This window comes from Wyeomyia smithii, chromosome 3, assembly GCF_029784165.1.
Source record: "Wyeomyia smithii strain HCP4-BCI-WySm-NY-G18 chromosome 3, ASM2978416v1, whole genome shotgun sequence".
Classification (NCBI taxonomy): domain Eukaryota; kingdom Metazoa; phylum Arthropoda; class Insecta; order Diptera; family Culicidae; genus Wyeomyia; species Wyeomyia smithii.
Genome location: NC_073696.1, coordinates 39,750,527 through 39,894,161, shown reverse-complemented (window position 1 = coordinate 39,894,161; position 143,635 = coordinate 39,750,527). Strand labels below are relative to the sequence as shown.

The window sequence follows — 143,635 nt, the reverse complement described above, 5'->3', positions numbered from 1 at the left end:
TTTGGCGAGCAAAAACAAAAATAATGAAGTAAGAGGCCATCCACCTTCAACGAGAACAGTTTTTCGACTATTTTTACCCCCTCCCTTTTTAACCTCCGTGGACAACCATACGAATTCTAAAAAAAAACCCCGGGGGACCCTAAAAAACCCTAACTTTTCTTGTTTTCCTCGTGTAAAATAATATAAAACCCCTTAAATCAAACAATAAAATATCTAGTTTTAAACATAAAAATTAAAAATAATAAACTTGAAAGCAAACGAGCATTCGATTCTTGAATTTTCATTTTATAATCTTATTCCAGTTTCCAGTATTGCAGTGTTCCAGTATTGCTGCCATGCATTCACCCACATTTTGTTTGGTGAAGCGAGCGCTTCCACTTTTGCTGTTCGATGGAATTTTATATATCCCGAATCAAGTTGTCGTGATAATACACTTATGAAACAAAGCAAATGTTATTTTGATAAAAACACAGTATAATCGAGTGATCCCAACCGACATCCAGCGCGTGAGCAAAAGGCATTCCAAAGGAAAACAAATCAGCACAATGCTACCGGTGCTTCGGGGAAAAGTTGACTTTCAATTACATTTTTCCATGCTCCACAACGAATGGAGGAATTGTTTCCCAGCTTGTGTTTCGAGTGCCTCGATGTTGCTTGCCAACCCAGACAGTGAGTGCATAGGCGGGCGAAAAAACTTTCGAAAAAGCACCCCAGCAACGATAGCTTGTGCGTATCTGGATCCACTCAGTTGAAGGGATGTTGCAAAGATGGAAAGAATGTAGCCGGGATAATATTCTTTTCACAAACATCCGCAACTTGTGTTTTGTCTTGTAAAAAAGCCAAACAATATAAATTTTATCACTTCTTCTTTTATATTCGAGCGATGCTTTTTTTTTTGCAATACTGTGAGTATGCAATAAAAGAATGTGAACCACAATAAATCATGATTCTACAGATGATAATACCAGCTCTGAATTCATATTTTAAAATGAATTAAGTATAAATTTAATTTACAGTTTTAGGACAATCATGAAACTAAATTCTCCACCCAACATATTTTCCCAACCAAATGCTGCATATGTGCAACAATTTTTCAATCCCACTCATATCGACCGAGAAGCTCCACAGAGAAAACTATTTTAATCCAACTTAATCATATTGTAACATCTTAATGCTTTCGTCCGGACAAAAAGGAACCTTCCACATTCTAGCTCCGCAGGGATTGCAGATGGTGACAGTCATTGGGTACCGAAGCGGTCCTTCGCCACCTAGCCCCAACCGGGTGCTCTGCAGTGTGGTAAAACGCCATCCCATAAGAGTCAGAAGTTGGTACAGAATGACAATGATAAATAGCCACTCATCGTGTTTCTGTGTCGCATCGGTGCCTATGATGCCATCTCCGATTTCCCAACAGTCGTTTGAAGGTGAAAATAGAAATGAGAACTCTGCTTCTTGTCAACCACTTTTATCTTCAATCAAGCGAAGACAGTTTTCCTCTTTCCCACTTTGTTTGAGTTTAATGCCAACTTGTTAGCTTCTATGGTGCTGTGTGGTGGTTATAAGCTCTTGCTAATCTTGTGGAAGCAAGTTTTTAGTGATGGTCGTACCGTCGCCCGGAGGAATTCTGATTCCTTAATATAGAGAAAATTGCAAACAATTATGAATTCATTCGGGACGCATTTGGGGATGAGTAACGTTGTTTAAAAAGATGGTTAAATTCAGCCATCTGAGGGTGAGACTGTTTTACGGTTTTCTAGTGAGCTGTAATGGCTAAATTGTATTTGGAAGATATGAAGAGTAAATGGTAGAACTTTTTTTGCGTGAACTCAGGTCGTCACGCGATGCGCTTTCCAAAATTATTCTAGCTCTTTTTTCACCCACAGATTAGTGACGAGATAGTTATCCAGATTTTTTGTTACTCCTCTACTCCTGTAACTGATTACACGGTGCTATTTATGAAAAAAAATCAAGAATTTCCTAAGTGACCCATTGTGGGTTGTAACATTTGTTCATACTAGAAATTTTTCAGACACTCCTAAAACTTAAAGATATGATGAAAATACCGTATTTTGAACTTCAGTACATACTTTTAGCTATTTATTTTATGTAATTGAAATTATAATTAGAAACGTTTTCGGACAGTCCAAAAATGTTGGTACAATAAAAGCTAAAATATCTCTTCTGTTGAAGTAGAATTACGTTTTACGGCAATATATAACGGAAAGCTACATAAAGTTGTTTTTTCGTTACACTACTTGCATTGAATCAATTACAAAACTTTTATCCAACACTCAACACAATCTTTGAAAATAATGTGATGACACTGTAAAGATTCAAAATGGCATCTAGGATCGATTTTCGGTCATTTAAAAAATCAAGACATTGACTTTCGGTTACTGGCAAAAGTCCAAATATGACCAAATACAAGCTTACATAGGTATTACCGGATCGTTACCACAAAATAGATCGAAATAATGGTCGCAGTGGTCCACATTTGACAAAAAAAAAATGCCAGATCATCCCGATGGTATTCATAGGCCACAAATCGATCCCAGTTGTCATTCTAAACCCTTCAGAACAAGGGATTATTTCCAGAGAACTTTTTTATTTGTGTTGGATAAAAGTTACTAACATTGATATGAGATGGTCTATTGTAATAGTAGCGTCTAACATTCAAAGAATTCATGATCACTCCTGAATGCAACAATGCAATTGTTGTATGTAGTTCTACGTCAATCTTGCGGTCGGTGCTTTGCACACAGCCCTTTTGTTATTTTTAACTAAAGGTTGTGCCACTGCATCTATCACTAACGCTTCCCCTGCCGCTGCTGCTGCTAGTTACCCGCTGCTGTTTAGTTAGGACCGTCCTAGTGGCGATTCAACAGTAAATTGATTGATTTGAGCAAAATTAGGCTCTTATATGGCTCAAAGAATGCACTCCCGGTTAACTAGGTATGATATTCTGTCGACCGTTTTAAGGAAAGCAAACATTGAGCGACCAATCAGAGGACAAATTCTGCGTTTCTACAAGGCTTGACAATTTTCAAGAATAGTTAGAATAATAAATTTACAAGGTTCTGTATTTGGACGGATGCATACATGATTGTTTAATCCATTGCTGTAAAAACGAATAAAATCTATTTAAAATTAACTGACTTAGCATTTTAAGTTAGACACATTTACCCCCTTTCCGTTTTTAGATTTTTATGGTACACCCCTATGTAGCCGAACCTCCTGAGAGACGTAGTTCTACGTCAAAACATACCGAGACTCCAACCGCGAGATCAGTACTTCTCAGATACAATAACAAAGATACCAGTAATGACAGAAGCTATAAAAGCAGCATCACCGCTGCCAGCTGGGGCAAACTCGTTGTCGCCCCGCCCAATGAATTCATTCAAAGTGAAAACAAACTAACTAGAATGAGAAGACGAAAAAGACCACCCCTTTGGCATCACTCCATGTTTCAAGGACTAACATCTCAACATATGTGTAAACGAGATAGTATATCACTGCTTCTTTTCATACATCTTTATCTTACTGCTGACAGCGGGCACAAATTAATTTGAGCCCAGAACATGAGTTCATTGTCATTCACTGTTACTCGGTATAGGGATGCCAAAGGCTCGAAAAAGACGGATTTCACGTTGATTCGACTGAGGAACTAGCAACAATTTCTCAGGATTCAATCAAAGTTAATGGGTGTGCAGTAGCAGGGCAACGAAAAAGGTCATTTCAAATTTAAAAACCCCACCATGTAAATTTAGTTTATTGGTTCAAAAAAAATGACCTGTGCAAAATTTCAGCTCAACCAGACATGATGTGGGGGTACCTCAAAGCGCTCAGAGTTGTGAGTTTTTGACCCCCGAAAATTTACGAAGATCTGAAAAAGGCAAATTAATATAAGCATTCCTCCTACTCAATTACTATAAATTCCACTTTAATCATATTTGGTACCAACCTAGTATAACATAAATGAAACACCCTAATGAAATCAAGTTCGAGATACCTAATAAACATTTGGTCCAATAAACAAAATGTACATGTTCGGTTTTTTAAATTCCATGGTGTTTTTGTTTTTATATACAGATATTGTCACCCTAGCGTGCAGGGCTCACTAAAGTAACGTCGTATCAGTTATATTTAAAACTGTCTGTTTTTAAAACTTTTTGTTGTAAATCGTTGAATTTGAATAATGACAAGATGTCAGCTTTTCAGATGCTAGCTTTTATTTTTTTGAACTATAAACTTTTTCAAACTCACGTTCTTAGATAAACAATTTATTTATCCTAAACTCTCCTGAACATGTCTAACATTTTTCACGTTTTAACGTAGAACTCTGTCTTTAAGAAAGGTCTTTTGGAGTGCAAAATGAAAATCTAAAAAAATGGAACAGAAGACGAAATCATATTCAATTCAAACTGCACTGGGTTAGCCTGCGTCCATGCATCATTATAATAATACTTGTAAAAACTGTAATTTAATTATGCTAACTATTGTACAGTTCCAAATTTTCAAGCCTTGATGAAATGCAGATATCAACCAAGCTAGGCAGCATGCATGCAACTTAATGCCTTCGCAATCACGTTCGATAGAATATTATATCAAATTAACCGGGAATGAGCTCTTTGGGCCAAACAAATCATTCTACAACACACTCTGCTTCGGCTCAAACCAATCATTTTACTAGAAGACGGTGTGACGGACGGTCATGTCTTAGCTGCAATTTTCGTTTCCGATTTTGTAACCCTTGGTTCCAAATCCAAAGTGTTGACTCTGCCAACAATAATAAAAGCTAACGCTGCTCAGATATACCTTTCACTCCCCTAGTACGACTCTGCAAAAAGCCCCCTAAGTGAGTGATATCACTCCAAGTCTGGCGCTTTGCGTCTTGGACGGAGGGGTCACTCACGGAGGCAAGCTTTTCTTCACAACCACGACTACTCCACTCTGTATGGGTGATATCCCTCCAAGTCTGACGCTTCGCGTCTGGGACGGAGGGGTCGCTCATACCGGTCTGCGAGCAGATGCACTTTGGCAGATTTCGCCACAAGTGTTGCCAAGAGAGAGAAAGACGTCAAAATGCGGGAAACCTGAGAGGGTTTATAAGGCTCAGCTAAAGCTGTGAACGCTCTTTTTACGTTGAACAAGTAGCGAAGTTAGAAGTGCGCGCGAAGTCAGTTTTATTCTAAAAGACTAAACGAAAAGCAAGGAGGCAAATCCGTGTAAATTAAGAAGAAAAGTACAAAAGAAAAGTCAGGACATAAAAGCTAATTGTGTGAAAAAACAACACCCAAACCTAAAGAAAAGGTCATTTCAGTAAAAAGTTATTGTAAGTAAAAGTTGATTGTGTAAAACAAAGCGATGTCTTAATCTAATCTAAATTCTATTTAAAATGAATATAGTGTACCAGCAACGAATACAAAGAAGAGAGAAGCGCTGAAGAGAGTGTTTTAAAAGTTAAAGAAAAGTCATTTATGTACAAGAAAAAGGTAAAATTTCATATTTATATACTAGAACGCCTGTGTAACGTAGTTTTAAGAGAGCCTGAAATCATTGCTAATTGTCCCCGAACAGGTCCTTGGAGGGGCCTTTTTGTGTTTGTTCTGGTTTTACCCCAGATATTCTTCCCGACAGTTGCTCGTCGCCAGGTCGCCATTCGATTTGGCCCAATATTCCCCACCCCGCAGGAGCGGTGCTATACAATACGCCACAGTCGTGCGGAGTGCACGCGGACGTGATCCCGCCCAGGTTAATCGGCAGAGATACCCTGATACGAGTAGCTGCCAACGCCGGTGTACCCAACCGGTGGTCCGAAGCCGGTGAGCCAAAGCAGGGGAACAGCAAGCAGAAAAAACCGTACAGCGAGGTCGGAAAGAGTACAATGAGAGTTACACAGGCAGAAAAGCGCAAGTAAACCTAGGTTAAGAGCAATATTGTATCGAATCGGGATGAATATATTATAAGTTAAATGTATGTACGCAAGTTTTATAATCCACACTAATTTACACCCGCCACTTAGTCCGGTATTCGTAACTCGAAAGGAGTTTCCACCCCTCGTCGCTACTGATTTACCGAGAAGGTGCTCTGAACAGAAGCTTTTGAGCAAGTAATAGTTCCAAATACATGTTTGGCAAAGCTTTCCACCATGGTCGAGGTCCGCTAGGTGGTTCACTTTCCCTTAGTTCCTGCTCGCAAGAATAAGAGTTGCGTGGTTGGTATAGAAGCAGCTTGAGACTTACATTCACTCCCCCATTCGTCATATTTCCTCCCAACCCCTGAGCAGCAAGGCTAACAATTTTAGATAAAAACAAAGGTAAAAAAATTAACTGTCCTTTTCAGAACAACTAAACAATGCATCGAAAGATTTGTATCGTTTTTATTAATATTTTTCGGTGAACAGTATTTTTCAGCATCAGTCTTCTTTCTTTTGTTAGTATCGGTGAGCACTTTTTGACAACGTCCAAAAAAAAAACAGTTAGAGAGGCACCATGTTTACCATTCAGACATTCCACAAGATAACAATTTCGATCATAGTTTTTTGGTAACTTTCTCCATAATATGTGCCAAGTCTTACCATATAGTTTTTACACAAGGTTTTAGAATACAATGAAGAATCTCAAGTGCTTGTAGTGCATTCAGTAGGCAGATATTTACCTGAAACTAATTTTAGCTGCTAATTTTATCAGAGTAGAACTATGAAAAACCACGTCAATTTTTCAGTAGAATAAGCAATTAAAGCAGATTTTGATTCTGAAACCAACATGTGAAAATGTGTGTGTTGGGAAAAAAACATCTTATTAGTGTTGTTTAAGCCTTACTTTTATCGTATTCCAGTAGGTACCGGTTTGAAGATTTTAATAGAAAAAATTATTTACAGTTAGTCTGTTGGTTGGTTGCAGCATAAATTCTTCATATGATCAATATCACTTTTAACAGTCAAAAATAAATGCAGAAAAGGTCATCGAATCGTAAATTTTACGTTTTGTTATTCTAATGAACAAAACCTAAATTTTTCCACCTAGTGGTGCAGGAACCTTTGTTATACTAACTATTACTTTATACATATTTGGCCAATCACTTACAAATCGTATACCATCATAAGTCCACTTACAATAATGAATGAAATGAATTTGAAAGATAGTTTTCAGAGAGTTAACCAAAGACGATCATTGAATTAAAGCTTGACGTGGTTTTTGCAAATAATATGAATGTTATCACTGGAGTACATGAGTCTTATTTTTTTGATCACAAACCAGAAGTAATTGATTTTTTTTTTTTGAGATAATCGAACGTGGGGAAACAGTAATAGATAACAATGATGCTGATTTCACACTAGAATAGCAAACATGTATGTTAGTTTAATACGGTTCGCTTTATTTTCAGAAATCGCAGGACCTAGATTCATGAATCAGCATCAAGTTTTTTTACGAATTGAAGCAAACTTCCACAAACCTGCTCTCGAAATATAGTTTAGAATTATCCAGGAAAAAAATATAGCTATTGATGAAAGTTGTCAATTTAATTCTATCTCCAATGCGTTATCTGAAAATGAAGGTTCTTCACGATCTTTGAGAATTTTGAATTTTCAGAGTGTAGGCGAGAACATTATTGTTTTTGAAGGCCTAGGCTGTATGAAAAAATCCGAAATAAAGACTTTTTAAATCTTGCTGCAATAACGGGAAGTGGAATAACATGGATACTCTGTTTGCACTTAGTCTTAAATTAGAAAGCAATATTTATATCTTACATGAGCATATTGTATCATCCATAGAGATAAGTGACTTTTCACCTGCGCACACTAGTAAACGTGTATAGCCATGTAGAGTTGCTTCAACACTTTTTTCTAATTTTGTCGATTACGTTCACCAGCTACTTTAGATTCCTGGTCACAAATTTAATACATAAAATAAGTATTCAACTGAAAAATTTTCCAACTGTTCAATACGTAGCATTGCAAACAAAACAGCGATTTACTTGTGTTTTTCTCAATTGACGTACATTCGTACGTAAATAGGTCTATTTTACGTAAATAGGTCTATTTGGTAAAGCTTTTCAAAATATCTGCATCGCTAATTGTGTTACATGTGCAAACTGTGGGATTAGATTTTGCTACAATGCTTGGCTCCCGAAAGCTGTGAATGTTTCTCACTCTTCGCAAAACTAGGTTCAACGTACAATTAGTATATATTTCATAAGAAGTGAGGACGGGAGCTTCGGAAGAAAAGGAGCTAAGTAAGCATTGCAGTTTCTTCTAAAATCTGGTTCAAATTTCCAAGAAAAAGCTTAAGAGTAATTTATTTACACCATTTAAGACGCACTACGAAGAGTGTAAAGATTATGAAAGGTTGTCCATGATTGTTGATTTCCTTTGAGAAATAAATAGCGATACGAAAAAAGAAAGATAGAGAAGAGGAAAGAGCAGTGAGAGAGAAAAATTATCCAGAAAGTAAAATATCCCATGTCCAAAATATGCTTTAGTCAAAACTCTAGCAACCAATAAAAGATCGCACTCAGTATGATTTTCAAAGATCTCTGGGGCTTTCATTTGAGCATGTGAACATCAAATCGGCATAAGCGTTCTGTAAAAAGAGATTTTTTCTGTTATTTTTCTTTTTTTGGGTCGATTTTGATACACTACACATATAAACAACATATTTACACATACATACGTACAGGCACACATACACAAACATACATAAATTGTTCAATTCGTCGACCTGAGTAAATTGGTATACAACACATGGCTCTCCGTGCCACTAATTTTGCCTTAAAAGCTAAATTTCTTATATAAAAAAATACTCTTTGATCAAAATTTTAAAATCTAAGCCACTAATCAAAAATCCACTCGGTAGCATTCTGGGGGAGCACAGTAGCTTCCGTTTGCGTATAAGATCATTAAAATCGGATATTGCGTTTTGTAAGAAAGGTGCGTTAGTATTTTGCGGCACATACATACAGACAACATACATACACACACACACACACATACACACACATACACACGAACAGACATTGCTCAGTTCGTCGAGCTGAATCGAATGGTATATACGATTCGGCCCTCCGGATCATGGATCTATTTTGCGTTTTTCGACCGATTTTATAACCTTTGTTTAGTATTACAAAGGTAATAACGAAGGTAAAAATGTCCGTTTTAAACAAGGCAAATCACTTTGCTAGCTTGATAAATTCGCAGTGATATAGTTGCAGAAAAAACATCCTGCAGTTTTAAACACACGGATATTTTATCAATTCCGCTGTAAAGGTTGTAAAAACAAATCACAATAATCATTAATGAGGAATAATATTTCAACTCAACTATGAGACGCACAATTGATCTAATATTAGAAGCAAAAGTTTCTAATACCTAGAAGACGCGCATACTCCCCGTCAGTGCTGATAAAAGTCATTTTCACCAGCAAAATTCTTGGAAAATTACAGCCAATCATTTTCAATTTTCACTTCCAATGATCGCAGCACTCTTTCAGATACACTAGATTTTCGTCCTAGTAACATGCTGTTATACTCAGATGAAATAGATCGAGCACATCGTTCACGGTTACGGAATAAAATTTGACGACAAATCCAACCAAATGATCTTCACTTCAAAGCGAAAAAGAAAAACAAACAGTCCACTCAACCAAAATAAAGCTCACCGAAACACTTTTTCACTGACACTGACCGATGCCTTGACAATCTTCGTTAACTGATAAACTGATTTTGTTGTCTTGCCTTAATCGCATGAAATATTATGAGGTCACTTCCATGCAAAAAGCGGGAAAGGAGAACTCTGAAAGGATTGTAAAAAAATAATGTTTATGGATGCTTTTTTTCACTTTCACTCAAAAGTGTCAGCAAATATCAACCCTGCTCCCCGTACGCCGGCATGCTCCAAAAGTAAACCTCGTTTGAATTGCATGCATTAGCGGAATATCTATTATAATTTCAATTCACTATTATGCCAGATTAGTTGCCCCCGTAACATTCAGACGAGTAAAATAGCGATGATATACGAACTACGACTGCCGGAGAACTATTTACGCCCCGAGTACGCACTCGAGCATACCACCCATTATATGCTAGGATCCATTCCTCACCGTTCGATTACGATCCCCCACTATAGAAACGCCAGCACTCTGGTAGGGGCACAAAAGTTATACAGTAATTGAGCTGCTGTTGCTGCAGATTAGTGCGCCAGAATATGCAACAGACCGTCATCAGTCTCGCACAGCGAACGCGTTTGAGTGGAGATATTTCGCTAAAACCAGATGAGAATGTTGATGAGTGAATATGAATAAAATCTCGCCAAACATGTGAAAAGGGCCCATGTGCCATATGTAAACAAGCCAAATTTTCTCGTTTTTTCATTAATACAAGCGAAATCTGCCCTTACCAATAAGCTTTATTGATAAAAGAATTTACTCTTAATCAAACAATCTTATTTGTACGGGTAGATTAAGCTTGTATTTATTAAAAAACGTGAAATTGTGGCTTGTTTACATATGGCACATGGGCCCTTTTCACATGTATGGCGAGAAATATGTTTGGCCAAATGATTCATCGTTCGTCCAGAATTTGAATTATTATTGCACAGGTCTCGGAATAAATCTTCCGCAATCCTTCGGTCCCGATATTGGCAAAACTAAAACAATCCTTGTTTAAACATATGAATATCGAACGGGTAAAAATGGGATGAGAAACACATTATAAACAAAGCGTTTTAAAAGATTTGGTAAGCGACATCTAAGTACCTACATCCATTGTTAAGACAGAGCAAATAACTTATCTTGTTCTTTTCATGAACAGCTATCTCAACCAACAACACACAAACATCTCAGCTGCCATTCAAATCTGTCAGTGTTATGTTTATGATTCCCTTTGTTACCTACCGCGCGTCAGACGACTTGTTAAATTGACCTTTAAATTACACATCGTCACGCGCGTAAATTAGCACTCAACGAATATGAGACAGATGCCTGCAAGAGAGTGACAATGCTGGTTTTTTTCCAAAAGCGCTTTCACTACAGCTACCAAGCCATTTATCATGCATTAATTTTTTATAACATTTTTTACTACACTCCTGCTAGATCTCGCCTCGGTGACTATGTTTTGTCAACATTTACTTTCTTTGTGCCATTTTATTTATGGCAACCAAACGTTAGCCTTTTATACGCAATTAATAATAATCGCAGGTATCGGGAAATTTCTTTTTTAAAGTTGAACATCCCTAAATACTCGTCACACTCATCGCATCCACTATACCGGTGAGGTCAATTTTACCTCCAAATGATTATAACAATAGCATAAATGTAAAAACATTTCACAACCCCCAATAGGATGCGCATACAGCCGAGCAGTGATACATTCTAAGCACTACCTTCTACCATCTCACTCACAACCAGAGTGTCTGAGCGTGTACGTGTGTGTGATGTTGAAAAGTGAACGGATATCCGTTTAGCGAACATTCCTTTGGTGTCATAATTTTTATGGTGGGATAAATGGATATACTACTCGTCGGGACCAGAATGATAAAAGATCTATACGCTTTTAGAGTCACTCATATCACTACCATATATAACTTGGATGCTCTCATATGTGGTTCAACAAGACAGCAACTCGGTTGCTGCACTGCCACTCGCCAAAGATGGCACCGTGGATATCTGTGGTACAGAACGGTAAAGCTTTATAGCTTCCTGGCGCAAGCCAGCAGCGTTGACTGAGGCGGGATTTTCCACGCACTGTCAGCAGTGGAACGACTTCCGGTGGCGAAGGGTATCTGCCACCGTAGAGCAAGCCAGCACCAGTAACAGAACACACAACGCAAGACGGATGAGCTATTTATCATACTGGTAGTGCCGGGCCAAGTGCACAATACCACGACACCCAAGTGAGCCGTGAATCACCGGAATAGATGCTAGATGTTTACGCTGTGCATCATTTGGGTTCTCCGGAGCAAATCTTTATGAGCCATGATGTTCCTTTTGGTTGAACCGAAGTGACACGTCAGACGACAACGCTTGTGTCGGGGAGGAGTGAAATGAATTAAATTTCAAATCAAAGCCAATGATTGCCTCCGTGCCCCTGCATCACCTCTTCCACCGCCACCAGCACCGTGAGGCAGAAGGGATTATTTCACTCGTGCGAGTCCAATTCAGCGTAATTCAAAGAGTTTTCTAAATTGGCATGTTGACAGGGCTGATTAAAGTGGAGAAAACCACTTGGAGTGCACATGAATCTCTTGAAACTGGAAACTGAACTTAAAACCGCTTGTACAAAAAAAACTCTTTCTGAAGTTTGAATCCCTTTTAATTTGTTCTCAAACAAATATCAGTCCTACGAAAATGTATGTTCGTAGTAAGCAGCAAACTCACGGGTGGAATAAAAAAAAACTTAACTCATCGCTAGTCGAGGTCTTTTTGTAGTTTGCTTCGGAATAATAACTTTCGCATCGAACTTGATAACCAACGGTCCAAAAAGCTCGATCAAATAGCAGCATGTGCACTGCACACCTCCGTCCCAAGCAACGACAAATCGTTGAAAGGATGTGAGTTTTAATTTATATGCACATATAAACTAGCAGATTAATATGAAAGGAGAAACTTGAGCACTATCTTGTGACCTGTGGGTTCAAGTACGTTTATTCGTTTATTCGACGCTAACACTGTTCAAGTGAAGTGAGACAATACAGTCCCAGCTAAGTACAAGGGTCTTGTATGCTTTGCATTTTGGTCATAAAGTTTACTTAAACAGACTAATATTTTTAACTGAAAGCCGTTATTTAAAGATTTTAAATTAAAGATTCACTTTTTATATAGGTAATGCAATCATTATATTTTAGAAATAGGCATCGATCAAATCACGTAAATGGTAACAATGTGCGCAACCGTTGGTATCCCTAAGGGTCACATTTGTTTTCGCTTCCAGTGACCTCGGACGTGACGAATGGATCTGACACGATGAGGATGACGAGCAACGTTCAATGGACAAAGGGATGAAAAACGAACGGGGGCTGCTTTGGTACACAGATTCCAGCAGATTGTTCATGGTGGAAGGAAAGGTTTTGTATAAGGATCGCGTCACCTCGTATCACTTGCCGAGCCGATAGTGTCAGAAGCGGTAGCTGTGTTGCACCGAATACGGTCCTCTAACGTTGCTAGCTAATGGTAACCTTTTTTCGGAATTGTCCAAAATCTTTGTGGCTCTGGTTATTCGTCGCATGGCAAGTGGTCACATTTAATGATGTTACATTTTGGATGACGTTTTTCATACGTATACATTCAATACCAAAGCACAGACCTTTCGTGAAGTTATACGTTCAAAAATATACGTTGCACTTAATTGAATTTTTGAAACCTGCCTCAATGATTGATTGTAGATTTATTAACTAAACAACGTAACAGCATTGCTCATACCCGCTGATTAATACTGAGAGCCAATATAAAATCATCGCTTAATTAAATTAAACATAAAAATGGCAATTCTTCTGCGAGTTTTCTATAAATAAACTAATGAGATTTGCGAAAAAATCAGAATAATGCACACGGATATACGTTTTGTTCAATTATACTTGCACTTGAACCACACTAAAGCACACAAACAAACATACACAAGCGAGCCGTCGCAAACCACACTGACTGACGCTGCTATCTTGTGGTTCCGGCAAGCAATGTGGCTGCGAATAATAAAGCGAAATGACACAACCATGTGCAGCCCTGTACTAACAACCGAACTGGATTCCGTGGGATACCGAGCGGATGCTACGCCATTTTCACGCCTGGGTGAGATTTGTGGCTGATCTTGTTATACGACCGTGTTTCTGCACGACTTCACCGCAATCGTCAGCTCAACTCGTGACACCAGTTCCATTGTCCTGCGGAGTGCAGAAGTGCAGAGTTAATGCATTTCTGTCCCAACACTTAGCGTTGCTGTTGTGGATAATATTGCTCTGAAGGTAATTATGTGAACATAGCCTTTGTACCATTGTTTCTGCCAAATTAAAAACTTTATACAAACCAACCTAAATACTAATTGCTTTCCTAAACTACAAATTTATTCTCCAAACAAAAATTACAATATTCGCTTGAACAGCTATGAAAAGATTGAACAAATTTGAACAACAAATGACGTACACACTATGTATAATGTAATGGAATAATCGCTCATCGGATCTGGAAGGCAATCAGATTTAGGTCGTGATAAGCGTGTGTACCCGGAATGAAATTGCGAAGGTGAAATTGTGAATACACACATTCACACAGAATTTCCCCCACCCCATCGGTAGTTCCTGGCTGTTAGCGTAAGCCAAAGTGTACAGGAACCGAGGATTATGCAAATTCTTCGTGTAGTCGAAAATTGCGCCCGAGCTCAACATCAAGCGGATGTGCAGAAACGCCCCGCAGGGATTTTAATCAAAACAGCAGATCAAGTATCAAAACCACCCACTCCTCTTTTGAAAAACAACATCAACAACAACAGCAACGCTTCGATGGTGAAATGTTGCTGAATATAGAGGCTTGAAACAAAGCACCTCTTTATGAAACATACCTACTGTTTCAAGTGCAATAATAGTGTAATTTATTTCCCATTAACAAGGTGTACTTTTGCGAGAGAAAAAATTACACACATTCAACAGCGGCGCTATAGATTGATATATTTAAAAATTTGATTTTTAATATCAACACTACAAACAGCCATAAGGCTTTGGGTTTTATTGAAATGATAAATTTCCGTATGTTGTAAAGCAAACAATCAATGTTATTGATTCACAGTTCTCACAGAGACATTGAAAAGGCAGACGAAAGGATTACAAAAATTAACATCGCATTCCAGCATTATTTTCGGTGGAAAAGCACCTTTGCCATGCTAATATTGGTATTTGGCATCTTCTCGTCGAGCTGTACAAGCGTCTACGGCCTTCGCTGCAATTTTTTTGCTACTCTGTGAACTGAGAAATTGATTTGTCACACTCTTACGACCTAAAAGCCGAAATCACATCAGCAGCATCATTCGACTCAGCACATTCTTATTTTCAAAATTCTGATAGTTGATGCCTCTCTGCTAATTCGTACGGTTGTGTACGGCCTTTGTAGCAACAAATTATGCACTTGGACACACACCTTTCTGCTTGCTTCTCCGGAATGTATTTTCTGTTCATCTACGAATTGTGCTGCGAATTTTTAATATATCGACGTTAATATAGGTTTCAATTGTTTATCTTCCATCGGCCCAATTTGACCATTCGCGGGTTCCACATGCAGTTATTTCGCGTCCTCGTGAGATCGAGAGCGAGAACCCACAGATTTTTTACTTCATAACATCTCTCGATGAGGGCTAGTATTGAGTCAAGACTACTTGCGGAGAACTCTCGGAAACGACAAAAAATGGCTTGTGTAAAAGTTTTCGCATAGTTATTGTTATTTTAAGTACAGTTTGATATTTTTTCTTACCTTCAATTTCGGTTAACATCGTTGAAAAGTCTCAAACGTTACAATGTTTTAATAATTAAAAATTAAAAAAAAAAAGCTATACAGACACGACCACATAACTGACGTAGAACTACGAACACTCTTAACGATAGAAAAGGTTTTTCTACTACTGTACTAAATGTTGCCATTAAAAATGAATGAGAATAAAAAACGAATGAACATTCAAAGAACGAACATGCAGCGATGCTATATATTCGAATTTTACTCAATTCGATTAAATAATTCGATTTTTGATTCGCACATAAAAATACGATATTACTGACTGAACAGAATAAGAAAGCATTTACTTCTCAATTCTAGTGGTTGAGGAGACCTTCCGAAAAAAAATGATTAATCTTCAATTATTTGTTTAGTTGCCCTTATAAGTGCAGTTTACTGTTCAACATTGGATATAATGCTGGTCGTAACCTTTGTGCTTCCTCGACAGTAAGGCGTCGTACACAAATTACGTAACGCTAAAAACCTAGATTTCAAACTCCCTCCCCTCCCTATGTAACGATAAGTGACGTTAGATTTGACTACCCCCCCCCCCCCCCCCCCTAAAATTACGTAACGCTGTACAACCTGTCCGCCACTCCAAATTTGCAATTTTGAACAAACATGATAGTTACGTAACGGGCTCAACTATCCCCCCCCCTTCCCCCTATGACACAATAAGTAACGCAGACTTAACCCCCCTCCGTACCCCCCTTCACGCGTTACGTAATTTGTGTACAACGCCTAATATAGAATAAGGAATAAGGTATTCTAAAAACACACACAACCGGCAAATCGATACGTTTGTTGCTGCTGAGATATGTGACCAACCTGCAAGTGGTTTGTTTAAGCCGGAAACAAACTCGGCCCGCTGTTTTTACTGGTGCAACCCGCTGCTATTACTGTCGCAATCCGCTACGCTACTGCAAATATAGGAATATATCGTCGTTCTGTCCCACCATCTACCAAAAAAATGTAATTGAGTCACACTCTTTTATAGCTCAAAGAGTACATTCCCGGCTAACTACTATTCTGTCGACCTTCTTAGGGAAATTCAACAGGCGACCAATCAGAGGACGTCATTTTCGTTTCAGCATGGCTTGACAATTTTCAATAGTACAATAGTTCGCATAAGCAAACAATAATTTTCTGTATTTGGGCGGATGCGTATATAATTTTCTAATCGATTGCTGCATGAATCGAGAAAATCGGTTGAAAACAAATTTTTCAGCATTTTCTTCTTGAGGCTTAGCGCTTGCTAAGCTTGACGAATTGAACTAACGGATTAGCTTTAATTTTATTAAAATGGTATGCTGAGTCACTGGTTGGTCCGGTAACAATTGTTCAATCGATATCTGGATGAAAAAGCTTTTCCGACTACACGAAAATTTGAAAGAATATCAATTCCCTGCTGTCTAGGAAAGCTTCTGGAATCTCTGGTTCATGAGGTTATGCTATCTGCAGTGAAATCGATAACATCGAATTATCAACACTGATTTGACCCGCATCGCTCTGCAACAACTAACTTGCTATGCTACACCAGCGTACTGTTTCATGAAATTGAAATTCGAAATCAAGTGTACTCGGTATACATCGACTTCTCAAAAGCATTCGATACCATTACGCACATCTTCGTTATTGAGAAGCTGAGGCATATGGGCCTTTCCCGATTGGTTAATGTCGTACTTGACCGATAGGAGTGCATTCATCCAGGTACACTCTGCACGCTCCAGAAAATTCGACATCCCGTCTGGGGTTCCACAGGGAAGCGTATTAGGACCGCGGATTTTCGTCGTTTTTATCAACAAATTGCGCGAACAAATTTCTTCTGGTAAGCTGCTTTTCACCGGTAACCTCAAGATCTTTCGAATAATTATAAATACAAACGGATCGATAACCTTTCACGTTGGTGCCAGAGAGTACGGGATGCATTTAAACATAAAAAATTCAAATGATCTTTTTCAGTCGATGTCATAGTTCGATCAATCATCTGTAAACATCGACTTTACTTCATTGGATCGTGTGCAGTCTATACACGACTTGGGTGTCATTATCGATTCTAAGCCCCGCTTCAACCAACATCTCCGCATTTAGCGCCACAGCTTTCTCAATCCTCGGATACATTCGTCTCAATGCTTCACAATTCACAGACGTGTACGCGCCTAGGGCACTGTACTATGCTTTAGTACGCAGTGTTCCATACCTCTCGATGAATTCAAAAATGTTTTATACGTTTTGCTCTTCGTCGTCTACCGTGGAATGATCCTGTACATCTACCCGACTAACCTCAACAATGTCGTTAATTGAGCTCGAATTGCTTCAAATAAGACGACTAAAACTTCAACGATTGTTTGTGTTCGACGTCCTAACAAAAATATTGACTGCTCATACCTTCTCCTGCAAAATCAAATGAATGTTCCTCAGCGCCAGTTGCGGTACTGGACAATCTGCTCAGTTCCTACCTAAGAGGATTAAATTACGTCTGTGTTTTTATTTGAAAATGACCGAAAATAGTTTTAGAAATAGGATTGAGAATGTAGCGTAAGATAAACCATCCATTAGAATCAATTGTACTAACGTTCGCGGACAAAATACAGTTTAAACACCAAAATTCCACACAATTGTCGAAGACATATTACAAAACATATGTTCACCTACTCTTATGGAATCGATCAGCATTGGAAATGTAGTAAATTAGGAGGCTCCCGTATTTGTCTGTCCACTCAAAGCACTGCTCCAGTATTCGTACTATCAATGCTTCAGTATGCATCCTACAATTTTTCATCCGAAAGATAGAACAAAAACAAAATATTCACAATAATACAACTGCAGTTGGCAAAACGTCAGAGTAATAATCCAGAAGATCAATTAGAACTTTAATTCTTAAGGCATTTGTACATAATTTATCAAAAAAAACCTGAGAAGATACTGAAGTGGAATTACATTTTTCGACTTCATATATGGTCGGCGTGCGACCAGCCCGAACCAAGCGCCATTTTTTTGAAAACTGAGTTTCAACACAAGTGGATGTTAAAACTGATAATCTATCTTTAATGAAAAAACGAAATCATTTGAACAGTTTATAATGGTATTATAACAAAATTTCTCTGCAGCAACTTGCAGGAAGCATACGGGATGGTTAAACTTTGATCGCCGATTACTCGAAATAATGATTTTGGTGCTTGGTTCGGTCTGGTCGCACGCCGACCATATAAGGACATAAATTGAAAAACCGAAATCATCGAGAGTGTCGCGAAAGTGAAAGTGAACCACACACATGCTTAAAACTCAGTCAGTTTCCAACAGATTTCTTTCATTCTTACAGCAATTGATTGGAATATTAGCTATGAGTCCATCAAAATACGAAAAAAATTGGTTCTGTGATGCTAACTATTGCACTATTGAAAAATGTATAGCCTTGTTGACTCCCAGCTAGTCTCGAGGTACAATGCTGGTCTCACACGAACAGTCGTCGTATGCTCGAATCCCAGTTCGGGAGTGAGACTGTTAGTGTCAATACGTTCGTAGCGTTAGCCCCGTAATTGTTATGTACACTATTACTGTTGGCTGCGAATTCTATGTAGAATAAAAACAGAAGGTCAAATTCCTAAACGGAATGTAGTACCTGGGCTTTGCTTTACTATTGCCTCATTGAACCAGCCTTATTTCGACCAATCAGAGCCGATCAACCGATTTGCTATTGTCCGCAAAGACACACCTACCAGAAGTTTAACTCTCAGTAGTAACGTATAAAAACTAACATGCAGAAACTCAGTCTTTATTTTTTGACCGATTACTGCAACAATAAGGACGGTTGACATACTGGATAAATGTTCGACCCGCAACTGGCAGAGCAGCAGCTCATTTTTGCTGAGCAAGCGGCGGACCGCAGCACTGCCGAGAATTGTTGAGCATGTCCGGACATATTAGTAATTTTGTCTGGATCTGCTAATATCTGAATAAATAATAATAGAAGTGCGGGATACAGCAGAAACCCGGGCATAACTCACAATAGATCAACGATCCTGGTTGCGGTGAGGAAGTCCATACAGGAAAAAAATTCCACGGCTACATAAACCTTGATTCTACTTTTTAAGAGAACTATGAGTTGTTAGGTAAACATTAATGATTTTCTGACCATTGGAATATTCAAATAAAAAATTATAATTTAAAAAAAAAACCTGAACGGTTTCCTTGTTTAACATGATGTTGTAATCAGCAATTTTGTCTTTACAGAAAAAAAAACAAAACCATAAGAAAAAAAATTGAAAAACACGCAAGAATTATATATTTCGAAAAACACGCTTTTCAAAAATTTTAGTATTTTTATACGAAAGCTACACAATATTAGTTGAACATTGATAGTTTTTTTTTTTATTCTCACTTATTTTCCGTCGGTCTAGTTCCGCCACTGTTGTGGCCAATCACCGACGCCCAGGGAGGCGACTCCACACCCAGGACCCTAACTCACGACCCGTTTATTAACGGACCGGCGCCAACGGCTTTACTTCCTCATGCGATGGAAGGCGTGATCCCAGAGATTTTTCGCCTCAGAAAATCTCCCGGTGTCGGCTAGGATTGAATCTAGACCAGTTGGGTTGGTTGTGAGTGGATCACGCCACCTCACAACCATCAACACCTATGTCGGCGGTGGGATTCGAACCCAGGCGTCGAGCGTGGTTGGCAGAGACGAAACATTGATAGTTGTTCGAACTTGGAGAAATGCAAAAGAAAAAAGAGAGAGTTTGAAAAAAAAAATCTGTTTTCAATTATTTTACAGTGCATATTCGTTTTGGAAGGACTATATTAGTATCTTTAATTTTACCGAAGGCACTATACCGATCAAACAAACCATGGTTCCGAATATTTTACGGATTGAACAGCTTTTAGGTGAATTCTCAAGGTTCCTACTTTATGAGAAACCTACAGTAGACTTAGTGAAATTCATTTCTTGGATTAGTAAATCCAAGAAAGTATGATTTTTGCCTTTCTCCAATCACTTGCAAAACCGAAGATATAAAAGTGCTCCAAAGGGGTGAATGTCATATATCACTCGACTTGTGTGTATGTGCAGATTTTTACTCTCACTCACTTTTCTCGGAGATGGCTGCAACGATTTTCATGAAATTAATTGCAAATGAAAGGTCTAGTTTCCCCATAAGACCCTACCAATTTTTTTTTGGTTTAGAGGTTATGTATCAAAATGTAAAAATCACGAAACATTATTATCTCAGAAACGACAAACCGATTTGAACAGAATTGGTTTGAAATGAACCGGTTTCTAAAAAACCTTTAACTTTTGAAACTTATAAAGATTAAACATGTGGTTCGTAAGTTATCTAAAGAAACGTGTTCTGAAGACTGTTTAATCTCACTCATATTTCTCAGAGATAGCTGAGCCGATTTTCATAAAATCATTGTTAAATGGAAGGTCTAGTTGCCCCATAAAACCCCATTAATTTGTTTTGCAATCGGACTATTACTTTACCTGTTATGTTTAAAAATGTGAAATACAGCTATGAAAAGGAACATATTCCGAAGACTACTAGGACTCACTCACTTTTCTAAGAGATGGCTGACCCGTTTTCCACAAAATTGGTGTCAAATGAAAGATCTAACTTGAATTTTACTGTAATCGGACTATAACTCCGTCTGTAACGTACCAGAATGTGAAAATCACGAAACTTTATTATCTCAGAAACTACACAACCGATTTGAACAATATTGATATCAGATGAACGGGCTAGTTAAGGGTTAACTGATGAATTATGATCGAATTAGTGGTTTCGAAAATGGCTGCCCTATACGTCCCCATTTTATTTGATTATAATCGAACCTAAGCCACCGTTATGTATTGAATTGTTGATAAAACAACGAAAGTCTATTACCTCAAAGATCAAACGACTTATTTGATCATAACTAGTGTCATACGAACGAGTCATCTCTCAAACTTACAAATAACAAAATTCATAACAATTTGATATGTGGTTCAAAAGTTATGGAAAGAAAAGAAATTCAAAGACTATTTAAAAGTATACCTGCTTTGATCAATACATGTGGTCTCAACATAATTTAAATGTGGTATGGTACTATTTGAACGTTCCCGGTATCGCTCGTGATCAAATTGTTCGAAATTAAAAGTCATTTCTTTTATTTCGCTATCTGTTAAGCACTAACGTTACGTCAAATTTTATATTTTATACTTCAATTACAACATCAATATTTTAAAACCCAAAGAGTGAATATACATTTATTGGATTGAAGCGTTCATGTAAATCTATTTATACTAATAATAAGTTTGAATAAGAAAGGCATTGGACTGACCGCTAGGTGGATTAATTTGGGTTTTCTCGTTTTAAATTGAGTGTCAATGTTTCATGAGACGGATATAAAAGTTAAGAATAAGAATAAGATAAAGGATTCTACACCAACCTATGGATGAACGCGGAGCTACTAAAAATTTTGGAAGTAGATTGTAAACGACTGAAATAGCATCACTTATCAATATGAGAGTGAATAAAATTTAGTTGTGCATTGGCAAGCCATACTGAGTTGTAGTCCAATTTAGTCACTTTGAATAAACCCTATATTTATTCACTTTTTGTTATACCCCAAGGATAGGGATACTATTGCCACTGTCACACCGACTCCAGCTGTAAAACTGCTCCACTTATAGCAAGCAAGCTTCGCCTCATATTTATAAAATAGGAAATGAAACTCGTGCATCGTGTTAAATAGCTGCAACTAAATGTGCTATATATGAAACATTTCTGCTTTCTTTCGAACTCCGAGATCGGAGATAAAAGTTGGCAGCAGGCAAACCTTGCGGGGATAAACTTTCATAATAAATAAATTTATTCAGTGAGGATGGACGCAAAGCGTAGTGGTGATATGTTGCTTCAAAAAAGAAAACCCGACACAAGAAACGACATCGTAAAGTGTTCCGCCAATGTTTCATGCGATTGCCACTAGTTTTGTGCTACTTCCGGCTATGTTTGACTAAAGCTCGAATAAATTCGTGATATATAGACACACACTAAAGTATATGAATGTTTAGAAAATTCCCCACTGCATTGATCCAGTATGTATGCGACACAATTGAATTTTGTGCAGTTTTATTTAGTAAACTGTTCCTAAATAGTTATCAAGTTGAATTGCCGGCAACGATTTTGTTGAAGGTAAATAGAAAACATCGGTCTTACTTTCCAAACTAATATCGATTAGAACGAGATGCTACCGCTCTGCGTGCATGTTCCTGACCCAACTCGGTTGAAATTTCTATGGCAGCATACTTTCATACCGCAGCTGGAGAACGTTGATGATGTTGATGACGTTGATGGAAAACGGTAATATAATTTCGTTTAAGACGATATGCAAATTTATGCACATTTCTCATCCTGGGATCAATGTTCACCCGTCGATGAAGTGAGCAGAGTGTGGTTTTTCCGAACTTTCACGTCGATTGGTAGTCGCTGGCTAGCAGCACCTGATACCGGTTTTGTCGAGTGTAGTGTACGTAAAGTTTTCAATCACTTTATGGGACGAACAGATAGAGTAAAATTAACTTTCTTGTTTTTGCAGTGATAATTGCATTTTAAGCTGGAATATGTCTTTAGGTATTTTTATGGTCAACATCAGTTGTCAACATCAGTGACTACTATTGCAGCAGTATGCTGAGACAAATTAGAATGTATGTACAACACAATTATTCCTAAAATTCACATCGTGATGAATAGGTAGATGACAATAGTTTCCAAAATGATTCATCCGATATTTTTGCTCTTAAATAATAATTCAACTGTATACATTCACAACACCAGCAAAAACTGTGAAATATTTCCCCGTCAGTAGGAATCAACTTTTATCGTTTGAGAACATACATATCTTTCCCCCCTTGCATTGCAGCTTGCTTATTCATGCTCCGAACACTGGCTTTATGTACATTTTTTTACCAGCATCATCACTATCAACATGCCCCAGCGTTAACTCCTTCCGAACGGTGAGGCTGTGCAAAAGGCAACAGACCTCCGTCGTCGGCGCAATCGTTCCACAGTCATTTCGGCCTTGCCGCAGCGGCCTACGATCGGTTGAACGGCAGGCAGACGCGAAAGCGGGAAAAAAGAGTTTATCAGAAAAGTGCTTCCAATTTATTTTGATGGCACGATTCAATCATCCCTGACATGTCGTGGTTGAAAGGATAATGGAAAATTGAACGCCTGGTGCCCTCCCGCAAGGCAAACGATTACGAGACACCGTCAGCATGCGACATGGAGCAAGTTTTGCGATGATGCGTCCGGGCTTTGACAACGGTCCAGGTTTGTGCGGTTGTGTTGAACTTGCGAAACAGGCGTCTGCTTTCATCATAATATGTAGTGCAAAGAACTGAATTAGCTGTGATAAATATTTCTAGCGACGATTACGTTGAAATCCATGCAAAATGAAGGTTATTTCATAAGATCAATCACCTCTGAGATGTATCTGTCTCGGTTCCACAACAATCTCGTTGCCATTTATTTTGATTGCAAAAACTGCAAATGCAATATAGTCCAGTAGAGAGAAGCGGGCCTGAGACTCGTTTGTCTCAAAAATCATACAACGATTCATAATAGATGTGACACTTAAACTGCTTCGGTCTGCTTCACCGGTTTGATTAGTACCATAATTAAATACCTCTAGCTCTAAACTATCGATCCACTTCGCCTTTGGAAGGTATGCCGATGTTCCTTTGGTAGTATGTAATTTAAATACGGGACGATATTCAGTCATGTTTCTAGATGCCCTTGAACAATATTCACTGGAAACATCTCTACAAACACATTCTGGTGGAATGATGTAATCTGCGGATGAACTGTTTTTATAACATCTATCTTAAAATAGAAACTCATTTTTGAAACCTGTAAATTTTACTACTTCTGTACGAATCTTTCGCATTTCGATATCACCGATGAATTTGACTAGTATCACCACCTTCAGAATGTCCCTAAGCCTTACAGCCAGTAGAAAACTCTTAATGATGAAACACCCATCTTTCACACGGGTTGTATAGACACACAAATCACAGGGCGCCTCCTCGAGCGTTGCTTTGGGATTTTTGTAGATTTCTATGCCAAACACTTTGTGCTTTCGGTCCCGTTTTGGATAAAAAATTTCCAAACTCTTCGATTCTACAATTCGAAAAAATGGTCGATCATCAACCGAATTTTTGAACACTTCTTGGCAAATCCCAGCCAGCACCGTGAGAAAATATGCCGAAAAAAACAGCACTCTATAAGGTTGCATTCCCAGCAGTTCCGATCGATGCGAATAAATGCGATCAACTGGTTTGTTCAATGCGGGTAATGTTGAGACCTGTCCGCCGATTAGATTCGTGCCATTCGGATTTATCCAGCGAAAACTGCCCGTTGCCGTAAGGTACCGGTGACGTCTTACGTACAGCTAACGGTCCCAGTTTTAACCGGAACTTAAGAGATTGCTTTTGCTTACAGTGCTAAAGCTCATGTTCGAATATAAACGGACAGTTTAGACGATTGAAAATCATGCTTGATGGGTAATAAATTTGAATGAAATTAGGAATCAAAAACCCCTGTATGCGAGATGATTTTTTATTCGCCAAGAACAGGCTTACTCAGAGCTATACTGATTGTTCTTACCATAGGCAATACAAAAAGGAGTCTACGATATTTCAAATTTGAAAGTTAACTCGTTGAATGAAGAACACATGCACAAAATGCAAAAGCATCGGCCAATTTAATTATCGGCGAAGAAAAAGCATTTAATGATTTTTAAGTATCTCGAACCCACACACTCCGATGTTCAAGTCCCATCTAGATTAGGATTTTTTTTTCTAAATCTAAGTCAAACCTTCTGTTCTCGTTTATTTTTAGCATGCTCGTAAAACTTCATACATTTCCCGCTTCACTACACCTTAAATGTACAGAATATTCTGCAAAATTTGCAGCACAAAAAGAATTTTGTACTCTAAGCTAATAGTTTTCAGCAGATTCCATATAATTTTTTACTCCAATTAGCACTGTAAGCGTCACTAAAAATTTGGTCCTCGAAACGCTTCCGTAAACCTTTAAATCGCAAAATCTGCAGTAAAACACAAAAGAAACATTTATAAAAACTATGTGTACCAATTTTGTTGTTTTTTCTGTGTGGACTCATCTTTGTGACCAAATATTGCCCAGGTGTTTTTTTTTTGTACTCTAAAGGCTTGGTGCTACATTTCGTATCGGAAGCCGACCTTCTGTTTTACTATACACAGACATCGCAGCCGACTGTTAAGTGTACAGGACAATTGCGGGGCTAGCGCTACGATCCTACTGACACTAACAGTCTCTCCCGAGCTGGGACCCGAACATACGACGACTGGCTTGTTAGGCCAGCATAGTACCTCTAGAACAGCTGGGAGATTGTTTTCTGTACTCTACACTTCATATTATTGGCAGTATCACTATTGAGGTAACTGATGCGCTGATTATTTATAGACAATCAAATGGTCTGATTGTCAAGAGACTGGTTCACTAAGATTCGAACTCACGACCACCCGCTCGTCAAAGCGAACTCTGTAACCTTGCGGCTACGGAGCTCCCCTTGTTGTTTTTTTCTCTCTTCGTTAAAAGTGTACATGCCTCAACACAAATGTCCTCGATTTTTAGTCACTTTTCACTTGCATGTTCCAGTTGACGGAAACGATTCTAGTGATAATTTTAAAGCAAAACGCTCATAGTGTTCCACTTTCTGAACTGCAAAATTAAAAATAAACAACAAATTGAGTTTCAAAGAAATAATTTAAAAATTGTAGTTGTTTCAAAACTTTGGGTACAAAACCCATAATGAAAATTAAAACATTTTTTTTAAAGATCAAGGCTTAGCGCGTTTTTTCCTATTTGAATATTTTTGTCATATTTCAATGATGTAATATAACTCAAGTTATTACTTGAGCTCATAAAAATCTACTTTCCGATTGTATCCATTTTCTTGTGCCATGCTTTTTTACATACAATATATCAAAAACAAGCAAAATCAATCACCCTTCCAGCTGGTCTTGAGGTACGATGCTTGCCTAACAAACCAGTCGTCGTAGGTTCAAGTCCCGGCTCAGGAGAGACTGTTTATGTCAATAGGATCGTAGCGCTAGCCCCACAGTTCGAGTTCCGAAACGAAATGTAACACCAAGGCTTTGCTTTTTTTTATATCGAAATCAAGGAAGTATGTCGCCTAAAACAATAATTATATTGAAATTACCAAGACATGTTAACCTGGACTGTTTGTTTTATATCATATCTTACCTCACTAAAATTGCTCTAACACATGATATTCTCTAAAGACCATCTCCAAGTAATCCATCATTAGAAAGAGGACCTTACAAAGTTTTTTTCAATTAAAAATCGCCAGGCGATAGTGACGCTGTTAACTTTCGTTTCGAAATAGAATCATTTGTTCCATTTTCCACAACCTTTTTTTTCTTGTTCTTTTCTGTCGATTTAGCACTACTTACGCGTTCAAACAGTATTATAAAATGACGTGATGCCGCACTAATTTTCAATGACACGCTGAAAGAGAGCAAAGAGCCATACTCCGCGTCAGTCTTGCCGTTTACTGAAACAATCATCACTTTTATCTGAAATAAACCTATGAATACCCGATTAACTCGTAATAAAACATACATGCCAGCGAAAATCTTCATCATGATTCGATGACAGCCGTCGAAAGAGATAAGTGAAAATGAAACTACTCGAAAATTCATTCCATTTCTGATTACATTCATATAAGACTTCAGAGCCAACTTGTAGGTATTTTCAAAATCATGTCTATAGTAAAGAAAAAGTTAGCTTCATAGAACACTCTCCCCCAATTCAAGCACATAGACGTGAGTTGAAGGAAAAAATGGAATTTTTTCTTAGTTTCATATTTGCTTCGTAGCTTGGCATGACCCCCCACTCTCCCTCTCGTAACATTCCGTCACAAAACTGCAAACCCCCTCGAATGCTACATCATTTATGAATGTTCCCGTATCGAAGAGCACTTCGATATTGACATTGATGGGTAAGCCTCCAAACCAGCGTTGCATTTTCATGTCAGCTGTCATGGAAAATTGGGTGGAGTTCTAGGAACAATCAAACGTTTGGTGTATAGGTACAGTTTTTATAAATTCATTGATTTGTAGGGCTTAATCGTGTTAAAATCCGTAAGCGGTCTGGACTTCTAAGAAGCTGTGTTTGTCTGGACTTTGAACAAGCGGCAGGCCAACTATTGCCAAAAAACAGGTAGGTTACACGCTCTCGATGACATGTTGGTTTAAGTAATTCTTTGAGAAAATTCAAGAGTTAGAGCAATTTTTACGAGACTCGAAGGATCCAAAAAAAGTATTATTTTGCAGTCAACGAGGGGTTTATCAATTTAACTTAAAATAAACAAAATTTAAGGTGAAACGGGATTGTGGTCTTTTCCCATACAATTTTGAGGTTAGAGTTCTTTTTACTTTTGTAGTTAGAGCTTAATAAATTCGGCTTCCACTAAATAAACAGCACTTAAATTGCTACTTCAGGCATGCAACAGTTGTGAAAACAATTGATCAAAGTTTCATGTACGTAACAACAATATCGCACGCTAGCCTGGGGGGCTAATGCGGTCTCGATCAACTAGATTAGTTGAGAGAATTCGTTGTCGATTTTGTTTTTGGCACATTTTGCATGTTGTAGGATAAGTACAACGATACACCGTGCCCCAGTGCTGAGTCGAGAAAATTTCCAGCTCGAAAAGATCCTCGACCTCATTCTGTGCCGAACACGCATCAGTATCGGACGTGTGATCGGTGATCGCTCCGATAGAATATAAAACAAAAGACGTGTGAACAAGTGTTGGCATTGTTTGCCTGGTCGAGTGAAATAAATCCGGGTTCAAGGTCGCGCCTTTGTGCAACTGTTTCGCATCGTGACTGCCAGCTGGTGCGTAAGCCGTTTTGGCTGCTGGCTGAATTGTGCTACAGCAGTGGACGAGACACAAAAGAGGAAAACGAAGAAGCCATCAGTTGACAGTTGAGTTGTATCGCTGTGTGGAGTGATCTCACACCTGGCTCGCTGCTGGTGGCTGTTTGGTGCTGCTGTATTGGTGCTGCTGGCTGTAACGGCTGCAACTTCGAACGATCGGACAAGCAACCTTACTGGAAGGGAGAAGTAAAAAGGTACGTGCTCTTGTCGGCGCTAGTGCGCTAGACTTAGCGGGATGGATGTAAATCCCTCGCCTCCCGCGCCACCATCCCCGAACCCCTCTGACCCTGACCCTTCTGTTACCCCCTCCCCTGTTCATTCTTCAGTCCCCCCTCGCCCCAGGCTTTACCCAGGCGGAGCCCAGGGCAGCTATACTGTCTATTTTCGGCCAAAGGCGGGACCGAAATCGAAACAGTTGAACCTCTTGCAGATTTCTAAAGACCTGACGAAGGAGTACAAGGGCGTGACCGAAATTTCCAAGGTCCGGCCTAACAAGCTCCGTGTCGTGGTCAGTAACCTGAAAGAGGCCAACGATATAGCTTGCTCTGAGCTCTTCACACGCGAGTATCGCGTTTACATACCCGCACGAGACGTGGAGATCGACGGTATCAGCCTGGTCAGCGCTACCAAGCCACGTCTCGATCCACCGGGTTCGTCTCCCTGTGCGATTATATGTGCCTCGCGTCATGAACTGCCTGAATTGTAAGCAGTTAGGCCACACCGCCGCCTACTGCTGCAATAAGGCACGTTGTGGCAAGTGTGGGGAGAATCATGCGGATGATTCCTGCAGTAAAAATGCTGAAAAATGCATTCACTGTGGGGAGAGTCAGCATGAGCTCTCGACATGTGCGGTGTACATGCAGCGCAGGGATAAAATAAAGAGGTCTCTCAAAGAGCGTTCGAAGCGTTCTTACGCTAAGATGCTGAAGAAGACCGTTACCACTTCTCCCATTACATCAAACCCTTATGATCTGTTGTCCTCTGATGAAACCGATTCTGACGATTCACCAGCGGGAACATCTTACGCCAATCCTGGGGAGTCTAGAAAGAGGAAAAATATTTCCTCTCCTAAACTTCCCAGAAAAGGTCCTAAGATTTCTCAAAGTGAAATGAAAGTTACAAGCAAACCAAACAGTGCTGCGGAAAAACCGAAGCAAACTCATCCTGGGCTTGCAAATTTAAAGTCCCAGAAGGAGTTCCCAGCACTGCCAGGAACATCTAAAACCCCAGTTGTTCCTTTTGCACATCCAGTTGATGAAACAAACTCTGGATTAGTGAAATTTTCTGACATTGTGGACTGGATTTTTGAAACTTTCAATGTACCCGATCCAATTAAAATTTTTCTTACAGCATTTCTCCCAACAGTTAGATCATTTTTGAAGCAGTTGACTGCCCAATGGCCCCTCCTTGCAGCGATTGTATCCTTCGATGCCTAATTCGACTGCGTATATGAAGGATTCTATCTCTGTCTTACAGTGGAATTGTAGAAGTATTTTACCAAAAATTGATTCGTTTAAAGTTTTGATAAATAAAAACAAATGCGATGCATTTTCCCTTTGTGAAACTTGGCTTACTTCAAATATTGATCTCAACTTCCATGATTTTAATATTATTCGCCTTGATCGAGACACCCCATATGGAGGAGTACTTTTAGGGATTAAAAAGTGCTATTCTTTCTATCGTATTAACCTCCCCTCGATTCCAGGCATCGAAGTTGTCGCATGTCAAATGACAATACAAGGTAAAGAGCTTTGTATTGCCTCAATATATATTCCTCCCAGAGCACAGGTTGGGCAACGGCTGCTCTTTGATTTAATAGAACTTCTTCCCTCGCCACGTTTGATTTTGGGAGACTTCAACTCTCATGGCGTGGCTTGGGGTTCCCCTTACAATGATAACCGCTCCTCTTTAATCTATAACCTTTGCGATGACTTCGACATGACTATTTTAAACAACGGTGAAATGACACGTATCCCGAAACCTCCAGCGCGCCCAAGCGCTTTGGATCTATCCTTATGTTCGACGTCGCTACGGTTGGATTGCACATGGAAGGTAATCCTCGATCCTCACGGTAGCGACCATTTGCCTATTCTTATTTCAATTAATAACGGGTCAACTCGCATGCGACCAGTTGACATTCCGTATGACCTCACACGGAATGTCGATTGGAAGTTATACGAGGAAATGATTTCAAAAGCGGTCGATTCGATTCAACATCATCCACCACTTGAAGAATACAACCTCCTCGCGGGCTTGATTCTCGACGCCGCGTTGCAAGCCCAAACGGAGAAATATCCCGGCGTAACGATTAAAGAACGGCCTCCCACTCCGTGGTGGGACCAAGAGTGCTCCGATGTCTACACGCAAAGATCCGACGCGTTATTGGCCTACCAGAAGGGATGTATACCTGGCGACTATTTACGGTATTCGGAGCTTGATACCAAGCTTAAAAGTTTGGCTAAAGCAAAGAAACGCGGATATTAGCGTCGGTTCGTGAACGAGACGTCGAGGGAGACATCGATGAGCACTCTTTGGAACACAGCCCGAAGAATGCGAAATCGCGTAACGTTCAACGAAAGCGAGGAGTCTTCAAGTCGGTGGATCTTTGATTTTGCCAGGAAAGTATGTCCGGACTCTGTTCCTGAGCAAAATATTGTTCGTGATGCGTCTCCGGGCCACGACGCGATAGAATCACCTTTTACGATGGCAGAATTTTCAGTTGCCCTCCTGTCCTGTAACAATAACGCGCCTGGGTTAGATAGAATCAAATTCAACTTGTTGAAGAATCTACCCGGCAATGCCAAGAGGCGCTTGTTGATTTTGTTCAATAAGTTCCTGGAGCAAAACATTGTACCGCAGGATTGGAGGCAAGTGAAGGTGATCGCCATCCAAAAACCAGGGAAACCAGCTTCTGATCACAACTCTTATAGGCCGATTGCAATGCTATCCTGTATCCGGAAATTGATGGAAAAAATGATACTCCGTCGTTTGGACCATTGGGTCGAATCAAATGGCCTACTATCGGATACTCAATTTGGCTTCCGCCGTGCCAAAGGGACGAATGATTGTCTTGCGCTGCTTTCAACAGATATTCAGCTGGCGTATGCTCGCAATGAACAAATGGCGTCTGCGTTCTTGGACATTAAGGGGGCTTTTGATTCCGTTTCTATTGACATTCTTTCGGGCAAACTTCACCGACAAGGATTTTCTCCAATTTTAAACAATTTTTTGCACAATTTGTTGTCCGAAAAGCACATGCATTTTACGCACGGCGATTTGGCAACTTTTCGCATTAGCTACATGGGTCTTCCCCAGGGCTCATGTTTAAGCCCCCTTCTTTACAACTTTTATGTAAATGACATCGACGAATGTCTGGCAAATTCATGCACGATAAGACAACTTGCAGACGACAGTGTAATCTCTGTTACAGGAGCCAAAGCTGCCGATTTGCAAGGACCATTGCAAGATACCTTGGACAATTTGTCTGCTTGGGCTTTACAGCTAGGTATCGAATTCTCTCCGGAGAAGACTGAGATAGTAGTTTTTTCTAGGAAGCATGAATCTGCTCAGCTTCAAACACAATTAATGGGTAAAACGATTTCTCAGGTTTTGGTACACAAATATCTTGGTGTCTGGTTTGACTCTAAAGGCACCTGGGGTTGTCACGTGAGGTATCTGATGAAAAAATGTCAACAAAGAGTGAATTTTCTTCGTACAATAACCGGACAATGGTGGGGAGCCCATCCAGGAGACCTTATAAGACTTTACCAAACAACGATATTGTGTGTTATTGAATACGGGTGTTTCTGCTTCCGCTCCGCAGCAAACAAACATTTGATCAAACTGGAGCGAATACAATATCGTTGTTTGCGTATCGCCTTGGGTTGCATGCAGTCGACCCATACGATGAGTTTGGAGGTCTTAGCTGGAGTACTACCATTGAAAACCCGCTTTTGGAGCCTGTCTTGTCGTATTCTTATCAAATGTGAGGTCTTGAACCGTCCCGTGATTGAAAATTTTGAAAGGTTAATCGAACTTAATTCTCAAACCCGTTTTATGACATTGTATTTCCATCACATGTCCCAAAATATTAACCCTTCTTCGAATATTCCAAATCGTGTCGACTTATCAAATACTTCTGATTCTACTGTGTTTTTCGATACATTTATGATAGAAGAAACTCGTGGAATCCCGGATCATTTACGCGTGCAGCAGATCCCCAAAATTTTTTCCAATAAATATCGAAACATCAACTGCAACAATATGTTCTACACTGACGGATCACTTCTTGATAGGTTCACTGGCTTCGGTATTTTAAATAATAATTTAACCGTCTCCCATAAGCTCGATAATCCTGCTTCTGTTTACGTCGCAGAATTGGCTGCAATTAAGTATACCCTAGGGGTTATCGAAAAAATGCCCACGGACCATTATTTCATCTTTACGGACAGTAGGTCTCAGTTCCATTGAGGTTCTCCGATCGATGAAAGATGTTAAGCACTCTCCGTATTTCCTGGGGAAAATACGGGAACATCTGAGTGCTTTATCCGAAAAATCGTTTCAGATTACCTTAGCGTGGGTCCCTTCTCACTGATCGATACCGGGCAATGAGAAAGCGGACTCTTTGGCTAAGGTGGGCGCAACAAACGGTGATATTTATGAAAGACCAATTGCCTTTAATGAATTTTTCGCACTTGTACGTCAGAATACGATCATCAGTTGGCAAAATGCTTGGACCAGAGGGGAATTGGGAAGGTGGTTACATTCCATAATCCCCAAAGTATCGACGAACCCGTGGTTCAAGGGGTTGGATGTAGGTCGGGATTTCATTTGCGTGATGTCCCGGCTTATGTCCAATCACTATAGATTTGACGCGCATCTCCGTCGTGTTGGGCTCGGGGAAAGTGGTATCTGTGCCTGTTGTGAGGGTTATCACGACATAGAGCATGTGGTTTGGTCATGCCCTGTACACCGTGACGCCAGGTCTAAATTAATAGCTTCCCTGCAGGCCGAAAGTAGGCAGCCGGCTGTTCCTGTTCGTGATGTCTTGGCGAGCCGTGACCTATCCTACATGTCCCCTATATACGTTTTCCTGAAATCCATCCACGCCCCAGTTTAATCCTATTCCCTTCCGCCTACATCCAACCAAACGACAAGAACACGTTAAGACCCCGGATCCGGAAACAGCAACTAGACCCGCACGATACTCTCAGGTCCCGAGGGAGACAACCCAATATGCGAGTCCGTAATATCTTGGCCCAGCAGCGGAACATATTCAATATGCTGCTTACCTATGGCGATGAAAAACCATCAAACAACAAATCAGTGCTTTTAATGCAAAACATTCTAGCTTTAAGTTAGATTTAGTTTCAGCTCGTAGTCGGCAGCGAGGATAAAAAATTTGCTTTTAGCTATAAGATACTTTAGAAAGTAAGCTACCAGATATAATTGGCGCCGTTAAACATTGAATTGTATTTGTGCCGTGTCAAATAAATTATAGATGAAGAAAAAAAAAAATCCTCGACCTGATCGGGAATCGAACCCGATATCATAACCGTGTGAGAGCTAGCCGACCGACATCGCTAACCACAGAACCACGGGGTTTCATGTACGTAGTCTTCATAAATTCACAACGATCCGTTGGTTCCGTCGCTTTAAAGACGGTTATTTCGATATTAAGTCCTCGCGTGAAGGAAGGCCATGCCGAACGCAGGTACATTTTACTTCGGTATTACGAGTTACCCGCCTTTTCCAAGCGATTGCATACTTTGGGAATGATCCAACAACACAGAACTTGGGTTCCTTACGATTTGAAGCCAAGAGTCGTTTAAAAAACTGCTTCAGTGACAAAAAGGAAAGGATTTCTTCATCGTTTCGTGAAAGGAGATGACAAACGTAGAAGCAAGAATGACGGAACTAGAAAAAGTTGTGAAGTTGTATGCGCTTCATATGCATCATCACTCGGAAGATATTTAAGGGGTAATATCTACCGAAATTGTTTTTTCTTGTCATTTTTTTTATTGGCCTAAATCATGCTGAATCTATCCTAGAATCAAAATCTACATCGCCCAAGTACTGATCTAAACTCAAAATTCGTTTAAATCAATTTTTACCGAACAACTTTTATGCTCCAAAATAACATTTTTCGTTTATTTTGACCATGCTTGTTTTTGTTTCTAATTTCGAGGCTTTGTAAACCAGTAGAAATTACCTATGATCGATATCGTGTTTCAAATGTGAAGTATAGAGGTCGCTGCATCAAGTTTCGACCGTTACAGCATCTCTACAGCACGTGTTTACTCACAATTTCCATTTGTTTAGTCGATCAGCCGTTCTCGTGGTGTACGTTCTTTGTTTGAGTTTTTTGATACTTTCTAACTGTGAGTAATACTCAAAAGTACTTAAATATGAGTGGCAAGTTTGAGTTTTGCGTGGGATCCGACGCCAACCGCGTCAAAGTCACTGAGCGTCGCATGTCTGATACCGCGGAAGAGGGTAGGCGCAGCCTTAGATCAGATAAAAAAAAAGGAAGAATAGGAAGATAAAGCCCAGGAAGGACAGCTTTACGGCACAAGGATAGCTGACTGAAGGTTAAAAAATTATCAGGGGCTTTATTATTGAGATTCTCAAGATTTATAGCATTTTGAAACTTTAAACGCGTTTTTCTCAAAACCATGTTTTCAAAATCGGCGAGCAGTAGAACTGAAAAAGTTTACATCCGATTAAGTTGAAACTTTAACTGTAGCTTCTTCATTAGATTATCTAGTGAAGTACTAACGATTTTGGCTATTGATTAACAACAAAATGTATAAACAATTAAAGTCGATTTTTTTTGTCGAAGAAAAATTCTAAAAATATAATCATGTGTACTTCACTAGCGACACTTATGTAGATAATGAATAAAATTTTGTTTTGGTGATAGGCGGAGTTGGGTACGACTTCTACTGCTCGCCGCGAAACAACTTTTAAAAGCAGCGGTTTACGGCAATTGCTGCACAGACGCTATTTTATAAAAAAAAGCAGCAATAATTTTTTTTTCTATTCTCCAAGAGTTGCTTAATCCAACGATATATTGTTTATATATCTTACATCTCAAATGCCCTTTAGAAAAATTCATGAAAAAAGCCTTGTTTTTTTTAGCATTTGGTAGATATAATACCCCTTAAGAACTGCTGCTGATGCTTTTGTTTCAGAAGCCAGATTGGGGAAGAACGCGAGCAGCATGACTGTACTTCTTTGATGCATAAAAAAAAACCTTTAGACTATGTTCCCCCATGAACCGCATACAACTATACAATCTTCTCTAGTTCCGTTATTCTCGCTTCTGCGTTTACGAAGCTGGTTGTTTTTGGTTACCTTAGAGAATTGATTTGAAATGTTGGTGGGCATTGCGAAGCTGGTCATTTTCATTGCCTTAGAGAAAAAACGACCAGCTTCCCAAACGCAGAAGCGAGAATGACGGAACTAGAAAAAGTTGTATAGATGTATGGGCTTCATATGCATCATTTTCGGAAAATGGTTAAGAACTGCTGCTGATGCTCCTGTTTCAGAAGCGAGATTGAAAATGAACGCGAGCCGCACGGGAACAGTTGGATGATTGATGAAATGACCAATCACGTGGTAGCGATGACGATGTGAGGTGTAAAGGTAATATTAGGTATGTTTTAGCGATATCTGTGTATGGGAAGCGTGCTCGTGGTTGGTTGAATGATATTGATTTTGAAATAAATTTGGACTTGTTGAATGTTTTTTTTTTTTAAATAATAAATATTATAACATATTATGTCGTACTGTTGATGCTAATAACAAATCTTATAAAATACAGGAAACTAATGATGTTTAAATCATAAACATATGTGTCTATTTTTAAATCGTTCTACATAATTGAGATGTTACATATAAAACGTTCCACTAAATGCAAGAGAAATATCCAAATGGACCCTTACGGAAAGACGCTGTTCTACGTCAAAAGCCATGAGAATTACTCGGTCATGCATTTACATCGTCAGCTCAGCCTCAGATTATGCTGTGTATTAAATGAGACCAGGTCGATGTTATTTATTATAAGCTGTTGAAACCGATCGAAACAATCAATGGGCAACTGTATTATGATTAGGCCGTGCGTGAAAAACGGTTAAAATACATGTAGAGGAACGGAAAAGTGATCCTACTGCATGACAACGCTTGGCCTCATACTGCCAAAGTCGCTAAAACTTAAATACATGCATGGGGAAAACACAGCACACCAAAGCGCAGGTGGCCCATCTGCTAACAAACACACCACGCAGGGCAATTCGTATTACCCTTCGTCGCGAGCTAAACATAAAACACTGGAGCGCCATTCGTTAACACGCGAGCCGAGAGTTTTCAATTTCGGCAAATGAGGCAACCGAGGGCTTGCAGTTTCAGGAAACACACAAGCATTAGTCGCCACGACGAGATCGACAATGGTATAATAATGGATAGCTCGATGGTAGTAATAAGCGTTTGAAAAAATACGTGTAAGCAAGCGGTCTCCCGAGGGCTCACGAAGTCGGAAACACTCGGGCCTGTGTTTATCGAAGCTTCCAAAGAGCTGTTTTATTTCGAACACTGCGGGTTTTCGTTTTGTATAAGCACTGAAGGGCAACGAAAATACCCTCCTTGGCATTGCTTAAAACACACACGCGGTGGTGTGGTGGGCTTAGACATGCCTGCTTACATAGAAACGCTCAAATGGGATCCAATGACATATCGGATGCCTGATAAGCATTTCGGCTCATTTAAAAACATCGAAAAATTGGTTGTTTCATGAATAGCCTCAGAATAAGAACGCTTTTAACGCAACGGTATTCTAACTCTGCCAGAAATATGGGATAAAGTTGTAGCTAGTGATGGACAATACTTTGAATGATTTGAAGATAACCAGTTTTTAGATTAAGTTAGATTTTTATTCAAAAAAAAAAGTTGTGCAGGTAATAACCTAATATCTCGAAAACGTATACTTTGAGAAAAGTAATCGCTTTGAGATTTTGGATTTGGAATTACTACTGGAATCTTATGTTGAATTGTTATATTGTATAGTTTTTCTATACAACTAAAGATTCCTGAATCGCAATGTTCTTAGAAATGAAAGTGTATACCAAAATAAATGAATACAGCTACGCTTGAGTCTAAAAATTACTCCACCCGTGAAAAATATCCAATTCGCAATGGTAAATATTTGTGCAAAGTTTCTTTCAAATCTGAAACACTCGAATTTGGAATAGGTCACTTGGTACGGAAATACTATGTATCCCGAGAAACACAATCCCTGATATTTTACACCCAGAGTAAACGAAGAGACCATAAAAATTTTAGTTTTCATATGAAGATATGCAACCACCTGGTATAATTCGATACTTGAAATTGTTAATAAGTCTAGTTAGAATCACCTTCGTAGGAAAGAACACTGCTACCCAATTTATAAAATTATGTTTTAAACAAGTAGTTTTTCGGACTAAATAATTTAACCAAATAGAAGATAATATAGTCGAAAAAAAGTAAACATACTGTTTAATCACTCTGAACTATCGTTTGCTTACGAATAATATAAATATTTTATGGCCACACACAACCGCCCAATGATAGGTCAGAAACATGAAAGGTACCTTTATAATAATCATGAATTTTGGCTCAAAAAGCAACAGAAATCTTGCCGATTTCCACCGCAAACTAACCGCAAAACGTACAACAATTGTTGCGAACCGTTGGAAACTCGATAAACGAGTTGACACCCCGCTCGGAAGGATTGTCTGCGGCGACGGGATGCAAAGCTGACTGGCAGCTTTCCGTCGGTCTCCAAACGGCCTACGGCAAACAGAACCAACAAATGGGAAATCTGCAAGATAAAAGGACCATTAATCCGCTTATCTGACCGCTTTCGCTTACGGGCAAATTTTACATTAAATAGATTTCGCAGGTGGGGAGGCCGGAAGTTCGACGCCCGACGACGGGTGAAAAAGGATGAAAATTTTCGAGTTGAGGTTAATCCGTCGTCACTGCAGCTGCTGACGAAAGGAAAAGTTTTACGATACAGAGTCTTCGCATGATTCAGTTTTTGGACAACTTTGTCGATTTGATCAGATTGAGCTGTTCCGACTGACAGGCACAGGATGACGGGATGAAATAATCTGAAACGAAATGGATTTTTGGTTAGAGGGTTATCCATAAAACAGTGAATGAAATTGGCCGCCCAATTTTGAAGAAGATTTCAAGGGCCACATCAAAATATATGGGTAATAAACAATTGATAGTAACAGAGATAACCCTGTCAATAATGTTTATTCTAGCACATTTCATTAAACTGGTTTAATCCGCTTCGCACTCGAGTGATATCAACAGTTGTGCTTTAATGAAATGTGAAGTGTTTTTCAGCAAACTTTTTTCAAGCGTGGATTTTTTCTGCACTTTTCATTGTTGCTTATTTTCGCGCACTAAATACTAACTGAATACTAAAATGTAAGCTTCATTTCTCTCATTATTTTAAAAACAAGTGAGTTTATCTCTCAAACGAATTACATCATGTTTCAACATAAAATAGGAGTTCAACGAAGACTGTTCCTGCCTTGTTAGTATGTAGAGAGTAAACTCTGGGTAACACCTGAACCATCTAAAGGACTAACGATGAATGCTTATCTGAATCCTGTCAGCTACTCACCTGTTAGAAATGCCTTTCTTGGTTCAGTGCGAATCTTCTTCCCATTGGGCTTCTTCCGGACAACAACGTAGGACAAATGATCGCCCAAGGAAAACTTAGGGGCAAGCACTAGCGAATCGTATACGAAGCAACCATTTCGCTCGGAAAATGATTGAATATTAAGGTCTAGTTTCTTCTCAACGCCATGGTAGAAGTTAGCATTCCGGATTGCTTTCAAACCAACCGTCAGACCATTTGCGGACGCTTTCGGAAGGTAGACTGCGAATCGGGTTTGCTCGTGCAACTTGAACAGAGGCCGATAGTCGATTATTTTGGTGGACGCCTTTGCACAGTAACCGCCAGGCGGATCCCGGCAAACGCATTCCGTTGGAATTACGAAATCTAGCGAGCGAAATGATAGCCTACGTTCAATGATTTGCGAAAGAGATTATAAAACTTTACACACCTGTGAACTCTATCTTTTTGGCGGAAGCAACCGCAACTTCTGGTGAATCAGAAAATTTGGTCAACGTCACGTACTTCAGCACGTCTCGCACCTCTATATTTAACTGGTTACTAGATATCTTGAAACAACCATCCTCTACAAGCGTGGTGTTAACGCACAAATCACAGCGAAGGTCCTTTTTTCGCAGGTCCTGATTTTTATAAATCTTGATTCCAAACATTTCCTGTTTATCCCGTTGGGGATAATAAATCTCGACTCCCTGTGATTCGATCACCTTGAAGAATGGCCGTTCATCTTTGAACCTCTTAATCAAATCAACACAGGTTCCTGCCATAGAGTATGCGATACATGCTGACACCAGCAAAACAATCACTTGAAACCGCGCCATTACCGAGGTTTGTGAACACCGCACGAGAACACAACATAAACTGAGCCCCAGTGATCGGCAGCTTTTGATTTAATCACAATTTTTCTGTTGCACTCAGTCTTTTCCGGTGAATACTACTTCCATTCGCGATAATCAAGCTATGAGTGCTTATGCTGTGTGTTTATTTGTGTCTGCAAGTCTCAAGCAGAGTCAGATTATGAACAGGACCGATTGGTCACTGAGGTCACTGCCGCTCATGCATGCATAGTTGCATATGTTTTCCTGCGGGATGCGATTTATGTTGACGCTTTCACGATGAAAACTTTAACTTAAACACTTCTAAAATAATTAGAAAATAATTTATGATCATGTCGCTAGTTGAAAACTGTTAACTTGGTATAAAAGACCGAAAATGAAGCAGCCTCAAATTTGATGGATTGCCATCAGAGTGAAAGTAGAAGGAAAAATCTTTTAGATAATTTAAAGCATGTGTTGATTTTAACACTATCAGAAAAAACGAAAAAGAAACAGAACTTTCACATGTATACAAGTTTTTTTTTAATAGCAGAAACAATATCAAATCGACATGAAACGATTTACATGCTCATTTCGTCAAAAAGTGCTTCTTAGGGCCAGAAAAGGCCAAAATAGAAAATGATCCCAAATTGAGCTCAGAATCGCCGAAAAGTGCTTCTAAACGCCAGGAAAGGAGATGAAAGAAAATGATCCCAAACTGAGATCTGAATCGCCGAAAAGTACTTAGAAGGTCAGAAAAGGCCAAAATAGGAAATAATCCCAAATTGAGCTCAGAATCGCCGAAAAGTGCTTCTAAAGGCCAGAAAAGGCCAAAAGAGGAAAATATCCCGAATTGAGCTCAAAATCGTCGAAAAGTGCTTTTAAAGGCCAAAAAAGAAAATGATCCCATATCGAGCTCAGAATTGCCGAAAAGTGCTTCTAAGGGCCAGAAATGATCAGAAAAGAAAATGATCCCAAATCGAGCTCAGAATCGTCGAAAAATGCTTCTAAAGGCCAAAAAAGAAAATGATCCCAAATCGGACTCAGAATTGCCGAAAAGTGCTTCTAAGGGCCAGAAATGATCAAAAAAGAAAATAATCCCAAATTGAGCTCAGAATCGTCGAAAAGTGTTTATAAGGGCCAGAAATGATCAGAAAAGAAAATGATCCCAAATTATGCTCAGAATCGCCGGAAAGTGCTTCTAAGGGCCAGAAATGATCAGAAAAGAAAATGATCCCAAATTAAGCTCAGAATCGCCGAAAAGTGCTTCTACAGGCCAGGAAAGGAGATGAAATATAATGATCCCAAACGGAGATCTAAATCGCCGAAAAGTGCTTCTAAAGGTCAGAAAATGCCAAAATAGGAAATGATCCCAAATCGAGCTCAGAATCGCCGAAAAGTGCTTTTAAGGGCCAGAAATGATCAGAAAAGAAAATGATCCCAAATTGAGCTCAGAATCGCTCCTAAAGGCCAGACATGATCAGAAAAGAAAATGATCCCAAATTAAGCTCAGAATCGCCGAAAAGTGCTTCTAAAGGTTAGAAAATGCCAAAATAGGAAATGATCCCAAATTGAGCTCAGAATCGTCGAAAAATGCTTCTAAAGGCCAGAAAAGGCCAAAAGAGAAAATTATCCCAAATCGAGCTCAGAATCGTCGAAAAATGCTTCTAAAGGCCAAAAAGGAAATGTTCCCTAATCAAGCTCAGAATTGCCGAAAAGTGCTCCAAGAGCCAGAAATGATCAGAAAAGAAAATGATCCCAAATTTAACTTAGAATCGCCAAAAAGTGCTTCTACAGGCCAGGAAAGGAGATGAAATAAAATGATCCCAAACTGAGATCTAAATCGCCGAAAAGTGCTTCTAAAGGTCAGAAAATGCCAAAACAGGAAATGATCCCAAATTGAGCTCAGAATTGCCGAAAAGTGTTTCTAAAAGCCAGAAAAGGCCAAAAGAGAAAATTATCCCAAATTGAGCTCAGAATCGTCGAAAAGTGCGTCTAAGGGCCAGAAATGATCAGGAAAGAAAATGATCCCAAAATAAGCTCAGAATCGCCGAGAAGTGCTTCTAAAGGCCAGGAAAGGAGATGAAAGAAAATGATCCCAAACTGAGATCTGAATCGCCGAAAAGTGCTTCTAAAGTTCAGAAAAGAACAAAATAGAAAATCATCCTAAAATGAGCTCAGAATCGCCGACAAGTGCTTCTAAGGGTCACAAAAGGCCAAATTGAAATGATCCCAAATCGAGCTCAGAATCGCCGAGAAGAGCTTCTAAAAGTCAAAAAAGGCCGAAATAGAAAATGATCAGAAAATGAGCTCAGAATCGTCAAAAAGTGCTTCTAAAGACCAGAAAAGGAGATAAAAGAAAATGATCCTAAATTGAGCTCAGAATCGCCAAAAAGTGTTTCTAAAGGCCAAAATAGAAGATGATCCCAGAATGAGCTCAGAATCTCCAAAAACTGCTTCTAAAGGCCAGTAAAGGAGAAAATAGGAAATGATCCCAAATTGAGATTAAAATCGCCGAAAAGTGCTACGAAAGGTCAGAGAACGCCAAAATAGAAAATAATCCCAAACTGAGCTCAGAATCGCCGGAAAGTGCTGCTGAATGCCAGAAAAGACCTAAACAGAAAATGATCCCAAATTGAGCTCAGAATCGTCAAAAATTGCTTCTAAAGCCCAGAAAAGGCCAAAAAAGAAAATGATCCCAAATTGATTTGAATTGCTCCCGAGGGTCAGAAAAGGTGAAAATAAAAAATAATCCCAAATTGAGCGCAGAATCGCCGAGAAGTGCAAAATTTTCATTTTGATAAAAAAACCTCTATCTAATAAGTTTTGAAAAAGTGGGTTTACCCATATAAAATTGTATGAAAACTTCAAAAATCGGGCGCAAAAATATAGTTCTACCGATCGATCTGGAAAGTTACACGGTTGTTATAGGACCCATAAAGAACACGAAAAGTGCATGGGAGCGATGAAATAACACCATCGCTTTTTTCCCATATAACCGTGTCCCAGTCTAGTGTGTAATTCGAAAAAAGCTTTTCCGTATTATGCTAGAATGTTTTTTTTTTTTGTATTGTTTGCTATGCTAAATGAATTATGTATTTTAGGTTGATAATTTCTGAAAAATTGCAATCCAATATTCAATTTCTGTGCCTTATGTTGTGTGATTCTCACGTCAAAATAAATGAAAAACAAAAATAACAACAATTGCAAAATTGAATTATAATATTCGGGCAATTTTCTAATAGACAGATTGGAAGACTAGGTTGTTGATCATAAGTTTTTTTTTCAGATCCCGAAAAGATTCACCGGTCCATTTCAATTGGATTCCTAACCAAATTTTGGACCTGACTTACTTTGGACCTAATAGAAGAGACAAGCTTGCATGCGTGTGAAAATGACAGAAAGCAAATACACACTTGCAACAGATAAGTGGGCCCCCTTTTTACCCCCAATAGACGCACATAAAATTATACCGAAGTCCGTTACGGATCTGGTCCATCACAATCTGATGAAAACAGCGAACCGAATTGGGCTGAAAGAGATTTATGACTTAGAACGTTTTGCTAATCAGTCTTTTTTTTCTTAGAGCCATATCATCACCAAAACGTTGAAGCACATCTTATGATACGAAACACTAAAATCAAATACTTCAACGTTGAACCTCTTTTTTGAAAGTCCATAATTAGATTAAAATATCATTTACATCCATTCTTGTTAACTATACATAAAATAACTTTCGCGTTGTTTAGGGTAAAAAAATACATATTTATTAATATCAGAAATACAGACTTAACATCTTCTTTGTACTCATACTCAGTAATGGCACTTTCCGTAGTTTAGTTGATTAATTAAATGTTCCCTAATTTATCCAGCGACATCATAGTCTACAACTTGTTTCAAGTTATTCGCTTTAGCATGGTACAGTACCTTCTGCTTGGCAACGTAATCGCGCATCTCAAAAATCACTCCCCTTCCGATGGCAGGGCCTGCCGGCATCACTCGAAGAATTTCACTCCCCAAAACCTGCAGTTCTGGATCGACTGACAGAAGAGATTTAACAAAGTCCATCAACTCGTTGACGGCGCCGACCTGCAGGGGAGCCTGCTTCAGTAATAACTTATTGCTGCTCAGCCTGGCAGTGCATCCCTGCAGTTTCATGTGGTTTATAATCCCAGATAGAACTTGCACCTCACGCTGAAAAGGACGCGGACGATGAACCATACGCTGCACTTTGGGCATTCTGCACAAATTAGTCGCAGGGTCAAGATCACACTCGAACTGCATTTCCTCCGAAGAGTCAACTGCGTTTCGATGAGATTTTCCAATTTCATCAAACTCAGTTGATTGTTCTGTAGAAGCCTCAGTAGAAGTTCCACCAGGAAGACGAGGCTTCTGTACATCCGAGTTATCAGAATCAACTATACGTACATCTATATCGGGATGGTCAGCCTCCGTTCCACAATTGCACTTGTTTATAATAGACTCTGTAGAGCATGAAGAAAAAATGAATTACGAAGGTACGAACAAATTCCCAATTTCGCACTTACCTGTCACCCATAATTGTTGCAAATGATGACGTACGACATCACTGTCATTTCCTGACAGTACATAGAATCTCAAAATGTCCCCCTTCCTAATCACGACCGTTGGATCCTCGATCATAAACTTTCTATTTACTATTTCGGTAGTATTATAGCACACATCACATAACGCATTAGCTTCCCCAGGATCCTGATTCACATAAAGCTCGATGCCGAAAAAGGTATCTTCGGGTCCTTTCTGAATCATAGAAACTTCCAATCCTTTCGGTTCACGTACTTCAAAGTTTAGAAAAGAATGATGCAGCCCGTGATGCCTTCGGTGATGCCAATCGTGATGGTGGGGCCACCCGTGGTGGTGATGATGATGATGCTGGTGTTGAAAATATCCTCCCTGATCAGGGTGGTGATGATGGTGCCGATGACCAGTAATCATACTAGCAATCAGAACACAGCCGAAAAGTACAAACAGACGATGCTTCATTCTGACAAATTAAACGTTCAACTGATTCCTGCTGCCACCGATCACTGAATAACGAATGCCACGCACAACCAATTGAAAGAACCTTTTTATGTGTAAGTAACGGATGCGAAGAGTTATCAGTTCTGTTGTGACGAATTCAATCAACAATATTTACATGAGCACGACAAAATTTGGCTGCCGTTAAATAATGCTTTACTAACCCTATTGACTAAGCTAAACTGTTACAGTTTTTAGTGTGAACAATAAACCAACTAAGAATAATATTTTGGAATCAAAACAAAATACTTAACTTATGATGAAAAAACAATCAATTAACTAGAAAAATCCCCATATGCTAATGGTATGTATGTCGCAGCAGGAAATTCCAACGGGGAATAATAAGTAAAACATCCTTAAAGCATGTTATTATGAGTCTGTCATCCCAAGAAGTAATGAGATTATGACCTTCATTTCTTAGTGAAGTTTATTGATACTATTAGATATTAAGTTTTCTTGTTCTATCGATAAGTCGTAATCACATTTTTTTATGAGTGAACCTAAAAACGATAAACGAAATAATTGTTATAGAACAATCAGACAATTCATCGTTTTCGAAACATACCTGTGACCGTCAGTTTTCGCATTGGAAACCGGGTAACTTTTGTACTGTTTCCAACCAGCACAAAATATATCAGCTGATCTTTCTTTTTGATGATCACATTCCGGTCCTCAATGATGAACTTTCCGTACGTGATGGTTGTCGTATTTTGACACAAATCGCACTCGCTGTCGTTCAACCGAGGATCCGTGTTAATAAACAACTCAACACCAAACATTGTGTCGATTTGTTTCTTGTGCACCATTGAAACCTTCAATCCCTTCGGCTCGAAAATTTCAATGTTCACCCATGGCACGTGGGATCGCCATTTATGTCTTTCTAACGGTCTCTGATATCCATGTGGATGCCAGCCCTCATGAGAGATACCTTTGTGCCGCCAGTTGATTCGATAAGCAGCTACGGAAACTACTCCTAATAAAACTAACACCAGAAATTTCATCTTTGGGGGCTAATAATAAAACACTATGCAGCGGGATGCAACTGATAAACGGTACTATATGAAAACACAGTGCTGGCTGATTCTTTTATATTAAGGACAAATTCGAAACCATGTTTAATTGGCATGCCGTAAACAACGAAAACGGCCCATTTCCAAGCATATAGTGTATGCTTCAACAATGTGGCAGAACCACACATTACGTGATCTAGCTTGTTTGATCAGAAAATATTCAGTATCAGGAGCTCATTCCACGAAAGATGCAAGCAAAGTGAAATCAATTACAATAAAAAGCGAGCATCGGTCATCATCACATATAAAGCGAGCAGATAGTCGTGTGTTTTGTTCCCAGCCAAAAGCTTGTACTCTACTACAAAACAGTCTGAAAGCAAAGAAAAAGACAATGGAAATTTTAAATTGCACTACCTAACTTAGTTGAGTGTTAATTAACAGTGTTAATACAGCTATTGATAATTATAATTCAACAATGATCTGCAAAAATATCCTTTAAATTCCTTTGATAATGCGATAACCAAAACATAACCAGCTCACAGCTAAAATTTTATCCCATCCAACAAAATATTCCTAGTTTTTGTTCAACTAACATTTACGACGATTTCAAAGCAGCACAAAAAATCAAATGACTATTTAGCGAATCAGCGCATTGAAACAGTGATTAGCTTAAAATCGATAGAATCCTTATTACAGATTTTCCAACATTTTACAGAGACGATATTCAGAAATCCAAATTTGGATCGAAGCCGCATAATTTCTATTTATACAATGTGTAGCTTCATATGACAATCTCTGACCGTTTTACACCGTTTTACTCCAGACTTTACCCAATCGAGCGTAATTTAGTGTACCCAAAAAACCGAACACTGACCATGTACATTTTGTTTCATAAAAAAAATATCTGTGTGAAATTTCAGCTCAATCGAACATGATTTAGTGGTAGCTCAAAGTGTTCAAAATTTTGATGTATTGACCCTCGAAAATGCACCTCCCTAATAAAAAATCTAATTCAAAATGCCTAATTAACATAAAAATGATTTACCAAACCACATGTAAATCATTTTAATGTTTATTAGGCATCTTAAACACAATTTTCTATTAGAAAACATAGCCTTGGTGCTACATTCCGATTCGAAACTTGACCTTCTGTTTGTTATACACAGACTTCGCAGCCAACTGTTTAGCGTACAGGACAATTGCGGGGCTATTTCATTTACCACTAGACATTCCCCTCCTCTTACCTTTAATCCCCACTAGCTCGTAGTCGACCGTGAGAAATAGAAAAGTGCCTCCCTCCTTTTCCTTTCTAATCTAATTTTAATTGAAACTGTATCTGGCTCAGGTCAACAAATATTGTATCGTGCCGTGTCAAATATACTATTATTGTTGATTAAAAAAATACTACTAGACTTTTTCTTTTACCAGCAACAGTAGGAAATCTTGCACTGTTTTTTTCGTTTCCGGTGTTTTGACAATAAAAATAAAAACAAAACATTCAACTACAGTACTTTCAGCTGTTAAGTTTTCTTCGTTAGAGCCTAGAGAGAAGGGTGTCCCAAAAAAATCGATGTTGAAAAAATCAAGGTCAAGGATAATGTTATTTATAGCATTTTTGTAAAACATTTCGACTTTCTAAAAAATTGTTTTCAGGTTGCCCAAACGTGATTTATGAAAAAATTACTTTTTTAAGCTGCAAACCCACTTTTTGGCACTTTTTTAAATTCTGTTCGATTCCTTACTTTTTTTTTGTAAATTTTTTTATTTTTGTGGGGTTGTATTTGAATATTTTTCATGGTTTGGTTCAGTATTGTATTCAGTTTTTTGACTCCCAGAGCCCATTAAACATCCCAAAAAAATTAATCTTTCTAATAATTTTTAGATAAAACCCATCAAAGCACAAATAAAAAAAATTTTTGACCAAGTACTTAAATTTTCATTGCAAAGCGGAATTCATCACGAAAATTTACATGAAAAAAGATACTTGATATCTTATCGGGGAGCTGAGATAGTGGCATTTTTTATGTGATGGAAACTATGCATTTTAACCCTCTCCCGCTAACAAGGTTTATCATTAAAATTTATAGCTTCACAAGAAAATTCAAGCTGAACACTTTGTAGACTAACTAAAATTACTGTCAACTGTGTAACTGTAGTAAATTACTGTCAACTGTAGTATAGTCAACTGTAGTATTACTGTATAGTCAACTGTAGTATAGAAAATTCCCAGTGATACTCTGAGGCAGCATATAAAAGTTTATGGAACAATCGTAAGCACAACAAACTATTTCATGTCAAGATATGATGATTATAATTCTTGGTGCTTTAGAGTCACCATGAGCGAGAAAGGGTTAACAAATATGTTAAATAACTGTTTTATTTTAGGAGATAAAGTATAACAAAGTTCAGAAAACGAATGCATTATTGGATGGCTGATAACTTAGTAGAATGTTTCGAAATTTGAAAAAATCTGTGAAAAAAGTTAGAACGAAAATTATGATTCTTCGTGCCTTCTTATAGAAAACTCAATGTTGCTCGTAATATGTAAGAGATAGAAACATGATGTCTTCGGTTAAGTTTCTTGTTTTAAGGTAACCTAAAACTTTGTCGAAGACACCTTGCGTCTATCTTATTTTGATTAAAAAGTAAATTTTTTATCTCACTTATTGGTGGATTGATCACCCTTCTTTCTACATTAAAAGATGCATTTTTGAATATCCTGAAACTTCTCCGAACATACCTCATGGCTATAATCAACATTTGAATCACTATTTAGGAAGTTATACGCACAAACGGCAAAATAAAACACTGTGCAATGGAGATATTGAGTTTAAGTGACATTTTTGACAAAATGCATAGTTTTCCATCACATGTAAGAACGCCGATATCTCAGCCCCCCGATAAGATATCAAGGATCTTTTTTCATGTAAATTTTTGTCTTGAATTCCGCTTTGCAGTAAACATTTCAGTTCTTGATCAAAAAAATTTTTTAAATGTGTTTTGAAGTGTTTTACTGAAAATTATAAGGAAAATTCACTTTTTTGTGATGTTCAGTGGGCTCTGTGAGTCGAATAATTGAATGCGATGCTGAACCAAACTATGCAAAATATTCAAAAATAACCCCACAAAAATGAAAAAATATATGGAAAAATTTAGGGATCGAACAGATTTGAAAAAAGTGTAAAAGAGTGGTTTTGTAGGTTGAAAAAGTCGTTTTTTCAAAAATCACGTTTGGGCAACCTGAAAACGACCTTTTAGAAAGTCAAAATGTTCTACAAAAATGCTATAAATAACATTATCTTTTAATTTAGGGCTGAGCACCTTGACTTTTTCAACATCGATTTTTTTTGGGACAGCCTACTAGAGAGCTGTTCTAATGAATTATATTTCATAAACAAACCTAAATACATATATTTTGAAACGATATTAACAGTTTTGTTTTAAAACAACATTGCACATTTTAGGATTAAAATGTTGTCAGACACCTATTTACGGTTTCTAAGGGTGGCCCTAGTTTTAGAAATATCAAGAAGTATTTGAACATGTTACTTAACTCTCCAGATACCGGAATAATCAACTCGAATCAAAAAACGGTGTCGACCATTTTTGTCCTTGGACGTCATCCCGATTCTCGTAGAATATCGAATTTTTGCAGAATTCCACAACCAAAACTCGCCATCTTGTAAATGTAGCACCGGGCACCAATTTCCTATTTCTAAACGTCGTTGAGGGGTTCTGTCAAACATCATGTTCCGGTCTCTGGATATCAACGTACGGCCAACAGACAGTCTTGGAATTCTTTGTAATATGTGGAAAGAGCAGAGTGAATATTCACTGCTCACTTCTTGTCCAACTTGCGCGCTGCGTGTAGCAATTGTTTGCACAACACATTTTCCTTCTTCTTTGTATTGTGTTTCTGCCGCTCGCAGGAAAAATAGCGCACTTGTTGCTTACACTACAGCTGATCGAAACAAGAGTGTGGAATCACTCTACTAAGAATACACAAAAGTCTACCGCAGTGAGCACTGCTGCTGAGATACATTCAATGACCGAATCCAATAAGTGTAACTCCAATATGCGCGAACAATCTTGCCTTTTTATCAATTGAGACAGGGGTACTCCTCCTCGTTTGCACTACGTCTATGACCAACTCCTTTACTCCTTTCCTCGTGTGCCAAGTTTGGTGGAAATCGGTTCAGGCTTTCAAGAGTCGGTTTTCACGGCGAATCGCGACTTGGCGGTGGGGATAGACGACGAGACCTATCTCACCCTGGATGGCAATGAGTGGCAGGGCACTTCGTACCTCACTTCCCCCACAACGTAAGTGAGCTCCGAGGTGAAGTTCATTTCACACACCAAGTTCCCCAAGAAGGCGCTGCAGTGGCTACAATCGGCGAGAAGTGGATGTCAAACCCGCTATTCTTTCGCTCCGGAATGTCTGTGAACGGGAAAATTTGTTGACCCACTACTCGAAGCGATCGTTGGAGGAGATGGAACGGCTGAATATCAACGTGGTACCCCAGTTGGCGAACCCTCCCAAAATCCCCCAGATGCATCCCATCGAGAATTTCTGGGCAAACCGGAAGCATAAGATCTACTCTAACAATTTTGTCTCGAAAACCGAACGATGAAAGAACTCAGAAACATGCCTACCCGCTTGTTTTCGGGCGCCATAGCGAATGGTTAACTGCTGGAAGACCATGGCGTAGAATTTTCTCGCAAATAAACTAATATAATTACCTTCCATGGGAAATTTATCAAACTCAATTATCTGTCTGATTTTTTTTTGTTTTCACCATGCATTTTTAGTGCAAACGTTAGAAACCAAATCAATTATTTAGGGACACGTTGGTTATATCGAAGTATGTTTTGCAAATCCCAAGACAACCACAAGAAAGTAGCGAGTTTCAATGAGATTCGAAACCAATACACTTCTATTTCATGAACTGAGCGAATCTGCTCAGAAAGCTGTCAACGGGTTGGGTGAAATATAACGAACATTTATTATAGCGTCGAAACCATAAATGAAAAGGCCTAACGTGCAAGCTGGAATATTCATATCGTAGTGCCTATACGTCTGAGAAATTGTCTACTAACAGATACCCGTCTTGGAGAGATACCCATCTTTGAGTGGTGATCTAACTTTTTAGCATACTGTACTAAGCATAGCCAGATAGAATTTGAAATAGGGATTTGTAAGGGAAACATACATTCATCATTTAGTAGAGTAAAATTGTTGTTTATTACTTTGTATCACTCGCCCTGGGAACAATCAAGTACTCATCGTAATCTAACAGTTTAAGCCGATCGCGACCCACCTCTAGCACCTTTAGTTTCTCGAGAATGGTTTCCATGCTAAAACCTACACCGTCCTGTGCGACGTAAACATTTTTCACATTATCTACCAACGGTCTTAGTGATTCCACTGTGTAAAGGCGAGTTTTCACAAATTTAACTGGGTCGCTGACCAGATGGTTGGCGTGATCCAACGGGAAGAATAAGTTTTCCGATAATTCCTCTATCTCACAGTTCGCCAACATTTTTTCGATATAACCTTCCAGGAAACGAACCTTGGCATAACCTTTTTGACGATTACATTCACCAGAGCAATGCTCTCTCGCTTGTGTGAATAATGATTCTACAACAGAAAATTGTTTTAGTAAGAAATGTTTAGAACCAATTGGTAAGCATATTTACTATCTACAAACACAGTTCTCCATTCTGACCATTTAGCCTCATGGCTTTCGACCTCCAAACCTCGGTACTGAATCGTATCGCCGATCCTGACAAGCACGTTATCATCTTGAACGAAATACTTCCCATCTATAGGAGAACTAACGTTTCTACACAAATCGCAGCCAGCACCAGATTCGTAGGTAGGATTTATTATCAGCTCAACTCCAAAACCCAAAATGTTTGGCTTTCTTTTGATCCAGAACTGTATCCCGCGTGGTTCCAGAACCTGTATGTTCACCTTTGTTTGATGATAGAATACGATCCATTCGGGCACGGGCGCAATATTCTCTTGCTGTTGAGTGTACGTCGAACCAGCGAGGAATGACAGAATTACTAAGACGAACGCAGCTTTCGTGCGCATAGTTGTGCTGTGAACTGAGCCGCGGCTGGGGTGAATGCTTAAAGGCGAGCAACTGATTTGTCAATTTCAGACAAGCAAACAAATTATGTGAGCACAGTCAGACACGCCAGTCGATGATAAGTTCCTCGGTGTTAGATTATTATTCATTTGAATTAGTGTATAGAAGGGGAAAAGATTTTTCCTGAGATTCGGCAATATATTTGTTTATTTCTTCAAAAAAATCTGCGATAGGAGGTAATTAATAATAAAGTCACTTGAAAACTTTATTTTAAAAGTATATCCCAGATTTTTTACACAAACGGTAAACAAGCACTGGAATACCTCAGAATATTTGAGACAGCCATTTTTTCTGTATAAGGGCTAATTCCTACTGTTCATTGATCAGAACTTTCATTGTACCTATACCCAATTTTCTGTATGTGAGTAATGCAATCAACCAATAAATATTCTTTGGATTAGGTTGGGCAGGTTTTAGGTTGTAAGCTACCATTATTGAAAAACTTTGTTCTGCATGTATACAACCCACCACAACTGCATAATAACATGCAACGAAATTTTGCTTGAAATTTTGCTTGCCATAAAAATCTGAACCCGACCAGTTATTAGTTTTACCCTCATATTAAGCTCCAAGTTCTTTTTAGTGATTTTTACACTTTTTGACTGGTAAGTTACAGATTTATTTTTCATTGCTATTGGCTATAACCTATTGTTCATCTCAGTATTCAAGTTTCGTTTTTATCATCCATTTTTATATATTCCGCAGTTCTTGGAACCTCAAATATGACACCACTCGTTACTCGATCCTGCTATTGTTTGCGGTAAAAAAATGAACAAAAATGGTCAATTTTTCATGGGTTTACCTTTAATCGCACTGACAAAACTACTCATTCATCATCAATCATAGTAACCCATGAGATAGCAAAAAAAACTGACAGCTCTATCAGTCAAACTCTAACTGTGATGGCGAAAAAAGTGAAGCTACTCCGTTCTGAAGTGTGCGCGTTCAAAGAACGGTACCCTGCCGCGTCAAAAACGGACATCGTGCGGCACTTTGTGGACGCCGGGTATGCCCGTTCCGGCATCTACAACATCTTGACACTATTGGACAACGATCAGAGCATCGAAAGAAAGCCCGGTTCCGGACGGCCAACGACCCTGAGCGACAATCCATTCGAAAGCGCTGAAGCTGAAGAGGAAGACCGAGGGAAAAGTGGCTAAATCGCTACGAGCACTTGGCCGGGAGGTTGGTGCATGCGGTAAAACAGTGGAAAAGTATCTGGAGAACATGGACATACATGTCAGGAAGCGGCAGTCCCGTCCACTGGTCTCGGAGTTGCAGGCAATGACGCAGCGACAGCAGTTGAATAAGATGGTCAAGTCGATTTTCCCGGCGAATCGCGACGTGGCAGTGGTGATGGACGACGAGACCTATCTCACCTTGCATGGCAACGACTGGCAGGGTACTTCGTATTTCACTTCCCCAACGAAAGAAGTGAGCTCCGAGGTGAAATACCAGTGTTGACGTTTCGTTTATCCTTTTTGCCCATCGGTTTAGTGAATCAAAGTAGACGTTGACAATTTTTTTAAGCTGCGTGTCACCAAAACGAAAATTAAGGATAAAGTTGAAATTGACGATGACACCCCGGTAAGCATACAGACGCGAGGAATACGGACACGAGACATATGGACACGAGGCCGAAAGGGCCCGAGGCCGAATGAACGCAAACCCGAATGGACACAAGGCCGATAGAAAGTGAGACGGAATACGTTATTATCGTATTCATCCTTACAGCCCTCTTTCATCAACATGTATTTCGCTTCAGAGTGTCATTTGGATTCATTCGGCCTCGCGTCCATTCGGCCTTACGTCCATTCGGCCTTGCGTTCGTCATGCCTAGTGGCAGTATGCCTCACATCCATTAGGCCTCGCGTCTGTATGCCTATTTATAAACAACTAGGGCATAAAAATTATCGCATCTCATAATATTTCATTTGGATGCATTTAAATTACAAATATAGCAATGCTACATACCTTGCTACCAATATTGATTAATTTAAGAAACAATTTCCAACTTAAAACACCTGAATTTGCGGTATTAAATTGCCTAGTTAGTAATGATATATCAACAAACACGAAAAAGTTATTCGCTGTTGCATAGTAATGCTTCGTCTCCAAGTGAAAAAACGCTTCCTCACCCCGCGCCTACTTTTTGGTCAAATCGTTACACCATGTTCCACTCATCATGCGTATAACGTCCATTATGCATGTCAGTCAACGTTAGAACGGTTGATGATTTTCCTGCTTTTTGTGCTTATACCACTATTTCGACTCTCTATGAGTAAAAATTGCACTAAAGGGGAAAACCCGCATGGAACAGCTCTGGACGTGGAATATTCTTTTCATCCATCGCAATGAATTCAGTGTTTTCCCAGGATGTAAGTGACCGAGTAGCATCCTTAGACCATGATGCTAAATCAGCTTTGAACTGCAACACAGCAAAAACCCTTGCCTGCGATCGCCTACTTCAGCAGCAAATTCCAGCTACTGCTTACTGGAAATCCCACTATGACCTGTGATGATAGTGATTTTCAATAAAAATCAGAATATTTTTACCACTCTGTTTCAGTTACCCGACTGGATTGAGCGTGTCCGGACAACAGTGTTTTCGAAAATTATGCGAATTTTCAGGCTACTATCAGTGGTGACGCTTTACGCGAGTGAATCTCATACTTGGGGTTGGCCTTGGAGCTGTAGTATAAATGTGGATTTTGAAGTGATGGAGCCTCAAGGCCTTATGCTTTGGACCGCTCGAAAACCGAACACGAAATTGTTCGGTATCGAACTGTATATCAATCCAACCGGAAAAAATGATCAGTGCTATCTGTGCAAGAACATTACAGAGGTGACGCATGGCAAGTTCCTAATTAGCGATGATAACGTGGTTGTCAAAAGGGGTGATGTTTTGGAATATGTAGTTATAACAGACAACGGAAAGACAGCCAAAAGGCATAAGCGGGAGAAGTTGGTCGTGAAGGGTGAGTAACATTTAAATGCAAATTTTTGACTTGATTTCTGGGATATTCATTAGGCATGAGTTGTACGCTGTCAGCAGTTCAAATATGTCTCTTCACCAAACATTCCAGAAATTTGAAAAAAACTTGTTTTTTTTTTAATTTATCAACCTCCTACTCCTATGAATTCAGCTAATATAATATAAACACTTTTTCTATTAGATTATATGATCAAATCCCAGAGCCGATGTGCATACGGGTTTCCTTCGACTCGATTGTCAAGTGTTCATAACACCGAATCGAACAAGGAAATCGAACTTTTGGAACGCATTATCACCAGCCTATCGGTTCGCTGTGCCGAAGGAGCTGTATCTAATTATCTTTTGCTGCAAGTATCAACTGCCGCCGGTCCCTCGAATCTACTGGAACGCGTACAGGAATATCTTCCAGCCAACACAACATTACAACCTTACGCCAGCACTGTAATAACGGCCGGGGAGTATGCGGATGGAATCGCCTTCCAGGTGCAAACGATTGTGGACAAACTCAAAATTCTGGAGCTGAGTCACACCGGTAGCGATATAGTGGACTTCGACGGAATTACTACGACCGATAGGGTAGACATGCTAATTTCAGATGATTAATTCAGGATAGATAACACAAAATAAAAAAAAGTGCACTCCAAAAACTCAAACCAGAAAAAAATAAAAGATCATAGCTATTCAACTATTCCCATGAATTTTGGTGCCCCTGAGTCCTGACCATTACCAAAACGCGCCAACTTACGTGAGATTTCACATAGTTATGATTACGAGAAACCTCATTTAAGTCTCTGACAAAAAGTTAGTGGCTAGGGACACCAAATTCACAGAAATGGTTGAATAGCTATAAACTTTCATTTTTCCGGTTTGAGCTTTCGGAGTGCACCTGTGTTGACCAGTGTTATTTATGAGTGGTTGTTACGGTACCGCCACATCGATGAATTACCAACTTCAAAACTAGGTTATTAAAAACCGAGAACGGATTTTGAGAAAAAGAGTGCAATGTTACTGAAAGTAGAAAGTTAAATTGGTGCATACTATATTCGTAGTGTTAATGAGAAGTACCTGTTTCTGGGAAGTTTAGTATATTAAAGTTCCGTTTTCAACTTACACAACTGAAACAATATACTCAATGTACAAATAAGAGATTAATGAATATCAACAAAAATATAGTCAGAACTTCATGCTACCAGGGAATGGGAATTTTTCATTTTCCTAATAATTAAATATTCGACGAATTAACGAATTACTTCAATCCACCTTTTAACACCAAATCTGTTGGCTTTCTTTCCGAAACAACATTGTCAAACCTTTCTCTTACTAGGTATAATGATAATATCATTCGCAAAGCCTACAAATTCGAAACCTTAAGCTTCTGAGCTTTTGAATGGATCATCCATGACTAGAGACTACATACAGTCGATCGCGGAATTGAACGAACACCTTGGGTTATTTGATAAAAAGTAAAAACTTCAAATTAAAAAGTAAATAATTTTAAGTAACTCTTGTTTTTCATAGAATCGATCCCTCTTACTTCTATGTTGTCAAAAGAAAATATAAAATCGGTTTCATGTTAACTTAAAAAAAATAAATGGCAAAATCAAAAGCACAGCTCTATACTTTTGCTTAAAAATACAAAATTTATTATCAATTTGAAACTGTTAACAAATAACAAATTGAAGAACAAACGTAAAGTAATGCTTTTCATATTTGATCTTATATTGTTCATGACATACTTTCATTCCACAACGCTTACTTTTATCATCCTCCCTTAAGTAGGAAGCTATACTATGCCAAGTTTCTTCCTATCGTTTTGCTTCGGTATAGATTTGGTTAGAATGTCCGCCACTTGATGATCGGATGCAACATATTCAAGAAGATTTAATTTTTGTTAAACTCGTTTACGGATGTAGTTACGCCTGATGTCAATTTCCTTGCTTCGTGCAGAGTAGCCAACTTCACGCTCCGCCCGGTTAATAGCGCTTTGGCTGTCGCATTTGAGCATCAGAGCTTGATTCATTTCTTGTTGCTCGAACAAAACTTCTCTCCACCACATAGCCTCTTGGTTTGCTGGTGTACTCCGCTGCGGTAGTCGAAAGTGCAACAGTAGATTGCCTTTTTGAGTTCCAGTTTACTGCTCCACCGCACAGTGGTTTAAAACGCGAAAAACGTGATCGTCAGCCTTTCGAGTATAAAAATGCCATTTAAATGCTACAGTGTATTCGACAAAGTTTTTGTAGATGTTAAGGGGCATCTTTTTATATAAATGAATTTTCGATTGATTCACCTAAAAGTGAGATAAAAATTTTATTTTTTTATTTACAACAACAGTCTTCACTTGGAAGACGAGGATTAGTACTAGCTTCCCCAGGTGGTTTCACTAGGTTCTTGCAGTCTCTTAAAGACTTGGGCGTGGGTGAAAAAATTAGTTTTTTTGTTGTTTTTCGGCATTTTTTCAAGTTTTTTTCTCAAAAGATGTACAAAATCGAAACGATTTTTGATAAAAAAGTACGAATAGCATTTATATTTACGGCACCGTGCATTATTTGGAAAACATAAAATATACAGAAAAAATTGTTATTTTCCGAAAATAATTGTTATGTCACTAGTGTATGCAAATGCCAAGTTTTTTTTAACAAAATTAGCAACATTCTTTGACGTTTTTCCAATGCGTGAATTCTGAAAAGAAAATGTCAGCTCAGAGATAGATATCCTTATTTTTTTTTTTAATTTTGTCCATACGGAAGTACCTAATCCATACCAAAATACCTCCGTGTGTCCAAATTAAAAAAATAAATAAGGGTATCTGTTTCTGAGCTGACATTTCCTTTTCAGAATTCAAGCATTGGAAAAACGTCAAAGAATGTTACTAATTTTGTTAAAAAAAAAACATGGCATTTACATACACTAGTGACATAACAATTATTTACGGAAAATATCAATTTTTTTTTATATTATGTTTTCCAAATAATGCACGGAGCCGTAAATATACATGCTATTCGTACTTTTCAATGAAAAATCAAAAATCGTTTCGATTTTGTACATCTTTTAAGAAAAAAACATGAAAAACGCCGAAAAACAAAAAAAAATATTTTTTTCACCCACGCCCAAGTCTTTAAGAGACTGCAAGAACCTAGTGAAACCACCTGGGATAGCTAGTACTAATCTCCGTCTTCCAAGTGAAGACTCTTGTTTTTGCAGCTTTTTGCAGCTTCTCGAGAAATTTTATTTTGAAAAAGTGCATTTTTTTATCTGAAATGTCCTAAGCCCAATGAAAAAGTCGAAAATTTTTCCAAGGTATGTTCGGCCGAATGATGTATTTTTTAAATATAAAAAAATGTCTAGAACACAGTAGGCCTCTAAAATCACTTCAGAAAAAGTTATTTGGTATTTTTCGATTTTTAGAAACTTTAAGGATGTCTGTGTATGAAACTACCTGTATGTGGTCGATTTTCAAGAGATAGAACCAAAGTGTCTTCAGCAAAGTTTTTCTACATAAGATTGTCTACAACTTTGCTGAAGACTTCGTTTTGATTTGATAAGTAAATATAAAAATAAAATTATTATCTCACTTTTAGGTGAATTAATCGAAAATTCATTTATATCAAAAGATGCCCCTTAACATCTACAAAAACCTTGTCGAATACACTGTAGCATTTAAATGGCATTTTTATACTCAAAAGGCTAACGATCACGTTTTCCGCGTTTTAAACCACTGTGCACCGGTCTGCATAAAAATGTAACCACTAACGGACCGGGGAGTGTTTGGATCCTCCCCCTAATCTGCATCGCTGTAGCTCGAAAATTCGCGTCTTTATTCCGTCTGTACGTGAGTTTCTCGTGCTTTGCACCCTTCAAGTATCGAAGAATCCTCTTGGTCGCAGTCCAATGAGCAGTTCTTGGGTTGCTACAGAAGCTGCTAACAATACTGACCGCATGACTGATATATGGTCTGGTACACTGCGCGAGGCACGGATGGAACTCCACCACCTTTACCGCTATCGCTTACAACTCAATTTCCGCTTCCGTTCAATATTCCAATCTCAGTGTTTCTGTTTTCTGTTGGATTCCTTTCTCTGTTACATCCTTCGCAATGTACACACCAAATTTCCGAAAACCAATTTCAGTAATTTTCACTGAAATTCAACAATCAAAACCATATACTGAAATTTCAGCAATCTAACAGTGTACTGAAAACTCAGCAACTCCTTTTGCTTTAGTGACATTCAGCAATCTTTACTTCAATTGCCAAATATTCGGTATCTGTAACAGGGATGTTACGGATGTGAATTTTCAGACATCTGCAGATGCGGATGCGGATGCGGATATGTGATTACGGATGCAGATGTTGATGCGAATGTCAATTTACATGCGGATGTTCCGCATTCGCGGATGCGGATGCGGATATCCGTAGCATTCCTTTGTGCTATATTTTGTTTTTTTTTCACATAACCATGCCCCTCCCCAGTGCATAAGTTATTTGGGCGAGCAGTGAATACACCAAGGAAGATTTTTCTGCATTCTTTTATGAAGCGATGTTTTTTTTTTTTCAATATCCCCACGGTATAATGCGGATGCGGATGCGGATATGTGATTACGGATACAGATGTTGATGCGGATGTCAATTTTCATGCGGATGCTCCGCATTTGCGGATGCGGATGCGGATATCCGTTACATCCCTAATCTGTAATCGACTGCTTCGTACTGCGGCTGTCAAAATTTAGAAAAAAATAGTTTGTTGTCAATTTGTTTAATGCGCGTCGATTAGTCGGGAAGAAATTAACTTTAAAAATGGGTCCTGAGCTCGAGGTAGTGCTCCAGAACCTAAAAGTCGACCTTTGCGCCATGGAGAATCTGCTTGGTGGGTAGAATAGTTAATTATTCTCTTATTTTCAGTACGCTGTACGGTAGAGGGCATTGGCATATGTTCCTCGGCCATCGGATGGATTTCGGCGGCACATTTTATAATAAAAATGCTCATATTTGTACAATAAGGGTAATATGAAATAAATATTAAGAAAAAAACAATTTTAAACGTGTTTTCAAACCCATATAAAGAATGCCCACTCAACTGATATTTCAGTAATCTGACGAACCTTTGCTGAATTCTATCAGCAAAGTACTGTCAAAATATGCGGCGGCCGACATTGCTGAATGTTTGGTAACGCTTTGAATAATGCTGGAAATTCAGTAAAAGTCTGTTAAACATGGATGACATTTCATATTGCTGAAAATTCAATAAAGTCCCGTCAAACAGAATGACATTTTACATTGCTGAAACGTTCAGTAATTTTTCATTGCTGAATGGATTACTGAAGTTTCAGCGTGGCAAAATTCAGTGAAAGTTTACTGAATTTCAACGAAAAAGTTTAGTTTGTAGGGTCTGGTTCCCGTTTCCACCTTCGGAACGCCTGCCGTTTCCGCCCTTGGGACGGCTCATTTGATTTCGGAACATCTCAAAATGAAAATTTTCTTATAACTTGTTGTGTTTTTTACGCCTGAGCCAATACCTGATAGCAGAGTAAAAGTCGACTGATCAGGTTGAAGGATAAACGTAAAGTAAAACTTCTATTTAATCTAATATTGTTCATGGCATACTTTCATAGCTCAACGCTTAACTATCAATTTGACCAGATTTATTATCACTGCCCAACCTTTTTCGATTTCCCATCATAGATGATCAAAGGGGTTCAAATTCGGTGATTTCCGAGGTACCTAGGTAAATAAAGTTGATAACCGATACGGTCGAAACAATCTTTTCGCACGTAGAGCGGCTGCTTAAAGAACAATCTGACAGCCAGTGCCAAGTTCGTAGATTTGATCTACGATCAGCGCAACTCCCAAACCAAACCTGAAATTTTTGTTTTCGTTTAATTTAGAACTGTATTTCGCGTGATATGTTCAATTTTGGTAGCTGACAAAACACGGGCACGGATTCAATATTCTCATGCTGTTGAGTAACTGACAAGGAATGACGAAATAACTAAGACGAACGCAGCTTTCGTGTTCATAGTTTTGCTCAGCGTTGCCAGGTCATTTTTTAAAAAATCTGGAAAAGGCAAAAAAAAAATCTGGAAAAAATCTGGCAGTCATTTTGTGGGGTGAAAGGTAAATTTTTCGAATAAAAGTCTTGGGGTACGCAAAATTTGAGGTGACAAAATTGCAAAATTTTGCGCCAAATTTGAAGTGATGACCTTTTTGCGGAACAGAGAAAATAAAATCTGGATAAAATCTGGATCATCCATGAAAAATCTGAATAATTGGACATCAAAGCTGTCTACCTGGATACATGTTCAAAAATCTGGATAATCCAGATAAATCTGGATACCTGGCAACGCTGGTTGTGCTGAGAACTGAAGCGCTACCGGGGTGAGCGCTTTAAAGGGCTATTTCCACTGCTTCCGTTCCGGGACCGGGCCGGGACCGGGCCGTGGCTGTTCCGCGTGTCGTCCGGGCTTGTTAGAGATTGATTGCATGCGTTCTTATGAACGCATTCACACCGACGCGCCGTGCCCAGACCGGGGCAGCGTTGATTTGCCGTCGTGCTGCCGCAGTGCGAGAGAAAAACTATCGTTGCCGACGATACTTTGTGTTGGCCGGAGAGTGCACGGAAGGCACTCGGGTGGATGCGTGTATGTTGTAGTGACATATTTCGCGCGGAGTGAGCTGCGGTATGAAAAAAAGAGAAAGACGTTCTCTCACATACACACATCAACATTTCTCAGCCAGAGCGCAGCGCAGGCACGGTTCAAACACGGCGCAGTGTGAATGCATGAAAAGTCCCGGACGAGCCCGGGCCCGGCCCGGTCCCGGAACGGAAGCAGTGGGTATAGCCCTTAAGGCTAGCAACTGATTTGCCGGTTTCAAACAAACAAACAAATTTTATGCGCACAGTCAGACACGCCAGTAGATAATAAATAATTTGACTTAGTGTATGAAATGAAAACAACTATAAAATAAGTGAGCGATTTTTTTCTTGCAAATCGCCAATATTTGTTCACCTTATTCATGAAAATTTGGTTGGATGTAATGATTCATTTATGCACGTGAAGAAGATTTCAACATTCCATCAATAATTTTGTTTTAATTTTATAATGTTATAAGATGTTTATCGAATTTTCTTCCCAATTTACGCGTGAAACTTACTGTCCGTGCTTTGACAAAGTATTTTGACAAAGATAATTTTATCCGTTATGTCTGAGTCATTCATTGCACGTCATACCGCTATGTGAACGTCCAGCAGGTATCCGATTTACGTACGATCTTAAACGTACGACACTCGGTCGCACTAGTTTCAATACCTGGGAATATTTGAGACAACCTTCAACTGCAACGGAGGGAAATCCCTCGCCTGCGATCGTCTACCTCAGCAGCAAATTGCAGAGAGAACAATTGTTGTGCTGCTCACTGAGAATCCCACCGATAGTGATGACCTGTCATGATTATGAATTCAATAAAAATGGGAATAATCCCACCGCTTCGATTCAGTTGCCCGACTGGATTGAGCTGATCTAGTCAGAAGTGTGCACGAAAATGGCGCGAATTTTCTTACTGCTATCAGTGGTGACGCTTTGCGCGAGTGTAGCTCATGCTGGTTTTCTGGACTGGTTTCGGAGCAGTGCCAACAAAGGTCACCGTATTTGTAAAGTGGATTTTGAAGTGATGGAACCCCAAGGCCTTAAGCTTTGGACCGTTCATAAACCGGACACAAAAATGTTCGGTATCGAACTTTACATCAATCCAACTGGAACAAAGGAACCGTGCAATCTGTGCAAGAACATTACCGAGGTGACCGATGGCAAGTTCTTCATAAGGGACGATAACGTGCTCGTCAAAAAGGGTGACGTTCTGGAATATGTAGCGATTACAGATAACGGAAAGACAGTTCAGAGACATAAACGGAAAAAGTTGGTCGTTAGCGGTAAGTGAAATTCGTAAACTCACTCTGAAAAGCTAATCTCGAATTGATACGAACGCACAGCATGTTTTCAAGTCTCAACTCTTGTAACAATCGCTGCGTATTGAATTTTAGCTGCCACGAATTTAAACACTGCATATTTTTCGAAAAAATTACCTCTCCGCCAAGCGTTGCTAAAGTTACATTATTCTAATTTATAAAATAATATTAACTCTCTTTTCTTTTAGATCACATAATCAAGCGTCAGGGCCGGTGTGCATGCGGGTCTCCTCCGGTTCCATTGTCGAGTGTTCGTGACACTGAACCGAGCGCAGAAATCGAGCTTTTGGAACGCATTATCACCAGCCTGTCGAACCGCTGCGCCGAAGGAATCGTATCGAATTATCTTTTCCTGCAAGTTTCAAATGCCGCCGGTCCGTCGAATCTACTGGAACGCGTACAGGCATATCTTTCAGCCAATACATCATTACAACCATACGTTAGCACTGTAATCGCAGCCGAGGAGTATGCGGACGGAATCGCCTTCCAGTTGAAAACAATTGTGGACAAACTTAAAATTCTGGAACTGAGTCCCACTGGTAGCGATATACTAGATTACGACGGAATCACTATGTACGATAAAATAGACATCCGAGTTGCAGATAATCAATAAAATAATAAGTTTACTATTATTGAGAAGTTTAGCATTTCACAGTCTAAACCTACAACAATAAATTCAATGTACAAGTAAAAAGTTGTTGAATATCAACCAAAATAAAAGCAGAAGATCCTGTTACTTCCGAGAAATACCTCTATCGGTTCCATTGGTACTAAAATAACACGTCGTTCAATAAGTCTCGGGACTAACTCAGAGATGATGCATTACTAATATCAAATCAACCTCACTTTTCGAAAGTACCAACCTTCAAGTGACATGTGTCCAACTTTCACGTCAATCGAACCATAAACAACAAAACCTAACAAAACTAATGTGGTGAAAGTGACACTCCATTTGCATTTCGTGCGTTGCTCATGCTCAGCAATGGCTTGAAAAGTGTTATCCGAACTCTGCTCCATCTAAAACAACGATTTGTCGGTGGTATGCAGATTTCAAACGCGGTAGAACTGATACAAGTGATGCAGAACGTTCGGGTAGGCCAAATGAAGCAGTAACTTCGGAAAGTATAAAGCATGTTTTGAAAATCGTGATGGATGAACGCAAAATAAAAGTTTCTGAGATTGCTACATCCTGTTGGTTCTTCCTCACCCACCATACTCTCCCTATTTAGCCCCCAGCAACTACTGGCTCTTTGCTAATCTCAAAAGGATGCTCCAGGGAAAAAGGATTTTGCTGGAATGAGGAAGTAATTCGCGTTGACGGTGTTGCTGATATTTGTTTGGTTTTTGCATGCGAAAAAGAAGGAAGGAAATATTTTTGCTTTTGTCATCACGCACATTTTGACAATTACATATGAGTGTTCACGTAGGTGCGAACAGCCTTTAAAATCTCTTTCAACGCGAATAACCCGAATTGCTGAGATTGAAACCAAGGACACAAATCTAAACTTATTCTTCAGAGATGTTCAGTTCGTTCCTAAAATTATATTGATACATATTTTCAAGAAATTTTCCTAGTAAAAGCTCTTCTGAAGACCGTAAGGCGCTACGATGCTTGTAGTAAAAGCAAGGTGTCTTCGGAGAACCTTCCAATCTCAATTCTACGCGAAATTGTTTCTCATTCGTAAGCAAGTTTGCAACAGCAGTATTGCTAGAAAAATTACATGTTTGTTCCAATTCTATTACCAGTCGTCAGATATTCATTCAGTTTACGATGAATATCATTCTCTGCAAGCATCGTAGCGCCTTAAGCCTGTATTACACTCTTTGACCAAGCGTCAAATATTTGTCACTTTTTGACAGATAAAAATTTGGTCAAAGACAATTGTTTGTCACTCTCCAATTTTAACATGGGGCAAACACGGGCAAACAACAACCATGATGTCAAATAAATTTGACCATTATGTCAGAAGGTCAAATATTTGACCATTAGACAAAGAGTGTACTACAGGCTTTACAGTCCTCAGGAGAGAAAATTACCTGAAAATATCATGTCATGTATAAGAGCCTACTGGACATCTCTAGAGAATAAGTTTGGACAAGTGGATTTTCCCATAAAAAATCGTATGGAAACTAGTTCCACCGATCTATTCTAAAAATGTACATTTTTGTAATAGGGCTTTAAAACTGACTTTATTTTTTTCCCACGCAAATGTATAGCTCATTTGAACATATTAAGTCCATAGGCGTCACAATTGGGGGGGGGGTCAAGGCACTTCGATTTAGTCTAAAATACAGGACATTTGAGTTTTTATTTTTTGGTCAACAACTTTTGAACATGAACTTCAGAAGCTAAATTTGCAAAAAAAAAACATAAAGTTCATCATAAGTTGAAACCCTTACTGCACCAATGTTTAGAAATGATGCTGAAAAAAAATGTTTAAAATATCATATTTATAAGTGCAAAACGTTCGTAACACTGATTTTTTCTCTACTTTTCTCTATTAGAGAAGTATGATTATGACGTGTAACGTACCAGTAAGATAAAAGATAGATATTAGAAGTGAGAATTGAATGATGGGATTAAAAATGTGGATTAAAAGGTTTGAAAAGTACTGAAAGACATACTGTACATTACCAGGAACATTCTATCAGTAGTTAATAATCTTTCTCAGTTGCAATTCATAGAAAGTTTTACTAAAGTCTTCAAAGAATCATGTTAAAAATAGTTGAAAAGGACGAGCTATGTTGTAGTTAGAAAATAAAAAGAATCGCGAGATTTGTGAAAACAATTGATCAAAATTTCATGTACGTAGTCTTCATAAATTAAGAAAAAATTAGATTGCAAAATTCGAGTTGATCGCGACCACGTCCCGTTTCAAGTATGAGAAATAGATTCGCGTGGAATTAATTTTCATGGTGCTTATTACGGGAGTCACTTCACGGTGAAATATATTTCACTCTCACGCTCACTTCACTTTTTTAGACCTATTTCCGATTCCACCTCAAGTGAGGTGACAAAAATCACCTCCGTGGAGTGAGATTGACAGTGAAGTGAAATTGAGAATAGGACAAGTGAAATGAGATTGTTTCCCAGCTCAAAAATCTCTAAGTCCCAGAAAGTCGTTTTTTCAGTTTTTTCAGATAACACCAGATCTTGACGTGTTCTGCATTTTTAAAACATTCGGCATCAAAAAAAAATGTTTTTTTCGGCATCGAAAATTTCCTGAACTAGTTTGCATTTTTTTCATCGGGCAAAAAAATGAAAATTTGACCGCTTTAACCCTTAAATGCGCAATGTTGTTTAAAACAACACTACTAAAAACGTTTTAAAATATACGTATTTTAGTATTTTTTAGAAATAAAATCCATTAGAACAACTCTCTAGACTCTAAAACTCAACAGCTGGAAGTACTGTATTTGAATGTTTTGTTTTTATTTTTGGTGTCAAAATCTCGGAAACGAAAACAAACATGGCGAGATTCCTGACTGGTGCTGACTGTCTTTGAAAATAAATTTTAAAATAAGGTTAGTGGTTAGTGAAAATGTTTGAATTATCAGTAATTATACTAACAAAAGGTCAATTTTTAAGTTACTATTAACAAAAGTAATTGTTTCGACTTTATTCTGCGATAAAGTCACAGTGTTGTTTAAAAACAACATGGTACTATGTGCACATTAAAAAGTAAATCTTTCAATTTTTTTATGCATATTGTATAGTTTTAGAGCAGTTAACCTGTTGAACAAAGATTTTATGTTTTTAGATGATTTTTTAACATCGTGCGCATTTAAGGGTTAAGGCACGGATCAAATTCTGATTCGTTTCGTTACTGAAGAATAAATCCAATATTTACCATTAGATCACAAATCAATCAACTTTAAGACTTATGGCAGCTTCGTGGAATGATTTCACCGTTCAAAATGATCGTGAAATAATTCCACGCGAAACGTCGTTTTTTTCGTTCTCACTTCACTGATATAACACTCATAATAACCCAGATTCCACGGCAGATGTCACTTCGCGACGTTTTTCTCACTGACGTGAGTCCCGTAATAGGATTTTGTTCATTTCACTCTGATTTCACCGTGAAGTGACTCCCGTAATAAGCACCAGTGTGATTTTTGCTCATAGTATCTTCGGAGAAGCCTCCAAGATAAATTTAAGCGATATCATTTCTCATCACATGGTTGAATTTGCAACTGCAACAGTATTGCTAGTAAAATTCAATGGTGAGCCGTTCGTCAGATATTCGATCAGTCTGGGGTGAATATCTTTTTCCACAAGCAAGGTAGCGATTTGCGGTCTTCAGAAGGGTCTTTCCGAGGGAAATTTCCTACAAATATCATGTATTGCTATATTTTTAGGAGCCAACTGGACATCTCTAAAGAAAAAGTTTTGAAGAAGTGGTTCTTCCCATATAAAACCGTATGGAAGCTTTAAAATTCGGGCGTTTCACCGATCGATCTGAAAAGTTACACAATTGTTATAGGACCCACAAGGAATACGAAAAGTGCATGGGAGCGAAAAAATAACACCATCGCTTTTTTTTTCATATAACCGTGTCCCAGTCTTGTGGCCAAATTCCGCTTAACTGAAACTCATTTGAATTGACTGTTATTTTGATCCACGAAAAGCAATTTCATGGCACCTCTGTTCTGCGGTGATACCTTTGTTCACGTTTGTACCTGAAAAACCATTTGAATATTGATAAAATGACTACATTGACAAAATCAATTGAAAATTGAACAGAATTGGATGTTTGCGTTTTGAACAAGTTTGAGATTTTCAAACAGAGAAGTTTTTGTTAGATAAGTTTTTTTCTCTTTAAGAGTGCTCTATTTGAAATGTTCCGAAGAGTTTTAGATAGTTTAAGGTGGTAGTGTGTAGGTCACCACGTGGTCGACTACGAATTTTCAGTGCCACAAGACTCGGGAATAGTTAATACGTTATGTATGAAAACACTAGGTATCTTATGTTTTCGTCACCATAATAAACATGATTACATGTTCTCACAAGTGACGTATTAACTATTACCGAGTGGTAAGCATTCAATAATTTGAAGTCGACCACGTGGTGGTTCGAAGTCGGCCATTTGTAGGCCTGCTAGAAGCGGGTATGGAATGAGGCGGTTAAGGGGAGTTATTAATGATTATTTTCGAACCATTTCAAGATTAGTGTTTTTTTGTTCAGCAAATGTTACTGGAACTCAAGTATCTATAAGTATTTAGAACTAAAGTTCTGAATACTAACACACTTATCAACCATCTCGGTTTTCGGATTGATAATTCAATCGAACAAGCTGCTAGCATCATGTTTAAGTAACATTTATAAGTCAGGAATCAAACGAACACACACGCACACAAATATTAATAGATTTCCCCACGCGGAAACGATTCACCATTTCCGCAGATCGGCGTCGGTCGAGAAAACCTTATTGTGGGTCTTGATATGTTGCTCAAGGGTTTTCTTTTTGCGGAACTCGCGCCGGCACAGCTGGCACTGGTACTGCACCGCAATAATGCAAGGGTGTTTCTTGAGCCGTTCGACAGATAGGAAGCAACAGTTACAATCTCTACATCGGAAATTTGGTACAAGAGCTGAATCTGAAGGCACTCCTTCACTGGGTTCGCGTGGTGGATTCATCTTGGTGGCAGTTATGTTTGGCGGGTTTCCGTAGGAAGTACTAGTAACGGTTTCGACAAGGGAGGTAGAATTGTTGTTACTTTTCACACATATGGCTTTCATTTTCGAGTAGGTACTTTGCTCTAGTTTTCGCTTTCCTTTCTGGATATAATTCTGCAAGATTGTTCTATAGTTTGTCGAGATGGGATACTGATTGCACGAGGAAGTGTTTGTCGAACTGTCGGTGTGAGGATAGAATTGCTGGTCGTGTCCATTTATTTCATTTGTAACCTCTTCTCTACGTGACCAAGCAAACTCACTTGGATCGACGGCGACGGGCAGGATGTGCGCAGGAACGATAGCCATTTCCGTGTCAGGTGAAACTTCGGTTAGGTATTCCATCTCGGAAAATAGCGAAGGAATTTCTTTGTCAAAACACCTAGCAGAAGAGTAGTAGCTACTACTCGGAGGGCTCTCATTTCCAGAAGCCAGTTTTGAAGGGTCCAGCTGATCCACCAGGTGAGTCGCGTTGGCCAGACAGACGATGTCTTCACAGATTCCACCAAAATCATCATTACACTCTATCACAAATGAATCGTCCGGAAGGTAAGACAAGGAATCGAAACTGATTCTGCTAGACGAAGAGAGTTCATGTATATTATATATATTTTCATGAATGATACCGGAGTACTCACCCTTCCATTTTATTTATGCTAATAAATGCTTTCTGTTTATGGTTAAAATTATTTATGTTACTTTAGGAGAACAACATTGCGCCAACGCTTTGTTTTCTTTTTCATTGTTTGACGATGAGCGCATGTTTTGTGATTGATATGGATTTGCACGTTTTGACCGTTCCGAACGTTCTGTAATCATGTTCAGTGCTGCCATAAAAATCACAATCATTCGATGAACTGCAATGAATGTTTGTTTCATGTATTTATTTTTTCAAAAGAACATTCTAAACGATTTTCAAAAATAAAAATTTAAAACAATTTACATTAAAGATACGAAATACCCATCGTTAAAACCAAAATTCCCAGAATACTTATGATAAAAATGAGAGTGCTGAACTTTTTGTTCTCGACATTTTTAAGCACAATAATGGCGATCGCTTTAGTGCAAGTTCATCATACACGAACGACGCGAACTTGTACTTACGTCAGAGTTGGGGGCCATCCACATACCACGTGGACAGATTTTCAACGATTTAGACCATCCCCTCCGTGGACAACTGCTCATATAAATTCTAAAAATTTTGTATGAACCGTGGACATTACACATAACGAACACACCCTCTCCCTCCCCCCCAAGCTATCCACGTGGTATGTGAATGGCCCCAGAAATTTTGAAAAATTGACAACATAAATCTCGCGAAATTTTTCATATCGGCGTAAGTCGCAAAATATAAACAAACGAGTTTTTAATGTTATATTATTATGTAGCATGTAATGACGACGCTCACTTGAGATAAAATTTACGAAAATTAACTATTCGACACTTTTAAATAACCAATTTTGAGACGACCGACCGAACTACCTTCTTACTTTTTTCACTTACAAACATTATTTAGAGTTACTGTATAGAAGTATCCGTTTATATAAATATTATTTCGTTTTTAACTAGGACTCAAAATGTTGACGACCTTCAAAAGGGCATTACTCAAACATGTACCGTACGATGATTTTGAAATTTTGACCAGAGATTCTGGACGTCATAACGAATCGAGTGGCGTACTCAGATTCTTTGGTGCGTTTTTTTTTATAATAACGGTCTGTGGGGGCACCGTGCAAGGGATTTTTTTTCTCTTATGTTAGCTACGGAAAGTGAACCACATAACATGATGATTTTGCTTCATTGATGTATAGTGGAGATCTATAATTTCCCATCTAGAATGAAGAGACAACAAGTGAACAAAATCGAAAAAATCGAGAGAAATGAAAGAGTCCTTTTAGAATGTTTCTGGAGATTCAACAAGTTTTATTTTCGAATGCATTTAGAATCCCCCCGCGAGATCTGTCACTTCAATGTCAAATATGACTTTGATATCAGATTTGACGGATGGCGGTGCGATGACTGCAACGTTGTTGCAGTTATCGGTCTTGCAGTTAAAAAGCGTTGCAGTTAAAAGTCTTGCAGTTATCGAACGGCGATTTTACATGAAAACCGAGGGGCAAGACATCTTTTTTTGAGTTACTCTAATGCTTTGGAGTTAATCTAATTTACTCAAGAATACTCCGAAATTTTCAGATGATTCACATCTTTGACTACCTAGAAAACAAAAAAAAAATATGAACGGTGAGACCGAGCAAAATTCATGTATATATTCGCGACGGAGAAAAAGTTTATAGATGGATATTCAGAGACACGAGAGTTACTTAGATTTGCTCTTTATTTTCCAGGTTTCCTTAGAAAAACTCGGAGAAACTCAAATTTACTCACTTTCATTTGAGTTACTCTTTTGCTCGGAAGTAACTCTAATTTACTCAATATTACTTCGAATTTTGCCGGTAATTCACATCTTTGATTACCTTGAGAACAAGAAATATAAATGAACGGTTAGCAACATTCATGTGTATATTTGCGGTGAGAGAAAAGTTTAAGGATGGACATTCAGAGACGCGAGAGTTACTCAGATTTGCTCTTCATTTTTCAGATTTTCTCAAAAAATTTGAAAAAAAAAAATCAAATTTACTCATTGTCTTACCTCCGATGTAAACTCTAAACTAAAGTAGGCAAAGTTGTCAAAAGGGTAGGTAATTTATTACGAAATTTGCATTATAGCTTTCGCCATTATGGCGAATGAAAAGCTGAATAATTTTCTGTCATGTGACGACTTTTTTTTAAATATATTTTTTTGCTACGACCAATCAACACATATCATTGTTTCAATATAAAATATAACATTTCTTAATTCATGACTATATTGCGTAATTTATTTTATATTAAATTCACAAATTAATTCACATCATATTATATTTGTTTTGGCCCTTGCAGAAAACACTATGAATAAATTAATAAAAGTTTGATATTTAAACCAACATTTACACAGGATAAAAATAATGTAAAGTGTTTTTTAAAGGCGAAATCTTACGCTCGTAAATAATAACTCTAAAATGAGTAACATTTGACGCATTTTCGTCAAAAGGGTGTAAAAAACTGAAACTTCACAAATACTCAAAACTGAGTAACACTAGGCGTCTAAATAAAAGAGTGAATATTACTCAAAATTTACGGACGATATTACTCATTTTCTGGGTACAGCTCAGTTTCATTACTGAACATAATCAGCCATGACCAATGAACGACTCCACATAATCATCAATAACTCTACCTGGTGGTAAAACTTAACAATTATAATGCCTCCTGTGCCGTACACGATTTAAAAAAAAATGCTACAAACTGAAGCTCATCAGAATCACATCCAAAACGGGCGTCGTTATATGCGACGTTACTCACAAAAAAGGTAAATTAAAGAACCAAAAGAGAGAGTGAAAGTTACTCAAAATCCAAAAGGACTTGTACTCATTTTTTGACGTCCACGAACATCGTTCTAAAATAAGTCAGAGTTGCTCAGTTTATGAGTTATTATTTACGAGCGTGATCCCACGACTATTGGCAATCGTGACATTCGCCCTTCAGGAAATTGATTGTACAAGATGGTGAAAAGTATTACGTAATATTCAACCAAACCCCAAGTACTGTCAGTTTTGGCAAGTGCCAACCAAACAACTCAAAACTGTTCTGTTTGCGTGTGTGCGTAAATTCTTCGTTTGCAGCCGTAGGAAAATGACATTTCCATTCAAATCGCCTCCTAGCACTGAACGCATTTGATTGTGCTGAACGTGCGAACAAGTGAAGAAAGTTTTATCATCAAGTACAGAATTCTTCCGGAAACCATCGGAATTGCTTGAGAAAAGTTAGTAAAACCTATCCTTTACGGGTAAGTAACAAGAGTGAACATGAAACTATACTATTGAGAGATTTATTTCACCGAAACAGTGCCAAAGAAGTCACGGTTTTCTGAGAAAAGTTGCGGTATCTAGACGGTGAATAATCTTTCTAATCTGTTTCAGAACAACACAAAACATGGCTGCCAGTACCAGTGGCGATAAAGCGGCAGACGATTCACTTTATCCAATTGCTGTGTTGATAGATGAACTGAAAAATGAAGATATTCAGGTTAGTACGAAAAAAAAAAATTGCTGTGAATGATCGCGGTTACTTTCGATATGATCTGACCGGACGACAAACGACATGAGGTCACATTAGGTCAAGGTGCGTGCGATCGATTCGCCGTAATGAACAGCACTCGTCTAGTTCACGGAAATAGTGATTTATTTATAAACGCTCAATGGTGTGTTCAAAAAGTAACTTTCTCAATAAGTAGATTAACGAAAAACCATTCAAACTGCTTAAAACATTTGTATAACTAAAACGCAAATACTTCTACATCTCGTTGATTATGTCTAATCTGACCTTACTGTAGTTTGGAATAGTCCATATTTTTAATATATTTTAAAAACTATTGATGAGATAAATTTTGTTTCTCTTATCCCCAGCTTCGCTTGAACTCGATCAAAAAACTTTCAACGATTGCGCTAGCGCTCGGTGAGGAACGCACCCGAACGGAGCTGATTCCGTTCTTAACGGAGACTATCTATGATGAAGATGAAGTTTTGCTGGCACTGGCCGAGCAGTTGGGTAACTTTACCGCCCTAGTTGGTGGCCCGGACTATGCGATGTACCTAATTCCGCCACTGGAATCGCTTGCAACAGTTGAGGAAACTGTCGTTCGCGATAAAGCCGTCGAATCGTTGCGCATCGTTGCAGCCCAACACAGTGCTCAGGATTTGGAAGTTCACGTTGTACCCACCTTGCAGCGGTTAGTTTCTGGTGATTGGTTTACATCCCGTACATCTGCTTGCGGATTATTTTCCGTTTGCTATCCAAGAGTGTCAGCCGCAGTAAAGGCTGAACTGCGGAATAACTTCCGGCAGTTATGTCAGGATGAAACACCGATGGTGCGAAGAGCAGCCGCCGGAAAGTTGGGAGAATTCGCTAAAGTAGTCGAGGTAGAATATCTCAAGTCTGATTTGATTTCGATGTTCGTCCAGATGGCTCAGGATGACCAAGATTCGGTCAGATTGCTAGCCGTGGAAGCCTGTGTTAGCATTGCTCAGCTGTTGCAGCAGGACGATGTGGAGCACGTAAGTATTACTATTTATCAATTTCATACTGGTTCTTATTGCAACATTCTTCACTTTTAGAACGTCATGCCCACGTTACGTCAGTGCGTGAATGATTCTTCCTGGCGTGTACGCTATATGGTTGCAGAAAAGTTTACCGATCTGCAGAAAGCTGTCGGGCCAGAAATCACTAAAACTGATTTGGTACCCGCGTTTCAATATCTTCTAAAGGACACTGAGGCAGAGGTACGCGCTTCAGCTGCCACGAAAGTAACCGAGTTTTGTTCGAATTTAGAAAAGAGTAGCCAAGAGCAAATTATCATGACCTCGATTCTGCCATACGTGAAAGAACTGGTTACGGATCCAAATCAACATGTGAAATCCGCTTTGGCATCGGTTATTATGGGTCTCAGCCCCATTTTAGGTCGTCAGAACACCATCGAACATTTGCTCCAACTGTTTCTATTACAACTTAAGGACGAATGGCCCGAGGTACGCTTGAACATAATTTCGACGCTGGATTGCATCAACGATGTCATTGGAATTCAACAACTGTCGCAGTCTTTGCTTCCGGCTATCGTTGAACTTGCCGAAGATTCGAAATGGCGCGTGCGATTGGCTATTATCGAGTACATGCCACTACTGGCCGGCCAACTTGGCCAGGAATATTTCAACCAGAAGTTGCGCGACCTTTGCTTCAACTGGCTCAATGATCATGTGTACGCTATTCGCGAGGCAGCAACATTGAACATGAAAAAGATCGTCCAAACCTTCGGAACGCAATGGGCTGAAACTAATATCATTAATCAAATTCTCGTTATGTATAAAAACAGCAACTATTTACACCGTAAGTAATTTTGTTTATGAATGTTTTAGAAGTAGATTTATTAACATATGTTTTATCTCCACAGGAATGACCTGTCTTTTCTGTATCAATGCCCTCGCCGATGTAGTCGGGGCAGACATTATTAAGCGTCTATTTCTACCAACCATTAAAGTTCTTGCGACAGACCCGGTAGCGAATGTGCGATTCAACGTTGCAAAAAGTCTTCAGAAATTGTCCCCTTTCCTGGACCAAGCAGCAATCGACGAGCACGTGAAACCGATTCTGGAAAAATTGAACACAGATGCAGATGTCGATGTTAAGTATTTCGCTTCGGAAGCGATGGTAGGAATTGCAGGTAAGATGTGTGTGATTGCTCTCTACTCATCTGATTCTAAATCGATCGTTTGTTATCCACAGCCGCCTAATCGCTGTCGAAACATTTTGTATGCATTGTTAACGGTAAGGTGGAAGGAAATAAACACACTAATGTTTAAAAAATCACTACTTATCTGATGATTGAGCTCACTCGATAGCGATAGCGTGCAACAACTTCACTGTCACACGCAGCAGGCATTCTCATTCAAATACTAATTAATTATTTATTTCCTTCGGTCCTGGTGAACCAGCCAACGAGCAGCACGATTATGCGAAACATTTAAAAAAAAAGGTAAAACGTATTGAAAAATAAATATGCTTATTGTTTAACATCGACAAAACGCTATCATCCGCGACGAACTGCATACCGACGGCCACATGTCGTTTATGTCCTTTTTTTTATAAAACTTGACTCGGACGCACCTCATCCTGAATAAATAGAGACAGTGACGCATTTTGACTTCAAAGTTATTTTTTGAGTTTTATCTTTTGATCAGAAGCTAAAAGTGTAGCAAGAATATGAAAAGAGAAAAAAAAAAACAAAACAAGTACATATATCCAGTTGCAGTAACCTAAGTTTAAAGTTAGTGATGAACACACTCAACGTAAGATAATTTAACATTCAATAAAAGTCCTACTCGGAATACATATGCGTTGCGTTAAAAGTTTTTATTTGAAGGAAAAAAGTCAAGATTGTGTTAAAAGGTAGGAGTTTTCTAATCATCGAGAGGACGGGAAAATGCAAGGAGTTTTTATTGAGAAACGTCAACAGGATTTCGTGTGGATAACCACGAACGTGTTTGCCCATTTTGAATGACAGATATTACAAAGGGCAGAATGCAAAAGAAAAACGAAGAGTGGTGTAGACCCATAAACCAGAAACTGTTCTGCAGTTAAATGGTAGGATATGCAACAAATTTCAAACAAACAGCCAGGTAAGTGTGCATTTGTTACTTGGTAAAATTTGAGAATATTTTCTACTAAAACAAGCATATACACTAAAGTCGCTTTTTACGCGGGGGATACGTGCCGCGTAAAAAAAAAACCTCGTAAATTCCGGAATTCGCGTAAAAAACCGCGTAATCCGCGTAAAAAAAACCATCGTTAATTTTGCATTCCGAGTGAAGGGGAACCGAAATCCGGGCAAAAAAAAATAACGCGTAAATTCCGGAATCCGCGTAAATTCCGGAATCCGCGTAAAAAGAACCGCGTAAATTCCGGAATCCTGGTAAAAAAAACCGCGTAAATTCCGGAATCAGCGTAAAAAAAACCCGCGTAAAAAGCGACCTTAGTGTATTTGCAAAAAACATTCTATCATTCGCAAGAATTGAAACGCATTTCCGTGGGCTTCTTTGTCATCGAATTATGGCATACTAAGCGTGCTATCACTGCAAACGATTCCCAATTTGCTACTTAGCTGATTAACAAGTGCCAGTCGGCAAAGCAAAACAATTGAGTACTTTTGTAGGTTATCGAATAAATTAGCAGACACGGAAAGTACTCCAACTTTGAGTGTAAGTCGTGTGAGTCAATTAAACCACAATGCCTAATCGCATAAATCATTGAATTACGCCAATTCAGCCGCCGACTGGTTAAACGTGGCAAAGCAAAACTAGGAGCACTTACCGTTGCTGTTAAATAAACGGTGTATATATGAAAGTGCTCTATTGTATAGTTGCGATTTTGCGTTGAGAGAGCGTCTTAAATTGTAACTTTGAACTCACTACATAGTGAGTAGTATCACGCTACTCTTTCATGTTGGCGTGTGACGTAACTTTTACGTAGTATTGTATCTTCATTGTTTTATCGAATTGAAATCAAATGAACAGTCCTGATTAAGAGACCAACATTAGCCTACCTGATGCAAATTATTAAATAAGCTTGTGAGAATAACCGAAATCCGGAAGCTAAAGCCGCCTGTAGGTGGATTTAGTCGGTGATTATTTTTTCGCTGTCGCTTTTTTAACGAGCCAGATGATAACGCTTGACTCGTCTCTGACGTTGCATTCACTGTAGAGCGTTCGCCAGAGTGCGGCTCAGTTGAGATTTCGGCGGTCCGGCGCGAGATATTTTCGATTCGGCGCGGTCGCGTGCGATCCTCTGCAAGTGCTCGATGGACTTTGAAGTGTGGTGCTACTGCATTAAAACAAACCGGTTGTTTAGTTTGTAACTTTCGATTCTTTCTCAAGTTTTGTACTCTTGTTCGGCGATAATGGGCACTACAAAAACTATGGTGACTGTGTCGTCGGCGCTGATTCTGACACTAGGTTCGTATATGTGCGACAGAACATGTTACAGATTAATTAGGCGAAAATGATAAATGTGCATGATAAGCTGTTCATTAAAAATTCTAATCACTAGAAGATAATACTGATGTGTTTCGTCTCTACTATAGTTCAAAACGCGTCAAACTGTAGCTAACTTTCAGTTACTTCGATAGTGCATGAGTTTTTTCGTGCTTCAACCTCAGTCTTGCAAGAAAGTCACAAAGAAAGATTTTTTTATTGCTAATGATTCCAGCGAGAGGAATTTCGATATTGAGTGCAACGCAATACGTCTTTAATTTGCATATATTTTTACGCAGCCATCAGTCATGCAGTCATTCTCAATCAAATATAGAATATTATAAGACTATACAAATTTATCATTTTTAGTTTTTGTATTGCTGAAGAATAAAGGTATAAATATATAAAATAAGAGAAAAATGGTAGTAGAGGAAAGAGAGGAATGATATAAATAGATAAGAGAAACGCGAAAAATTCTTCCTGCGATCCAGAATGTATGCATAAAAAGGAATAGAGGTTGTAAAATTTTTTTCTTTGTACACTGGAACTCGCCGGTTCTTTTGAAATGATTGCTATAAAATCATCGGAGACACAGTCGAAGTCTTGTTTTTCTCAACTGCAAAATGAAAAAACAAAAATGTGGTCCTGCACCAGAAATATCCAACAGCAAGTATCGGCAATTAGTTGTTTCGAAGTAAGAATTCCATTAAGAGTTGCATTGCCTTGCAATATTAGTCAATTTAAAGTCCACTCTGCATCATTAGAATACGTTTACACTGGTAAACACAGGTTTTACTCTAGTGCTCAAAATGGAAAAAATGGAAGAATATAGCTTTTTAAGTTAGAAGTGTGTTGAGGCCACAAATGGTCGACTTCGAGCCACCACGTGGTCGATTTCGAATTTTCATATACCACTTGGTAATAGTTAATGCGTCACTTGTGAAAACATATCCTCATGTCTGTTATGGTGATTGAAACATAAAATAGAGTTTCCACAGGTAACGCATTAACTATTTCCGAGTCTTGTGCCTTTGAAAATTCGGCCACGTTGTGGCTTTTAGCTTTAAGAGACTTAAATGAGTTTTCTCGTAAGCAAACGAAGAAGCGACGAACTCGGCGAGCATTTACTCTGCGGTTTTTGACGCACTACTAACCAAACTAGAGGCACCAAAACTCATACAAATGATAAAAAAGTTATAATCTTATTAGGGCAACTGGATTGAGCTTTATGACAACTTTTTTCCGCTTTTGCTGACCAGCGTTTTTCTTAAGGTTAACTTTCTAGATAAAAATTGGATTACTTCCTCCATCCTAAACTTTTGATCAAATGTTTCGAAATAATTTCAAGACTTAACAAAAAATATAAAGAAAAATTTGAATCCTCTTCCCAAATTCAAAATTTGGTGCTTATTCTCAATTGGTTTTAGATTGTTCAAAATAAATTTTTGAGTTTATATTTTTTTACAAAGCGTTGTTAGTTCCCTACAACTCGTTTTCAGACAGTTTTTTCATACACTATTTAGATTAATTTTTCATATTTTTGTTAAAAAAACAAGATCCCAGTGTATTTTTTTGTGTCTTCAACTTCTTATCCAGTTCTAAACATTAATGTCGTTTATTAAGCGGTTATTTTTGAACGAATTTCAGAATTTACGCGTTTCTGACGTAGAATTACATCTAACAATAGCGTTTTTGGACAGGAGTGCAAATTGAAATACCTAAAACATCGAGAGCGTCTCGTAAATTGCACAAATTCAAACGCTTCTAAGTGTTTGACCGATTTTCTTGAATAATTGTGATTTTTCTGCAATCTTTTATACTGTTGAAAATTGAAGCATGTATTGAACAGAGATTTCATAACACAAAACATGGCCTAATACCATCCAATACGGATATTTTCGGAACAAGGGAACACTGTGCTTTCGTAGGAAACTCTCAGTGTAGACTGAGCTTCCAAAGCTACAGAATAGCATAGGAAATAAAATATTTCTCAACTGTTTTCGATAGTTGTACGCGATCGAAAAATAAACAGTCAAAAAACTTGAATGCAGCAATACGCTCATCACGTAGTTTTTACTACTATCAGAAAGCAAAAGTCGGGTAAAAGACGGAGTGCGCGGACTGCAGCGATGATCGGAGCTCATGAAATCAACATGAGTCATAACACTTTGCATAAAATAATCAAAAGCGACCTTGGATCTGTATCCAGGAAACAAAAGAATTACGGATTATCTCAGAGAAATGTGTCCGACAGGGTTGCCAGATCTTGATTGCTACTGAAAACACGCTGCTCACAACATAATGTCTTCGGGATATTCCAGCCGATAAAAGAGGAGTAGAACGATTCCAGAATGCTTCAGCTGTGATGGTTTGGGGAGCTGTGATGATTAGCCAACAGAGGAATGTTGCCATTGCTTTTCATCGACAGTCGTGTGAATATTAATAAAGAACTATCTACAACACGCCATAGGGAACATTCATAAATGACGTAGCATTTGAGGGGGGAGGGGGGGGGGTTTGCAGTTTTGTGACGAAATGTGACGAGGGGGAGGGTGGGGGTTCAAACCAAGCTACGTAGCAAACATGAAACTAAGAAAAAAAAATTGGATTTTTTCTAATTGTTTTTTTTTATCACTGTTTTGTCTGCTTAGGGCCATTTTTATTCCTTCCTTGTTTTTTCTTGTTCATTAATGACTCAAGGTATGTTCTGGATAATAAAATTTGCAAAAAAAAATTATGTGGGGGGGAGGGGTTATTATAAAGCTACGTAATTATCTAGAGGAGGGTCCTGACTTTGTGACGAAATGCTACGATGGGGGAGGAGGGGGTCAAAAAAACCTAAAAAAAAGCTACGTCATTTATGGATGTTCCCATAAAAAACCATTGGCTGCCTTGTGCCAAGGTATTATTTGGAGAAGGAACTTTCTGCCTTCAATAAGATTCAGGGTCAGCGCATCAGTTATTGGTTGTTCATAAGTGGTGCAACGAAAATTTACCGCGATTTATCAGCATAATTAAAAAGAACCAGTGAAGAAATATCTATCTGTTTTAATTCTATGGCATAAATAAAATTGTATCATTTTCATGGTGACACCCTGTAGATAATGCGTTTTGTTAACCAATTCATCAACAGTGTATTTTAAATTTGACTTTCGCAAACAATAGGAGAAAGTTTAAAAATGAATAAGATGTTATTTCTAATAAAGAAAAATTAATAGCAAACAACATTGAAAGGCTCGTAGATGGAAATTGTAAGGAATGTAAGCAACCAGACACAAATTTGCATCGGGTGGTAGTATGCACCGGAACTAAAGAAATTCGTGCTTGGCCGGAAAAACATTAAGGGAAAGGTTGAATGTGAACTTTTCCAGTGTTGATGAGATATTATGCGGACCCCTTAATAACAACGATCGATAACGATAACGATGTTAAAAACTGGTAGTCTATTTTGTTACCACAGGAGCATCCGAGAAATTCGATGGGCAAATAGGAAATATTTTGTAAAACATTTTGATCACTATTTAAATATTTGTTAGAAAATAAGCTTAGTTGAATATGTAATAAATCTACAATTTGAAAAAAAATATATCAAAATATACACTGATTCAGGTCGCTTTTAATTTTTGCCTGATTTTCAGCTCGATTTGCGGATGAGAATAACACTGCTTGTAAGCCGTGTGCAAAGATTCACTTCTATTAGAAAAGGTCGGGTTCGATATTTATTAGGTTTTTTTATTTATTAAAAATTACATCTGAAAACTATTTAAATTTTCCGACTCTTTTTTTTCAATGATGCTAAAAAGATTTAAAACTCGAAAACATCTATTTTAGATAAAATACCTGACACATTAAAACCATAACAGAAACAAAGCATGAAAGGGTCTGACTTCTTAAGAATTAAAGTTAAATGAAAACCCTCAGAATCATTAAAATTTGGGGTTACCATAAACGTCACAAATGATGTGCTCTAACCTCACAAATGTAGCAATCATTCTGTTTGTACACCATCACCAATTAATGAACAGCACGTGTGTGTGTGTATACACAAATTGCCTGGCACTTTACCAAGCTAACCAATCGTTTTATCATCACTTCCGTTGCATCTATTTTTAATTAGGCAAATTAGAGCAGTTTCCGATGGAAAAGCGTTGGAATGTTTAATGAAAACATTCATGCTGTCACACTGACTTTAATATTTCGTTTGTATAAGGAAGCCTTTCGAAAAGGATTAAAATATGTTGTGTATTTTTTAAAGTATTTTAGTTTATTTTTAGACCTGCCCCTATGAAAAAGTCTGAAACTAAATCCAAATAACATATTCCAAACATTCAGGTTTATAACAGTACAAAAAAGGTATAAGCCGGTCTATTGGAAAGCCAAAAAACCGCCCCACTGCTGTACACAGCCATTCTCACTCGTGTTACAGCTCTGTGTGATAATTCGCGATTGCCCCGCGGAGAGAAGCAGGTATGCGTCGCTCAGTTTCAAGGCCGTTCGAATTAACCTGCGCTAGAGTGGCACTTTTGAGCGAGAAGTACCTCTAGCCTCTACCTAGTCGCTCTACACTCTACAGCTTACATCAGTTTAGTTCATTAGATCGCGTTGCCCCGATCAGTAGTGCGTTTGTCTCCCCCCGTTTCGCTACACGCTTTACCAGCGATCATCTCGTGGCTCGCCCAAATGTGCATTTGAATCGAGTAAAAAAGTGTATATACAGTACGAATTACTTGTTCGTTGTTATTGGGCACTATTGCCATTTTCAAGTAGCCACCTCATCGCTGACCACGAACTCATTTCGCATTAGAATTGCTCACCGGTTTCATTCCCTTTTCGCCATTTTCGTGAAACGGGTGCGTACGAGTTGCGCGCTTTCAAAATTGATGACCCAAACCGGAAACGATTCAGCTGGTTCCACGTAACGCAAGATGGGACCAAAATTTGTGCATGGTAATTTTTTGATTCGTCTCTGGATAGTATTTCTTGGTTGAACTTTCAAGTGCTTTGAAGGAGTAAGTTCAATCGGACTTTGCTCACTGCACTTTGTAATGATAGTTCCTAAATCCGGTTTGATCTAATAAGCCGCTTGTTGAGTGCAAGTACTACAGTTGAGTTCATGCATTCGCGTGAGAACGACTCTCTCAGCGCATAATTAGAGCAAACATCGGTGTGCGTTTGCTTTAAAATATTCTGTGAATGCGAAAAATTGCTATATGTACACAGAATACTTGGTCGTAGGTTGGTAGTTGTTGTTGTCCAACGAAGTCAATGGTGGGGCACGTATGAAAATTTATTTGAATAAGACTTGTATCCAACAACAACGAGCTGTGCAAAAGAAATGCGAAAAATCGTTAAATTTTAAACATTTTTGAATCGAACAGAGAGGCCAATATGTAACAAACTCTTGTGAAAAATACTAAGAACTTTGATTAGTCTCATACTTGAACGAACCAACAAGCAGTTGGCCTCGAATTTGTAATCGGCTACCATTTGTAAACAATCTGTTGAACAAAAATAACTGCGACATAACAGTTTACAGATGGTAAACCAGTAGCTACCGCAAAGCTTAAGTTTACACAATATTTCTTGCCACGGTAGAATATTTCGATTGCCGGTCTGACTCGGTGAATGACTCCGCATGATGAGATCCCACCCGAAAATTACTTTAACCTTCAGCGCACAGAATTTTCGCCAATGAATTTGCAAAAAAAAATATGTGCAAGCATTCCGCCAAAATCACTCCTCCAATCAGATGAGATTTAAAGCAACTTCGGATTATTTTCCAACCTCCCCCAACCAATCGACGCGCCGCTTCTGAGTCTGCTTTCCACGGCTAATGCCAACCATCGCGTGTCCCAGTCGCGCGTCTTCTCTGCATTCAAGACCAAGCACCTATGAACCACTTTTTCGAGCCGCACATACGTATGTGCAGTGCAATTGGTTGGGAAATAATCCCGCCGCATTTACACCAGTTTTAACCTAGCAAGGCCACTCGTGTTATGAGCGGCTCTAGACCCGGCATTCCACCCCGCTCTATCCATTCGTCCAACGGTACGGAAAAACGGAACCTGATTGTGAACTGCCACCCGGTCACAAGCAGGCTAAAGCCTGTTTTCATAAAAGGGGCCCACATTTTATCGAAGCTTGTTGGTTTCTATTTCGCTGGGACAACCCGAACGCACCTAGAACTTTCTGGTTTTGCGGTTCATTGGCAGACTAATTGCTGACTTTCGATTGCAAAACTTCTGTTCCAATTCTGTTCGTTGAAGGTGAGTAAGAGGTACGCTAGTAATGAACTCTTTGAAACGGGTTATTGACTGCTGCTGGCGATAAATAGCCAAGCCAAAGCGATGCGAAAAGACTTCGAGAAGGTGATCAGCCAGCAGTGTGGCGGCTGCTTAGGTGGCGTCAAATGGTTTAGCACGGGTTGCGCACGGGGCTGATCGGCACGGGGAGGGGATCGCCGACGTTCTTGGCAGCTCCGTTTCCTACTGTTCTAGCGGTGTACGAGTGTGCGAGCTTGCAATTAAAGTGAACGTTTTATTGAAGTCGCTGGAGAAGTGATCAGTATCAAATCGGTGATGAAACAAGCAGGTCGGGAAGAGCGCCGTCGTGTTCTGTGAATCTCCCCGCCAGCAGTAGCAGCTGTTAAGTGGTACGAATAGTGAATATTGGACATTACCGTGCGTAGTGCGTGCGTCACTGAAGATGAAAAGAGTTAAAAATCCAAGTAAGATCATAAACATATCGGATTGATTTCGTATCTTTCTTCTCTAAAAACTAAACTAAAAAAAACTAAAAACTTTCGCAACTAAACTGGCTAAAATAGTTCTGTTCAAGCTTTCTTTAATTGCTAGCATCAAATGTAATTCAGAACCCATGTTTTTCGAATAAAATTAACATCCGTAAAAAACTAAGATAGATAAACTTTGTTGTGTCTATTAGCTGTTGGGTATTCACATTAATTATTGTTTGTCGTGCGAGCGTGCAAGACCTTAATCAGGGTTACGACCCCAAGAGAAAACTACGACAATTTCGATCAACAGCTGCAACACTAATAACTAGGTGGTGCTATGATCGCAGTTACGATAAAATGCAGCATTCTAGAAATTCTTAACATTGCCGAACCAGTGAGCAGAGATAATTTCTTGAACCTAGTGATAACCGATTATTATTAAACAACCATGTGACGAAAAGTGAAGTGAACTATGCCAATGCTGAATAAAGTTTGGTATTTATCAAATGGTTGATTTCAATTCACGTAATCATAAACTTGCTGATTGTGTAATTTTTTTATTGATTATTACTTTAGAATTTTTCTGGGTTTTCTTTCTCACCCTTTCTAACTCATTCTAAAACTTTCCTTAAAAACCTTTTTTTTATTCGCAAAATGAATGTTCAAAATCTACTAGATCAGAAGTTATGAAATTTTGGAAATATTAGTTATTTTATTAATACCTGCCATTTCGAGCACTTTAGGTGACCAATTTCGAAATTGGGTGTCCAAAAAAAGAGTTTTATTTTTTTATTTTATTTTCCAAATTTTATAACTTTTGAACCAGTTGATCAACATTTGATTTTTTTGGATCGAATTAAAGGTAATTATTTTTAGTTTAAGAGAAAAATGCCTAGAAATAAAATAGTTTGTCTGTTTTTATTGCGAAAAATATAATATTATTATAATTTTAATCATGTTTTCAAATTGAATTTACTCAATATAAAAAAACTTATTTTCGAAAATTTCTACATATGTAGAATCAAATGTGCACTTCAAGTTGATACCATGGGATATTTTTTTATGTTTGCCCCAAATAGAACGACAAACAAATGAAAAGGCATACTTCTTGAAGAAAAACATCAATTACTTTGAGTAGAATTGAGAAATTTACAATGTCAGCATTGCGGTTATTCTGAAAGATAAAAAAAACCTTTTTTTCTGCAAAGTTGCTCAAAATCATTAAGACATTAGACTACATTACACTACATTAAGACTACAATATTGTAGAACCTTTTTTTCTATCTACAAAGATAAAAAAGTTAGACTTCTGATTTCCTCGGCAATTTGGGTCACCCTAAATTTTGATAATTTTTAAAAAAGCGCTTTGTCATATAGGGTATCGAACGTCTTCGTCAGTGGTTTCCTTCGGCCCCCTTTTGCATAAGATTGCGGCATAAAAAATGCCGAAGAAAACCACTTACGAAGACAATCGATACCGTATAACAACTTTGTAGACGAAATTTTTCTCTAGAATATTGCTATCGAGCTTTAGATTCAATTTTTTTCTTGAATTCGGTTTCTGGACCATTGTGCACTGGTAGGCAAATGCAAAATATTAAACTAGAAAAAAAAGAAAGATTATTGCTTTTCAACTGTTCCTGTGAAATTCGATGGCCTTTGCGAGCTCGAACGTGCGTCAAAACAAAGCAGAATAATTGCTCACCGCGTTCGTCGCTTCTCTGTTTGCTTACGGGGGAATTTTAGTTCCGAAAGTCGATTGCAAAGGCTAAGTTAATGTTTTAGTCCTTTGCCAGCGACTTGTAAAACAGAATTCTCCGTGCGTGCGGAGAAAACGAAGACCACCCGGATTCAGAAATGTTGCCAGAATAATTTCAATGAATAAATTCTACTGCAACCGTTCGTTTCCAAATTTTCCGGCGGTCCTTCTTGAATTTTATCGCTATTCTTTTTTTGTTGTCTACTTATTGGGAAAGAGGCTGCTGCATGATTGAGTTGGAATTTCGCTTGGGGCTTTTTTCGAGAAAGCAAAACTTTTCGGACTAACAGCTAAACGAAATTCCAAAAGTTGTTTTTGAATATTGTTTTTGAATTGATCGTTGACTGAACTACGCAACGGTTATTTTAGGCAGTACGTGCGTTGCACGTTAAGCGGTATCCCTAAAGACAGCAGAGAAACACTCCATTTTCTAAGTTGTTCTCTCCTGTTCTCTCGCACTCATTTCTCTACTAAAACGCAACCCGTATTGAAAGTAAGTGACTTGAGCGCGCCAAACCACTGTTTTTCTAATGTCATTTTGTAACATGATAGTAATTGATTTAGGTTACTCCCTGTTTCTCAACCTGTTTCTCCCTTCAATACTCTTGAAATTCAATTTTTTTTTTCAACAAAACTCCCTCGGACGGAATTTTCGGACACCTCTACTTTGAATGATAGACACCAAGCCCACGATAGACTATCTAATATTGATGTCAAGGTTGATATTTGTTGAAACTCTTGAGTGAAAGTGAAAAAAAGCATCCATAAACGTTATTTTTTTACAATCCTTTCAAAGTTCTCCCTTCCCGCTTTTTGCATGGAAGTGAACTGTCAAAACACCTCATTATATTCCATGCGATGGAAGCAAGACAACAAAATCAGTTTATCAGTTAACGAAGATTGTCAAGACATCGGTCAGTGTCAGTGAAAAAGTGTTTCGGTGAGGTTCATTTTGGTTGAGTGGACTGTTTGTTTTTCTTTTTCGCTTTGAAGTGAAGATCATTTGGTTGGATTTGTCGTTAAATTTTATTCCGTAACCGTGAACGATGCGCGCGATCTATTTCATCTGAGTATAACTGCACGTTACTAGGACGAAACCTAGTGTATCTGAAAGAGTGCTGCGATCAATGGAAGTGAAAATTGAAAATGATTGGCTGTAATTTTCGAAGAATTTTGCTGGGGAAAATGACTTATCAACACTGATTGATGTTAATAACTCCTATCCAACGTCAATAAAACAACTCTCTGGGAATAATGTGGTGGCCCTGAAGAAGGAATCAAGATTGCAACTGAGGTGATTTACAGCCTCAGAATGTCATCTCGGGTCCGGAAATATTTTCTATTTCCAGATACCAGAAGTTATGACTTTGGTTTTAAAAATGCCATCTGGAGTCGATTCCGGGCCTCTGGGTATCACCCCGGTTCCGGAAAACTCTTATTGAGCGGTATTTGACCATTTTTGCTATCTACTAGGGAGTTACAATTTTGAATTTCAAAATGGCTGTGTTCTAATCGTTTTCTAATTGTCACCGCGAATCGTGTTTCCACATGAACAGCTTGGGGGGGAGGGTATAATGTCCACGGTCCTAGCAAAATTTCTAGAATTTAAATGGGCATTTGTCCACGGGGGGGGGGGGGGGTCAAAATCGTAAAAAATCTGTCCACGTGGTATGTGGATGGCCCCTCAGCACATTTTTCAATATTTTTCGTGACAAAGCAAAAAAAATTGGTTTTGGAACCTACTCCCGAACATTACTTTTTTTTATTTTTTTCATTTCATCGACGGAATTTAGAAATGATTGCATGTGTACCCGATCAGTCAAAAATATCAGGATTATAACAAATCTTGATATTTTGTTACGAACTTTTTGTATCAACTTGTGTTCTAAACTTGGTCTCGTTAATAGTGAAAATATCAAAACTCCTATCAAAATTACTTACTGATTGTTACGAATTATAGCACTATAATTATAACACTTTTAAACATTCAAGTGTATCATAACAGAATTTAATATAATTCTGTACTTTTTATCATTCTGGCATATCAAGAATATTACAGGCTTTGTTATTTCTATCAAGTTCAGATATATTTGTGTTACCCGTTTCTTATAATCGTTTGATCGTAAACATATAAAGTAATATCATAAAACAAGTTGAAATTGCGACAAATGCCAAAAGCTATTTACAAAGGCAATTCCAATTTTATGGTAACCGTATACTGCCTACCTCTTAAATCTTTCTTGCGCCTTCAGAAAAATTAGGTTTTGTATAGTATTCTGAAAATTCTGAATATTTCAGAAACACCAAAAAATAAATTTATTCCTCTTTTTGAGCAAATAGATCATTTATAATTACTAAAATTCCGGTGACAATAATATATAATTTTAATAATATATAATTTTTAAAAAGATCAAGTATTCTTTTGAAACAACATTTGGTATTTATTTCCTAACAAAAGTCACGGTGACTAAATAGAGGTCGGTTAAATCCCAGTGTTTACTTCTCCTGATATTTGTTCAAACAAAAAGAGATAAATAGCAAAATCACTATGACAATGTTATCAACATTTTTTTTTGAGTTTTTTTATAAAAAGGTCATATATCCTCTTGAATAAATCTTTTGCAATATATTTTCTTACGAAAGTCACAGTGACTAACTGGGGAAACAACTTCTACAAAATGTCTCCATAAATTCATCAGGAAAATTTGACCATTCTTCTCTATGACTTGGTGACTATTCTATAACAAAATATACTTAAAATTATCGCCGTGACTGCTTGATAAAAAAAATTATTACTCTTGTTGCGGAAGTAAAATAATTCGATTTGTGACTCTTTTAAAAAAAAAAAACATGTTATTCTAATGCTATTCTATTGTTACAGAGACAAAAAAAGGAAAATTTATGTTTTTAATTACAGTTCTAGTGTGTTTCGTTAGTAAATTCACACAAGTTTTTCCATAAAAAGTAATGGCTACTCGATTACAAACACTGTTTCCACATTATTTGTAAAATATTTGGGGGGTTGTTAATTAAGAAAATAAATTAAAATTTGTGACTCTCATGCAGATTGGGATATTTCTTTAAACCGAAAGCGGATTCTTATACATGTTACTTACTTACTTAAATGGCCGTACGTCCTAAGACATCGCTCGCACAACATAATTCCGTCAAATTGATCGGTCCATGACTGCCCACCCCCAATCCCGCGGGCACTCCGTACTTGCCAGATCATGCTCCACCTGGTCCAACCACCTTGCTCTTTGTGCTCCTCTTTATCTCGTACCAACCGGATTCGAGGTGAGAGCCAATTTTGCAGGGTAATTGTCCGTTGTTCTCGCCACGTGCCTCGTCCAACGTATCCCTCCAGATTTGGCCACTTTCTGGATGCTGGGTTCACCGTAGAGTTACGCGAGCTCATGGTTCGTTCTTCCTCTCTACACTCCGTTCTTCTGCACACCGCCAAAAATGGTTCTGAGCATCCATCGTTTGAAAACTCCGAGCGCTTGCAGGTCCTTCAGATTTTCATTTTTCACCCCAGTTCTACGTAAAAATAGTAGCTTTCGTTAACTTTCCTGCGCGTTTACATTCTGACAGTTCCCGTAAATTTTCACCTCGCTTGAACGGTATCCGGTATCCGACATCAAATTACATCACGTAAAAAACGCTGTAGAAAACTACCTAGTTGACCGATCCTTTTGAAACTTTTAGACAATAAAATAAAATCCATTACCTAGTAAGCTTTTGGTATAATTTGCCATAACCGTACGCTCGTACCTAACAGTTAACTCCACTCATTAGGTTTTGCACAACATCTGGCTGCAGCTTTTTCTGTATGCAAACCCATTTTTTATGCCCTCCTTGACTTCTTTGCGATAATTTCGTAGCGCCTGCTTCATAATCGCCCAGTATATTTGATAGGCTTTTTTCAGGTTCCGGTGCCCCCCAAGTTCATGTCCTTGGGTGCAAAAGCGACCACGTTGGCTTCGGACAACCCCAGAATATAATTTGAATTGTGGCAGGAAGCTCGATTCGTCCATAAGATCGTAGGTCCCTTCAACAGAGAAAGCAGATGCTTCTGCAGACATTCCTTTTGCTCATCTTTTTTGCCACATGAGCAGATCGCTTGCCAAATCAGATATTTTTTGGCAAACTTTTCTGCTTACTAACTTCCTCCAGAACATCAAACTTGTGCTGGGCAGTGAAGAATAGTAGCCCTGGAAGCTGCTGGAACCTCGCCTTGACGTAGGTTTCAAAATCCATAATGAAGCAGTGAGGCTTCAGCTTTTGGGTGAACATTTTACGGGCCGGTGACTTTTCCATTGTATTCAACATAGTTATCCATGATCCCATATAAATTTGCTTACCGTTATTTTCGATAAATTCCACACTGCTCTGTTTTCGAAAGGAATCCACATCAATAGCCAATTATGTATTTCAATTTGTCAGTGACTTCCTTATTTGCATGTTTTATTATTCAACAGGGTAAATCAATAAACCCAATGTGTGAATGTGACGTTAATTCACGCCCTTTGTGTGTTTGAATCTAGTAACCCTTAACCTGAGTTTCCGTGTTTGGAATCGACAAGTCCACGCGGAAACCTCTCAAGGTAATCCACTAGAGAAAAGCAATAATATCGATTCATGCCTCATGCTCGCTGTACGATCTGCCTTCCTTCTTGACCACATTTCATTAACTGGTAGCTTGACAAGTTAAGCAAATACCAGCAGTTTGCTATAGGTATCGAGTTCATAGAGGTGAATGTAAGGCATGTTTCCTTGTCCATCAGTAGGCGGAAAGATGACAACTATAAAAGGCAAAATATATTTTATTCATTTACCGTATTGCTTTCTGTTGCGTTACATGAGCTAGCGTTAGTTTAACAGTTAATTTTATCACATGCTGTAGCATTAGCCTTCTAAACTTATTCAACCAAAAGACTTCAACGCTTTGCCTTTTTTCGTTTAATAATGTTCTAGGAAGCTAGTATCTCCACTCGAAACTTGTCAGTTAGGCAACGTTGTGACATAAATTAACCCTGTACCAGGGTAACAAACCTGATACCACAATAAGTAACAAACTGTGAGCACCGCATGTGATTCAAGCGACGACTTTTATGACTAAGCTCGAAGTGTCGTTTCTAAGGTGTCATCGATAGTAAACAAACAGTGAGTTGTGTACCTATAGCATATGTTGAAGATCGAGTACGTGTTTGCAAACGCTTCTAGTTAATTTTGACATTATCTGTTTGCGTTTTGATTCATTCCTTATTGTAGATTTTTGTTTGGGTTTTATTATTACAAAAATATAAACTAAGTACTCATTGTACAAATAAATTGCCAAACTGCATAATTTTGATTCGTAATTCCGTAATTTAGATGAAACCTAGATTACTGACCTCTATCTAGGGTGTGACCATTTTGACGTCAGAAGTATGCTGCTTGACAATCAGTGCAGTTTTCTCACTTCATGCATATTTAAACTATAAATAGAATGTGGGTATAGCACAGGGAGGAGCACCACTTAAAAAATATTATTTACGCCTGTTTATATTGAAAATAATGATCATACACCCCACAAATTGCACTCAGAAGCTTTTTGACAATATGAGGAGCGTGTTATGTCAATTCGTTAAATCGTGTTTTGGTTACCGCTATACACAAAAAAACGTTTCTGCTATATAATATAGGAAAACACGCTGTGGAATAGTGTAATGTATGTCTAGATGTCATCCAATATTTACTGTTTACTTTGCGCTTTATTTACAACACGTGCCAGAAAGCAAATTCATTGCTTTTGTCAGCTTTTGATTTTCATATGACAACGTATGCTTACTATATCTAGACTTCATGCAATTTTTTTTTTTCAATTTTAGAATTTGTACTAACGCACGTTAACAACACTCTTCCAAAGACTGGACCATTTTGTAGCGTTTTCGCTAGATTGCGGCTTTGCTAGGCTCCGCTAGGGATTTTGGATTAGAGCATTTTTGTTCCTATAGAATAGTTTAATGGTTAACTAACAGTCCCCCAACCAATATATCAAATGTTCCAGACTGATAGTTGAGAGGAAAGATCTTTACAGAGCTGTTTTCAATTTCTCGTACAACAATGTTTTTCATTATTCAATGCTAACTTTTACGTGTGCTGAGAATATAATCAATAAAATTGATAACAGCGGAACTAGCACTCGATTTCAGGAAACCAGAGAAGCCTCTCCAAAACTGTAGCACGGCATAACATTAGATGGATACAGTCTCACGTATTCACAAGATAGTCGTTATCAGACAAACAAATATGAGAAAGTCGCGATATTTTGCACACATACCGTTACATGCATCCAAGCTAATAGCGATATATGATACGGTTCATTGCTTTTACTAAAGAATACTCATAATGAAAATAATGGGAACCAAAATTGTATTCAAATCAAACAAACCGTTAACAGAGTGAAGAAAAAAAAAAAAAACCGTTAACAGTATTTTCACTATGATTCTTCGTTCTTACCAATGAGAAAATTATGATCACTTTGACACCAATAAATATTGAAAATTCAGTCTGCCCTTTGCACTTACTAACCAAATTGTTTATACCAACACCCGCCTGACGGGATACTAAAAATCATATAACAGGCAATCAAATATATAAATTGGTTCTATTTATCTCTGTACTCCCGGTGCATTCACTGTACGTACAGCGCTTTCGACTGCCACTCAGAATTAATTGTTAACCAACGTTTTCTCGTCCGTCTCGCAGGGCTATGGATCGGTTTGCGACCAATTAAGGCACAGCTGGAAACGGCAAAGTTTATGTTTTTCCATGGGTATGTAAGAACAATTTATTTTTGCTGCTGCTTAACCAACAAAACAATACCAACTTTCTATTTGCTTTCAGAACGCAGTTCGATGACCATGAAGTGTTTGAACTTGACCAAGCTGATAAAATCGTGCGCCACCCCAAGTTCGACCGTAACAAACGTACGGTCATGTACTTCCACGGGTACATCGAATCACCGGAAGTGGAAAGCGTGCACGTGATCGTCGATGCATATCAGAAGCGAAATGACCATAACCTTATTATTCTCGACTGGACTCAGTTGGCCGATGGAAACTACTTGTTGGAAGCCGTCCCCAATTGCCGAAAGGTCCTCTCTAATGCTATTTTAAGTAAACTATTTCAAAGTTAACTCATATTACAGTTAGGACACAAACTTGGATCGGTTATACTGGCGATGGTTGACGCCGGCTTAGACGTTGATAAGCTACACTTAGTTGGACATTCACTAGGTGCTCAGCTGGCAGGTTACGCCGGTCGAACCGTGTTATCTAAATCCGATAAAAAGATTAAGCTGAAAAGGTACCCGGATTAGCTTTGGCGTATTGTGGTTAGTTATTAATCTTTTTTATTATTTAATCCCGTTTCGTTCAGAATTTCAGCACTGGATCCAGCATTCCCACCATTCTACCCCGGTGTGTTTGTGACGCATCTGAGCGAAAAAGACGCACATTTTGTGGACGTCATTCACACAGACGCCTGGCTATACGGAGCACCAGTTAGCACAGGGACGGCTGACTTTTGGCCTAACAACGGCAAAACACTTCAGCCAGGTTGTCCCAAAAGAAACTATAAACCACTGACAGATAATGGTAAACATATTCTAAAGCCTGTTTATTTTCTGTAATGGTATATTGAATTGTTCTTGCTTGCTTATATTTTTTGTTTATTCTTCATTTTCTACGTTTACGTTTTTGCATGGATTACCCGCTTCCTATAACCCAATACCCATTCTCCCGCAGTAGTGCCATTCAAGCTGGACTCACCCGAAGCTCATGCCTGTCGCTACGCATGTGTGTACACCCTATTTTGATTAGGTCTAAATTAATATTGTACATGTTACATTCTGTCAAAAGTCTGTTACGTCGTTACTATCTAACAAAATTCGATCTCCCTCCCAGATCTCTGCAGCCATCGACGGTCCTGGTGGTTTTGGGCGGAAAGTGTTGCCGAGCGACCAACGGCCAGCTTCCACTCGGTTCGATGTAAGTCCTGGGGAGACTTCAAAGAGGGCAAAGTAGACCGGTCCGCACAGATTGCACACATGGGAATCGACTGCAGTGCTGAGTAAGTGGCTATACCAACTCACAGCTGAATTGTTTTGCCTAAACTTGTATTTTTTTTTTTATTTCAGTGCCAAAGGGGACTACTACCTGCAGACGAATGGAAACCCACCCTATTCAAGAGGTGTTGCGGGCGCCAAATATGAATAACAGTGGGTTTGCAGCAGTCGCCGTTACCAGTCTTAGCATTAAGTATAGTACAAAATTTATTGAATTCGATATCATACTTAAAATATTCCCGGGAACCCAAAGCATGCGAGATTATTTAGATTAGTTCGCAAGGATCGCTGTTCTTCTATTGATATTACTCTGGGAAACAGTATACGAATTTTCGGGTGTGTCTGTAATATAGAAGATTCGCACGTTATATCCTTTCTGATAATCTCCAAATTTGCAGTCTGTTAGAATATGCTTTTAGTGCACTTAACATTGACGAAGCAGGCTATGTGTATTTTTTGAGTTTCAGTCCGTGCATTATAATTGAAGATAAATAAATTTTTGTTACGCTTGATTATTGGATCTGCTATAATTTATAGCTTATGCTTTTTATTTTGTGTGATATTTTGAGAATTGATTAGAGCATCTAACATTTAACTTCGTAGCCTTATGATATAACACACATTTATTTTAAGCACTGTTCTACAGAGAACAATTTTATACTCGATCTCAATTCGCTTGACTTCGTTTTTGGACAAAGGTTATCTTTGCCTAGAATATCAAATAATATATTAGGTCAATTAGTTCTTTCACCCGATTCTACATAGGAAATGACTAAATTGACTGTTTCGCGCCTCTCAACTTAATCCATGAGGCAAACAGCTCATCTAATTTTATTTTAACTGACATGCATTGGAAACGCACCTCATTAATGCACGCATGTAGCAGAATATCCAGGCGCATTTTCTCGATTGCAATAAACTTGACCACCATCATTTTATTCTATCACAATTGCATGACAATTGGTGTTCCAGAATGTATTCACAATTGCAGAGGTTTTATACCATTATATATTGCCTGTTTGTCCGGAAGACTAAACGAAATCTTCCGATTTACTCGGGCATCATCGAAAATTCAGTAAGATTTTGTAATAATCGTACATCATAAAATCAAAGTCAATAGGGTATCGAACAGTGGTTTTCTTCGGCAGATTTTCTGCAGCAGTACTATCAAAAACCTGTTAAAGAAATCCACTGCCGAAGACATTCGATACCCTATATAAATTTATTGTGAAAAATGCAAAGCAATCCGAAAAAAAAACAATTACAAATTAACCTCTATCGTCAACTTCTCAAGTTTAAAACTGTAAATGATTCGAGATAGAGGCAAATTGCAAACGTATATATCGCCTACGCATAAATCATACTTGAAAAAAAAATCAGCATATGAATTTGATGTGGAATATTGTGAAAAAAAGCCGCTAAAATTTTGTCGTAGAGAAATAAATAAAAAATGTCGAAAGGCTAGAATGTCTTTGGCCCATTACAGATAAAAATCGACAAATTTTTAATAAGCTGTTTTATTCTTCGACATAGTATCTATAGAAAGAAATGCACTTATTGTAGCAATCCTCTAACAATTCGATACTAGTTTTGCAGTCCTTCAAAACAGTTGTTTGTTTCTGTTTTCAAGTCTTCATTAGAGTGGAATCGCTTACGTGCGCAGCGCAATTCCATCAATTTGATGGTCGTGTCACGAGTCGAATAAGCGAAATCGTTGTCTTGGTGAAAGAGCACTTTTTTGCTATATGCGGTGGTTTCGCCTTGAGTTCAACGTTTAATGGATCCAATAATGTACAATAACATAGTTTGTCAGAATCAACGAAAAGTTGATATTAAGGCTAGGATAACCGCGGTAATGGTTGAGAGTTACTACGATTGGAGGTTACTATCCAACACTCTTCCTTAACCTATGATCCCAGTCAACATCTTAAATTGAATGTGCTTCTGCTTTGCTAAAGCTTTTGTGAACCCATCAGCAGGTTGTTCGTGTGTTGTAATGTATTGGAGCTGAATGTCGCCTTTTCCTACTACGTTTTTCACAAACTGGTAACGGGTGGACCTATGTTTAGTCCGAGGATCGCAGAACTGCCGTTTAACGCTCCACGAAATGGCTCCCCCCATCTTCTTAAATAGATACCCAGTGATAGAGTTTCGCGTATCAGAAACTCCTCCCAAATCCGCTTCTGTATACCCGGTCAGCTATGAATCGCTATTCCTCGTGTACGTCAGCTTTGCACCACACGTGCACGTAAATAACGCATGATACGCTTGACTGTCTCCCAATGTCGTCTTCCAGTATTCGGTGGGAATTGACTCATCAAGTTGACACCGTTACCGTAATAATTCAACAGCCTTTTTGAACGGGACATTTTTAATCTCCTCTATTCCTCCCGTGGGACACATTGACTTATCAAGCTTCACTCGGGGTCCATAGGAGTTGCAACAGGCTTGGAATTCTCCATATGAAATTTCTTGAGAACGTCTTGGATACAGTTTTGTTCGTCCGTTTTCTCGATCACGAGTTATCTGCAGTCCGAGACAATACTTCGCCTCTCCAAGACTCTTCATTTTGAACGGGTAATTCAGGTACGATTTTAGTTTATTTTTCAGTTCTGAAAAACATTTTTCCATCCTTCATGATAGACTACAAGTATGGATCTATACTGGAACGAACCAGGCAAAATCCCTTGAGTGCTTCATCTAGTCGGATGTTTCATACCCTACTTGATTGTTTCAGTCCGTCCTGTACAATTGCACACCTTCATGAAATCTTTGATGTAGCCTTCAGGTCATTCCATATATATGCCCTTTAGTTTTTCTTGCAGGAATGCTGTAACTGCATCAGGCTGTTCGATGTCGAGATCATACTGAACAGCACTCGCCATCGAAAAACGAACTGTGGAGTACCGTAGCACCGGGGATTATACTTCATTGTAATCGATGCCAGCTCCCTTGGAACGTCATTTTATGAGTAGCCACGCCTTGTACCTTTCGATTTCACCATCAGCACCTCGTTTGGTCTTAAGAACCCATTTGTTGCGGATTGCTTTTCGTTCACGTGGTGATTCAGTTTCTTCTTGCATCGCCTTAACGTTTTCAGTGATATAAATGGACTTTTTTAGATGGTAGTTAAAATAACTAAGACAGATAATTGAGTTTGGTAAATTTCTCTTAGAAGGTTTGCGAATGGCCTTCCGGCTGTTAACCGGAACATTCGCCATGGCGGACGAAAACATGCGTATAGGCATGTTTTGGAATTCTTTCTTCGTTTTATTTATCAATCAATTTCTCCTTAGTCTTCACGACAAAACTGTTGGAGCAGATCTGACGCTTTAGGTTTGCCCAGAAATTTTCGATGAAACTCACTTTGAGGACGTTGGGCGGGTTTGCCAGTTTGGGTACCACATCGATATTCAACCACTCTATCTCTTCCAACGATCGCTTCGAGTAATAGGCCGACGCCAGATCCGGCCAAAACACCGCTTTTACGTGCTTATATTATTTCTTGATGAGCAACGCAATTTCCGGCAGGCGCTTCGTACTATAAGTTTTCTTATTCAACGCCGATCCGGAGCGAAAGAAGAGCAGCTTTGACATCCCCTTCTCGCTGGTTGTCAGCAACAGCAGCACTTTCTTAGGGAACTTGATGTGTGAAATGAACTTCACCTCGGTGCTCACTTCCTTCGTGGGGGAAGTGAAATATGCCCTGCCAGTCGTTGCCATCCAGGGTGGGACAGGTCTCGTCGTCCATTACCGCCGCCAAGTCGCGATGCACCGGGAAATTCGACTTGGACTGCCGCTTCTTGGCATATATGTCCATGTTCGCCAGGAACTTTTACACTGTTTGGCCGGTTGCACCGACCTCCCGGTCAAGCGCACGAAGTGATGTAACCACTTTTACCTCGGTTTTCCTCTCCAGCATCCTTTGGATCTTCTTGTCTGATTGTTTTCGGATTTATCGACCGTCGAAAACGAATTGTCCGTTCCTGATGCAATAACATCACACATCCTGGCCTTTATTGCTGCCTTCCTCGAGATCTAGCTCGGCGAACACTTTAGCAACTGATTTCATAAACTGACTGTTCACCGTGTTGATTGGATTCACCGGAACTTCTTGCCTCTAAACACCCTCGTCACTTCTGGTCATATGATTACTCGCAGCTGAATCGAAGTACCATTCATCTTCTTTCCTTCTACACAGAGCCAACATCGCACAGAGCGCCTTATTATTGTTCATTGTTGATTGATTTTGCGATATATTCAGATTTGATGCAATTAAAGTAGTTTCCGGTCTTCTTCTCAGTCTTGGCGTGTTCTAGTTTTGGGTTCTGCTTGGTGTACAACGCACCCTTTGTTCCAGTTGTTCACGTCTTGAAGTATTTTACCTTACACGGTGTCTGCCGTCAGCTCGATCCCAGAAGCTTGCGATCCCACGATCATTGGATTGTAGTGCGCCGGATGCTCTTTCAAGAATAACGACGTCAACCACTGATCTTTTACCTCGAATCTAATTTCGCTTAGGCTTGGAGATGCTGTTACCAACTCGTTGACGTAGTCGTCAACGTTTTCCTCCAACTTTTCCGACGTCAACTTATCCAACAGTTCAAAACGCTGTATCAGTCCATCGCCTTGGAACGTTTTCTGAATCGATGCTTCTTTTGCTGTTTCAATATGTTATAGGGTAGGGAACGGCTTAAGCAGTGGCGCCTATTTTAATCAGTCGAAGAAAGCAGGCCTTAAAATCCTGGATTTTGATCAATATCGACAATTTCAATTAAGGAAACGAAAACTTTGATTGTCTAGCTGTCTTACGAATATAAGAAATACCGTTAATCACAAAGAAATCACACACAAATCACCATTAGTAACAAATCGACCTATATTGCAGCCATTCAGAAGCCACTTCGGGTGTTGAAAGAAACGCCTGCAAAACAGATGGAAACTGGTTAAAAATAGGTTCGGAGTGATTGGAATAGTGTCCCTCGATTGGTAACTTTAATTGATTATTGTTAAAGTTTGCTAACTTAGTTTTACAATCTGAAAACAAGTTCTGACATAGAAAAAGATAGAGAACTGATTGATATACTTCTGTTTGAATTTCACCCAACACATTTTGAGTATTTCATCTCAATACACAGGCGGTTCCTAAAGCTACTTTGAATATGTTCCCTACCCTACCCCTTATAATATGTTCCCTACCCTACCCCTTAGAATATGTTCCCTACCCTACCCTATTATTCTTCTCCACGCTTTCACATCCGCGCAGCTTTTCCATGTTTGAAAGGTTTACAGCGTTTCCAAAGGTAGGCACAACTCCTCAGGACCGCAGGCCATGTCCACCTACGCCAAAGGCCAAAAAAGAGAATGATCGTTATTTTAACTTAGAATCACTAAAAGCTACTAAAAGCCATAAAAAAAACAAAAATTGAGCTGAAGGTCCCCGCAAAGGGATTCTCAAGACCAGAAAAGGTCAAAATAAAAATGATCCCAAATTGAGCTCAGAAGCGCCGAAAAGTTCTTCTAATGGTTTAAAAAGGCCAAAATAGAAAAAGAAACAAAACTGAAAATCACCGAAAAGTGCAATTGTACTATTTTCAACTTGAAAAGACCACAATAGAAAACGATCCCAAATTAAGCACGGAATCATCAAAAAGCAGTTTACTGTAAGTGTTTGTCTTTCCCCTTGCATCCTAGACTTAAACTCGAAGCATCTCCCAAATTACTTGCGCTCATAACGTAATTTAAAACAACAGATGTTTCGAATGTAAGTGATTGCCTTTTTGTCAATAATTAGATTCTATCCAAGCTGCAAGATACTTATGAGATTGTTGAGAACAATTAAACTTCAAACCCATATCAGACATCTGAGCCGCTACACCAATTTTCATCAGAAGCTCAGATTTCAATGGATAAACTGTTTTCTTCCTTACTACCTTAAAGTGGTGAACAACCGCAAAACCAGTAGCCCCATATCGTTGCAGTACATCACCTAATCGCCACATCCTCAGGTTGTGCGGAAAAGGGAAGCATCTGCTTCTGATTTATATCAATTATACCCACGTGCATCAGAGCCACATACGCGAAACCCGCTTCACACCGGGGCGGCGCGCGTGAGTAACAATTTTCTGCCATCCCACAGCATATTGTTATTGTTCTGCTACCGTTTCTGTGTAAGCAGTCAGAGCAACTCAGAAGAAGGCACTAAAATGCAACCTTCCAACTCGAAAAGCCATCAACTAAAATCTGACTAACAGACGGTGCGCAATTGCAGGAAGAAATATTTATCGCGTGGAAAGTCGTGAGAAAGTAAAGTCATCCGACTTAAGTTCCCCAGCATTTTCCATGTGCAGCCGTTGTTGACGCGTCGCGATAACTGCGCGCGGCAAAATCGGTGCGAACCGCACATTGTTTGAGATCTGATTCACGCATTTTTATATAGTTCATTGGGGAAGTATGTTTCTTTTTTTCCTTGAATGAGCAAAATAATTATTCAAACGGGAGTATGGAAACATTAGTGATACGCATAGGTATGTATGAGAGTATTATGTTGGAACATTTACCTGGCTATTATACGAAATTGAATCGTAAAATAATAATTTCTGCTTTGCGCAGCTGCGCAATGTCTTTTACATCCATTATATATTTATATAATAAATCATGAGAAAGGCAACTTCGAAATGAAATTTATCACGAATCCAATAAATATCTTAAAATAATATACAATGCCGCCTTAAAGAGATTTTCCAGGATTTTTTTTCTATATAGAAACCAGCAGTACAAATAAATAAAACAAACATGTGAAAAATTACATCCGTGTTCTGTAAGTGGTGTTGAAATTAATGTCTTCAATTCAACTTAAAATAAGAACGACGAGAATGAGACCTAACGGATATTATGAGTTTCTACCTGACTTCAAACATTTCTGTCTTCTACTCAAAAATATATAGGATACTTTTCGTTACCCGTTATGTTATTCTTGAGATATAAACATTTAGAGCAAAATTCATTGCCCGATATAAGTTAACCGACCCTTCCATATTATTAACATTAACCTCTGATAAAAGACAGGAGGCATTTTTTTTGCAATAGTTAAACGACCGCTAACTACTTGCTAGTAAAAAGCAGACAAAATATATCAGCAAAAATTCAAACAAATCTCAAACCAGCTTATGAGCGCATTGTTTCATGCTTTTTTTTCTTCAGCGTGTGTAAAAAGCGCCTATACGCAGAAAACGATGTTGCCGGGAAAACAAGCTCCGGCTCGGCGTCGCGTCGTCCGTGCCTTGTATATAGTCACTCATCGGAAGAAAAATCACTCCTCCTGCCACGCGATCCTCTCGTCCACTCAATAACCCGTTCAATCATCGTCGGATCGCGGGCTCTGGCGGTTGGCCGAGTAGCCTATCTGGTGGAACTCCAGATAGCAGAGCGTTTTCAGTTCTATCCGCGCTTTCGTAACGATGAGGTGGTACTTTCTTCGGGCCTTCGGTGGAATCAGTTGCTGGCGCGCTAAGACTAAAACATGCTGCTGATGTAAATACAGTGGATAGCAAGATTTGGATAACAGCAGCCGAATCCTGAGACTGTGGTCATATATATTTATAACAATTAGGTTTATGCTAAGTTGAGTTGACGTTTTTAGAACCAGGGATCGTATCGTGAAGTTATTATGAATATGTTGGTGCGCCTTTTATTGATCCTATCGCTGTTAGCAGGTAATTTTCCAGAGTTGAATTAGCGGTTTAACAAAGTGTACTAATAGTTTGTAATGCGAAATCAACATACCGAGACAAGTCTCGGTTTGAGTAGTGATGAAATGGAAAGTGTTTCCCGCGGTGGAAAGTGTATCATTTTTTCATAGTGAGGAAAATAAAAGATAATGAAATGAAAACTAATGCTATTTTCCACGGATCATGTGCGCAAAATAAGGGCCAATAAAAAAGTGTGTGCGTATATTTTTTATTTCAGAGACGTGGTGCCTGTTGTCTGGTAGTATTTTTGATTTAAACTTCTTGAAGTGCATGTGGAAAAAAGACTATGACTGCCCTCATGAGGACATACGATTTTTCCTCTACACAACGTAAGTACCGATCTTGCCCTAGAGTGAAACATAATTAGAAGCTCGCGTTGGTTTAAGGATCAAAAGTTCACGAGCAAGAAGCTTGTGAAGCAAAGTCAGTTTTTTTCTTTAGCTAGCACAAGACTTCGGTTTCGACAATGAAATTGTATTAAGCACATGATTTAGTTTACAATTTCATCTCCTTCTGAACATTATAAATCGATACTTTTTTGCTTGTGAAACCTCCAACAAATTATTAAAAAGAATGATATAGAACCCACTTAACGGAAAGTGCAATGTAATTAGCACAATTTCTTTTTTAACAACATCTAAACTGTGTGTGTGCTCGCAATTAGCTTCAGAACACAGGAAGGATACATTTTTCCTAGTGGATGAACCGGCGGACCTTACGCATTGTAGGTTAGGAAAATCCGTACGAATCGCCTGGTGATCGCGTTGTACATAAGAACCCCGAAAACTTTGCTGTTGTGATTGGAAATTGGGTGAATTGAGTCGGTTCGATTTTTAGCAGTATTTCAAAGCTAGTTGCAGAAGATACCGTAACTCTTGCGCTGTGAATGTAATTTATTGCTTTCGCTGTTTTCTTTATTTGTGTTAATTGGTGATTTGCGCATTATTCTATTTTTTTATGTTTGGCTTTTAACCACACTACAGATCGATTGTATTGTAGATTCGAGAACCCCACAATATTCTTTTTTTGTCGGTGAATTGCATAGAGAAGGAAAGTCTTTCAGCTACCATTCATTAGTCAAAGTTACATAGTCAGTTTTTTCTTATCTTATGTTGAATAGAACAGCATTGTAGAAGTGTCTCATTTGTCATCATTTTGTCTCAAGATGAAGTGAACGATGCAGAATCAGATGTACGTTACGCCAGAAAATTATCTCGCCAGTCCCTGTGTAATATAATATCCTGTAATTGCGGTGCTGTATTTTGCTACATAATTCCTGTAATTAATATGCTTTAATTTTTCAAATATATTTGCGGAAAATTTCCGAGCAGTCAATTTGGTTGATTCTTATAGCTACGTGTTTGAGCATTTACAGAAGTAACGAATTGGACTCATTTTAAGTTTATTTACAATGCAGGACATAAATAAATATCTTCTATCGTAGTGACCCTGGAAATTTTCTTTATCTGTTGCGGTCACTGTAATCCTTGGTAACTTACGTAAGCATCGTAAATGCGTTACACAAAGTTTGAAAGAGAAGTGATGTATAATCGATTCTTTGTTGCATGCAAGCCTCTACTTGCACTATATAATTCGTATGTGTTGAGCCTTGAATTTGATTTTTTTATTTGTTTTGAAGCATTTTATAACAGTTTTTTCGAACGATTCATGCATTGAAATTATTTGATGTCGGTTTCGAGACACTTCGTTATTGATATAGGAAGAATTTCCCGTCATTCGACTGAGGGGCTGGCATCACCTTCTCAAAATTCAATGAAACTTTGTTGGGGTGTATGCTTTGAGATCACGCAATCGATGATTACTGCTGCGACCAATAAGCCAAAAATTCTTTTTCTCCCTGGACCTGATGAGTTTCCAGTCGTTGTGTTCCGTCGATGTATTGCCGCATTAGTTTTCTTATCTGCTCAATTTTAACAGCCCATTTGAACAGCATAAATTCCCGAAAATATGGCAACAATCATTTCTGGTTCCAGTGTTTAAAAGTGGAGATAAAAGTTATATCTGTAACTACCGTAGAATTACAAATCTCTAACTACAAACTATTGTCAATCGTTTCCGGAAGATGTTGGAGACGACAAGTACTTGGAGCGGACTATCAACAAGGAGCAGACTACCAACACGGAGCGGACTATCAGGAAGGCATCAGGAAGACTGCCAAAAGCGAGTCGGCCGGTTGACACTTCTACAGTGGCAGCTTCCGGTCACCACAGTACTGAAATGTCAAGTTTCCGCTAGAAGCTTCTTTTTTTCACGAGGGTGTACATGCGTGAAAAAAGTAAGCCCAAGAGAAAAAGATGCGATCCACAACCTTCGATTTCGCTGGATCCAATTTGTTAACAGTTTCAAGCGAAGTGAAGTTTTTGCAGATTGCATTTTTCACGCACGTGAAAAAATAAAATGAGTTTTTCACTTCACTTGGAATTCTAAACAGGGCTTTTGACAGAGTTGATCATCGTATACTATTGTGCAAAATTAACCTGCTTGGTGCCTTGGTTTAGTTGCATGGCTTAGTTCATTCCTGAGAGGAAGAAACGGATACGACGCTGTAGAAGTGTGAAAATGAACCAGAATGGGCTGTCATTGACTGTCACTTTGAAACAAGGGAAACATCGATCACTTCTAGTGAAATTGCGAGCGTGCATCTCAACTCCGTTCGTAAACATGAGTGGTGTACCTCAAGGAAGTAACTTGGGACCGTTGCTTTTTACAATATTTTTGAATGATGTTAGTATTTTGCTTGGGGATGGATGTTAACTTACATATGCGGATGATCTGAAACTATATATTTCGTCATGAAATGCATAGAAGATTGTCACCGTTTACAATAGTTACTGGGTATGTTTGTAGAATGGTGTTATTGTAATAAGCTGATTGTCAGCATCCCTAAATGCTCTTTAATGACATTTCATCGGAACTCGCAGCCTATAATGCTCAACTACTAACTGAGGAGATGCATAACTTGGGTGTGATAATGGATGAAAAACTCTCCTTGCCACTCATCGATCCGCCGTCATTGCAAAGGCTGATCGTCGTTTGGGGTATATAACCATAATAGCAAAAGACTGCTATGATCCGAATTGCTCGAAAGCTCTGAATTGCTCTTTGGTGCTACTCATCTTAGAGAATGCTCCAGTTTAGTTTCCACCATCAACTGACCTGGAGTCAACGAATTAGAAGACTTCAAAAACGAGTTGTCCGAATTGCTCTAAGAAACTTGCCATGGCATGACCCACCCCATTCATAAAGACTTTATGTTAGATGAATAAAATAAACTAATAACTCATAACGTACTACCCTAAGCTACTGACGGCGTTATACAGATACGCAAATCAAGGCTTCAAGTGTGCAAAGTAAACAATCTCATGCGTGGTACTTTTCGTACAGAATAAGTGTTGCAATCAGTATGAATTTTGTGAAACATGTGAATTATAATCAGGAATACCATCCGTCTTGATTTAGCAGGACATGTCCTGGTTTATTTTTCATATTTTATCGGATATTCTGAAATGTTGAAGATTGTTCTTTCCATTTCGAACGATTTTTTTCTTAGGTTGAATCTTGACGAGACAAATTGTCTAGTCGTTGAAACCTTTAAACATCTGACAATTGTTAAGTTTAATTACATACAGTTTACGTGTGTTGCATTTTTAAGGCATCCACTAACGCCTAATAAATCGAAATCGCAAAATTGGATCGTCCGAGAAATACGATGAATAAATAAATGAGTGTTTTGGCGTATTTTGAAGTGCAAATTTCAAATTAAGTATTTTTATTATTGATTCCTCAAAAAATTAAAATATCTTAGATCACATTTGTACGGAAAAATAATTGTCCTGATTATTAACTCAGACCAAATGGTAACCCTAATTATGATGTCAATTAAAAATGTGTTCGCTATACTCGATATTACGCGACCTGAACCGTCTCTTCCTAAGCATCTTTGAATAAACTTTTTGAAAATGTATCTGTACTAACATTTGAAAAGGGCTGAAGTATTTTTTATAAATATATATCCGAATTATAGTAAAATTTGGGTCTGATATCTGAATAATAGCAAGATATAGAGAAAAGTTGTCAATAGATGACTGTTGGAAAAGTGTCTAAGCTTGTATTGAAAGATATTGACAAATTAAAGTTGATATTCTACACTGAAAATAAACCACTTTCAAAAACTTGATTTTTTTCTGAAATAAGTTTTTTTAGATAGACAAATTTATTTCTCAAAATTCAATGTACAATTTTACTGTCTAAAACTTTTTTTTCATGAGAGTGCCCACTTTGGTTAGTTCAAGAAAATTTAAAGCAACTAAATTATCTATCAAAATAAATCATTTTTGAGAAAAATTGATATGACAGATTTGTTTTCTAAAGTCATTTCAACACAAAGACCCTTTTTAAAAGTCATCTCTTTGATAACTGCTCTCTATCTCTTGTCATATTCAGATATATAGATTCATAAATTAAAAAAAAAGTTATCTTTTTTCAAATGTTAGTACAGAAAATTTTTCAAAAAAGGTGTAAAGTTGCTTAGAGTAGTAAAGTCTACACACCGACAAAATTTCATTGAATTTTGAGAGGGTGCTGCTAACATTTGGTCAAGTTAGCGCGAAACCCTTTTATCCTTTTTCATTCAATGACCACGAGTAAGGCCGTTACAAATTTTAGTTTCATGTTATGGGATTATCAGATTTTACAATATTCTTTCCATAATAAAACTTGAATAGCTTAACAAAGATTCAAGATTTTTTTTTTAATTTTTCTCATATAATTCCTCACCTTTCAGTAGTATAGGGTGGTTGCTAGCGTAAAGTTTAGTACGTTTGGAAGGTTTAATTTCGGAAAACACCTAAATTAAGAATTTTCAGAAGAGTTAAAAAATTTGTAACAACGAATTTGAGCCACAACAAAGCGTAACTTTTTTTTCTTTTAGTTTGAACTCCAAGGGATGCGCAAAAAATATTTGGGTTCGGTTCTAAAAAGTTTAAAATAAAAAAAAAACGTGAAAAAATTTATCTTTTTCATAAAACTCAATCCAGTCATTTTCCGTTTGAGCACCCAGACTATCTGAGAATATGTTATTTTGGAATGCCCTACCGCGTGCTCAAAATTTTCAAAATTTATTACTAGATTTTCTTAAATTGAACTTTTCAAAAAGCATTTTGGCTCACTTGAAAATATCTTATGTGTGTTTTTTAGTGTCGAAATGGACGAATTTAGAATGTCACTCAATCTAGATACGGTTACGAATGAATCGTACGAAAATTTATCAATTCTAGACTTTTCAATATTTCCATGTAAATCAAATTTTCGAAGTCTAGAAACAAGGAATAGCTAAATAAATAAAATAAATGTTTTTCATTGTTGTTATTATTCCATAGTAATAGAGTCGAGTTGTCATTTTTTATTGATTTTTACACAACACTTAGGATCAGCAATCAACTTTAGTATATTCTACATGTTCAGTTCATATTTCACTAGGAAAAGCCCATATGATGAAAAGATTCAGCTAATTAAGATTCAGCTAATTCAGATTCACAAATCGTTGTTTACAAAAGCTAAAAGCAATGAATAAAGTAACCACATCTCGATTCAAACGGTATATGATAATTAATACTATATGGGTCTTAATAGTTACGAGATATATCAATAGTTTCAGCCTACCCTAACCGGGTGAGACTGCTCATAGTATGATACCTATCTATGATTATTCAGCCCTATTAAAAAAGTAATTTGAAGTTTTTACCCCCGTGTGTTTGTTATGAAGTGCACTCACCGAAACTAAATTTACTCACTGAGCTATTTGAGTTTTTATCTATACATATGCTTCTAAATATTAATTTTTACTTGGAGATATGGTTTATTGTGCAGGGAAAAGATCAATAAAAATTTATTTGTTTGATAGTTTTTAATCCCGATACAACTTAAGTTTTAATATAGTTTTGCAAAATTGATCTGCCAAACACTATTTATGAATCACGTCAAGTTGTTCGAATGCTTGAAAGATTGCTGTTGATTAGTTCCTTTTCATCAGATTCGTTCTCGGTGCCCGATGTTTTGCTGTCAGCAGTTTGCAAATGTGTTCCAATAATTAAGAAATTTGTTATCAATGTGCAGTTTCAAAGTATCCTGTACAGATTAGGAAAATCCCGCCCAAGAACCGAAATAATTTCTACCATTTTCCCATTCCAATCATTGCAGTACATTCGCTTTTGTCCGTCCTAGGAATGAATAGCACAGTGACCCAAAAATCCTACCTGCCCAATGACTCCCGGGTGCAATAAGTGCAGCTGGGAAAATTTCCATCTAATGTACCTTTCTTCTCGTACTGGCTTCTCCAACCAGTTTCTATACCCACTGCACGAAACCAGATTTTCCCCGGCGGCCAATGTCTTTCTCTATAAAAAAAACCAGAAAAGCACGCTAGATGCCGTTACGATCCAAACGATTGGCACCTCTTGCCATTTTTCACGATTCGCTTTCCGTGTTGTGCAAATCACACTCTCCACGGGTAAACTAGATTAAGTTGTGGTAGCTTTGAATTTTGCATTCATAAGGGTTGTCATTATTTTAAAACTCGATTATGCCCTCCGCAAAAGCTGTGCACCATTTGGAATCAGCCGTTAACATGCCGATTATATTTCATGATGTCACGCAATGAAAAGAGAGCACCCGTCTGTCTAGGATCCACATCCAGCTACGGCAGCACGAGTCAAGATCAATGTCGAGATGAAAGTGAATTTTCCTGCTCTACTGCGCTTGCATTACAATCAATTTCATTGCGTGTAGCACATCTTGCTTGGGTGTGCGGTACATTTTTTTCTTCCAGTAACCGGATCGAGGCTTACTTCCACCCGACTTCAAGCAATTTTACCACCCATCTGTCTACTTGAAAAAAGCCAGTGAAAATGAATTCGAAAGAGATTCGACGGCGAGCCGAGATGAATGGATAGGAAAAAATGAGAGAATGGAAGTGGCTTATAAGAAGGGTAATCACGGATTATATAATAATCGTCAATATAGGGGAACGGGCGGGTGGAGTTACTTGTTTTGTGGAATCTAACAGGTGAAGCGAACAGTTGGTAGGCTTTGCGAATGCCATTATCGATCGGATAGATCGGAGTCTGTCGGTAGTTTACACCATTATCGATGTTTATATTTCTGTTTTTATATACAGGAGCCACAGTGGCGATAAAGGGTTTTACCGTTAGCACGATGTGTAGAATTTTTATTTTCTTTTAGAAACAGCCGGTGCTAAAGGCTAAAAAGATTCGATAATTCGACTGAGTTTATGTTTCTATCCAGCTCCAAATTATCGAAACGTACTCACTAATGACTGTTTTTACTCATGTGTGTACAATTATGAACTACCTACTTGAGAAAAGATAGTTATATTAGAATAATCATTTAATACACATGCGAAAGTAACGACATTTCCACTGCAATAGTGTTTCATGGGTAACCTATCAAAACAACGTACCTTTTTGGCACGACACCGTGCTTATGTTAAACGTGCCACTTTTCCGGTACACAAGATCGTCCCATCCGTACCCATTGTTCAACACACTGGCGTATAAACAAACCTACGCTTTCGGGATTGTATACGGATAGTGAAACTGGGAATCTGCCATTTCTCGAAACGCTTCGTACTGCAACTGTGATTGGATAAATGAATAAAATATGTTCGCCTATCAGACAGACATGCTTCGCACGACAGCTTTGCAGTCCATGAACTGTCAATGTGAAAAATAAATGGGAAAGTTATTTTTCTTCGAATCAAACAGCCCAACCGGATCGCTGGTAGCGTTAGGAATTTTCCCTAGTTCGCAAAAAAACGATATAAACAATAACTCAATAAACTGTCCTTTGCTTTATCTGTGACGATCAGAAGTAGTGCATATAGCGGTTATGAGCGGTCACAATATAATGTCGATGCACTAATGTAATTTTTACTCAATTCAGACATACCTTCGATGCGCCAGATCGGAACGAGATATTAAATACAGGTAGAGCGCACTTGAAGATGCAAACGGTGATGAACATATCTGAATACGATGTCGGTTTTTATAAAACGAACATAGCTTTAATTGCCGCGGTTTAACCAATAGTTCCAGCGGAAAGGTTTGCAGCGTGAGGAAATAAAACAACGAAAGTGTTGAAGTTTCGTGCTACGTTAGGTCAGTTTTCACACAGATGTTTTGTTTGTTTTGACGCCGCATGCAATGAATTTCGCGAGGAAAGAGAACCTAGTGTTAGAGGTGGTTTAATTAAAATTTCAACTTTTTCTAACATTCAATAAGTTTCGCACTACAAAGCACCTGTTATACCAATGGTAGACATTCAAAAACTAATCTTCATTAAAAACGAGTTAGCGTGAAGACGCTTTAATTCAAATAAACTTTTCAATTTACTCATTTACTTTATATTCACTACATTTACTTTATATTTACTTAAACTGCTATGCTATCCCAGCTGATCAAATAAGTTGATGTTGAGAGACTGTTAGTGTCACTAAGATCGTAGCGCTTGCCCCTAAAATTGTCCTGTACACTAACAGTTGGCCGCGAACTCTGTGTATTACCAACTCGAGAGAGTAAACACATTTCGATGTAAGTAGTCATTTGAAAGGAGTACATCCCGTAGTCATTAGAATAATCACGATATTTATCGTCCGAACGAAACCTAGGATGAACAGGTATAAAACTCGCCTAATAAAAAACGTCGATATATTAGTTATATTCATTAAAAAAACAATGCATTGCAATTATTTTGTTTTGTAAGGTAAAAAATCCATATCGCAGACTTTTCAGTGTGCCGGGGCAAAACGCTCAATACAGTAGTCTATGCTCCTAACTTGAAGTCTCAGAAGTAGAATCAAAATCAATGGAATACATTTGAGCCGTTGCGGAACAGAGTGTTCTATGAGCCATCGAGCAAATTTGTCAGGAGAAGCAATTTTCGAATAATCTCTGAATAAAATTCTGTTCAACGGATTCTTTCAAACAATTCAAATGTTTCAATATAAAGGTTATAAACTGATTTAACATGTGAATACAAAAAACTACCATTTTTTTGGCGAAACATGTGATTTCAACTTACCAATGAACATAGACCACTCTGACTTTATATACAATTCACTGGAATCCTTGTATCGTTTCGGAACAGAGTGGTCTATGTACAGAAACATAAATATAAATGACGTTAACTCGTATAAAATGGTTAGTGTCACATGTTATATAATGTACATGGCATGTCACATGTAACATGTGACGTGTAACATTACATGTAACACAACATGTTACATATTACATGATATTTGACATGCTACATTTTTCGTGTTACATTCCATGTAAAATGTTACAAATCACGTGTAACGTGTTACAGGACAAGTGACAAGTTACATATGTAATATGTTACATGTCACATGTTACATGATGGTATTACCTCGATTCATGTACATAGACCACTCTGTTCCGAAACAGAATGGCCATTCTGTTTCGAACGAAATTTCAACATGATATAAATCAGCTTTAAAGTTCGATTTTCGAAATTTTTCTAGTCTCCTAACTTTAGCTTCTTGAGTAGATGCGGTTTATGTAAAAAATTCATTTTTGAAAAAAAAATGGTCCTTAGACCACTCTGTTCCGCAACGGCTCATTTATTAGCCGGCTGGAGGTGGGGTATATGGCCTGGAGCTATAGTGTAGTCAAAAAAAAATATATTTAAGCCAATCAAGCAATTCAGATTTGTTCAGCTTCTAGCGCAAAAAACAGCCGTTGTTGTTTGACTATCTTATTGCTCTTCTTTACATCGCATCGTAACGTCATTTTCACGGATTTAGGTGTTTTGTTGGACACTGAAATGTCATTCAGGCAGCATTATTCTGCGATTATCAACAAAGCCAACGTCAACTTGGTATAATATTCAGGATTGGAAGTTTCATGATCCTGGTCCACACATTTACTAGTTTACACATTCTACAGCACTAATTTTAGAAACTGCCTGCGTTGTTTGGGACCCGTACTACGATATTTGGATACTGCGAATCGAGCACATTCGAAAGCTATTTGTCTGGAGGATTTGTCGCAGATTGCTATTGGGGAACCCTGATCATCTGCCGCCATACTAAAGCCTTTGCTTGCTGATTGGGATAAAACCCCTTGAAGAGCGTCGCAAGGACATGCTGGCCAGGACTGTTCATGAAACCCTCACAGGTTGCTATAATTGCCCAGCTATCTTGACAATGCTTCTGCTCTTCTTCAACCACAACGTCATAGATATTCTCAAAGACGTTTAAATTGAAAAATTCAATTTGCTAAATATTTTTCCATCAAGAACTTCCTATCAAAAGTTCAGAAAAAATGACGAATTTTTAAAAGTAATTAGTTAAAGGGGGAGATTTAATCCGTATATGGGTCATTCCATGCGAAGTGTACAGGCCAAATGGACACGACCATCACAGATTTTGTTCAAAGTTGGGGGAATTATCCATCTACTGTCACTTTGGAAAAACCCCAATTTTGGTGTCGATTGGAATACGATTGGAGAGCGGGGGGCTCTTTAGGACCCCCCTCTTTATTACAAAGTCGCGCAATTTTTGTCAAAAATCTCTTTTTTCTTTTTCTTACTATTCATAGACGTAAGATGTCCGAAACATACTGATAGATGATTTTTGAAGAAAATAAACCAAGGAATCCAGAAAAAATATAAGTTATGACCGGAAGTGTTGCAGGATGAATTATTTTTGTGTGTGAAAACTAAATTTACATTTTTCGGCAAATGCAGCCATTTTGATTTAAATTTTAATAATTTCACCGTGTTCCTTGGAAAATTTCACATAAGAAACAACTGTCATCCCGAGGTAATATGAGCCGATCTCGAGATATAACATTTTTTCGAAAAAAGTTGTAAACTTCGTAATTATTTTATTTTATAATTTATAGACGCAAGACACCCTATATTCTATATTTCCATATATTTTTTCCAACCCATCATTTCAAATAATATTTCTATTTAAGGTATAAACTTGCTTATATACCACCCTTTTCGTTGATTAACAGCATCTTCGACGGTATCAATTAACTTATAATAAACTCAAATTACACTAAAATTACATAATCAATAGCCTAACCTCACCACTGATAGTTAAAATTATTGCTTTTTATGTCTTCTCGTTTTCCTTTTTTGTGTAAACAATATCAATATCATCCTTATAGTTGAACATTAGTTTTCATGAATTAGTTAACAATTTGGAGATACGGGACTATCTCCACATTTTCCTCAAGTTTTGAATAACTTTCAATGCAGAAAAACCACCCTCACTATACCAAACGTTCGGACCCCAATTTTTGGTTTTGGGGAGTCGGCTCTGACCTATGAACCTAATATCAGGGAGTATATGAATATTTTTCTTCTTGAACTTTGAAATAGCGTTATACGCCCGTTGTTATTTTCTGAACATAGTTCTCTTTTTAGGAATATTGACATTATTTAACCATTTTACTCAGTTTTACACAGCTTGACAGAAAGCAGAATTGCAGAATCGCGGAATTGATTTCAAAACAACGATTCAATATTACGTCCAAGCCTTCTTCTGTATTCTAGTAACCTTTCCAGAAAATGTAATCCGCCAAGTACAATTTAAAAATTTGCGCCGGACATGAATATGTGGACGTCATTTTGATATCAAAAATATGTATACTGCAGAGCATATATTCGTTTTTCACAAAATTCTGAAACCGAAAGTCGCCATATTGAATTTAAAAAATGTCGTTGGACTTACATTTCTGGTTTCTAAAGGTCATCCTGGTTTCGGAAATACCAATGGTTGGAAGTTTGTAAACGTTTTCTACAGTTGTATACAATTTCCCAGAACAAAAAGTTGCCATCTTTGTTTTAGAAAAACATCGGACATCATATTCCGGTCCCTAGACATAAACTTCTGGCCATGACCGACCGAGGACATGAAAGTTATCGTACCTTTTCAAACAATTCTCATAGAGCACTAAAAAACCTGACTTTCCTAAAAACTAAGACCCCCTCCCTCTTTGATAGCTGCCCCTTTCTTATTTCGACATCATGTTCCGGTCTCTGGAAATCAATTTCCGGTCTCCAGACATGACCAAAGGCCTAAAAACTATCGTATTCATTTAGAAAGTTCCATAATGCATGAAAAAACTTGGTTTTCCGACCAATTAAGACCCCCTCCTCCTTTGGGGGTTGCTTCTTCCCCTTCCGAATATTTATATGACCACTTCCTCTGTACAAAGAACACGTATGCCAAGTTTGGTTGAAATCGGTACAGTCATTCGAAAGTTATGCTGGAACATACATACATACATACAAAACTTATTTTTAAATAAATAGCTGGAATTTAGAATCTCTCATCTTATTCGATCGATGCTCTTAACCAAATTTTAATTCGGTAATAGTTGAGCTTCAGTAACTTTTCCAAACATATTTTTTATCCAAAACGCTAGATTGGACTCTCCGTTATCATTTATGCAAGAAATATGTCAAGAAATCGTTTCAAAAACGGATCAAAGCAGGTTGGATGTTTTGAAACACTTCTCTAGAAACATTTGCTCGAAAGCCGATTTTCGGCTGCAAACAGACGTCACTACGTTTCAAGAAAGGCCAATGCTTGGGAATATATGATCGATTTTCGTATGACGATGTCATTCCGCTTCCGAACTCATATTGCCGACTCATAATGCCAAGTTTATAATTCAGTTATTAATTTTCGCAGATTTCCAGAAACCGGAAGTCGGCAACCCAAGTTTCAAAGTATCGTCATACACCGATAACCGGTTATTAAGAGTCATTTTTGCTCCGAAAATACCAACATTAGGGGGTTTGTGAGCGTTTTCCACAGTTTTCAATGGCTTCCCAGAAACCGGAAGTCGCCATCTTGGATTGAAAATGGCATCGAACATCATGTTTCGGTCTTTGGACATCCACTTCTGGCCTCTAAATATGACCAAGAACCCGAAAATCATCAAATTTCAATGAAAGGTTCCCATTATGTATGAAAATTTATTACTTTCGACCCCCTCCTTCTTTAAGGGTGACCCCTCCTCCTATTCAATATTACTATGACTACTTCCTTTGTACAAAGAATACGTATGCCAAGTTTGGTTGAAATCGGTTCAGGCCTTCGAGAGTTATGCTGGAACATACATACATACATACATACAAAACTTCTCTTTTATATAAATAGATTTGATGGTTTCATCGTGTTTCCCGTAAAATTTTACGAAAGACTTACCAACCCCTGGTAATATGAGCCAATCTTAACATATTACATTTTTACGAAAAATTAATTACGAAGTTCAGAACTATTTTCGTAAAAATGCTATATCTCGAGATTGACTCATATTACCACTAAGTGATAGGTGTTTCTTACATAAAATTTTCCAAGAAATACGATGAAATCATCAAATTAAAAAGAATTAGCTGCATTTGCCGAAAAATCCAAATTTAGTTTTAAAATACAAAAATAATCTATCTGGCAACACTTCCGGTCAAAAAAATTTTTTTTTCTGGATTCCTTGGTTTATTTTCTTCAAAATTCACCCATCACTATTTTTCGGGTGTCTTACGTCTATAAACTGTAAAAAAAAATAATTACGAAGTTTACAACTTTTTACGTAAAACCGTTATATCTCGAGGTCGGCTCATATAACCTCGAGATGATAGTTGTTTCTTATGTGAATTTTCTAAGAAACACGATGAAATTATCAAATTTAAAATCAAAATGGCTGCATTTGCCGAAAAATGTAAATTTAAGTTTCAAATACAAAAATAATTTATCTGGCAACGCTTCCGGTCAAACCTTATATTTTTTTCTGGATTCCTTGGTTTATTTTCTTCAAAAATCATCTATCAGTATTTTTCGGATATCATACGTCTATGAATTGTAAGAAAAAGAAAAAAGAAATTTTGAACAAAAAATCCGTGACTTTGCAATAAACAGGGGGTCCCATAGAGCAAGGGGTATTCCAATCGACACAAAATTTGGGATTTTTCTAAAGTGACAGTAGATGAACAATTCTCCCAACTTTGAGCTAAATCTGAGATGGTCGTGTTCAGTTTGTGCTTTTCCGTGGTCACTTCGTATGGAATGACCCATATTGATTCAATGTTTATTTTTCCTTATCTTCTCAACTTACCATAACATGAAAACGAACACATTTACGAAATTAATCTTTATAAGCTTTTCAATTAAAAAAAAACTGTATACATTATTTAAAATCATTAAAATTTGAAAAGTGCAGAAATCTAGTATTTTTTAAAAACTACTAAGAAAAGTTTGGTTTTTATTTCCCATACATCCCAATTAATAAAAAAAGTCAAGGTTTTTCGTGCATTATGAGGATACGCTGATGGAATTCGTTGATTCTTAAGCCCTCGGTCATGTCTGGATGCCAAAAGTTGATGTCCAGAGACTGGAACATGATGTTGACCCCCGTCCAATTCCAAGATGGCGACTTCAGGTTTATGGAAATTGGCGAAAAATCGAAAGTGATTCAAAACAAGAAATAAAAGGTGAGGATGATAGTCGCCCTATCTTCAAATTGTTAATTTATGCATTCAAATTTCATGTTCAGAAGATATCTATAATTCTATACAAGTCAGAATTTGAATACCTCAAGCGATTTCCATCAAACTTATCCATGAAAGTCGATCATAGACCCCCTAATATGGCCTTTTCGAAACGGGATGACGTTCAGAGGTCTGTGTGATGCTGTCTGAAAAGCTCGGTAAAAGTTAAAAAAAAAAGCAGCCAATTGACGACTTTGACTCCATTTCGATTCTGCGGAACTGTGTAAAACAATTTCCGATGTTCATATTTCTAGAACCAAGACTATGCCCATGAGCAGAAATTCTCCATTTTTAAGCCTGAGGTGATGACTTCCAGTTTGCAGAAAGCTTAAAACAAATATCGATGTTTTCGTAAGCAGGGTGACACCTAGAGGATAAAAAATGATGTCTAAAAGATTGATAGAGGTAGTGCAGACAAATTTGACACAGCATTTGTGCCGAACACTTTTTGTAAGAAAAGGTTTCTATTTATAGTAAATCGATATCTGGTATTCTACGGTATTCACCGTTGATTCTATCGATAATTTTTGGCTGTTTAGCTATTACATGTTTTAATAATATCTAAAGTGGGTGATTTCCAGCGGTTTTTAAATCACTTTATTGAAACGTTTTGTCCGCTTTTGTCGATTTTTTGAACGCCGCGACTTGATATAATAATCTTTTGACAGCAGGGAATCCAAAATACGTTAGAAAAAGTTACTGATGTTAAGCTACTATTGAATTGAAATTTAATCAAAAACATCGATCAAACAAGATAAATGCTTTTGAAATCAATATATATGATCCATAACCACTCCGTAGCAGTTAGGCCTGACTCTACCAAATTTTGCACTGGTGTTTTTGACATAAGAGAATGGTTATAGAAGTAATATCAAATCCCAAGCAAGATCGGGTGCTCAGCTAGTCTCATAAAAAAATCAGGAGAAGGTTAACATTTTGCTTCTTAAAAATTTTTGAGTTCATTTTATTTCGGTGTGCATTTTTCTTGATAAATATTCAATTACGTCTTTCACAATGATAAGTAGTGCATTTTCAATACGTTTGAGGCAAAAAAAACATCGATTCACGTTTAACACTTGCGTACCTGACCCCTCCAGAGCCGAAAATATGAAAATTCTTTTACCTGCTATTCCGCAAGATCTAAACCAAATTTGATCAACCCTTCTCCAAAAGGTCACAAATTTATCAAAGTTTTTGGAACAGTAGGGGACATTTTTGAATTTTCCGTTGTTCAGGATTTATTGATGGGAACCGTGGGGTAAGTACCCTTCCAGATACACAGGCTAGATTAACCCTCTAGTGCCCAAGTTATTTTTCAGACGGACCTCGGTAAAATCAATATGAATCTTTATTAACATTTTTAGAGTATTCATTGAAGCTTTTTGAAGGTTCAACTGAAGCGTATCTGAAGGCGGCACTGGGCACTAGAGGGTTAAGAATGGTTGCGACACCTTGCTTACGACATATCAAACTTTAAGTTTTTGCAAAACAACACTATTGGCGATCGGTATTTTGCCACTTGTTTATTTATTTGGTCTATTCACCAACAGGCGAGCAAGTGCCCCAATGGTGTAACTTATAGCTAACAATAAAAAAAATTTCTTTAGAGAGTCAATACATATAACGAAACGGGAATACAACAATTTGACATTACAACCAGTCAGATATTAAAAAATATAAACGATATCGCCGACGAAGAAGCGTACGAGATAAATTGAAGTCGAATAGAGCGGATACTCTATTAAATAATCTTTGGAGACCAACTATTGCGCCAAAAATGCTGTAGTTAGTTCGTTGACCAGGTAATCGCAGCATCGAGTTGTTTCGCAGAGCACGAGGTTGCACGTTTATATTCACTTGTTCCAAAAGAGCGGGGCAGTCTATGCGGCCTTGCAAAAGGTCTGTGGTAAACAACACCCTGGCCGTGTCTCTACGGACAGACAAAGGCTCCAAACGTATTAGTAAGCAGCGACTTTCATAGCTTGGAAGGCGGAAACGATCCGTCCATGTCCACTGATTCTATTCTTTCCGCGCCATTGTTGTAATGAGGGGTCCAGACAACCGAGCAGTGCTCTAATATAGAGCGAGATATTGCGCAATACAACGATTTGAGGCAGTAAATATCTGTAAATTCCTTAGCGGTCCTGAAGATGAATCCCAGAACTCTAGAGGCTTTGTCGATGGTAAACGAAATGTGAGGCTTGAATGTTAGCTGGGAATCCATAATAACCAACAAGTCTTTAACTTGGTTTACGCGCTCGATTTCAATTCCTAGCAAAGCGTATTTGTAATGTAAGGTCTGTTTTTCCCTCGAAAATGATATAATCGAGCATTTAGATGGATTAACGTCCATACGGTTCTGATGGCACCAATCGGCAAAAATATCTAGCTGACGTTGAAGGAAGTGGCAGTCTTCAATTGTGTGAACTTGAAAATAGAGTTTGAGATCATCCGCGTAAGACAACCGTGGTCCTTTAATAACTAGGTTCACGTCATTAAAATAGAGCAGGAAGATAAGTGGTCTTAGGTGACTTCCCTGTGGTATTCCAGACGTAGCGTCAAAATAAGAGGATTGGCAATCCCCAATAGCAACGGTTAGACGGCGACCGGTAAGGTACGATTGGAACCATAGTAACAGATTCCCGTTGATTCCAAGATTGTCAAGTTTTGCGACGGCTATGCGATGGTTCAGTTTATCGAAGGCAGCTGTCAAGTCAGTGTAAATGACATCCGTCTGAGCACGTTTCACCATACTGTCACTGATGTACGAAGTGAGACAAAGGAAATTAGTAGTGGTGGAGCGACAGGCTGTGAATCCATGTTGGTCAGTGCTTATGAAGGTTTACAGTGAGCGAGCAAAGGCTCAATGATGACAAGTTCGAACAGTTTTGCGACAGCCCAGAATGAGGTGATGCCACGATAATTGCTCACATCGTGTTTGTTTCCCTTCTTGTGTACTGGAAACATGTAAGCCAATTACCAGCAGGCGGGAAAATACCGGAAGTGACAGATAGCTGGAAGACATGCTGAAGCGGAGAAACCAGGTTAGCAATCTGCGTTTTCAGAAACTTCGACGGAATCCCGTCAGGACCCGGGTTTAGGGATGATTTAAGTTTGCTGCAGGCTCTGGAAATCATTGTAGCGTCTGAATGAATGGTGCTCGAAGCTTGACCGGATCGTGGGGTATTACTGGCGGCACGTTCAACGTGATGATCGCTTAGTGTCTCATATGTGAACACACTGGCGAATTTCTTTGAGAAAAGCTGACAGATGTCTTGCGAGGTGGTTGCTCCCTTACCGTTAAATGTCATGGAGGATGATATTCCTCCTTCATGTCGCTGTTGATTGACGAACTTCCAAAACTGCTTGGGATGAGACTTGAGCTTCCTCTGTAGATCTTGTTGATAACGAAGAAAGCATCGTTTCGCAACACTTTTGTATGTGTGGTTGATTCTCACATAATGGCGTTTTAGGGACAGTGAACGGTGCTTAGTGATTTTCTTCAAGGCAGCTCTCATCTCAGATTTCAGCTGTCGAAGTTCTCTCGTTAGCCACGGCTGTCGGGGCGCAGGATGTTGGATCTTCTTTGGAACGTATCGGTCGATGGCATAGGCCAATACGTTGGAGAGAGTTTGAGCGGCGTCTTCGGCATTGACGGAGTCTAGAATAGAGCTCCAGTCGAGCTCGGAGAAAAACTCGGCGATACTCTGGTGGTCGGCATTGCGGAAGTCGTAAGAAACGGTAGCGGATGCAGTGTCAAGATCACGTTTCAGATCGGCATTAATGGTTACTAATAAAGGTGGGTGGTGGGGGACTATTTTTACTAATGGGTCAGAATTCGTGAAACGGATCACTAAAAATCGCGATGTCTAATTTTTTCAAATAAGTATTAAAACTTCAAGAGTTTCACTCGGGAAGTTGATTTTCCAATTTTTATTGAATTTGAGTGAATTTACAAGTTGTTATTGTCATTTGAAATTTAGGTCAAAATTGTTTTTAAATAGACATAGCTTTAAAAATATTGCATCGAATTTGATGAAATTTTCACAGCAGATGCATCCTGAGTTGTAGTTTGCGAAAATATTTTTTTTTGGAGAAAAAAATATTTTTTCAATAGTAACTATTTAAAACAATATGTTGAAAATCTATGTTCTGGGGCACTGAAAAATTTGAAAAAATCACAAGTATTTTTGACAAAATTTCGAAACTGCCCTGAAAATTTCGCGGTGGTGATATTTTTTTACCAAAAGATATGGGCCTTCAAAGTTGGTGCCGCAACGCATTTTTCAAGCGAGAAATGCTCCTAAACCAAGTTTTCTTCAGTTCTCATACCAAAAAGTGCACCATAATGGCTAAAAGTTATATCACGGGCGATCTTAACCCGCTGATGCGTTCTGTACGGTTGTCCCCTAGCTAAATTTTGCATTATTTTTTAGTAAAATGTGTAGTTAGGCTTGCGAGTTGTAAGGGACATAAAATATACTGTCTCCATCATTAAGTTGGGTAACAGACTAAGCATATTTTGACTATTTTGCGTTTAAAAATCATTTCTATTAAACTAATTTTACAAACCTTACAGAATTTTTGCATATAACTGAAACTGGGATTGTCAATAGTAGTACTGCTCACTCGCTTCTCGCTTGAAAATGCGCTTGGCACCAACTTCGAAGGCCCATATCTTTTGATCAAGAAATATCACCACCGCGAAATTTTCAGGGCAGTTTCGAAATTTCGTAAAAAATACTTGTGATTTTTTTCAGATTTTTCAGTGCCCCAGAACATAGATTTTCAACATATTGTTTTAAATAGTTACTATTGAAAAAATATTTTTTTCTCCAAAAAAATATTTTCGTTAGCTACAACTCAGGATGCATCTGCTGTGAAAATTTCATCAAATTCGATGCAATATTTTTAAAGCTATGTCTGTTTAAAAACAATTTTGACCTAAATTTCAAATGACAATAACAACTTGTAAACTTACTCATATTCAATAAAAATTGGAAAATCAACTTCCCGAGTGAAACTCTTAAAGTTTTTAATACTTATTTGAAAAAATTAGACATCGCGATTTTTAGTGATCCGTTTCACGAATTCTGACCCTAATGGAGCAGGGGCTTTGCACAAATATGGGGCCGTATCCTGGGCGCTCACAAAGCAGAGGTCTAAGATGCGGTTGTTCTGGTTAGTAATATGGTTGATTTGAGTGAGTGTGGCTGAGCTATAACAATCCAAAAGTAAAGCAGCGTTTGGATGGATACTCGAGTGATCCAAGTCCAGAAAGAAAAACCCGTCTCGATATTCTCTCCATGAAATCCGAGGAAGATTAAAATCGCCGAACACCATAACTTCGTCTGTTGCTTTTGCGGTTTCCAGTACTGAGAAGACTGAACGGCAATGGGCAACAATCAATTCACGCTCGTGGACTCGATCCGGAGGTATGTATAAAGCGCAGAGAAATAGCTTACGATCGCCCAATTTGATCGCTGTCCAAACCTGTTCAAGGCTCAAAGAGGCGTCATCCTCTAATGTTCTAGCTTGAAATTTAGAATTGACAGCCACGAGAACGCCCCCACCAGTAGATTTACAACTATTTTCGGCGTTCCTATCACAACGGAAAACCTCGTAGTTATTTCCGAACACCTGACGAGAAAGTGTGCGCGAATCCAGCCAAGTCTCCGTAAGAACTATGATATCATAACAAAGATCCGAGACAGCAACGCGGAAATCATCGACAACGCTGTTCATACCGCCGATATTCTGGTAGCACACGTTGACCTCCTGGTGGCGGGTAGAGAGCAGGCAGCTTGTGGATCGTATTGTTGATGTGCAGCTCGAAGTGCTGGGAGTGCAGCTTGAATGCGAAGCGGTATCAGGCATCGAGTGGGATGAATCGAAGTTAAACTCGCCTGCTGAAGTCGGTTGGAAGACCCCCAATCCACGTCTGCCGTCAGGACCGAGACGACTGTGATGAGCGCTGGCTGCAATAGGCGCGACTGGGGCAGAGGAACCGGAGCTTCCATGTTGCTTTCCACAGTGCGTCCCGGTTGCAGCTGCATTCCAAGATTAGAGGGCTCGGTTTCAACGCTGTAATTTAAAATAACATCGGAAAGCAAAAAGCAATCGAAACACGCTTGTGTCGAATACTTGCCAGAGATAGCAGACTGGAAGACCCCCTCTATTCCTTTGAGTTCGGTACCGGGACGGCTTTGTTGGCAGGAACTTTGATGAAAAACGGAGAGATTGTCAATTCTTGGAGGTGGTAGAACCGAAACAGAGTCAGAGGGGACTTCCATTGAACCTTGTTGCGTGCATCCCGGTATATACAAGTAAGTTGTTACCTGGACATCGAAGATGGTGGATCGGTTCCTGTGGCATCTGCGGGTTGAATAGGTGAATTCAGTGGTTCCTTCAGAGTAATCTGTTGTTGTCTCATTCGGTACAGCGGTTGTGAGGGAGTGTTCCGAGTTTAGCACAGATCCGTCATGGGCGTTGCTGGAGACGAAACTTGGGGTAGCAAGAGCGGCGTCGTTGTTTTTTGGTTTTCAGCGGTGCGCGAAATTTTGGTGCTTTAAAATCCTCGAATTCGCGAAATAGAGTACCCTCCGGCCATGTTTCTGGATCTAGTGCCTTGGCCTTTAGGAAAGGATCAACTCCAATTTTAAAGGACACGAGCGTGAGGGTGCTAATATCCTTGTCCTTCGGGACGAGTTTGACAACGACAGGGTCGTCGTCGGTCTCGAGATAGGCCTTCGCTATAGTTGACATAGATTCCGAAGAGAAATCAAGCCGAATCCTAGATATATACAGCCAGAATTTATCTTCGATGTTATTGGTAGCGGGTGCTACAACAAAGCTGTTCAGAGTCCGCTTACTACCGACAGTGCAGTTGTCCGTGGATCGTGGGGCCGCATCTGATTCACGGGGTCGCTTGAAAGCCCTATGTTGATCTACTGCAGGCCAACGATTGCGTCGCACAGTGCGTTGAATGTATGGGTACGCGGGACAAAAATCAAAACAGTCATTCTAGTATTTTTTTTCTATTGGTGTGACACGAAAAATGTTTAGTACCGATGAGAGCTACTATTTGCATAATTGACGAATGTCAAATTCATAATCGCAAATATGTCTCAAACGCCATTTTTTTGTACAGAAGCATAAAATGATAATTTTTCAAGAATATTATCCATTTTGAGATAAAAGGCTTGAAAAACATATTCAAATAATATATAGCGATGAAAAAGTGACCTTAACCCCATAAAAATTAGTTTTTACTATTATTTTTTATTTAATTCCCTTTCAATTATTTTTATATATGGTTTACTGTTGCAAAAATTTTAGACATCATTAATCCTGGCATTTTTGATGTGTTTAACACATAAATTACGTGTTATACATAAAAATAAGGAACAGATGTACGATAAATTGCTCACTTTTGGTTGCAGAGGTATCATTCGAAAATGCGAATTCCGGTTGAAAGAGCAAACTTGAGCAATGGCAATCGCTTCCAAAGATTGAAGGATATTCCAAATAAGTGAGAAAAGTGAAATTCAGAGATGTACTTTTGGGTACTTTTTTTGACGATTGATTTAAAATCGAAAGTGTCTTTTTTCTCTTATCATAAAGAAGCACCACCAAGAAGCCTTTAACTTCCACATGCGCTACGTTATGTCTCAAGGGTTGATATTTGTTGACACTCTTGAGTGAAAGTGAAAAAAAGCATCCATAAACGTTATTTTTTACAATCCTTTCAGAGTTCTCCTTTCCCGCTTTTTGCATGGAAGTCAACTGTCAAAACACCTCATTATATTTCATGCGATGGAAGCAAGACAACAAAATCAGTTTATCAGTTAACGAAGATTGTCAAGACATCGGTCAGTGTCAGTGAAAAAGTGTTTCGGTGAAGTTCATTTTGGTTGAGTGGACTGTTTGCCTCTCTTTTTCGCTTTGAAGTGAAGATCATTTGGTTGGATTTGTCGTCAAATTTTATTCCGTAACCGTGAACGATGCGCGCGATCTATTTCATATTAGTATAACAGCATGTTACTAGGACGAACATCTAGTGTATCTGAAAGTGTGCTGCGATCATTGGAAGTGAAAATTGAAAATGATTGGCTGTAATTTTCGAAGAATTTTGCTGGGGAAAATGACTTTTATCAGCACTGGTCTTAATAGTTACATTTGAAATGTAGTAGTTACATACCTCTAACGTTGCCATTTTGGTTTTAACTTAAAAAGATATAAAGTTTATTGAAAAATTAATTTGGAAAGTGAGATTTTTTTTTAAAATAAGGTGTCACTTGAACAGTTGAAACCACTTCACAGTAGATGCTTTTCATAATCGTATGGGTGAACTTACGAGGTTAATAATATCATTACAGTGTGTCTCAAACATGTATAAAACATATCAGCATATAGAATTGGTTCAATAAGAAATCCACTTTTTTGATTTTTGTCTATGGAACGTTGCACTGTGCGTTGTGACGGTGAGAATGGGGCAGTCGGTTTGGTATGTAGTTGTTTGATTTCGCCACGTAGTTCAGTAATCGCGTTGGTTAGCGAGTTCAGCTGTGGCAGTGGACCAGCATTGGATGACAGCATGCGAAAATGAGAATTCTCGAACAACTCGGCACAATTGCCACACATCAAGAAGAGGTTCTTTTTGTGCGAAGTAAAGTACCCTAGCAGCGCGTGTGACACGCCAGCACATGTACTCATGTGGAATGTCGCTCCGCAATAACCACGACAGATAACAAAATCAATGCCCGAAATAGCATCGGAACACTTTGCACACGTTTTAGCCATAGTAATATATAAAGTTCCAACACCCACCACTAGCAGCACTTTATCGGTGAAGTGGACAGTCAGGGAATAAATTATCTTCGCAATACGTTGTGATGACTCAATCGGAGTTTGAAGATATGCTTAATGTATATTTGACAGAAAGATGGCGCTGTTGAAAAAAAAATCGAGCAGGACAACAGTGCGAGAAAGCAAGCTGATTGCAAACACAAAAACACTGCACTTAGCACGTCGAAAGTTTCACTTAATAAAGCACTTTGCAGCGATTATTCTCACAAAACTTCACTTGCCCGGTACAAAAATGAGAACAAATAAGAGTTCGGTCGGTGTACAATAGCCGAAAAGTGTGAAAGCACTACAGAAAAACGGTATAAATTGGACGACTAATGGACGTTCCTGTCCGAGTTCTTTGATATGACGTAAGCTAGGTTTCGGAACCATTCCCGGAACTCGGCTAGTAGTGGCCAAATACATGTCGCAAGCAACGTTTCGCTACCGTTTCCAATCTAGCCTGTGTCTCTGAAAATACTTACCCCACAGTTCCCCTCGATAAATCCGGAACAACGGAAAATTTCGAAATTCGCCCTACTGTTCCAACAACTATGATAAATTTGTGATCTTTTGAAAAAGGTTCGATCAAATTCGGTTTAGATCTTGCGGAATAGCAGGTAAAATAATTTTCATTTTTCCGGCTCTGGAGGGGTCAGGTACGCAAGTGTTAACGCAAAAAATCATGAATTATGATTCAAAGTGAAAACAAATTAAAAAAGGATTCAAATCTTCACTTGCCTCAGATTTTCCACAAAAATATTTTTTTACTTAATCAATGAATCGACTGTATTCGGTATTACGAACAGGAACAAGTTGATCAGAATTCCCATTCAAATTTTTTTTTCTAATTGGATATTGTAAGCAGGGTATGTGGCATTACAGTAACTTGGCTCTAGTGGTAAATATTTGCAAATATAAGTCGATTCGAACAAAAATTTAAAAATTAAATATTACTCTCAACGGGGATCGGTCAGAAAACTACAAAAGTGAAATCTGCACTTCAGATATGATTGTGTTGTTTTCTTGTAGTTATCTATACCTAGGGCGAGATGTATCAACTGGTTGTTTTTGCCGTATCCACAATTTTTTTATTGCCGTCCCCACTAATCGACCAATCAGAGAAGAATGTCACTATGACAGCAATTGTAAAATTGTAGCCCCATTGTCACATCCTGTCGTAGAATGTGTTATTTGCTCTGTTTAACGATAGGTCACAAGTTTTGTAGATTGCGATCTATAAAAGTGTGAATTCCGAATAATAAGGGTAAATCACTTAAGCAGTTCCGTAATATATAGAAATAAATTTCCACTTAATACTGATCATGCAACAGTTAAAACGTCCAACAATTCACGAGACATTACTATCAATTTAACCGACTCAAAAGGTGACTGATAATTAGCTCGAAAAGCAGCAGGTGTATCAGCAGCCGAAAGCGTCCCGCCTAGACTTTATAGAATTGTGATTACAATTGTTTTGTAACTCTCGTATTAAAACGAATCGTACTGTCCTTTTGTTCAAATCGCATTCATGCCCTACTGCCTTGATCGTTTCCTCTATTTTGCCGGTCTATAGCATCAGTATCTTTATAGCAGTCCTGTGCACAGCACAATACGAACCGTACGGACAAGCTCGTAGCGCCACATTAAAAAGTTTTTAATGTAGGATATGTGAACGGTAGTTTCTTTCTCATTCAACCAGTTTTTTTTTATATGTAAGATTTGGACCACTGCGACCATTGTTTTGATCTTTTGTGGTAATTCAACAAGTTACCCGGAATTACATTCAATTCAAAGCAAAACAATTAATGGAAATAAAAACTATACTCGCATTGCTGACTGTACTAACGTTATCTCCATTCTACCGTTCCATTGATTGCAGTGCTAACAAACGAGGCAGAGTGGTGGATATGAACAGACCAAAGACATTCTTCAAAGCCGGCTTCAAGCCCCACCGGGAAACAGCCATCATTATTCACGGATTTAATGGCACCCAAACCAGCCGGCACATCATGTATCTGAAGGATGGTAAATAGCATTTATTTCTGTTTTCTATGTTTACAGCAGTTATTATTTCTATCAAAAAGCTAATGACTATCAAGTAAACCAAAAACGTCGATTGATTCATGGATATTTTATTTATTTGAAAATATATTGTAACATATATGCATACCGTCCTAGCCAGTAGTAGAGAGCTTCCGAAGCTTTTATGTTAGCTACCACCCCACCAAAGCTCATTGATTTCATTTTACTCCCGCACACCATAATTCACCTCAAGCTTACCTCTCTCGCAAGTTCAACGTGCTCGCCGTGGATTGGGAGAGGCTTTCCCGGTACCCTTGTTACCTGTCGTCGCTATCAAACACGAAGCTAGTCGCGCAGTGCACAGCACAGGTAGGGGGCGTTGTTGGCAGTGGACTGCATTGAAGTTTACCGTAACCGGCAATTATCAATTGTTTATACACAATTTACAGATGTACTCCTTCCTCACCCTGGCCGGTAGCCGCAGCAAGCAGATCACGTGCGTGGGTCATTCACTTGGGGCCCATATCTGCGGTATGATGTCGCATCATTTGACCAAGCGTCAATATAAAATCATAGGTATGTAACCATGTTAACGGCAATGTTTAACGTTCATTGTGAGACGGCATGATAATTATGATCATAATGGAACGAACCAACATCGGGGTGACGGGAAAATTGTGGGTTTACCTGCAGCTTTGTAATATATGTATCTCAACATTGGCAGGTTTGGATCCAGCGCGACCGCTAATTGAGAAGCACGCTTCAAATCGATTTCGCTTGACACAGGATGACGCCCAAGTGGTGCAGATTATCCACACAAACGCAGGTTTCCTAGGGCAAACGGCATTCACCGGAGATGTAGATTTTTGTATAAATGGTGGCCAACGGCAACCGTACTGTAGCGGTGATAATATTAGTGAGTAGATAGCGGAGTTACAGAGCTAGGATTGTCTTTATGTGTTGTTCGTATGCTTCTTTTAGGGCAAGCCCGCTGCAGTCATTTCCTAAGCGTTTGCTACCTGGCGAATGCCATATTCACTAGAGCACCCACAATGGCGTTCCGGTGCTCTAACGGCTGTGTACGAAACAATCGAATACCATTTCTGCCTGTACGGTACGCCAAGGGAAGCCGAATTAGGATAAGATTTTTCCACATCGGACAGGATACACCAGACGAGTAGGTTGAATTGGTTCAAATATATTACCGCTTTCTTGACCGCTGGTCAAATTATTTTCAGTGCATCCGGAGGGTATTGCATCCACATGCCAGAAGCTATGAATTGTCCATTCAACTAAAGTGTTCACTAGAAACCAGTTACCTGAATGTAAAAAGTGTAAAAATGTGATATATATAAGTAGTGCGAGAAATGGGATTGTAGCTAAGTTGAACGTTCAGTAAATAATAAGGCTAGAATTTTGCAATAAAATGGATGTATTTTTCGGATGTTGCAGAGCTTATTGGATGCCGAATTTCGAATAGGTTCGAATCTTTCAGTTCTAACTTGATAATGAACCAAAACTTAGTTTGTTTCATAAAAGTTCTACTAACCAGTGCATGTGCGAATATTTATTTTATTTTATTAGTCGGTATGATTCAAGCGAAAACAATGTTTGATTTTAAGTAAGGTCGGAGTTGCTTCTGGAAGCATTCTATATTGATGACAGAGACGGACATTTGAATTACAGCATCTTTCAGTGAAAATACTAGAGAGCATAAAAATATGTTTACAAAATGATTGTATATTGGAATACAGCAATTGTGACAAGGGATAGTACAGTAAAATGTGAAATATCGGATAAGCGCACATCGCTCCATGAAGAACGACTTTGCTTGATGTACTTTCGGAGATAGCGATTATTCTAAGCAAACAACTTGAATTTCCCTAAGTGCTGTTTTCACTGAATAATGAGAGTTCCCTTGTTGCACGGTAAAGTATGCCAGCAACAACAGGGTACAACAGCAACAGCAACAGCAGGGTACAACACTTTGTTCTGTCATTACAACCAACGCAAAGTTCTTAAAATGTTACCATGTCTTAAAACTTTGTGCGGAAGGTACGTGGATGGAGCAATCATGTTCATGGTTGCGAACTGCATTCAGCACGAAATCTTCTAACAAACTTGGTTGGTTATGTGCGGATGTATACAAACGCAGAAATGAATTCATGATGAAAACGGTTTCTTCCCATCGTTACGCATCGTAACAATGAATTCATCGGTGTTGCCGCGATTACCCGGCGTGAATAGAAGGCATGAATTTTATATTTAGCCAGCGCCTTACAGTGACGTTAGCGGATGATGTTGTGTCGGCCTAGTGTCATAGTTTCAAGCCGGGGAACATTTCCCAAGTAACACACAAAACATGTTAGAAAATAACTCTCAATGACAGTAGTCATATAAGAGTACTATAAGCGCATTCGAAAACTTGTGTTGTTATTTTCTTGCTCTGGAGATATTATTTTATATCATGAGTGTATTTCATAGATTAATAAATATAAGCTGCCTTTGCTTGTCTTTAAGTTGTGCTCATGATGTTATCAAAACAGTACAGAAAACAACTTAAAATAAAACATTTGTGAGAAGTTGTTCTTCATCAGTAATTCCACTACACTTCGAAAACAACCTCGTTTTTCTGGTTTTGGAGATGTTTTTCAATAACATGAGTTCAGCAAACAAAAACTGACATAAATAGCACTTGTCTTCAAGATGTCTTCCAGATGTTTTCCCTATTATAACAACTGTGTAATAATGTCCAGCCGACGCAGCGGCGCCAGTTCAATATTACACACCCAATAATAATTTACGTACCTGTAAAGTGCTTTTCTTTTGGTTGATCTTAGTATTCAGCAGCGAATAACTTGATCATATTGTTATTTAAATTATTTAAACGATTTTATTCAAACTATTTGAGTTGGATCGAAATGCGCCATGAAAATGTAAACAAAACGCTTGCAGTGCAACCAATGTCACGCCAATTTTTGTTACCGTATATCTAACAACGTTTTCTAGTTTTGTTATATTTTATGTCTAGATAACGTTAAAACTATACGAAAACAATTTTAATACTCAAGTGACAGAAACGATTCATTTTGAAAGGTTGAACATTGTTTTTATCATCAATTTATAATTAATTAAAAGTGCGGCTGACGAACACAATTTTCAATCTAGCTGCACTGCGCGTAACAATACATTTGCGCATGCGCTGGGTAAATGTTGTCATAGCAACACATTTGCGCATGCGCGCTGGTGTGGCAAACTCTGACCCACGAATGCGCGAGTTTTTTTCATTCCACTAGGTCAGTGCAGATCAACCCAGGAAAAAAGAAACGACCTTGCGATTTACTAGGCAAGTAAGAAAAAGATGCCTGATAGTTATTTACGTACTAAGCTCATGCGGTGTTGGGCTAAATTGATACTCTTCGCCATTAAATGAATCAGCAACCATTCTGCAATGAATAATCTATTTTCCACTGATTTACAAACAGAAAACTGTATCCAATGAATGGCGCATGATTTTTTCAGAAGTAAAATGTAATGTTTCACCATGAAATTTGACGCGCACGTAGAACTTTGTATTAAAAGCGTCAAATAGTTGGTCTAAAATTATTGTTTATTTTTGGTGAATATTCGATACGCCATAATCACTATTTTTTTCCTTTGTAGTTCCTAATATAAAGCAGCGTTGTTCTACAATATTTCTATTTTAAAGTTTTATGCTTGCGTCAACGATGTTTTTATTAGTTAATAATTACAACTTGAAAATAACTTGTTTTCCATGTTTTTTTTTTACCGCATTGGTACTCGAGATGCATTTTACAGCTTCAGTCTAGCAAGTTGGCTTGCTTTCATGAAGTTATATAATACTTCATATAGCACCAGTACTTGTTCTAGTAGCCTTCGATTTTTGCGCTTTTCTGGTGATAGAAATGTTATGGAAAAGGTAATGTCAACTGAAATCTATAATCAAAGGTTGTGTTAGAAGAGTTATCTTAACTGTTCTATAGCAACGTGTGTTACTTGGGTTCATTCATCCATAAAAATGCAGCTTATTTCCAGCGAAAAAAAATGGCAATGACCGTAATGTTATTTTTTAGCATATCATCGTTAATGAATAAAAGTATGTTTTTCTCTAAGATCGGTTCTATAACTTATGAACAACTTACCACTTCACAAGAATAACTTTTTCATGCAGAGAAAAAAAAATTATTCAAAGAATAACGGTCAAACCGGTGCATTACTAGTGACTTGTGTGAGCGTTCAGCAAGGAAACCGTTTTGAATTAGGAAGTAACCTGAAAAACACAATTTATCCGCACTTACAAAATTTGATATACTGAGCAGTGCAGATTTAAACATTGTTTATAAGGTATTGTTATACATGTTGGAGTTTACTTAATAGCGTAAAACAATGCCAACGCATGAAATAAAATGCCTGATTCCCTCCGTGTTTGGTTTGTGGCGTGGCATTCCAACGTTTGTTACCTGATTAATATTCAAATCATGATTACTGTGGTAAACCTGGCCCATCAGGCTAGTGAAGTTTAACCGGAGATAACCCACTTTTGAACAGTTTTTTGTTGATATTTCCAAGAATACTTACTTAACTGCCGTGAGATGACATTGTGACGTAGATCCAAGTGATCAGTTTTTCAGTACGGCCCAAAAACGAAAGAATTCTTCGTCACTTTTGTATGGAAATGTATGCCAACGTCACTTTGTTTTTTTGATTTTATGCAACGTACGAATAAGTAACAACGAAAAGGAAGATACCAGAAGATAGGTCTTCGAATAATAAACACATTGGCAAACTCATATTCGAGAAAGTGGCACTTACGTTACTTTGTCATCTCACGGCAGTTAAGTGAACACTATATATTGATTTATGTTGTGAAACGCATATAACAAAATATGGCCGAATCAGAAATTTACAGAAAATTAACAACAATATCACATGGTAAGAGGCAATTTTCTACTCGCAAATCAGAAGCGCAAAGGCATACACTGTCGAAACAATCAGTTCCGAATAACGGTTCGCGTCCATCGCCGCCAGCATAAATAAATTAAACCGTCCTTCTTTTTGACGGCATGCAATGATCGTTGGTCACACCGAGGATCGCTGGTTTGCCGAGCGGAGCGCGCATACGTTGAGAGAGCCTCTAACTAACCACCAGCGATCAAAACAGTCTGCACACTAGCCGGTAGAGTACTTACATTACTGGCGAATGCCGATGTTACGCAGCGAGGTAAGTCCAATCCGGCTCTCGTTATAGGCTAGAAGTGAAGTTCGCAGTTAGGGGCCACTCATTGTGGATCGGAACGTTTTCGCGACCTGTTGCTTCAAAACAAGACGGATAAAATAGATAACCATCATTCCGCGAGCATCGATTACCCGCCAAGAGGTTGAACTCGACGGACTGGAAAAGTGTGTGATTAGAAAATAACCGAGAAGTGTAATTGGAGCTAAAGATTGAAGTTGAAAGTGAGCCGTGCAGTTGATTTTTTCCCCGTGGTTTCAAGTTCAAGTGCTATCGCCTCCTAAAAAGAAATAAAAATGACGTTCACAGTAAAAATATTTCTAATATCTGTGTTCGTTAGCAGCAGTTTTATTATTTGTAAGTGTACATTTCTGCGGTATTAAAAAAATCTTTCATGCAAATCGAGGAGCTAATCAAGACACCTAGCCTTTCGGAGCTGATCATGGAATTGGATAAAGTCACTGACATACTGCGTAACCAAGCAGCTTATCGACGCCCTGCCCAGCAGAACTTACATCGCAATCATCGATCTGAAAAGGCTTGACCCCGAGCAGAAGATTTTTTATTCATACTGTTTTTTCATTTCATACCAAAGTTTTCTGTTCTTTACATTCAAACAAACATGATAATTCTGGTATAACACTATAACACTGCCGTAATTCACAACTCATTTGTATACTAATCGTTCCCAATTGTTTCTTAATTCTTACCTTTGTTTTTGTAAATGCTGCTTTATCGATCTCTCATGAAGCGTTATGTTTTTTTATTTGTTCACCTTTTGCCTTGTCTGTTATCCCGGAGAATCCAAAAGCATGTGATCCGATCTAGTGTACTTTACAAACCCAAGACCATTTTATAGATGTGCAAGCGCAACATCTACTCGCCCAGGCGCTGTACCTTGGTGATCCGGACGCGTTCAACACCACTAAAGAGGACTGCGTGTGGAAGCGGGAAGGAGCGGATAACCTGTGCCCGGATCCAGCCATTCGCATCATCATGTACACATCTGGTATCGTGAAGGATAAGCTAGTGGTAAGTTTTATTACCGCACATAGACAGTGTTATCAAGTTTGAGCGCTGCTCAAATTGTACATTTTTCTTTGTTCACGATTGGGACGGAAAATTCAATTATTAATACCTAACAACAACATCGCAAGCTAGCCTGTGGGGTTAATAGCGGTCTCGATCAACTATATAAGTTGAGAGAATTTGTTATGGATATTGTTTTTGACACATTCTGCATGTTTTAGGATAAGTACAACGAACACCGTGCCCCAGTGCTGAGTCGAGAAAATTACCAGAATCGAAAAACAAACCGATTTATAAGCATATGAAAAGGGACAAATTTCGTCCACTTTCTGTTAATAGCTTTTCAACTTACTTTTGACCAGATTAAATTTTTTTTAACTAAATTTATATTTTTCGGCCAATTCAGCCATTTTAGTTTTAAATTGGATAATGTCATTGTGTTCCTAGAAAAATTTCACATGAGAAACAACTATCTCCCCGAGGAAATACGGGTCAATCTGGCGATATGCCATTTTTAATGAACCAGTTTTGAATTTCTCCATACCATATTAAATCTCATTCATTGGAAATATCTGTTAACTTTCTAACCTAACGAATGAGCCAACAAATGATTTATAGGGTTTTTCTGCCTATCAGAGAATCTTATATTATAATATATTTTTTTCTTTTTTTGTAGCAGTGTTGTCATTTTCTCTCAATTATTTCCCAACAATTAAATTTTTCGATTTAAAGTTATGGGCTCATCTCTTCCTTTTTTCTCTCTTTATTTCACTTTCGTCGCTATTTTGTTTTAAATTGTTTTATTCTACGGTAATATAAATTAAAAACAAATATTTCAATTTTCTCCTCATAATGGAATTAAAACAAATCTGGCAAAACTGCGGCAAAAAAAGAAATTTTTGGAATGCCTATTAACCAGAAAATCATAAAAATGATTTATTTTGTTACTTAGACACTTTCCAATAATCATACTAAATATAATATTGAGAAAAAATGGATTGACCCATATTACCTCGGGGTGATAGTTGTTTCTCAGGTGAAATTCCCATGGACCACGGTGAAATTATCAAATTCGAAATAAAAATGGCTGAATTTGCCAAAAATGTAAATTTAGTTTTAAAATACAAAAGTACTCTATCTGGCAACACTTCCGGCCAAAAATGATAATGTTTCTGGATTCCTTGATTTATTTTCTTTAAAAATCATCTATCAGTATTTTTCGGACATCTTACTTTTATTACTTATATTAGTTATTTTAAGAAGCTTCTTTAACCTATTTTTCATATAAACTGCAAAAGATTAACTAAACATTAATGGTTGTCCGATCATGGAGGAATCAGAAACAAAAAAGTTAAAATTGTCTAGAAAAAAGAAAAAAAATAGATGAAGAGGTTGTTTATAAGACACGACCGCAGAGTTAACGTAGAATACGACAGCCTGTCTTATGTCAATGTATTTCATGGAATAGGTTTGGGAATACACTCAATTGGGGTTAATTAATTTAATAGTCTCTTTGCTCCAGATGGAGTTTACCTCTGTAGCCGGCACCGCGGTTTCACTTGCTGCCGTATCTAAAACAAGAATGAAATTGAATTGTTTTGAGGCGGCCTTTTGTATCAAGTTGCACTAAGATATCTTATTTTAGGCAGCGGCTACAAAGAGGCTATAGACAAGGGCAAATAGTGCATTCCCCATCTATGATATAACAGTTTAAATAACAATTTTCTGCATTTTACGATAGCGTAGATAATTCTACAACTGATTGCTGCAATTAGTAAGACTTGCGCGAAAATTATGAGATTCAGGTTCACTAGCTCAGAAATTCTGCAGATAAACTTTGAGGTTAATTGTGTTTGTCAATGCCATTTATTGACAACTGAATAATTTTTTTTCAACATGGCAAATTTTTATTTAGTTTCGAATGATTCCCAGTGATAATTAAATTCTACATGAGGTGATTTATTAGCAATTATATATGAAAATTTCAATCGCTATACTGCTGGCCACACACGCTATATAGCAAGCCATACATGCTACAAAAATGCACAGACACGCTAGACATGCACACGCTATAGAGCAAACCACGCACGCTATTTAGCAAGCCACACACGATATAAACATGGGCACATGCGCTACAGACATGCATACAGGCTATAAACATGCACACACGCTATACAGCTAGCCACGCACGCTATATAGCAAGCCACGCACGCTAGCCACACGCTATATAGCAAGCCACACACGCTATAAACATGCACACACGCGCTACAGACATGCATACATGCTATAAACGTACACACACGCTATACAGCTAGCCACGCACTCTAGCCACACGCGCTATAGAAAACCACACGCTAGCCACACCCTATATAGCAAGCCACACAAGCTATCGACATGCACAGACACGTTAGACATGCACACGCTATATAGCAAGCCACACGCGCTTTAAACATGCACACACGCGCTACAGACATGCTTACACGCCATAAACATACACACACGCTATACAGCTAGCCACACACGCTATATAGCAAGCCACGCACGCTAACCACACACGCTATATAGCAAGCCACACACCTTATATATTAGTGACACACGCTACAGATATTCACACACGTTATGTGCACAAATCCTATATATACATACGCTGGACGATGGTGGCTTATCAAACCACTTGTCGGTGCGAGTCTCTTTCAGTTTCGGATTGTATTCACCCAACGATATCTGAATTGGATTACCGCTGGTGGGGTCCAACTCAGATCGAAGGGAAGCCGAACTGAAAGAGGCGGGAACTGCAGCTAACCACTACCACCGCCGCTGTTGCCTGCTGCTGATTGACTTCGCCTACTGCCATCGGTGTTGATGTCCGCTGCTGCTAGTAAACTGATTTGCTTGAAGAGAAACGGGAGAAACGGAGAAACTAGGTACTCCATTCTGTCGTCCTTTTTAGGGAAAGACAGCAAGCGACCAATCAAAAGTCGACATTTGCGTTTCGACAATGTTCAACAATTTTCAATAATACAATAGTTTGAACAATCAGATTACAATTTTCTGCATTTGGACGGGTGCTTGAATGATTTTCCAATCCATTGCTGCAAAAATGACAGAAATCGGTTGGAAACTGACTGGGTTTAAAACGTTTGAAATTGGATAATTTTTGTGACGCTCTCGATGTTTTCGGTTTTGAAATTGGATCCCTGAATTGAAATTGGGTCCCTGTAATTGTTGCCGTGTGTTGCAAATTTCTCAGAAATCCCAAAACTGACGTTAGCAGAGAGGTTCGCACTGCTTGCACGTTTGTTATTATTGTTGTATCTACAGCTGCAAATGTCGGTAATGATATCAAAAGTGATTTTTATTCTTGTATGAAGGATTGGAAATTGCGACACTAGAGCTACCGATCGGATAACATTTGTTTTTCACGCTTTTCGACCCGGATTGCATCCAAATTGCGACCGATCGAACATACTTATAGCTGTCAAAATTTGAAAACATACTGAAATCAGCTGATCGCAACTGTCTCGTGGATTGCCTTATTAAGAACACGCATCATAGCGACCTCCATTATGGTACATAAAAATCTGGATAGCTTTAGGATCCAAAAGTCAGATAATTGAGGGTTGCAACGACTAGACAATTTCTTTCGTCAAAATTCAACCATAGAAAAAAAATCAATTAAAATGAGTCCGTTTCTTTCCAGAGTCAAAGTTAAAATACTGAACAATCTTCAACATTTCTGAACATCCAGCATCATTCAGAAAAATCAGGACAAATGCTAAAATATTAAAAATAAATCCGGACGCTCCAAACGGGTATCAAAATCAGGACATGTCCTGCTAAATCAGGACGGATGGTATCCCTAGCTAAAACCTGTGTTGACAAGTGTTTTTACCAAAAAAAAATCTGGGACATTTGCGAATGGTCCTTAATTGGGTTTCTGACGAAGCTCTTTAATGATACTGGAACAAAAATTGAGTCGACAATTCGAATACATCTCTTAATTCTACCAATCAACTGTTTGCGTCTTGCTGCTCTTCAATTATCTTTGTACGGCAAGGAACCCTAAAGGAAATCTTAGGTTGGGTGACACTGAGACTGATTCTTTGGGTTGCGTATTTGGAGTACGAATGGATTCAAGTGGTTGTTCAGTGATGTTTGTGTTTTTTGGTGTAATATGATGATGGTTTAACTGACCCAAACACTTTGTTTTTGTAGAAATGAAATCGAAATTTTCTTCAAACAATAGTTCTGGTATGTACGCATCTTGATTGATAACCAAACCACTGAGCTTGAACCTTGATTTAGACAAAAAAACGGAGTCCTTTTTTGTCTATTATTCTGGCCGAAATTTTTTTTTTCGGTACTGTTCTTGACATGTTAAAACAGAAAAAAAAACAAAAATAAATAAACGGCTTGATTATCCAGATAATTCGAGTATCCGAAGTGAAAGATTTTCCCTTTAGGGTAAACGACTCCGACCTGTATTACCAAAACTGACCAGTGAGCTTTGATTTTTCATGTTCTCGGCTTCCAGAGCAATTTGCAGTTCCAAGGTATGATAGTTGATAAAAAGCAAAATAGCGACAAATAAGTCAACGAACGAAAATACGACCGACTAACGGAAGAAACTAGTAGTAACTCGAAGAACGGTTTTCACCCTAATACCTAAGAGGTCAACCCTTCTTTCCGTCTATCATTACTAAGCGATTATTGTTTACCTTGAAAGTCCAAGGTTTACAATATGGCAACTTGAATAGAAGTCAGCCAAACAAACTATTGACCGCTTTCCAATGAACACCATTGGAATATCTTCGATTGGTGACCACACTGCGTCACAAAACCAAACAGTCAGTGTCAACGACATAGTTCTAAGGCCACTTCTGTCACTAGGAACAATCTGCATAATGCACAAAGCATCGTAAACATATCCGACCGAGGCTACTTCCAACGGTGATCGAGCAACGTACAGCTAATAATTATACAGCTAGTTGCGTGCCGTTGATCAGGGCCCCTGAAACGACCGAGTGGCAGCGGCACGATAGCGGTATTGGATTAGCGCAATTCCGTTGCACCTCTTAGATTACACCCTCGCCAGCTAGAGGCCCGGTGAGGGACGTTTTGCATTGCAGCAATTCTGGCGCCAGCCAAGGTAGAACGTAAGTTTCTCGACCAACGCGCGCTGTAAGTTACTGAAAGATATTGTTTATACTAGTGCCTTAGTCAAAGAATCCTTGAAGAAAATAATCAACAACCGTTCTTACAATTTGCGTGCTATCAGTAGAAGAAATATGTGAAAAGCATGTCGATAATGCATATTTACATGGATTGTTCAATGAAATGATTATCGCTTTATTAATTTAGAACTAAACTTTCGATCTTTTCTTTTTTTGTATACATCAAACAAATTGTCGGTAATCAACCGGTAATCGGTGTATTTTTTTGGATGCGCCACCATCCTAATAGTGAAACGCAAATTCAATACACCTGCTTTTGTAAGGTTGTCCGCTCCACTAACCGTGATCATTGTCATTGACACTCCTTTAGCTGGTGGTACCGTGGTACAAAGGCAACCAACTAACGAGATCATTTTGTCACCTTGCCGATACCACAAAACTGATACATATATTAATTCAATCTTAATTCAGTTCACTATGGATCACCCGGATTGGTTAAACGACTCCGAGTGGCAGCCCGCAAAGGAAAACATTATTCTAGTTCATGGTTACGCCGGTGGGGACGACACACTGCCGATCGCGGTTTTACGAGATGGTTAGTTAGCAAGTCAGTTATGAATTAAACTCCTGTGGAATAACGAGCGCTCAATTTTAGCATACATCAACCACGGAGGATATAACGTGTTTTTAGTAGATTGGGGAACATTAGGACAGCCACCATGCTATGTAGCCGCGGTTTACAACATCAGACCGGTTTCGGTGTGCTTGGCAAAACTGTTAATGCGTCTTCGTGCGCTTGGACTTCCACCGGAAAAGACAACCTGCGTGGGGCATTCGCTGGGAGCACACATCTGTGGATTGCTAGCTAACTTTTTAAACTTTAGAATTGAGCGTATTATCGGTACTTTGCAATGAGTACTCTCAAAACGCGGAGGTTAAATTGAAGTATTTTTAGCACTCGATCCGGCACGACCTCTCATTAAACCCGGAAACATCAACCGCTTGGACAGTGGAGACGCCAAATCGGTGCAGGTGATACACACTAACGCCGGTCATTATGGTGAGGGAGGACGAGTTGGTCATATTGACTTCTGTATCAACGGAGGACGACGCCAACCATATTGTGGCAATAGCTCTAGTAATAAATGCATTTAACTGACGATTACATGGACACAATAACCACAATGTTATTTCATTACCAGACATAAACTTGTGTAGCCACATCTGGGCAGTGTGTTATCTAGCGCAGTCACTCTTCGAGGGCTCGGAGCCAATGGCGGAGCCTTGCAATCGGCGATGCCCTACGAGTGTTTTGCTACCGACGGCCAGGCAACGAAGTGGTCGCTTCGGCTACGCGGTAGGATACGCCATTCCTATGGGACAAAAAACTCCAATGAGGTAAATTACCTGTTGTCAATGTTACTCGCCATAGATCTGATGATTTTTTCTTTATTTTAGCGCATCCGGATCGTACTGCATCAAAGACACACATCCACCCTTCTGTCCTTCGCATGCTGGTGCACCAGGAGATAAAAGATGCTGCATTTAGTGTATAAACAAAACATAATGTGCCAACCATTCAATCATGTTGACTATTTGTCCTGTTGATCGATGAGATCGGACAAAAAACTCGTGCCGAGATAATCCAAAGTACTGTTTAAAATCCAGATGGGTCCTATAATCATTTTTGACTGATAATGGTAGATTGTTATTATGACTTAGCTCGTTAAGCTTATATAGATGTTGTTTTTTTCTGTTGTAGCATGACAAGCAACATATTGTTATGTCGTGTCTTAGCGTTACCCCTAGTATTTGTGAAGCTATTATTTTACTAGTTTCTAGATACGTAATTCTCACTTACCAGTATCATAAAATACAGTCCTGATGAAATAAAAAATGTATCTACGAGGAGAATCACGATACGAGTGATAGTCTTGTACACGATGTAAATAGGTTTGTTACCTAGATAAATCTATTTACATAGTTAGGCACAGGGGCGACACATGACTTTTAAACGTACCTGTTCAATTATAATTTCTTAAAATCACAGTTTGGGGACGTAATCAAATCATGTACGCGAAAAATAATAAAATATAAATATACATATGGATTTGAAATTCATTTCTCGTCTGACGTCCCCGTGTTCAATGCGCAGGTTGCACCTATGGACGAGGACCTATGGTTAGGAAGTGGAACATACTCATATCTTAGATGAGTTACGATATCTAGTGACTGTTAAGTAAGTGATTATTATATTCACTGCAAACTGTTCGTAAACATTTATGGAAAGCGTAGTTCTGGTTTAGATTAATAACGATGCAGTATGACCATACGGTATAATTTTAATTCGATGACATCTCAAAGTTATTCATAAAAGTGCGTAATTTATTAATAAAACTATTGTCTAATCTGGAGTAGAAAAGCACCATGTTCTACCTTGAAGATCCTTTCGGGTCACGTTAGTATTAGCACACGTGCAAAATCATCTTCACTGTCACTATGCACTTCTTTACCGACAATGTCGAATGATATATTATCAGCCATCCTGAAGGGATAGTTTCCAAATATTGTTCCAACAGTGTGAATAATTTGGAGTTTGGATTGTAAAAGGATTCAGTGACAAGATCATCTGAAGTTTCATTTAAAAATCATGATTTGAAAGGAATATTACTTGTGCATACATATAAAATAACACACTTTCAAGGACACTTTGGAATGGTTTTTTCAATTTTTTTCAAATCTCGAATGAAATGAGCAAATTAACACTTCCCGCAAATGACGTTTATTTGGCACAAAATTAAACACTTTCGAACAACTAAAAATATTTGACGCTACAATAAAATCACTAACGTGTCAAAGCGATTTTAGCATGGTTCAACACGTTTTAGATACATATGTCAAAATCAATAGGTATTTACTGCTGTCACCATCTGTTGAGGAAAGCGAGAACATAGTTGCGCACCTATTAAAATGCACAAACTCACTTTCTGACTAGTTTGGATACAAACAGTCCATAATTGAAAAATAAAATAGGCGAGTTAAATTCATAAATTTCGTAAATGAGCATTTCCCGCTGAGACCGGCTCACTATTTACATGATGGTATTGAAAACGTTTCAAGTTATGTTTTTTTGGAAGCCCATGTTGAACAAGTAAAGAAACTGCATTTGGTTGATCAAATTGATGGACCCCCCATTAACTGGAAATCAACACTATTTTAAAATTTTTCGTTTTTCTTCAAAACATGGCTCACCAAAATTGCACTAACTCTTGAATTCTCTATGAAATTACCTAAACCAACATATCATTAGAAACGGAAAAGATAATCTGTAGGGAAAAATGCCCGCCAGAACGTTTCGTTTTTGAAAGCTGTTAGAAGTCAGGTGAAGCTTTGGATAGATTTGGCAAGCTGCCACTACAGTCGAGAGATGCCTCAGTGAGACAGTGGCAATAGGGTTCGGAAACTTTAAAAAGACATCAATCCTCCCAAATGCCTGCAATTCCGTCTAATAAAAAAATATTGGGTAATTTTCACGCGAAAATTAAGAAAGAGTGCTAAAGTGAACTAAAGTGAAAGAGGGATGCCATAAAGAGATTATGGAATAAAAAGGCCACTGAAGTTATTCCAAAATATATACGAAAATTCATCAAAGCTGCTACGGAGTATGTTTATGTTATTTTTTGGAAGAAATCAGTATTTTGATATAGGAAAATTTTTTGTTTTTTAAGCAATCCCGAGATACTATACTTGTATTGTGATTCTGCTTTTCAAATGAATCAAGCTGATCAAAATATACGTAAATTTCCAATCAAAAATAGTGAATCACTTGTACACTAGCGCCGCATGGTGACCTTATTGTTACATCAAAATTCATTCACAGGTGTTGGTACCCGCATAACTTTCCCCTACTGGTTTTGGTCACTTTTGAGTTATCATCGGGAATGGACTTAATTGTTATTATATTTTCTGGAAAAAAATTAAAATTGACACTTTTCTATGGAAAAAATACCAAGCTGTTTTTGGCCCATATTGAAAGTACCCGCATTACAGTCCCACTGCATTGTGGTACAAACATATAATTTTGCTCAAGATTAGTGTATATCGGATTATTTTAGGCATATAGAAGTGTGTCATTTAATTAACTAGACTAATGTTGTTTTTTCTGTAGTACAACCAAAGTTGCCAATGATACCGCCGGTTGCTGGTTGTATATATATGTGATGGGATAAAATATGCGAGTACTTTTGAAATGTACCCGAATATTTTGTCCCATTTTGTCTTTTTTCAAGTTTGTTCTCAACGATAAACTTGTGGTGCCATGAAACTGTTATGGTCATTGGTTCTGGATGTAATTGCTGGAAATCCGAAAATTCATGGATAACCGGGATACCGGCAGTGTACGGCTAGTTCATTAAGGCAGACAATGTGTGCAGCAGGGGAAGCGAAAAATTGGCGAACTGGAAATGATACAGATTTGGAAAAATATACCGCATCCAGGCGGGACAGCTAGCGTTGCTGTTTCGGTTTTCCCGCTATATATTGCCTTCCCGATCAGAAGAGCATAACTAAAAAATTACAAAATTCTATCAATGTGAGAAACAAATAACATATTTTGATACAATTTAGTATTTTTCCATACAATTTTGATAACAAAATTGAATCTGAATGAGTTATGATAACAAAACGTGACATGGAGTAGTTCTGAAACAAGTCTAACTAATTTTTCGTTTTTATCAAAACCTGTTGTTTCTAACAATGTTTGTTATTATATTGTTCTATATACTATCTTGTTTTGTTAGAAAGCTGATATATTAGTAACAAATTTTGATATGTGTTTGATACTAGTAAAATCATTTCTGTTATAATTTCTGTTATTTTAACACCTAACGGGACCAA

General features: G+C 38.4%; 12 protein-coding genes across 22 annotated transcripts; 6 read left to right on the top strand and 6 right to left on the bottom strand.

The window, feature by feature from the left end:
- Positions 1-23,918: 23,918 nt before the first annotated feature.
- LOC129728239 (uncharacterized) lies at positions 23,919-24,959 on the bottom strand. The gene is made up of 3 exons (XM_055686656.1): positions 24,945-24,959; positions 24,356-24,896; positions 23,919-24,298 (listed from the first exon to the last, which is right to left on the bottom strand). Exons 1-3 carry the CDS (start codon positions 24,957-24,959, stop codon positions 23,919-23,921), a joined length of 936 nt encoding a protein of 311 aa, XP_055542631.1.
- A 13,000-nt stretch (positions 24,960-37,959) lies between these two features.
- On the bottom strand, positions 37,960-40,032 carry LOC129730156 (uncharacterized). The gene is made up of 4 exons (XM_055689251.1): positions 39,580-40,032; positions 39,135-39,515; positions 38,379-38,607; positions 37,960-38,315 (listed from the first exon to the last, which is right to left on the bottom strand). Exons 1-3 carry the CDS (start codon positions 39,965-39,967, stop codon positions 38,528-38,530), a joined length of 849 nt encoding a protein of 282 aa, XP_055545226.1. The 5' UTR covers positions 39,968-40,032; the 3' UTR covers positions 37,960-38,315; positions 38,379-38,527.
- A 3,670-nt stretch (positions 40,033-43,702) lies between these two features.
- Positions 43,703-45,054, bottom strand: LOC129728064 (uncharacterized). The gene is made up of 2 exons (XM_055686439.1): positions 44,509-45,054; positions 43,703-44,445 (listed from the first exon to the last, which is right to left on the bottom strand). Exons 1-2 carry the CDS (start codon positions 44,981-44,983, stop codon positions 43,826-43,828), a joined length of 1,095 nt encoding a protein of 364 aa, XP_055542414.1. The 5' UTR covers positions 44,984-45,054; the 3' UTR covers positions 43,703-43,825.
- A 77-nt stretch (positions 45,055-45,131) lies between these two features.
- Positions 45,132-46,125, bottom strand: LOC129728065 (uncharacterized). Its single transcript, XM_055686440.1, has 2 exons — positions 45,585-46,125; positions 45,132-45,519 (listed from the first exon to the last, which is right to left on the bottom strand). The coding sequence occupies exons 1-2, from the start codon at positions 46,018-46,020 to the stop codon at positions 45,437-45,439; spliced, it is 519 nt and encodes a 172-aa protein (XP_055542415.1). The 5' UTR covers positions 46,021-46,125; the 3' UTR covers positions 45,132-45,436.
- A 5,131-nt stretch (positions 46,126-51,256) lies between these two features.
- On the bottom strand, positions 51,257-52,183 carry LOC129728083 (uncharacterized). The gene is made up of 2 exons (XM_055686465.1): positions 51,727-52,183; positions 51,257-51,667 (listed from the first exon to the last, which is right to left on the bottom strand). Exons 1-2 carry the CDS (start codon positions 52,124-52,126, stop codon positions 51,273-51,275), a joined length of 795 nt encoding a protein of 264 aa, XP_055542440.1. The 5' UTR covers positions 52,127-52,183; the 3' UTR covers positions 51,257-51,272.
- On the top strand, positions 52,141-56,769 carry LOC129728081 (uncharacterized). Of its 3 annotated transcripts, XM_055686461.1 has the most exons (4): positions 52,141-52,360; positions 52,890-53,630; positions 54,754-55,162; positions 55,361-56,769. In XM_055686461.1, the coding sequence occupies exons 2-4, from the start codon at positions 53,412-53,414 to the stop codon at positions 55,780-55,782; spliced, it is 1,050 nt and encodes a 349-aa protein (XP_055542436.1). In that variant the 5' UTR covers positions 52,141-52,360; positions 52,890-53,411; the 3' UTR covers positions 55,783-56,769. The 3 variants fall into 3 exon arrangements, with proteins under 3 accessions (XP_055542436.1, XP_055542439.1, XP_055542438.1); XM_055686464.1 differs by lacking the exon at positions 52,141-52,360 and having other exon boundaries at positions 53,499-54,562; XM_055686463.1 differs by lacking the exon at positions 52,141-52,360 and having other exon boundaries at positions 53,515-53,630; positions 53,919-55,162.
- Positions 56,770-62,651: 5,882 nt separating this feature from the next.
- On the top strand, positions 62,652-63,857 carry LOC129729575 (uncharacterized). The gene is made up of 2 exons (XM_055688244.1): positions 62,652-63,101; positions 63,326-63,857. The coding sequence occupies exons 1-2, from the start codon at positions 62,714-62,716 to the stop codon at positions 63,748-63,750; spliced, it is 813 nt and encodes a 270-aa protein (XP_055544219.1). The 5' UTR covers positions 62,652-62,713; the 3' UTR covers positions 63,751-63,857.
- A 4,581-nt stretch (positions 63,858-68,438) lies between these two features.
- Positions 68,439-69,614, bottom strand: LOC129729571 (early growth response protein 1-like). Of its 2 annotated transcripts, none has more exons than XM_055688240.1 (2): positions 69,453-69,614; positions 68,439-69,391 (listed from the first exon to the last, which is right to left on the bottom strand). In XM_055688240.1, exons 1-2 carry the CDS (start codon positions 69,458-69,460, stop codon positions 68,530-68,532), a joined length of 870 nt encoding a protein of 289 aa, XP_055544215.1. In that variant the 5' UTR covers positions 69,461-69,614; the 3' UTR covers positions 68,439-68,529. The 2 variants fall into 2 exon arrangements, with proteins under 2 accessions (XP_055544215.1, XP_055544216.1); XM_055688241.1 differs by having other exon boundaries at positions 68,439-69,388; positions 69,453-69,609.
- A 2,921-nt stretch (positions 69,615-72,535) lies between these two features.
- On the top strand, positions 72,536-75,797 carry LOC129731008 (serine/threonine-protein phosphatase PP2A 65 kDa regulatory subunit). The gene is made up of 6 exons (XM_055690708.1): positions 72,536-72,700; positions 72,834-72,939; positions 73,320-73,967; positions 74,028-74,793; positions 74,858-75,127; positions 75,190-75,797. The coding sequence occupies exons 2-6, from the start codon at positions 72,847-72,849 to the stop codon at positions 75,195-75,197; spliced, it is 1,785 nt and encodes a 594-aa protein (XP_055546683.1). The 5' UTR covers positions 72,536-72,700; positions 72,834-72,846; the 3' UTR covers positions 75,198-75,797.
- A 1,346-nt stretch (positions 75,798-77,143) lies between these two features.
- On the top strand, positions 77,144-94,571 carry LOC129730586 (endothelial lipase). Of its 7 annotated transcripts, none has more exons than XM_055690032.1 (9): positions 82,013-82,148; positions 83,930-84,159; positions 92,678-92,744; positions 92,816-93,065; positions 93,120-93,277; positions 93,350-93,567; positions 93,718-93,768; positions 93,877-94,042; positions 94,110-94,571. In XM_055690032.1, exons 2-9 carry the CDS (start codon positions 84,138-84,140, stop codon positions 94,186-94,188), a joined length of 1,011 nt encoding a protein of 336 aa, XP_055546007.1. In that variant the 5' UTR covers positions 82,013-82,148; positions 83,930-84,137; the 3' UTR covers positions 94,189-94,571. The 7 variants fall into 7 exon arrangements, with proteins under 7 accessions (XP_055546006.1, XP_055546012.1, XP_055546007.1 ...); XM_055690033.1 differs by having other exon boundaries at positions 82,032-82,148; positions 83,979-84,159; XM_055690036.1 differs by having other exon boundaries at positions 82,052-82,137.
- A 6,461-nt stretch (positions 94,572-101,032) lies between these two features.
- On the top strand, positions 101,033-128,689 carry LOC129727539 (pancreatic lipase-related protein 2). The gene is made up of 8 exons (XM_055685461.1): positions 101,033-101,752; positions 102,006-102,117; positions 127,140-127,285; positions 127,536-127,651; positions 127,732-127,858; positions 128,007-128,198; positions 128,264-128,459; positions 128,521-128,689. Exons 1-8 carry the CDS (start codon positions 101,707-101,709, stop codon positions 128,576-128,578), a joined length of 993 nt encoding a protein of 330 aa, XP_055541436.1. The 5' UTR covers positions 101,033-101,706; the 3' UTR covers positions 128,579-128,689.
- A 3,745-nt stretch (positions 128,690-132,434) lies between these two features.
- On the top strand, positions 132,435-142,512 carry LOC129727536 (phospholipase A1 member A-like). 2 transcript variants are annotated; one of them, XM_055685453.1, is made up of 7 exons: positions 132,435-132,893; positions 133,384-133,568; positions 139,211-139,334; positions 139,395-139,640; positions 139,695-139,877; positions 139,942-140,137; positions 140,198-142,512. In XM_055685453.1, the coding sequence occupies exons 1-7, from the start codon at positions 132,833-132,835 to the stop codon at positions 140,286-140,288; spliced, it is 1,086 nt and encodes a 361-aa protein (XP_055541428.1). In that variant the 5' UTR covers positions 132,435-132,832; the 3' UTR covers positions 140,289-142,512. The 2 variants fall into 2 exon arrangements, with proteins under 2 accessions (XP_055541428.1, XP_055541429.1); XM_055685454.1 differs by having other exon boundaries at positions 133,396-133,568; positions 140,198-142,511.
- The last annotated feature ends 1,123 nt before the right edge of the window (positions 142,513-143,635 follow it).

Coding starts and splice junctions, on each gene's coding strand:
- LOC129728065 (XM_055686440.1), bottom strand. CDS start 46,020: ATGAAATTTCTGGTGTTAGTTTTATTAGGAGTAGTTTCCGTAGCTGCT. Junction 45,520..45,584: donor GCGAAAACTGACGGTCACAG/GTATGTTTCGAA, acceptor TATCGTTTTTAG/GTTCACTCATAAAAAAATGT.
- LOC129731008 (XM_055690708.1), top strand. CDS start 72,847: ATGGCTGCCAGTACCAGTGGCGATAAAGCGGCAGACGATTCACTTTAT. Junction 72,940..73,319: donor TGAAAAATGAAGATATTCAG/GTTAGTACGAAA, acceptor TCTTATCCCCAG/CTTCGCTTGAACTCGATCAA. Junction 74,794..74,857: donor AAACAGCAACTATTTACACC/GTAAGTAATTTT, acceptor TTATCTCCACAG/GAATGACCTGTCTTTTCTGT.
- LOC129730156 (XM_055689251.1), bottom strand. CDS start 39,967: ATGGCGCGGTTTCAAGTGATTGTTTTGCTGGTGTCAGCATGTATCGCA. Junction 39,516..39,579: donor CAAAAAGATAGAGTTCACAG/GTGTGTAAAGTT, acceptor TTCGCTCGCTAG/ATTTCGTAATTCCAACGGAA. Junction 38,608..39,134: donor AAGAAAGGCATTTCTAACAG/GTGAGTAGCTGA, acceptor ATTTCGTTTCAG/ATTATTTCATCCCGTCATCC.
- LOC129728239 (XM_055686656.1), bottom strand. Junction 24,299..24,355: donor AGAAGTAGTAAAATTTACAG/GTTTCAAAAATG, acceptor GTTCATCCGCAG/ATTACATCATTCCACCAGAA.
- LOC129728083 (XM_055686465.1), bottom strand. CDS start 52,126: ATGCGCACGAAAGCTGCGTTCGTCTTAGTAATTCTGTCATTCCTCGCT. Junction 51,668..51,726: donor GAGAACTGTGTTTGTAGATA/GTAAATATGCTT, acceptor TTTCTGTTGTAG/AATCATTATTCACACAAGCG.
- LOC129727539 (XM_055685461.1), top strand. CDS start 101,707: ATGAATATGTTGGTGCGCCTTTTATTGATCCTATCGCTGTTAGCAG. Junction 102,118..127,139: donor CGATTTTTCCTCTACACAAC/GTAAGTACCGAT, acceptor CATTGATTGCAG/TGCTAACAAACGAGGCAGAG. Junction 127,652..127,731: donor TCGCGCAGTGCACAGCACAG/GTAGGGGGCGTT, acceptor CACAATTTACAG/ATGTACTCCTTCCTCACCCT.
- LOC129727536 (XM_055685453.1), top strand. CDS start 132,833: ATGACGTTCACAGTAAAAATATTTCTAATATCTGTGTTCGTTAGCAGC. Junction 133,569..139,210: donor TCGTGAAGGATAAGCTAGTG/GTAAGTTTTATT, acceptor ATCTTAATTCAG/TTCACTATGGATCACCCGGA. Junction 139,878..139,941: donor ATATTGTGGCAATAGCTCTA/GTAATAAATGCA, acceptor TTTCATTACCAG/ACATAAACTTGTGTAGCCAC.
- LOC129728064 (XM_055686439.1), bottom strand. CDS start 44,983: ATGAAGCATCGTCTGTTTGTACTTTTCGGCTGTGTTCTGATTGCTAGT. Junction 44,446..44,508: donor GCAACAATTATGGGTGACAG/GTAAGTGCGAAA, acceptor CATGCTCTACAG/AGTCTATTATAAACAAGTGC.
- LOC129730586 (XM_055690031.1), top strand. CDS start 77,360: ATGGGCACTACAAAAACTATGGTGACTGTGTCGTCGGCGCTGATTCTG. Junction 93,066..93,119: donor CCGTCCCCAATTGCCGAAAG/GTCCTCTCTAAT, acceptor CTCATATTACAG/TTAGGACACAAACTTGGATC. Junction 93,769..93,876: donor TCATGCCTGTCGCTACGCAT/GTGTGTACACCC, acceptor TCTCCCTCCCAG/ATCTCTGCAGCCATCGACGG.
- LOC129729575 (XM_055688244.1), top strand. CDS start 62,714: ATGGCGCGAATTTTCTTACTGCTATCAGTGGTGACGCTTTGCGCGAGT. Junction 63,102..63,325: donor GAAAAAGTTGGTCGTTAGCG/GTAAGTGAAATT, acceptor CTTTTCTTTTAG/ATCACATAATCAAGCGTCAG.
- LOC129728081 (XM_055686461.1), top strand. CDS start 53,412: ATGGACATACATGTCAGGAAGCGGCAGTCCCGTCCACTGGTCTCGGAG. Junction 53,631..54,753: donor CGAAAGAAGTGAGCTCCGAG/GTGAAATACCAG, acceptor ACTCTGTTTCAG/TTACCCGACTGGATTGAGCG. Junction 55,163..55,360: donor GGAGAAGTTGGTCGTGAAGG/GTGAGTAACATT, acceptor TTTTTCTATTAG/ATTATATGATCAAATCCCAG.